Consider the following 144,179-nt stretch of genomic DNA (forward strand, 5'->3'; position numbering starts at 1 on the left):
TCATGCCATTAGGAGAATCACACACTCACACAACTTGTCTACTATTAAGGCATAAGTACCTTATGTATTCCTATGTCTACTGCTAGACAGCATGCCTATATGAAATAAAAATGTCAATGACCATTCTTTCAATTTGCATAACTGCAGCATATTCATTAGATGCCATGCCTATAGGATTACACTAGCTTACATTCTAATGATCTTCATCCAGAAATCATGCCTATATGACTTTAATTGGTTAATTTGCTATTATTATCATACTGCTCACCTAGAAAATATGCCTATAAGGGCTAAGTATAAAAATCAGTTTCAATCGTTAGAAATCCTGCCTATAGGGTATTACCACTCGCTTTAAAGTGTTAATACTGAACTTTCAAACACTGTTTCATTGCTTAGCCATGACACTATTAGAGATCATGCCCATAGGATCAAACACGAGTAATTCTGAATATTTCGATGATTCTCACTCCCCCCTCTACTGCGTAAATCATATAGAAACCATGTCTACAGGGCTTAAATGGCTTTAATTTTTCTCAGTTCTGAAACTGTCTAACGCCTAATGTGAGAACCTATTTTGCGTGCATTTGTTTCTTATATGTGGAGGCAATCTTAAGCCATTTATTGTCTTTATGTGCAGTCCTACTTGTTTTGAATGTCGCTTAGTTTTATCATTTTGAGCAACCTAAGTAAAGTGTAGAACTACCAAAATAGAGGTCCAATGTCTCCTGGATCATAGGTACGGGACGGGCAGTGCACGCATAGGGCACGACCTAGAATTGATTTAGAGCGCTTAAGTAAACAACTTTAATATAGTAATCGGGTAGCAGGAGATGATAGTCTATGCCCGCTGAATAATATGAGCAATTCCCTACCTCAAGGGAGTTGTGAAGTATTATTTATGTTGCACGGGGTGATCCTTTAGGCTAAAAAACATAGTACCCCCCCCCTCTTCTTTATACATTTAGCCGTCTAATATAGACCGTCATAGTTATATCCTTGTAATCCTTATTTCGCATTGTGTAATAATAAATTTCTTTGACCCTTACTCTCTTTGTTTATCTTGCCCAATTTTAATCCACATAATCTTAAGTTCGGCCGGGACCCACAGTTGTAGACCTCGAAGAGTACCTAACACCTTCTTTTTGAGATAATTTGAGCCCTTACATGATCTTTGGTGGCGTCAACTAGTCAAACAGAGTTATCTGCATAATAGGTTCCCCAACGCACCTCAAAAACCATTAGGTGGAGACTCTTCTTCTTTAGCACTCTATCTCCCATCCAAAAGAGTTGTCATAACGTCGAAACCCGATTCCGTGAGAAAAATGGGCCGCGATAGCATGGCGACTCTGCTGGGGATATACTTAGGTTCTTACCATAATGAACTTGGATTATGTGGATTATTTTCTTTGTTATAAAATGCATATCCCTTCCTTGCTCCACCTTTATTTGTTTAAATTTGTTATAACATGCACATCCCTTTCCCGTTCGCCAATATTTGCTATGACTGCTCTTGATTTTGTTTGAAGAATGCTATACCATGCCTTTCCCATCCCTACTCCCTTACTTGCTTTATTACATTCTCGCATATATTCCACGAACTAACTTCTTCCTTTGTCTTTCTTTCTTATGTTTTTCATGTTTTAACTTATTACCGTATTTACTGCTTTTACATATTTATCATGAAAATATCTTGGCAACGTGTTATTATCTCTGCATAAAGCATGCTCCACATCATACTCCACTTGTGCCAATTATCAACATAGCGGTGCTTGATGAGTGTCCACGCTCTTCCAGAATTACCCTTTTTAAATCGAAAAGGCTTATTCGCGGTAGACTAGTTAATCAGCGGTGCAGTCGACGGTCCCGTGCCTTTCCTTCTCAAGTTGACCACTTGAGAGTACAAGTTTAGACCATTCTAGAAACCTTACTCCAACATCAAATGTACGTGCATCGTGTTAAACCTAGTACGTGTTATGACATTGTTAACGTAATAGCACCCTAAAATAAGCCTTGTCCAAAGTTCGACGGGATTTCCACAATCCCAATAGACACTACCATGTTATGTGCATTACTTGGACAAAATGTGCCAATATGTTGATCATTATTGTGTAAATGTTCGAATCTGGAGGGGGAGAGGGCTAACTTTATTTGCTTGCAAAAAATGAAGTACAGAGTCCCCAGGTTCGGCATGGTCCCAAACATCCCACCTCTGCTCCTTGATTGGTGGATAAATCTCGTGCCTTGCGATAATAATCATGTGAGAAGGGTCCTTGGTAATTTGTCGTCCTTGCTAGACATCCGACCAAATAGGGCATTGATCTAGGCCGCCACCATGTGTTTGGGATGAGAAAAGGGCGGTCTGTCGCTTTGGTGACATAGAAATGACTCCTCTCTTAGAAGAAATAGGAGGCTTCGCTAAGCTGTTATGGGATAGTCCGGGGTTGGTTTTCTAAAAATGCTAGGTTTTCTAAAAGTAACTTCATTATTATTGTCGATTTAGTAAATGTTGGGCTCGTTTTTTGCATTAATGAAATGACGGAATATTGGCATCAATGTTCTCCAAGTCTATGTGTCGTTTAGGCCTACCTCGGGCACAATGAGGTCCCCAATTAGGACGCGAATTATTGCATGATTTTACAGAATATGTTTAAATACTGCAATCATTCTTTCAAATATCCCTTACTAACTTGGTTACTTTTTGCTTTTTCTTTCTTTTGATTATTCCCATTCCCCAAGGTTGGTTCGTGCATACTGGCATCATCTGCATATCACACTAGATCCAAAGGTCCTTCACCTCCTCCTCCACCAAGTGATCTTAAAGGCAGAAGTAAAGGGAAATGAAAAATGGATGATTTAGGCGGTATCAGAAAAGACAATGCTGCTATGGCAGAAAACGTTGAAACTTCAGATGGCCGAAGTACTCCGGCACAGAACGAATTGGTCTTATGCTTGGAACAGAAAATCCTAGAGCTACAAGGAGAACTTAAGCAGGTCTGAAACTTGGCAAACCTTTCCCTCACCCTAAATGTCCCTGATATCAACCAACAAAATCCAAATGCCCAAAACCTGGTACCACCCCAAAACACGTAGAACCAAAATCTACCGCTGAATCCTCCCGCACCACATCAATACACCACACCTCCTCAGAACCATAACCCTCCACCAGTACCTACACCTCCACAACAACACTAGAATCTTACTCAATACATGCAAACCACCACTTATCACATTCCCCAGAATGCACCACAACCTACTCCTGATCCTTAAAACTCAACCAATGACCAACCTTATGCCCAGACTCCCGGAGTTCACCAAAGCAATCCCATATATGTGGAAAATTTACCCCACACCCCACAACAAACCCTATATAAATCGGAATTAACCGAGAAGGATTTTCTCATCAAGAACATGGCGGAGGAACTCAAGAAGCTCACTGGCAAAGTTCAGAGTGTCGAAGGTGGTAGTGGCATTGAAGGTTTGAACTACGAGGACTTGTGCATTCAACCAGATGTAGAACTGCCAGAGGGTTACAAACCTCCCAAGTTTGAAATATTCGATGGAACCGGTGATCCAAAAGTACATATAATAACATATTGTGACAAACTTGTAGGAGTGGGAAAAGATGAACGAATCCCTATAAAGATGTTCATGAGAAGCCTCACAGGAGATGCTTTGTCTTAGTACATCAGTCAGAACCCGAAGAAGTGGGTTAATTGGGTAAGCATAGCGTCAGACTTCATGGACCGATTCAGGTTCAACACATAAAATGCACCAGACATTTACTACATTCAAAATCTCAAGAAGAAACCAACGGAAACCTTCCGCGAGTATGCTACACGATGGAGATCTGAAGCTGCGAAAGTAAGGCCAGCACTTGAAGAAGAACAGATGAATAAGTTCTTCGTCAAACCTCAAGACCTGCAATACTACGAAAGGGTGATGGTTATTGAAATCCATAAATTCTGTGACATCATCAAGTTGGGAGAAAGAATAGAAGAAGGGATCAAAAGTGGAATGGTGACAAATTTCGAAGCACTACAGGCCACAAATAAAGCTTTGCAGTCAAGAGGTATCACTAAGAAGAAAGAAGTGGGTGATGTAATGGTGGCCCAGGGTCATAAGTCTCCTCTCAAATACCAAACACCTCCACCCTCATACCAGCCCTCACCCCCCCCCCCAGATACCAACAACCTGCCACCACTTACCACACCTACAACACCCAACCCGCATATTATCACTCACCACCACTCGCCCACAAACATTACCAAAAACCAAGACCAAACTTCGACCGTAGACCACCCAGACAATACACTCCAATTGCTGAACCCATAGACCAACTGTATGAGAGATTGAAGGTTGCTGGTTATGTCACTCCCATTCCCGTCATTGCTATGGAAAACTCTTCCAGTGGATTAACCCAAGCAAGACATGTGCCTATCACTTAGGCATGAAGGGCCATACCATTGATGAGTGCCGCACTCTGAAGGACAAGATTCAGATATTGATCAACACCAGGGTCATACATGTAGAAGAAGCCACACCCAATGTTCGTAACAATCCGCTCCCAGATCACAGAGGTGAGGGAGTGAATGTGATAGAGACCGATGAAGAATGGTATCCGAAGGGGTCAATTGGACTCATTCGGGAGGGGGTGATCCTAAAACATCTCCAGTCACCCTCACGCCCACTGTGGTACAAACCCAAGCACTGCTTGAAGCCGAGGTAACCGCACCAGCACCTCTTGAAGTCGAGATAACCGCACCAGCCCCTTTTGAATTTGAGGCAACCACACCCTTCACCGTGATGGTAGCACCCATGCCATCTTACAAGTCTGATGTTATACCATGGGATTATGTTGCGGAAGCAAGAAGGAAAGGAAAAGCAAAATGGAAGACATAGGTGCAACACAAGCTGCCTGTTGTTGAGACTGTCCCTGACGACCTTTTGGAGAAAAGTACAAGCAAGAGAATACTTTGTGGTTGACCATTTGAACAAAACTCCCGCTCAGATGTCTATCTTGTCATTTCTACAAAACTCTGAGACACACAAGAATTCCCTGATGAAGGTGCTGAGTGAAGCTTATGTACACACCAACATTACTAGTGGGGAAATGGCCAATATGGTCGGCCAGGTAATGGAAAGTCACAAAATCACCTTTCATGAAGATGAGCTTTACCCCTCGGCCTACTAAAGACAATCATAAAGAAACCTACAACCGACAGAGGGAGAAGTACAGACCTTTCCGAGACCAACTCTTATATCCCATCTAGGGAAGCATCAGAGGGCAACTCTGCCTCTGTACAAGAGCAGTCGGTTGTTCAGTCAAGGCTGCCAGGGAGGTATCAACTAAGGGACGAGTCATCCTCATCTCATAGAACTTTCGAGGGATTGGAAAGTGCTAGTCAGGCTTCTGAGCCATCCACTATACCTGTCCCTGAGGAACCAGATTCATCAGTTCAGGACATCCCCGATGATGGCAGGGGGAGATGCTATAGTTACCGGCCTTGAAAAGTCGAAGAAGAAAGCAGTATAGGAGGATCGGTTTATCAGCGGACGCCTTCTCCAGCTTCCGGGAATGGTGGCCAGTGAGGTCGCTCACTCTTGAGCGATAGTTTCAGTTGAAAGATCTGGAGAGGTATAACCTAGCAGTATTGAGACAATTTAGAGAACGCAAAGGGTGGATGTGGTTTACCCAGAGCGGGTTGGATGCTAAGGAGTACCTTGTCCGATAATTCTACGCCAATGTGGCGTATATCAAGAAAGGGACAAAGGTGACAAAAGTGAGAAACTTCAAAGTGTGATTTGATCAGCACACATTGAACACATACTTGGGATTTGATGATGTCGAGCCACAGAGTACTTAGAGAAGTGTGCACTATCATAATAGGGGTTTCTATTCACAGGAACACTCTGAGCTTTGAGGCAAAAGGGTGGCAAACCTTTGTCTGCAACAGACTAGACCCGTGCCAGAATAAGACCTATCTTCCGATCCCTCGGGAAGTTCTAGTTGCTTCTATCATTGCCGGGTACCCTATCAATGTGGGTGCCGTGATGTCGGCCAACATCTCTGTAATCGCTCGGCAAGCTGACATGTCCTACCTATATCCCAACACTATTACAGAGTATCTCACGGATGCGAGGGTAGAGCCGAGGGAATTTGATACAAAGGTGCGGCCGAAGAAGACTTTCTCATGGTACTCACTGATGGACGCACACAACCCTAAGATAAAGGGTCAGTTGTCTACCACTACAGGCCTGTCTGATGAGCCATCGGTGGTAGTTGCAGAGGCAGTTGATTTTCCATCCACTTCAGCCGAGCCTTCATCTAGTGCCGCAGCTATGCCTCCACCACCATCTTTAGTTCCCACTGTAGTTCTCGCCACAGGTTCCACCTCGGCTTTGAATTTCTGCACTGCGAGTCTCCCAGACATTGGCGAGCCTCAACAACTAGATGCAAATAGCCACTACAAAGTTGTCTGACTTATCCAATACTGTTGCAGCACAGTCTTCTATTTAGGCACCTCAGGTTCCCCCGACTGTGGAAGAAACATTGAAGAAGCTCCTGGAGAACCAGAACATCATCATGGCTACCTTGGTACAACACGGGTCAGTGATCGAAGAGCTGGGCAAAGAAGTAAAGAAGATGAGAAAGTCCCACGCCAGTAAGAAGTCAGTGGACAAGCTCCAAAGGCAGGTGACCAAGCTTGTTACAGCAAGAGATATTCTGTTTGACATGTTGATTAACCCACACCCTTCAGGCCCATATCCTGCAGCACCATCAGCACCGGTGGCACCAGCTGGACAGTCTAAGGAGCCAGATTCTGCTGCCGACATTGCCGAGGTAGTGCGTCAGATGTTCACCAACCCAGTCACTCCCAGAGTTGAGGATGATGAGATCCAGTTGGAAGAGACTGAGGGTGGTGACATTGCTGGGGACACAGAGATGTCCAAGGAGCCATAGGGAGTTTTCTTCACTATTTCCCTTCCTTTACTCTAATTTTGTTAAGCATTGGGGACAATGCTTATTTTTATTCGGGGGGGGGGGGGGGTCGAGTTTATTTGATCTTATTTGATGATTCTGAGACATTTGGCTTGTAATAACTTGAAAATATTTTCTTTTTCCCCATTAGGTGTATATCTTCTCTTTCTTTCTCATTATGTATATTCTTTATGCTTTTGATAGCTTTTGCTTTGTAGTTTCTTTATGTTTGTTTTCTTATTAGTTAGTGTTTAATTTAGTAGCTTCTTTTTATGTTTCAGTAGATAATAAGCCTTTGGTTTTCTTAATGCCACGACTCTTTCCAAAGGTAGTTACTGTGTGAACCGGGTGACTTGTCCCAACGATGGATGGCGTGACAACCTTCTTAAGGGAATGAGTCAGTTTTGTGTTTAGGTAATAATAGTAGTAGTAATGAATAAAAAGACCTAATTGAGTCATGCTCGAGGAGTCAATCGTGCTTCATTTGGTACCAACACACTTAACTGCTTATGGTTAGAAACAAGGTTTTAAAAAGAAATAGTTCTAGTTAGTGACTCTGAGACTCTTGTATTGACTTTAGAAACCATCAAACGGTTTAATTGAACCGCAGTGATTTTCAATCCTGAATGTGGTCGTTGTGGGCCCTCGACTCTATCCTCTTTAACAATCCAGTTGCGTGAGAGGTGAGTTGCTTTGTTGTTAGTCCAAGTACACATGCGAAAGGTCTAGAACTTACCCCGAATGTGTTTCAAGGCGAAATCCTAAGTTTTGATTGGCTTGAGAAGTGATTGTAGGCTTTCCTTGGCCCGTTTGAGTTTTCTATTGCCTACCAATGATTTCATCCCTAGTCAACCTCTTTGAGCCTTTAGCCTTTCTCATTTGAAAATCATGTTACAAGCCTTTACCCATTCTATTGTGACCCTCTCTTGGCACCCGAGCATTCCTTAACACTCATGTGAAACAAATGGTTAAAAACGTAAGTTTGGGGGAGAGACGAGGAAATTGAAAAGGGGTATCAAGGCACAAAAAGAGAAAAAGAAATGATGAGAAGAAAAGGCAAAGAAAAGAAAAGAACAAAAAGAAAAATGCAACAAAATGAATAAGTAGAAGAGTTGAAGGGATTCAAAGAAAGGCAATGATCCCAAACATGGAGAAATATGAATGTAATGATCAAGAAAGAGTGATGTTAAGTCTCTCTAGGCCCCCAAAGAAAATAAAGTGCCTCAAGGAATTGGCAAAGTGTGAGCCGAGAAATGAATAATAGAGTGCTTAAGGAAGGTGTAACCACTTACCCACATTGTATCAAACTCTAATCCAAAAGCCTTCATTACATCCCAAAAGAAGTCCTACTTGATTTTGAGCCGAGTGAGCTTACATTAGTGGAGATATACATGAGGGGCAAGCCTATGGTACTTGAAGCCGTACTTGTAACATTCTCTTGAGAGAGATGAGTGAACCTTTCCTAGATCTTTGGATTGAGTGTTAAATTTCTTAAGTGAGCCAGGCAACCGGAGAGTAGAGGAGGAAGAGTTTAGAATCCACAATCACCAACATGATAGAGAAAGAGTCCTTGATAAGTGAAGTTAACTTTTGATGCTCAAATGTCAATTTAGAACTATATGTGCATAAATGTTTAACTTGTCACCTTGTTGACAAAACATAAGTAGTGTGGGTAATTGTTGGTCCCAACTGAGGTGTGAATGGCTCACCTTCGACTCGCTGAAATGACCCTTAACTTTTGGAGGTGGGAACTAAATTGTTTTCTTGAGGACAAGCAAAGACTTAAGTTTGGGGGAGCTGATAAGTGGCGATTTTGACTATTTATTAGCGCCTTTTAAATTTTGTTTTAGTCTAAAAGCATTGAATTATGTTCCCGGAACTAGTGAAATTGTACAAATTTGCAAGAATGCTAGAAGCTGGGTTCCCGAGATGAAATCTAACTTAAAGAGGAGTAGTCCAAGCCCAAGGCAACAAAGGGCACAGAGGCAGACAATGTGTGGTCCGCAGAAGAAATTGTGAGCCGCAGAATTCCACCTGCAGCCGCAAGCAAAGAAAGAAAACTCAACAAACATTTGTACAAATTGCGGACCGCACATGAATTGTGCGGCCGCAAGAGCTGGGCTAGGATTCAAGATCAGAGAGTATGCAAATTTCCAAGTCCCGAGTCTCTGTGAATTGGGACCGCACAAGAATTGTGCGGCCGCAGACCAAATTGTGCGGACCGCAAAAGATTGGCTTGCGACCGCAGACCTAATTGTACACACTGCAGAAGCCTGCCTCGCGGCCGCAGTTCAGAAATGTGCGGCCACAAAACTCCACTTCCTGCCAAGATGAAGAAATCTGTAGACCGCACATGGAATTGTGAGGCCGCAGAACCTCCTGAAGGGCATTTTTGTCCGAGATTTTTAGACTTGTATAAATAGAAGATGTCACGACCCCAAATTCTCTCTGTAGGATGTCGTGATGGCACCTAGTCTCTAAGACTAGGTAAGCCTATCAATGCGGAATAACAATAAAAATCTGAAATAAATAAATCTGCAAATTCACATAAGTACAACTCCCAAAATCCGGTAGAAATAAGTCACAAGTTTCTAAGAATTTATTTTAAGTGTCTCTATACATTAGAGTCTAAAGGAAATAAGGAAGACAACATAATAAGATAGAAGGGGACTCCGGAGTCTGCGGACGCTGGCAGATATACCTCGAAGTCACCTCGTATGGATAATTCACCGATGCCTGGTCTGATAAGATGTACCTGGATCTGCACAAAAAGATGTGCAGAAGCGTAGTATGAGTATACCACAGCGGTACCCAGTAAGTGCCAAGCCTAACTTCGGTAGAGTAGTGACGAGGTCAGGTCAGGCCCTACTGGAATAATAAAAGACAAGGAGAAAAGTTTAACAATATAATAACAATAATGACAATGGGGATAAATCAACTAAGTGGTATGTCACAATTTAACTACATAGAATAAGGGCAATTAACACCTCGCGGAAGGAATAATTAAATTTACAACTTTAAGGAAAACACCAAAAATAACCAAAGGCAATGCAGCCATAAAGAAATATCAACAAGTGCACTCCCGAGGTACCGCCTCGTAGTCCCAAATCATAAATAAATTCATAATATCTCATTTCCTTATATCACTGCGAGAGCCTTCGCATTAAATTTTAAAGAAAATATTTTTTTTCGAAATAGCATCCCGCGTTTTAGCCACCCTTATCGCACCGCAAGACTTCTAGTAGTTCCCCTACTAGCCACGCGTATCAAGCCACCCTTATCTTACCGCATATGTTTCAACACCCAGACCTTATACCACCGCATGCGTATCAATATCACAATTTGCACCTCAAGTGCCCAAATATTTCAACTTACCAAAATAAATCAACATTTTTCCACAATAAAGAGCTCACGGCTCATGCCAAAATAAATCAACAACAATAATATTTTTCACAATAAAGAGCTAACAGCTCAATCACAATGGGTACAAAAAATCTCACAAAATATTCAGCAAAAATAATATTTCACAAATTTAACACCTTGTCTAAAAATCAAAATTTTAAATGTAAAATACTTCACTTTTAATAATATTTAAATTTAATAAATACATCCTTCACATATTGCACAGAACAAAAGAAACAGAGTTTCAACTAAACAGGTAACACACTTAGCAGGAACAAGTCCGGCAAATTTAAAATATAAAAATATATTAATGATGATGAATATAACAGAATAAAATAATTTAATTAATATGCAACACTGCTCTACACAATTTAAAGACATAATCTTCCACATTTAGCCCGTGTACACACTCGTCACCTCGTGTACACGACTTTCAACACATCAACATTTTCATATCAATACCAATCCTAGGAGAAATTTCCCCCACACAAGGTTAGACAAGTCACTTACCTCAAACCACGCTCAATCAGTCAAGTAGCATGCCTTTTCCTCGATTTTTCGACTTAGATCGGCTCGAATGTAATCATAATTAATTCGATTCAATCAATACAAATTATAGGAATAAATATCATATGAAAATATAAATTTTCTAACAAAATCTGAAATTTAACCCAAAAATGCCCGTGGGGCCCACGTCTCGGAATCCGACGAAACTCACAAAATCCGATAACCCATTTAATTACGAGTCCAACCATACTAGTTTCACTCAAATCCGACTCCGAATCGACACCGAAATCTCGAAAATTTGTTTTATGCGATTTCAAAAAATTTCCCCAAATTTTCATCTCAAAACACTAATTAAATGATGAAAACAATGATATATTCGTGTATATTAACCAAATCCGAGTTAGAATCACTTACCCCAATGTTTTTCCTTGAAAATCTCTCAAAAATCATCTCTCAAAGCTCCAATTTGTCAAAAATGGAAAATGGGATGAAGCCCCCATTTTATAACTTAAAGTTTCTGTCCAGGCCCTGCCCTCGATTTCCTGACCTCGATTTCCTACCCTCGATTTCCTGACCCCGATTTCCTGACCTCAATTTTATGACCTCGATTTTCTCACTTCGATTTTCTGACCTCGATTTCCTACCCTCAATTTCCTAACCTCGATTTCCTACCCTCAATTTCCTGACCTCGATTTTGACCTCGATTTTTGACAGATGAAGGAAACCAAATCAGCCAAAACCCAGCAAATTCAACTTCAGTCAAAGCCTTAGTCAAACATACCAACAAGTGACTTAGTCAAAGCCTCAAATCACATCAAACAATCGCTTAAACCATGAATCATACCCCAATTCAAGCTTAATGAAACTTACGAATTTTCAACTTCTATATTCAACTCCGAAACCGATCAAATCAATTCCGATTGACTTTAAATTTTTCACACAAGTCATAAATGACATAACGGAGCTATAAAAATTTTAAGAACTGGATTCCGACCCCGATATCAAAAAAGTCAACTCCCCGATCAAACTTTCCAAAAATTCAACTTTTGCCATTTCAAGCCTAATTCCACTACGGACTTCCAAATAATTTTTCTGACACGCTCCTAAATCCAGAATCACCATACGGAGCTATTGGAATAATCAAAATTCTATTCCGGGGTCGTTTTCACATAAGTCAACATCCGGTCAACCGTTTCAACTTAAGCTTTCAACCTTGAGACTAAGTGTCTCAATTCATTCCGAAATCTCTCCGTACCCGAACCGATTACCCCGGCAAGTCACATAACAATTATAAAGCACAGAATGAGAAGTAAATAGGGGAACGAGGCTACAACTTTTAAAACGACTGGTCGGGTTGTTACAGAAGATTTTCACAAAATTAGGTTAAGTTTGAACATCAACAATTATTGTAGCCGTTTTTCTTTGCCATTTTGGAAGTTTACTTAGATTTGGTGTATTTTACAATAGATTTAATTATTTTAAGCTATCATTATGAGTTTAATTAGTCCTTCTTCTTCATTTTCTTCAAATCAAAGTATGAGTAGCTAGTGGGTATTTAATTTAGTGATTGTTTATGATTGGGGTGTTTATTATTTTGCTTAGTTCATGCTTTAATTTGAGGAATTAATGGTTGCAAACATTAGTTCATACCTATTTGACTTAGTCTTTTCTTGAGAAAGAGAGACCTAGTCTAGGATAACTTGGCTAACAATGAATTGGGTCAATTGAGAGATTGATTTACCCAATTAAAGGGTTCAACCTAGAGATAGTAATAACCCAACTTGAGTTTTTATCAACTATTTTGTGTGATACCCATTTGGTCTTGAGAAAGCCAAATTGGGCAAAACCACTCTCTGACCGAAAGGTATTAAGTGGGTAATTTAGAGTTGATAGCTATAATACACCCCAGTCAACAGAACAAGCATTAAAGTCTTTTTCCCACTAGGCAAACACTTAGGTAATGATCACAGCCCTAGGCTTTTTATCAATTTGGAAAAACCCCAAAAACAGTTATCTCTAGTTTTCTTTCGATATTTTGCAATCAATAGAGTAAACATTAGAAATAGAAAACCAATCTTTTTGTGGAAGTACAATATCGATAATTCAATCACGCACATTGAAATATGTACCCCCAAACTCACATCTTAGCTCCATGTGGATTCGACCCTGACTCACATCTTAGCTCCATGTGGATTCGACCCTGACTCTTAGTTGGGTTTCTATAATTGCAAACGACTATTTCATACTTCTTTTGAGGTGTGCAATTTGACGCGATCAGTGCGGTACACAATTTCTTCATCAGGCAGGAGCTGGAGTTCTGCAGCCGCACAATTTTGAACTGCGGCCACGAAGAAACTTTTCTGTGGTCCGCAGATTTAGAACTGCAGCCGTAAGATAATCTTCTGCGGTCCGCAATATTAAGATTGCGGTCATAAGGCAATCTTCTGCGGCCGCACAAATCTTATGTGGTCCGCAATTCACTAAGGCTCTGGACTTGGTCTTTCTTTGCATACTCTCTGATCTTGACTCTTAGCCAAGCTTTTGCGACCGCACAATTCATGTGCGGTCCGCAACTTTCACAAATGCCTGCTAATTGTTCCTTCTTTGTTTGCGGCCGTAGATGGAATTCTGCGGTCCACGATTTCTTCTGCGTCCGCAGAATTCCTTCTGTGAACCGCACATTGTGTGCTTCTGTGCCCTTTATTGCCTTGTGCATAGACTGCTCCTTTTTGAGTCGGATTTCATCTCCAGGGCCCAACTTCCAGCATTTATGTAATTATGCACAATTGCATTAGTTTCGGGCACACAATTCAATGCTTTTAGACTAAAACAAAAGTTAAAAGGTGCTAATAAGTAGTCAAAATCCCCACTTATCAGGGCTTGGCATAGTATTGACCACGTCTTCGGGAGAAACCCTAAGTGAGGCCATAAGAACGGTTCCTCTGACTAACAATGAAGCGGAGTATGAAACTTTGATCGCATGGCTCTCTATTAGGGTTCCTGCTTCCATTAGTTTGAGGACTAGCATGTCCTCATAGGAGCCCTTCATGCTCGGGTCTCCTTTTGGTCGTCATCAAAGAAGTTGACGTTCGGGGCTTCCTATTTCCATGGCCCGGGGATTGGATTCCGAGGTCATAGAAATTAAATGTGACTCCCAGCTGGTGGTAAATCAGGTCTACGGGATCTTCGAAGCCAAAGAGGAACGCATGTAGCAGTATGTAGTGAAGGTTCAGGCTCTGCTTTCTCGGTTCCGGGAGTGGTCAATTACGCATATCCCGAGGGAATAAAATGCAGAAGTAGATCCTCATGTTGTACATAACATATATTTCTTCAACAACGAGGAAAATCGGTTGGCGCTTGAGTTCTTTAAATTGATCAACCTCGGCAAAAATATTTTCCCGCACAGATCTAACGGACCAAAGTCTGATATCGAGATCACGGACAGTAGAGCTGAAAAGTCTATTATGCTCAATGGTCTTCTTATACTTCTCTTCCAATTGGGCATACTTCACCCCGGCAACAACAAGCTCTTCAGTTTTGGAGTTCAAGGCCGCCTCCAAACTCTTCAATCTTTCAGCGGAGGCAGCCTCGCGATCGGATGCAGTAAGAACGACACTATGAACTTCAGCCCATTTGGCCCTAGCCTCTTCAAATTGAACCCTCAACGGGGCTATCTCTTGGCTAAGGATCTCTACTTCTTGCTCGCTTTGCTGCAACCGAGCCTCCAACACAACAACCTCACTAACTTTAGCTTCCAGTTTTGAGAGGCGGGCAGTAGTTTGGTCCCGCTCGGCCAAATATTGATCCAGCTCTGAGGTAAGTTCCTCCTTATCTCGAATCAACCTTTTGAGACCCTCAGAAGCAAGAAAATTGGCCTGCAAAACAAAAAAGGCAAACTCAAAATACTACTATATCAAAGATAGAAGAGATCACAAAGGAAGCGAAGAATATACCGTTGCGGCGTTGTGCATACCATTATTCAATAAACACTCTCCCGAGAGAGCTTGTATCTTTTCCCTATCTTTTTCTGAAGTCTTTTAGCAAGTTCCACCGACCGGGATAGCAGATTGCATCCAGTAGAGACTGAGAGAGTAACGCTCCTCCTCTTTTGCGGATCTTCTAAGGGGGCGGCATAATTTTGCCCCAAGTTCCCATAAATTGGGGACTGGGGAGAGGAACATCCTCTTCTCGGACAGAGGCGACCAGTGGAGATGATGTAGCAGTTGCTGGTAGTAAAGGAAAAGTTGGTGAAGAAGGAGATGAAACTGATGGCGTCGAAGGATGAGAAGTGGCTGTTGAAATCGCAGTGTTGGTTGTTGGTTGCTCGTTATCCGAAGACGGCAGGTACCCGGTACTCAGCCTCGCGGTACCGGGCGCAGCGACTGGGATCCGAAAGCGGGAGTTGGCATTTTCCACCAACTCAAACTCCCCTAGAGCGTCAAGGCATTATCCTCGGTTGGTGTAACTAACTCAACAGATTAAGCAGTTTGTTGAGCTGAGGAAGGCCATCGTCTTTTATGTAGAGAAGCCCCTTCCTCGTTGGTTTCCCCATAATCGTCAATCATCACGGTGTCTATGGTCGGCCCAGGCGAGGGGCTCATTAGCACAACTTTCGGAGATGACTCGGGAGAGGCATTCTTCGCCCTCTTATTCTTTCCCCCGACCGTGGAGGAACGTCTTCTCTTTGGTTGTTTGTTCTCCGGTCGGGGACTCCGAGAAGAAGCACTCGCACCAGAAGCAAGCCCAGAGACACCTGTCTGTGTAAAGGCCTACTGCAGCAGCCTCGCCGCATCATCAAGATTAGCCAAAACATCCTCCTCGGGGATAACAACTGAGCCCTGGGTAGACCTAAATTCAATAGAAGAGAAGGATCAAACAACCTCCTTATATGAAAAGATAAAAACAAGATGAGTTCGACTAACCGTGATTTTTAGTCTTCCACCCGTATTTAAGGGACAGTTCTTTCCACGTGAGGGTTTCGAGCGTAGTAACGTCCAAGATTTTCTGGACCCATTGGTCCAAGACTTCAACCCTACGTGCAACCCACCAAGTCGCTGAAATAAGTAAAAGAAGAAGGGTCAATAACGATGAGGAATGATCTTTAACGGAAGAAAAGAATTAATGGTAGACTTACGAGTAAGGTTCCATAATTATGGAAAGGCTGGAGCCGTGGCCGGGATGATGTCACTGGTGGTGAATAAAACAAACCGTTCCATCCACCCACGATCGTTGTCATCATCCATGTTGGATAGCAGAGCATGGTGGCCATGTTTGATGAAATTTATCATTTCCCCGCGGAAGATCTTGGGGGAATAGAGGTTCATCACTCGAGCTAGGGATAGCTTTTCTCTAGTCTCCTGGCACAGGCGCCGAAGACAAGCGATTGTCCTCCACATGGAAGGACTTACTTGTGCCAAGCACACCTGGTAGCAGAGGCAGAACTCCACGATGACGGAGCCAAGCTCTCCACTCAAAGAAAATGCTCCCAAAGTGAAGCGATACTTGTAAAAATACGTAAAATCCTTCTTGGGTAATGTTATCCGCTTCGCCAGGTCGGGAGCGATAATGTCCAAATCTTGACAGTGGCAGTCTTCCTTCATAGCAGGGATACTGGAAGGACGGATGGAAGAAGGGTATACGCTAACAGCCCACGTACGTGGGTGAGCAAAAGGATATTTCTCTTCAAAATTTTTGGTAGTAATTAGATTTTTTGGGATGATGGTACTCACCGTAGGGGGAGCAGCATCATCATCTTTACCTCTGTTCTTTGAAGAACTAGGGTTTCTGGAAGAAGAGGCCATTTTTTATCATAAGGAAGGTTTTCTCTCAAAAACGAAAGTTAAAGAAAGGTTAAAGACGAAGTATGAGTTGAGTAAAGTAAGTTTGAAAACAATTAGAGTATTGTGAAGTGTAAATGAAGGAAGTTGATGTGTATAAGTAAAGGTATAGGCGGCTAAACTCGTGGCTATAATTACCTTGATAACCGCCAAAAATGATGCTAAATCGTGTGATGACGCGTGTTCAGGGCATTAAATGCGGAGAAACGTGCGTCTAATCAACCGTCAGAAACTTTTCAGAGGGGGTCAGTGATTCCCCGCCAAAGAGGGTGTTTCTACCAACTACCCGGTGACACAAAGTTATGCCACCGAAAAGCAGGGGGACTATCTGTATAGGGTAAAATATGTTTATATTAAATGATCGCATGAAGAAGTGATACGTGGAACCGAAGACATAAGAAAGTTGAATCCGAAGGCAACAATCCCGTTTGTTACCAGAGAGAATGATACTCATAAAGATGAAGTAAATGTCTACCACCCGGTAGCATTTAATGAGGAATATTCTGCTGCATTAAGTACACAGAAAAAATAAAACAAAATACATATTTTATATCTGCATTACAATTCTTGCATTATTAAGGATCTGTTTGGAAAGTCACTCAGTAATTAGAATTGGTAATTACTAGGGTAGTAATTACACAGCCTAGTAATTACGATGACCTGTTTGTTTGTCATAACGTAATTACAGTGTAATTACAAGCGTGATGTTTGGTTGCGCAAGTATAATTACACAATTAGATTAAATTTTAAATTAAGTAATTATCGAAACTTAAATAATATTAGATTTGGTATTTAAGATGCATATTTTTTCTTAAATATACACTAATTAGTAATTCTATTTTTATAAATAATATTGTAAAAATAATTGATATATATTTTCTAAATTAATAATATTTAGTTTGATTAATTATAAAAGCTAAAAACATACGTTTTGTAAAAACATCATGGAATGCATGTTTGATAAAATAAATTAATATTTACAAATATAATATCATAACATTATGCGAATGTTTGACAACTAATCTATCAATTCTAACTAAAAAATGAATAGCACGCAATATAAGTCAATACTACTAAAATAAGTAAATTGGAACCATAAATATAACACAATTTTAAAATCCAAAAAAAAAAAACTTTAACATATGTCAAATTCCAACATAATAAAAATAAGTTTCAATACAACTTAAGATTAGGAAACATAATAAGTTTGTAACCTCATTCAACAACGAAATTCTACTTTAATGACATCACTCATTATATGTCAAGTTTGTTAATGACTCATTATTTTTAATATTAGGAGGTGTAGTTTGAAAATATAGAATAATAACGCAGTTACGCTAAATGAAGAAAATAAAATAAATAAGTAATAAAATATACGAGCAATTACATGAAATCACAAGAAGTAATGGTAGAGAAATAAAAAAAAAATAATGTACAAAGAAAATATATTTTAAAATTTACAAAGAAATTAAAAAGTAAAAAAATAAAAATAAATAAATAATGGAAATAAAAAGTTATAAAAAAGAAAAAGAAAAAGAAAAAAAAAAGTCACCTTGTAATTACACAGTGTAATTACCATCAATTCTCACCTCCCCTCGAGAATTGAAGAGTGTAATTACACCTCTCTAATTACATTCAATATCACGTTAACCAAGTAATTACTTGGCTAGACAAACATGCAAAATTGTGTAATTACATTCAATTAAATCCAAATTCAATTATTAGGTGGCTTTCCAAACATACTCTAATTTTTGCATTAGAATCCCTCTGTTACAATCATTGCATAACATGTCTCCGAATAAAACGACATGTCAAGTGTTTTAAATAGGGATTTTCCCTTCCTATACAATATTTGAAACTTCTTTATTAAAATTATCCTAATTTTGTATATTACCCGCCCTAAACAAGGATTACTTACAAATTATATGCATTCCACCTTAAAAGGCTCTCAATCTATTATTAGTGCATTAAATTAGGGGATTCTTTGCTTGAAAAAATGCATAACTGAAGGGAACAATGGTGTTAACCGCGTTTGAGTATTTGATGGTGGCAATAACAACTCCCGTCATCGGAAAAGTGTAGGCCCAAAGTATACAATCCTAGATCGTGCTGAGTTATTGGAATAGCTTGAGTGATTGGCAAGATTGGCTTGAACATCAAGCGGGTTATGAGCCTCGGAACGATAAACTTTGGCTACAAAATACCTCAACCAGTCATAAATTAAATTTGGTATTGAACTCTTTGAAGGTGATTGGTTTTTCCATTGAATGGCTATGTTGAAGCATTGTACTACTGTCCAAAGTTGGATGAAAATCCTCCTCGACGATGAGCAGTAAAGAGTTTTTAGTATTCGGGTGTTTGACTCTCCACCAATGATAGTCATTAAAAAGCTTTGAAGCTTTGAATTCGAATTTGGATTTTCAAAAATCACTATTTGTTTGAACTGGGTGTTGTTGCAAACAATTGGGAATATTGTTTGGAGTTTATATCTCAATTTTGAGAGTGTTTGGTGAAAATTAGACTTGATTTTGGCTGAATTTCAAATTGAGAAGAACACATGACATACAATATACTTACGAAATTGTAGTAAAATTATATGTAAATTGTATTCTATTGTAGTTCTATATTTTTTTTTATTTGAATGTTACATGAAAGTTAAAAAATAGTTGTATAATGTATGAATCGTTGTATAAAATTTGTATTTAAGTTATCAATACAATCTTTTTACATAAAGCTATTGATATGTGTCAAAATTTGTCCAAAGATTTTACTAGATTAATAACTATCGTGCGGGGCTAGTAAAGTATTCTGCTTCACTTGATTGGTTAACTTACCCAATACACTAATCTATCACAAATTAACGAAACCTATTTAAATCAGCACTAAAATGGATACATCGTACTTACAATTAATATTATACAATTTGATAGTACAACAACATACAAATTTAAAAATAAATTCCGTACAAATTTAATACAAATTGATATATCTACAACAACATACATACTAAAAATACATTTCATACAACTAATTATATAATATACACTTGCTTACAACTTATCTACAACTTTCATACATTATTTTTATCCAGTTAAAATATATCATACAACTTAAATACAATTTTCATACAAAATTTATACAATGTCTTTTTGTATATTCTGTATCTGATTTGTATATATTTTGTATGTGGTGTGTGTGTTTTCCTCTCTAAAATTTCAATCAAAACTCTCTTTATACAATTTTGATACATATCAATAACTTTATGTAAAAAGATTATATTGATAACTTAAATACAAATTTTATACAACGATTCATACATTATACAACTATTTTTCAACTTTCATACAACATTCAAATAAATAAATAAATAAATATATATATATATATATATATATATATATATATATATATATAGAACTTTACATACAATTATACTAGAACTTTACTACAATTTCGTAAGTATATTATATGTCATGTGTTCTTCTTCTTCAAGTTTCAATTTGAAATTCAGCCAAAATCAAGTCTAATCTTCACCAAACACCCTCAAAATTGAGATATAAACTCCAAACAGTATTCTCATTTGTTTGCAACAACACCCAATCCAAACAAATAATGATTTTTGAAAACCCAAATTCGAATTCAAAGCTTCAAAGCTTTTTAAAGGCTGTCAATGGTGGAGAGTCAAACACTTTCAAAATTTATTGATTGACAATTTCAATTTGAACACCAATTGTGCACCATAAAAGAAAATTGCTAAGTTAAAATTCTATAGTAAAACGATTGAAATCCATTGATAAATTCCATTAAAAATATATACAACATGAAAGGATAAAAAATAGAAGACATCAGAGGAAGAAAAATTGGGGAGAGAGAGAGAGACGGAGAGAGAGAAAACGCATGAGGGAGAGAAAAAGGATGGGAAATAATTAATTTCTCATTCAATTCCTAATATAAAGGAATACTCATTTAATTCATAAAGTGTATATAATTGGTAAATTGTATATATCTATGTAATTAAATTGAAACTTGAATAAGGAGGGTAATAAAGTTTCAAATAATGTATAGGAAGGTAAAAATCCCTCTTAAATAAGCCGTTGTCAAATAAATAGTGAATACAGTAGCTATTAACTTAAGGGCCCATTTGGCCATTAAAAAATCACTTTTTTATTTTTTTATTTTACTTTTTCCGGAATCACCGTTAGGCAAAAAAAATCAAATTTCACTTAAAGTTGGATTTTTCGAATTTTTCGGAATTTGAGTTTCAAGAAAATATTGTTCAAAATTTTCACTTCAAATCACTCGCAAAAATTTAAAAACATCTCCAAATTGTATTCATGCCCAAACACAACTTTAATTTTCAAATACCATATTCACTTCTTCTTCTTTTTTTAACTTTTTTCCGAAATTTCACAATTCTTCCGCCCAAACGCCCACTTAGTCTACTCGGTTCCCCTTATGAACATTTTTCTTGGAACTCTTAACTACTAGACAACCAAGCCTGCAAAATGCACCAGAACTTGTCTCATAGGCTAGACTTCGGCAATAGATTGGAAATTTTATGAGTTTGCTTCAGAACTACCTAAAGAGGTTTACCCAAAAATTAAAGGGAAGAAAAATAAAAAAGGAAACAACATTGCCTTATAAGAATGCTCCAGGATAGGTTCTGAGATACACGGATATATTTCTTCTTCTTTTATGAAAGAAGATACGTGGAATTTGATAGAACATAATGCATTCACACAAATATTAAATCCAAGGATGGATATCCCTACCTAAGTCAAACAATGTCAAATGTGAAAGTAGCAACATGCCTACTACACAATATCTCTATAGAGATTAGGCAGAGGACAATCACTACATGCTCATTTCTGAAACACAGATAAGGTAAATATGGACATACTCACCTTTTTAGAACATTGGCTCCAGTCGATTGGAGTTGTATTATCTACTTTGGACCAATGACAATGGCAATCACCATCAGTTCGGCTGCAGTAAGCCTTACTTTTGCCTCATTGATTAATTTAAAGGCATGCATAATGTTACTGCCCGAGTAGCAATTGAAATCCACTTCGCACGAGACTAAGTTGCTACTCTTATGATGCATTGCCACAAATTAAAGCAATTCAACAAGGACTAGGAGGGACAATAACCACTTTCAACGCCTATGATCCACTGACCTGGCTTTCTACTTGGTACACTCCATTTGGAACGAGCATAGATTCTTCGAGAAATTTCTGTAGTACAGATACATAAATGTCTGGGAAAGTCCGGTAATGGTCTACATGGGGAGATGAGCCAAAGTTGAAAGAGTGAACCTTTCTCCCACTTTTTCTCTGCTCTTCAATAAAAGACTCAACCGACTGAATCGGAATGACCTTGTCAGCAGAACTGTAAAGATAAAGCTGCGGGCAAGAAGGCTGGTTCTTGACAAGGGCAGAAATTATCTTCCTCAGCCGCCTTTGCATTGGAGACAACCAATAATTAAAAGCAGCTAAATTTTATTTTTGTACTTTCTAATCAAAAGCTAAATACCGCGAGCAAAGAATAACAAAAACATGTTGAAGTACTTACGCATTAACATCAGGCAAATTAAGAAGAAATGAGAAAAGCTTCTCAAATGCTGCTAAAAGCAAGGTTTCCATCAACATGGGTTCTTTCCCTTGAATGTTTCCTGAGGTTAACCCACTTTGCACTTCAATTCCTTCACCAGCTTCCACTGAAGGATATACAGAAGAGCTACGCTTCTGCAGCAGGGCTGTAGTAAATCCTGCTGCCCAGACCTGCCGGCGTTTAAGATTGAATTTCCATACGACATTCCATTTTACTCAATTTTGTAGAAACAGAATCAACAGTATACAACAAAACAGAAAATAATGTGGCACATCTTCTTATTAAGGAGGAACGAAAAAGCGCACCAAGAGACCAAAAATCTTCCAAAATGGCAAACGGAATCCCCCCCCCCCCAAAAAAAAAAAAAAAAAAGTATATGTCAAGCAATATATGCATAGAATTTCCTGAAGTTGTGACAAAACTTCCAGCAAAAGGCTCGATCTGTCAAAGAAAGACAATGTCAAGCCCTCAACGGCAAAGAGGGACATCGAATCTCAAAGAACATTTAAGAGCTCTGCGCTCTGCTACTCCTCAAAGAGGTTATGATGCGAAATCTCATTTAGAAACTGAAATTTACAGAATAACTATCTAAAGCCGTTCAACAGTTTGAAACACATTCCAATTCACCCCCTTTCCTTTCACCTCTCTGTTTGTTGAATTCTTGAAATTGGTAGTAGGTATAGCTTAATAAATTCATGATTAAAGGAAAATTGTCAGTAGCTACCAATTGGCATGAAAAATTCCCTTCCTTCTTCAATGACAACAGGAATAAATTTGACGATGGATGCTTATGTTGCAAATTTCCACCAGTGTACAACAGCAGCATGACATATCAAAGAAATATATGAAAAAACAAACATAGAAAATTAAAATACATTTGTGGACTCATAGTATAAAACTCTAATAGATAAGACTAACTACCGGGTATGCGGTTGACAAAAGTTAAATGCCCCTACTGCTAATGATATCATAAATTTGCATGCATAATTCTCATTGTTATAGCAGTAAGGAGTGATTGAGACAAGTCACTTAAAAAAACTCAATCTGTGGGTTTCTATTGAGAATCCCTAAAAAGATGACCACAGGATGCAGCACATCCTTTCATATTCAGGATATTCATTTCTATAGCTAGTTAAAATGTGAGTGAAGAGCATGATCCCGGAATTAAAAGCAGCTAGTACTCAAGCATCATTTGACTCAGTGTCATAACAACAATTGCCATACTAAATTACTAATGAACTGAAAAAAAAAACCATAAACAGAGACAGCACAGGGAGACACAAACACGGAGAGAGAAAGCAGAATTCAGACATTCTGTACAAAGTAATCAATGACACTAAAATGCAAAGGATGATCATTTTGGAATAAATACTTCCCATTGAGAAAAGTCATTTCATTGGCAGGAGAGAGTAAAAACGTTTCAGGTATCTTTGTGACCATATAGTGCAAAGGAGACAATCGTGAAGTGGGAAAAGAAAACTTTCATTTCCTTTCAGCAAATATAGTTCCATTTATCTTCGTCCAACAATATGGTGAAAGCGTAACTTCACAAATGTAACTTATTTAAGATCAAACAAATTCATACCATCAGAAGCAGCTGAATAATATTTTATAAAGTATTTAAGTGATGGTGGGGTGAGGGAAAACCAAATAACCTTGGGGCTTATATCAGGGTCGCCACCTGAATCAACAATACATCCCTTGATCTTTTCCAACAAATCCTCTCTGCTTTTCAAATTCTCCAGAATAGCACCATAACTGCACATAAAACAAATAAGAAAAAAATGAAACAGCTTAAATAACACAATCAAGTTTTTAAGTCCGATAAATCAACCTACGCAAGCCAGCCAGTATTACTGAAGGTGTGAAAAACCAAACATCTTTCACGGCCATCCTTGTCTGACTCCGACATCCACAAAGCAAGCTCATTTGCCAGCACAGCAATCCGCTCCTCTAATTTCTTCCCTAAATCGAACGAAAGCACATCTCTCACAGAAGCAACAAATGTTACAGCGTGAATACCCCTAGCGTTATACAACTCAATGTACCTCCTTAAATGCTTGGGCTTTGACCCGAGCCAACCCAATAACACAACCGTCACAATTGGGCCTTCTTTCGGCGGCACCCCAATTTCAATACCCTTTTCGCTGCCTGCAGCAAAATGCCAATTGAATAATCCGTCTTGCGGACCCGATACTATACGGGCAAAACGATTGCTGGATAGGAAGGGATTGAAGAATTGTGATGTACTGAAGGGAGGATTTGAAAACCTAAATGGAGGTGAAAGTGGGAAGGACGGATTGGAGGAGAAATAGCGATGGGATAAGAAAATGTGGGGGGCGTTTTTGCGAGATAAGGAAAGTGAAGGGGTGGGAAATGAAGAGGGTGATAAAGGAAGGGGCTTGTGATTGAGTTTGAGGAAGAGAGAAGTGGGGAGATGGTGGCGATTTAAACAAGTGAGTAGTCTCACAGAGGCTTCCATGAATGGGAATTTTGCGAGTCGTAGTAGGTTACAGGGGCTGTTATTTCATTTGTAGCCGTGGACTGTTGTAGAGAAAGGAATTGGGCAACGTCTTTTTTCTGCCTGACCCGATTTTAGCTTTAGTGCCTGTGCTTTGGCGTTTACAACAACTAAAGTTACTATTCCTTGCGTGATGGTTTTCAAATACAGAGTATGTCAGTTTCTTTTTTGGAATATATAAAAAAATATTAAAAAGTGTTACACACACTTATCTACAGCTTTCACACTTGAATATTCTACTAATGTGATATGGTAGAAAATTTTCAATTTTACATTATCAGTTTGATTAGAACAATAGGTGAAGTCTAAAATGCTCGACTCTGTTGTGACAATGACTTTTGAAGCGAGCAGAAAAGTCTTTTTTGGAAAAGAGAAACGCTGAAATTAACAAAGTCATAGTTCAGGATTTAACGACTTACGAATTCAGTGACTTTGGCATTGAACGTTCCCAAAATAGTCCAAAATATACGACCTGTTGGGTAGAATAAGTTCACTGAATAACCTACTATCGAAACTCCAATTTCAATCGTTCATCATAAAAAATGAGTTCATTTTCCTTGTGATGTATATTATGTAGTGGGAAGAGAACCAGTAGTAGGAACTTCGTGAAGCATAGAACTCTGCCTGATGGAGAATGTTACAGTCTATCATGGCTTATTAAGTAATGGGTACACAAGAACTTCTTTGAACCAAACTGACTTCATTGTTTGTCAGAGGGCTGTACACTTCAATAACAACATACCTAGTTGCATATGTTAGCAATGAGGCTAAATTTCTGGCACTGTTTCAAGAGAAGGTTCTGACAACCCCAAGGTTGATAACCAATCTAATAAAGCTTTATTCACTAGTTCTGGAACTTCGTCGTGGGGGTAATGCCCTGCCTGCAAGTTTACAAGGAATGTGTTTGGGTAGAACTCCTTAATTCGATTTGCCTTTGCATGATCGACCCAAGGGTCTAGGTCACCCCACAACAACAACAATGGGCAAGAGAGTTGGCTCAGTGCACTGTCAAGTGTATACTTTCTAGGGTTCGACATAAGTTGTCTTAATAGTCTGCAGAATGCAAAGTAGAGAACATCAGCTGAGTTTCTTAACCTAAACTTTTGATAGACAAAAAGCAGTAGGAGCTTTTGCATGAAATGAAAGCCAAAAGAAACTAACATTACAAACAACCTAAATCTGGTGATGGTCACATACTTATCAGGCTACATAGGATATATACAATGATGGAACTTAGAAGTAAGTTTGATGTATCAAACCATTAGGCAAAATGATCCCCAAACTATGAAGCGAAAGGCGTGATAAGGCAGATGTAGTAAGACTATTTTGTACACTTCTGAATGTTAGTAGCTCAACATTGTCTTTGAACTTCGACCAATCTGCAACTCTTTCAGCATTCACTCATAAAGCCCGACGAATCTCAGTTTAAAGTTCAAAACAAAAATTCATCATACAGGCCTGAATCATGAGAGCCAAGGACTTCGATAAGAATGATGATGATATTTATGCTAAGAGTTTAGACTAATATTCCAAATTGATTCGTGGGAAATTTCTAGTAATTACTTCTGCTTCTTCCAAGGGAAATAAAGTATTGTTCTTTTAGCTGCCAAACGTAGGGAAAAACCTATAGGGTGTAGCTGCATTCATACCGGTAATAAACTTCCTCTGCATTTGGATCAGCAGCAGGAATAGCAATTGAATTGACGAGGTAATCATCCACATTTGAATGGTTTCTATAGACCTTCAAGAGACAAACATCAAGAAAGTTAGTTCTTCTGTCTGCTAATAGTTCCTGAAGATTGTCAGTAGCAGTGGCTAAATAACAAATGAAATGCAAATGCAAAAACAACGCATCCATTTCTGATGCATCATCCTGCGAAAGTTCAGTCACCCATTATTAGAAGGCAAGAAACTATTTCTTGCTCCATCTCAATATGATTGTCGCTTTTAATTTTTAGAGAGTCAGCTTACCTATTCCAAGAGTGAGATTCAGCGTTTGTTAAATGTCATCTTTATGAAATGAATTTAGAGTTCGAAAGCCTAGATCACATGAACCACAACAAACAACTTTAGAATTTCAAATCTTTTAGAAAGGTGAGGGAATTACGTGAAGTGAAATTTTTTGACTTTAGAAAAATGAAAAGAGAGAGATGAATTGGGTCAGAGGGAGTAATTTAGAAGAATTAAAAGATTCAGTTGTCCAAAACTGATAAATCTTTGTTTCTGCAAGAACTCGTGTTAGTTGGACCAATATATCAATCAACTACCAAATGTAAGACTTCTTTTGTTTGCTTATCTATTTGGACTCAGTTTACCATATCAAAAAAAGAGCTAGCAGCTATTACTACTTACAGATTCTCTGAGTTAAGACACATATGTGTAAAAGCTAAAAGATAAGAACGCTTGTGCATATTTTGATTATGCAAGCAAAGCAAGAACTAAAATTCATTTTAAAAAGTTGGTAGAAGAAAATTTAGCTAGGAAGCAACATACACCACTCTTAAGCTGAGCTTCAATTTGAGCTGGTTGCATGGTTAGCCAGAATGCCAATCCGACAACAACACGTTGAAAAATTTCCTCTACTGGCCTTACTATGAACTTGTGTAAGGCTGTCTCTTCAGTTTTGTCAGTTGTAGTAACGTCATCCCCAAATTGTCCTGCACTATTTAATAAGGAAACTCCCTTGACTTGCTCAGCTGGCAGTGCTGCTGCTGCTAACAAAGTAGTAAATCCTCCAAGACTGTTAAATAATACAACAGACATCATAATTGAACTTAATCCAATAATATATGCTACTGAAACAGTACTACGAATTAAAACTGCTAAAGTGCATCTTGGAGATTCATGCAATGGCAAGTTGCTAATTAAATGAACTCACCCGTTCCCCACTAAAACTGTGGGTTGTTTAACTATCTCCTTTAAGAAGTCGACAACCTGGTCTCTCCAAATCAAGGCATCATAGTCTATTCGTGCCTTCTCGCTCCAGCCAAATCCGAGCAAATCCAGAGCATACACCTTGTATTTTTTAGCCAGCTCTGGTATGTTATACCTGAAAAAGGAAAGAAAATAGTTTCTGGAGATTAGAAGAAATAGTACAACGCCAAAAAGATTTGCATATGCAAGCTACACCAACTGGTATATTATCTGTCTTTGTAGCATTAATAAATATAATGGACAATGTATGAGCATCACATAAAAAATGGAATTCCTTAATAAAGATCAATTGATCATGGGTTCGAGCCGTGAAATGAGCCACTGATGCTGTTTGGGATGCTTTGTGCACCGGGCTGCCCTTTTTTTTACCTTAATAAAGATCAATACTAGCAAAATCCCATTTTAGGACAAAATCCCATTTTAGGAGTGACAACCAAGAGTTCTTTTGCAATTTTGTTAGAGAACAAAAGTATATCAATTAAAAAAGAACATTATAATCCCACTGAATCTTGTGAACACCATGTCAACTTTATCCCACTAAATCCTGTGAACTCAATGCCATACAAACACAGAGACAGAATTACCTCCAATGAAAAGCGGATGTACCAAATCCGTGAATCAGAACAACTGGAAACCCTTCCCCTTCCTCTACATAATGAATTTTGTGGCCTCGCCATGTCCAATAGTTGTACCCCTCAGGTTTAAATGGTAATTGCTGCAAGCCTATATTATCATTTCTTTGTCAAGTATTTTCCAAAAGTTAGCAACCCTTCCGAAAAGAAGGTAATAAAGCAGCAATATCCTAATGGTAATAGACATACACACACTGATGACTGAACAGATACTAAGAATTCAAAAGGTACGAATGCGTGATGAACTGACCTTGAGAGGATTCAGCAACTACAGAAGGGGGCATAACTGAAGCACCAGTAACAACAATTCTATTAATAGCGAAATTCCTTCTATTTAATTCCCATCTGCCCCCTTCTACCAAAAGAAAAGGGAAAAGAGAGAGATCAAAACCCAACATCAATGAGTTGCACATAGTAATCAAGAACTGGTTAAGGTTGAACAAAAAGCTTACTGAAATGATTACTTCTTCCAGGTACAGCTAACCTGTTACCTGTCGGATTCAACCATTTGGTCCCAGCCGTAGCACAAGAAGTTGACATCGATTTTACTTACAAACTAGAAAGTCCCCAAAAGCCTTGCGCCCGAGGATTCAAGAATCTTTATGGACCTTTGGAACAGTTGAACGTGGAACTTATAAGTTGATGACAGTTTAAATGATTCTCATTGTCTTTTTCCGTGGCTATATTTCTTCAGCTGGTGGCAAGTTTAGTCGTCACAGTTGTTTCCCCGGTTTTTCAATATGCCTTGTTGGGTCAGATTACATATATTTTCACGACTTGGCAATAGAGAAGTTAAGTAATTAATCTGAAATACAATGTTATATTTCTAGTAAATTTTATGGGTGGTCATTCAACTTTGTGTTCATTACACAAAAGTTATTTTTTTTTGTTTATGTTACGTAAAAATTATTTAACTTTGTGTTTGTTACCTAAAAATTATTTTTCTTTTTTTGTTACATAAAAATCATTTTACTTTGCTCTATTTATCACAAAAGTCACATTGGCCACATTATACAATACTTTTACCTTAAAAGACTATTATGCCCTTGACTTTATAAATCCTCTTATTTATATAATACCTTCTATATAATATACTATGTAATATAATTTTACCTAGGTATTTTACTTATAATTAAAATAACTTTAAATTATTTTATTTATTATTTTTATAATATATTCATACATTTAATTTTTTCATGGCAATCACTTTGTTTAATCATATTTAAACATGAACATATTTTAAATATCAAAATAATAAAAAATATTTATTTGAAATAATAACAAACAGATTTGTTTAACAAATGATAGTTTTTTTTATAGTCAATAAAAAATTTAAAAAAATCAAAGATATTTGCATTTAATATTAAAATTTTTAAAGCTTTATCTGTTAATATTATTTATTTTAAAGTATTAATCTGATGTGTCATTGTGTTAAATGTGGGTATTTTATTTATTGGATTAATGATTATGGCTTGACTGGTAAATCAGTAAGCTTTGATTTTATAGTTTTCATTAAAAATATTTTATTAAGTTATTACCTGACAAATTTAATATCTTGAAAATTAACGCTAAGAAAAAATTAAATGTACAAATATATTATAAAAATAATAAATAAATAATATCAAGTTATTTTAATTATTAATAAAATACCTGGGTAAAAGTATATTATATAGCATATAATATAGAAGGTATTACATAAATGGGATGATTTAAAGGGCATAATAGACTTTTCAGGTGAATGATTTGTAAAATCTGGTCAAAGTGATTATTGTGATAACTAGAGCATAGTAAAATAATTTTTGTGTAACAAAAGAAAGAAAAATGACTTTTGGGTAATGAACATAAAGTTGAATGACTTTTACGTAATAAAAGAAAGAAAAATGACTTTTGGATAATAAACACAAAGTTACTCTTATATTTTACATAAAGAGTCTTACATCCCTTACATTAATTAAATATTTTACTAGCTTTGAAAGTACTTGTTATAGCAATATTTTAATAGAAAGGTAGTATAAATTGAACAAGCAAACATAAAACAATCTTCACATGAGGGCTATTTAACATTACTACAATGTGTAAATCACTGAATCACCTCATCTAATAACTCAATCTATTAAAAATGAGAAATTAATTAATTCAATGTAATCAATTGTTTTCGCGCGCTCTTTTTCTCAGAAACAATGCGAGACTAGGACAGGCACTGCCGAAATGCTTCGATGAGGAATCCTTTTGTTCCATGCAGAAGACAAAACAAATTGTCGTCCTCTCGCGACAATGCACTTAGAAATTTCAGAACATCCCATGTATAATATAATACTACACAGATGCTGCGCACAATGTCAAAAGCTTGCTCTTCTTTCATTGTATGCTACATTAGCTGGATTTACTTAGTTCAGCACCAGCTCGTCGTGTTCACCAATGTTTCTGCTTTGGGTTCATCGTTCTTTCATCTTTTACTAAGTATTCCTTGCAGTTTCTTCAACTCTTGGGTCTCTGTCCTAGTTCTCTTCATCCCTTTAGGAGCCACTCAATATAGTAATCATCTCATATAAAAGCTTAAACAGTTATGCAGGACATATATTTATTTACGTCGAAGACTTGAACTCATGACATCTGTTGCCATTTTAAAAACTATGCGACCAACTTTATCCAAAAATTTAAGCCTGAAAACATTTTAATTTTTTATAGTTACATATCCCACACCGTGGTTTTGTTTTCATTGTGCTTTTCAAAAAAAAAACTACTAGTAATTGGTACAATTCTTGTTACCATTCTCTGTATCTTTGCTGTCTTTACAGAATATGTTGGATGCTAATTCCCACCTATGCTTATTTTTTCCTTTTAGACCAGCAAATTGTTTGAATTTCCAGTGTTCGAACCATACCTAAGAGAGAAAATTAAACCCCTGCTAAATGGAGGGAGCTTCAACATATAACAGAGCTCTACAACTAAAAATCTCGTCGACTATGAGGCAAAGAAGAAGTGGTTACGAGCCATCAGATACGGAGACAGATTGGACGTTGGACAGTCCACACCAGGAAGCAAATGCAAACAATGAAAAAGAAATACATGTTGAAGAACCTGAATGCGAAGATCCAAATGTAGCATTGCAGAAAGCAAAGGACAATAAGTTTTTGAATGTAAGCCGGAGGACTAATGTTCCAAGTCCTGCTCGAAGGAGAACTACTAAGTCTCCTTATAAGCCTCGTAGAGATACCGATGATGATGATGATGTTCATTCTCCTGCAAAAGCTTTACCAAGAAGTGTTAGCACATTTTCGCGCAGGCCTGATTTATATTCTCGTAGAAATGTTAGTCCTTTTCAAAAATCTGAGTACCGTAGACATACATCTCCATATAAATATGCGGGAGAGGACCATCATCTAGATAAGGATGAATTTGCTGATTCAAATAGAAAGCAAAACAATGTTCACAGTAGACTCGGTGAGAAATCAAATTATAATCGCAGGTATGCTTCTGCTCCTAGACCTGACAGACAACATAGGTTTGATGCTTCCAAGGAGCGAAGGAAAGCAGATAAGACGCCGTCCCAATTGCCAATTAGGAGCTTGTCGCGGAAAGAGAGGGAAACTCCGAGTAAACATGGACCTACAGGAGGTGAACTTAATGAAATGATTGCCAAAGCAAAGATTTCTGGAAGCAGTACAGACGCTAATCATATGTTTGAAAGCACAGAAACCATTGCACCTGGTGATATTTTCTTTTCTCAGGATTGTGCAGCCTTGACTATGCAGCAGATTACTGAAAACAAATCCAATAAAAAGACTCAGGTACTGACTGATAGGAATGTTGTACTATCTGTGAAAACACCTGCCAATTTTAATAATCAGAGTAGCAGAAGGAATTTATCTAGTAATACTATGACTCGACCAACTATGAGCGCGAGCTCTTCAGTAAGCAGGCAGAGCAGTAATATGAGTGAGGCTAGTGGAAGGACAACTGCAAGTATGAAAAGATTCACCGCGAACAGGCAAAAGAAGCAATCAGAAGCATGGTTTTCTTGTCTCAATAAGGGATCATGTAGAACCTCAAGAAGAGAATCTCCAGAAAGAGGGCAGCCGATTGATGAAGCTTTAGTTATTGCCAAGGCATCTGTAGTTGAAAGCCTGAAACCCTTCTGGGCTGATAGGTATCAACTTGCTTCACTAGAAGGATTCACTTGCCACAAGCAAGAAGCTTTACTACTTAAAGACCTGGTAAAGACGAGGAAATTTTGTGGTAGTTAACTTTTTCTGTTTAGATTACACAAGTTTCTTTGCTTTTCTAATGCTTTTTCTTTTAGGTTTCTTCAAATGAAACCTTTCCACAGATCTTATTCAAGGGACCTTCTGGCTCTGGGAAGAGAACGCTCGCGATTGCTCTTCTTCGTGAAATATATGGAGATGCAATCTGCAATGTAAGTAGAAATGTAGAATGACACTTATTAGAAGATATAGAGCTATGCTACATTTTTTATGGTTCATCAGTAGAAATCTTCAAGTTTTTTATGTTTCTGTTTCGCAGATATCCCATGATCTGAGATACTTCCAAATTAAGGTACCTTAGGCTTTGATTTCTTTTCTGCTATTTATTTATTTATTTTTCTGATCTTCCACACTTTTATAAAATTAAAAATAATTGTGCGGCTTAAAGGTCGTGTTTTTCAATCTCGATTCATCTGTTAAGAGCTTGATGTTTGTAATTAAACACCACATTGTGAATTAGCACCCTTTATTGGGTAAATTGAAATGCCATTTTTATCGCATAACCAGTACCAAGTATCAGTTTTCTTTTTCTCTTCTTATCCCCTATTTGCTAATAGGAAACAAGGCCAGTGCAAGTTGTTGTACCAGTAAGCTCAAGTCCTCACCATATAGAGCTCAACGTTCAATTAGAACCTAATGCTAGATATGCAATAATGGCTTTCGTTAAGCAAATAAGCACCGAGTATGCACTGACCCCTGAAATCAGCAGAATGAATATGAAGGCTGATTACAAAGGTTCGATGCAAAAACTGTTTTAAAAACATTGTATCACTTCAGTCTTGATAGCTAATTAAGAAATAAATTGCTTCTCACAGTAATAGTTCTTTATAATGTGGACAAAGCTGCGGAGAACATACAGCACTTGATAAAATGGATAATGGACTGCTATTCAGATGCTTGCAAACTCATTCTCTGCTGTGAAGATGATGTATCCATACTTGACTCAGTGAAAAGCCGCTGCAAAGTTGTTGAACTTGCAGCTCCTGTAACTCATGAAGTAAGTCTCACAATAGTACTTTCTAATACAATTTACATTAACATTGACTACAAATGTAGCATGTCATTTGGAAAATGTGTGTCATTTTGGGCCATCATATCTTCAACCAGACACGAAAATTCCTTCTAACTTTATCTTTTGCATTGCCTTAGATCATGGAAGTTCTTATTCAGATAGCAAGAAAGGAAGATTTTGAACTACCAATGGGCTTTGCGGCTAAGATAGCCGCCAAATCAAAGCAAAACCTGAGGAGAGCAATTATGGCTCTTGAAGCCTGCAAAGCACACAAGTAGGAGTATTACTACTTACAAATATTGTCCTCTATTTTATAGATTACTGATCCACATACTTTGTACAGCTATCCCTTTGCCGAAGACCAACCAATTTCAATAGGATGGGAGGAGATCATAATAGAACTTGCAGCAGAGATTCTAGCTCATCCCACCCCAACAAGGTATTGAAATTCTAAATCCAAATCTATTCTTCTAACGATATATCAAAGTTAACAGTGAAGGTTTATGATTTAATTAGGTTATTCTCTGTTCGGGGGAAGTTTCAAAAACTTTTGGTGGAGTTTGTGCATCCAAAACTTATTCTCCTGGTAAAGTATATGTACTTTTAAGAGAATGGTTGAAAGGTAGTAATATTTAAGGAAGATCATGACATGGTTATGTTCAATGCATGCAGAAACTAGTTGAAGAATTCCTTAAGAGGGTAGATGCTGGTATAAGAAGGGAAATTTATTATTGGCATGCTTATTATGTAAGCTCTCTCCTTCTATATTAAAATATGTTTTTGAGAAAAGTTCGTTGAGTAACACAAGGCGATTTGCAGGAGAAGAGACTCCCTCTTGGAACAGTTGCTTTGTTAAAATTAGAAGGTACCTTGTTATGCTATGGCCTATGTATATATATGACATTTTAAGACTCATCAGTTCTATTCACCTGAATTGTTGATAGATTTATGTGTATAACTGCAGAATTTGTGGCAAAATTTATGAGCATATACAGGAAAACTTTGGGCAGCCGTCAACAGTTTCAATAAAATTCGTGACTACATGGCGGCTAGTTTGATTGAGGGAAGGCTCAAATTTTGGTGCAACAGCCAACAACTCTTCCCCTTTTATCAAATACTCTGCATCCGTAATAGGATAAAAGTCATTCTTGGGAACTCTGGCAGATTGTAAAGATAATATTGTGTGAATGTGGTGATGCATACAAACAGAAAGCTCGTATGCATCTGGCTGTAAGCTTTTTGGGAGTTCTTTAACTGGTCCGTTATATATCTAGAGACAAATTACTAGTATTATGTTATGCAGTTAAATTTTTCTGTAACAGTCTCGTTTGTTCCGATATTTTTTTGTTGTTATAGTGAGGTGTTGTTGTAAAGGACATATATTATAACATACATAAAAATCGATTCCGAAAAAAATTGGCTTTTATAGTGAATGGTTGATATATAGAGATGCAGGTCTAACTATATTATTTAGAATTCATTATACTGTATGTCCAAATCAGTATTTTACAAGGCGTTTTCGGGGCGAGGCGCATCAAAAATGACCCGAGGCAATGGTGTGGAGCGAAAGTTTCAAGAGGCATACGCCCAGCAATTGGGGGCGCCCGGGCGTTTGAGGCGCGTTTTTGTAGTGAGGCAGAATGCACCGCCCCGCCATCGCACCTATTAATTTTCAGCAAAACCAGCGATAGCGAGCCTTGTCCGAGCTCAACTCTCGGACTGCCATCAGGAGGTCATGGCTGACATCATATCCCACAAAGTCTGCCTTTCCAGGTTTTCATGCAGGAATCCAGGCAACTTCCCATTAAGGAATCCAGGCAGGAATCCAGGCAGCTTTTCATACAGGAATCCAGGCACCTTTCCAGGCTGGAATGCACCAAGCTGTTTTAGACAGCCAACCAACCCTTTGTATAGCCATTTTAGTTCTATAAATAGGCTTTGTTTTCATTCTTTGTAAGGCATCAGATATTGAATAAACACAACAGAAAATTGGCACTTGCCTCCCAAATTCGAGTCTCTTTATTTCAAAGCTTTCTTGCTCGTTTCGTGTGATTGCCATCGCTTTAGCACGATTGTGCTAATTATTGTCTAAGGGCTGAAGCTAAGTAGCAGTCAGGCTTACTTTGCTGCCCTCGCCGAACCTTCAGAAAAACGGTTCCGTGACAAGTGGTATCAGAGCCTAGGTTCTTGCATGGCTAAGAACTCACACCGTAACGTTGAAGAAACCCACATTGAAGAGAACCCAGAACCACAAAGAGGCATGGGTCGAAAGCGCGACAAAAGTAGGGCCAGGGATGCATCTCCACCTGAAAGTGAGTTGCTGCCCTATACTGCACCCGAAACTTCTCAAGCTATATCTCTAGACGAGAGAGTTTGTATGATAGAGAAGGGTCTAGAAGGCCACACATCGTCGTATTTCCGCTGCAGAAATCAATATTTGTTCACTTGAGTCAGTTGCCCTTGATGGACTTCAAGAAGTCAGAGGGAACGTTCAGGAGCAAGATGACGGGCTAAACAACCTTGAACTCAAGCTCACTGAGGCTTTGTCTTCCTTACAGGCAGAAGTTGAAGCTTTAAGACAACGCCTAGAGGAGACAGAAGGAACCACTGGGCGAGGTCCCATCACTGTCCGAGAAACACGTATCGAGGCTCCCAAACCCAAAGAATTTCGAGGTGAAAGAAGCGCTCAAGACGTGGAAAACTTCTTGTGGCAGCTGGATGCTTATTTCGAGCATGTAAGCATTACCAGCGATGCTGCCAAAATCCGAACGGCAGCCATGTATTTATCTGAAACCGCCATACTTTGGTGGCGCCGAAAGAAGGCAGATATGGAGAAAGGGACGTGCTTCATTGATACCTGGAAGCAGTTCAAAGAGGAGCTAAAACGGCAGTTTTATCCTCAAAATGTTGTGCACGAAGCTCGCCGACAGTTGAGAGAGCTTAGGCAAACATCCTCCATCCGTGAGTACGTAAAGGAGTTTACAAAGCTCACCCTTCAGATCCCCAACTTAACAAGTGAGGATCTATTGTTCCATTTCTTGGATGGCTTGCAGAATTGGGCCAAACAAGAATTACAAAGGCAACAGATCGACGACGTCGATGAGGCTATTGTAGTAGCCGAGTCATTAGCAGATTTCCGGACCGGAGCGTCTAAGGGAAACAACAATCGGAGCCAAGCTGCTGCTGCTCCAAAGGCGGACACCAATCGAGGCAAAGGCAGATTCATTCCCAATCGGAGCAATGATAATCGAGGTAACCGCAATCACTCTTTTAATTATCGCAAGGACTACGATGATAAGAGGAAAGGAGCACCAAAGGCTGCTCAGCGAGATGTTTGTTATCTTTGCGGTAACCATTCTCATTCTGCTCGAGATTGTCCTACTCTAAACAAGTTAGGAGCAATCGTCGCAGCACACCAGCAGCAAGGACAAACTGCTGCGCCTATTGGTAGGCAACCGGAGGAGCGAAGAGCACCAGCTGATGGTGTAGGACTAGAGAAGAACAAGGCCGTAGGCTTGTTCAATCATATGGCCTTGATAAACCATATGACCATTGCCGCTATTGCTGCCCAACCGCCTCGTATGAGGCCACGTGAATCTTTATTCGTCGATGCCAAGTTGAATGGCAAAGACGTACGCATCATGGTGGATACAGGTGCGACTCATAACTTCGTGATGAAAGAACGAGCTAGGGAGCTTGGACTTGCTTTCATATCCAGCGACACGATGATGAAGACTGTCAATGCCCTTCCCACTACCGTTCATGGCTTTGCTCCTAACGTACAGATTGCTTTAGGAGACTGGCAGGGATTGACAGACTTCACTGTTGCTCCCATGGATGTCTTTGACATCATTCTAGGATTGGACTTTTGGTACGAGGTCAACGCACTTATTGCACCACGTATCAACCAGCTTCACATAAGCGACCCTGGAGGTTCATGTATTGTGCCCCTTGTTCGGGTACCACAAACCGGAGTGCATCTGTCAGCGATGCAACTTGTGAAAGGCTTCAAGAAAGGAGAACCAACATTTCTTGCAACCTTGACGGGAATCGTTGAGCATTCCCTTGAGGCAGTAGCATTGCCTCCCCGTATTGAGCAAGTCCTTGAAGATAATAAGGACGTGATGCCGGAGGAACTTCCCAAACATTTGCCACCACGGAGGGAAGTTGATCATCAGATCGAGCTGGTTCCAGGGGCAAAGCCACCTGCCATGTCGCCTTATCGCATGGCGCCCCCAGAACTGGAGGAATTGAGGAAGCAACTCAAGGAGTTGCTAGAAGCTGGCCACATACGACCATCCAAAGCACCCTACGGAGCTCCTGTCTTATTTCAGAAGAAGAAGGAGGGTACCATGCGGTTATGTATTGATTACAGGGCCCTTAACAAGGTCACGGTAAAGAATAAGTACCCTATCCCTCTTATTGCTGATTTATTTGATCGTTTGGGGCAGGCAAAGGTGTTCACCAAGATGGATCTGAGGAAAGGTTATTACCAAGTGCGGATTGCGGATGGAGACGAGCCCAAGACAACCTGTGTTACACGATATGGGGCTTTTGAATGGTTGGTAATGCCATTCGGTTTAACAAATGCTCCAGCAACCTTCTGCACTTTGATGAACAAACTATTCCATCCCTTCTTGGATCAGTTCGTTGTCATCTATCTAGATGATATCGTGGTTTACAGCAACGACATGGAGGACCATGCAGAACATCTCCGCAAGGTATTCCAGGTACTAAGGGAAAATGATCTGTGCGTCAAGCGGGAGAAATGCAGCTTTGCACAGCCCGTAGTACAATTCCTTGGGCATACAATCAGCCACGGGGAAATTCGGATGGATAGGGACAAGGTGGAAGCTATCCACGACTGGGAAGCTCCAACAAAGGTGCCGGAACTTCGGTCCTTTCTTGGCTTAGCCAACTATTATCGGAGATTCATCTTTGGTTACTCGGCTATTGCAATCTCCCCTCACTGACTTGCTGAAGAAGGACAGAGAGTGGGAATGGAGCGACATATGCCAGAAGGCATTCGAGAAACTCAAGGCAGCAATCACCAAGGAACCCGTATTGGCCCTGCCTGATTTCTCGAAGGTATTTGAAGTCCAGACTGATGCGTCTGACTTTGCTATAGGAGGCGTGCTGATGCAAGATGGCCATCCTATAGCTTTTGAGAGTCGAAAACTGAATGACGCTGAAAGGCGTTACACTGTCCAAGAGAAGGAAATGACTGTTGTAGTTCACTGCTTAAGGACTTGGCGTCATTATTTGCTGGGAGCACATTTTGTTGTCAAGACTGACAACGTTGCAACAAGCTACTTCCAGACGCAGAAGAAGCTATCTGCCAAGCAAGCTCGTTGGCAAGATTTCTTGGCAGAATTCGACTACACCCTGGAATACAAGCCAGGAAAAGCTAACGTAGTAGCCGATGCTTTAAGTCGCAAGACAATATTGGCAAACATGGTTAGCTCAGCAAGCAGTGGCATCATCCAGACCATCAAAGAAGGTATGCAACTTGATCCCGTAGCTAAACAACTTTTTGCTTTGGCCAGTCAGGGCAAAACTCAGCGCTTTTGGGAGGAAGATGGTCTCTTGTATACCTCTGGCAAGAGGATTTACGTGCCCAAATGGGCAAATCTCCGGCGTACTCTTCTGAAGGAAGGCCATGACTCTGCCTGGGCAGGTCATCCAGGGCAAAAACGCACAATGGCCCTGATCGAGTCTTCTTATTATTGGCCTCGGATGCGGGACGACATCGAGGTATATGTACGCACTTGTCTAGTTTGCCAGCAAGACAAGGTGGAATCCAAGCTTCCAGGGGGATTACTTGAGCCGCTGCCAGTTGCGGCGAAGCCATGGGACAGCATAACCATGGACTTCATCACGTGTTTGCCAAATTCGGAGGGATTCGGCACCATTATGGTGGTTGTCGACAGGTTCACCAAGTATGCAACATTCTCGGCCACCACTGCCGGTTGCAAAGCTAAGGAGGCAGCACGTATATTTTTGAGGGACATCGTGAAATATTGGGGTGTGCCTAAGCACATTGTAAGCGATCGAGACCCTCGTTTCACAGGCGCATTCTGGAGAGAATTGTTCAGCTTGTTGGGAACTCAATTGCACTTCTCAACAAGTTTCCATCCACAGACAGATGGGCAAACGGAAAGGATTAATGCCTTGCTTGAATGCTATCTGAGGCATTATGTCAGCACCAATCAGAAAGACTGGGCTAAGCTACTGGACATAGCTCAATTCTCTTACAACTTACAACGCAGCGAAGCGACTGGGAAGAGTCCCTTCGAGCTTGCAACTGGGCAACAGCCCAACACTCCTCAGTCATTGCCCGCCAACGTCGGATTGAAGAATCCGGGGGCTTTTCACATGGCCAAATTTTGGGAGGAACAAGCCGATCTAGCCAGGTCATATCTTGACAAGGCTGCGCGTAAAATGAAGAAATTTGCAGATCGGAAACGTCGTCCAGTCAATTACCAGATTGGAGACAGGGTCATGGTGAAACTAAATCCACGGTAGTTCAAATCACTGCGAGGCGTACATCATAGTTTGATTCGCCGATATGAGGGTCCGTTCGAAATTGTTGCCAAAGTGGGGATAATATCATATCGACTGGACATGCCGCGTCATCTGAAAATCTATCTAGTCTTCCATGTTAGCCAACTTAAACCATATTTCGAAGACATGGAAGACAAGGATCGGGCGCAGACCAGTCGAAGCCAGATCTTTGCTACTCCGCCAGCAACAGACAAGCAGTTGGAGGCCATCATAGACCATCAGTTGGTCCGTGGAAAAGGATGGGGCAATTCAAGCGCGCAGTTCCTTGTTCATTGGAAAGGAACTTCGTTAGAGGAGGCATCATGGGAGAAGTTTGAAGACTTGTGGCAGTTCAAGGAACAAGTCCACGATTATCTTCAGTTGTGTGGCGCCGGGGTCGTCGCCATTTCAGGTGGGGGAGCGTGCACCGCCCCGCCATCGCACCTATTAATTTTCAGCAAAACCAGCGATAGCGAGCCTTGTCCGAGCTCAACTCTCGGACTGCCATCAGGAGGTCATGGCTGACATCATATCCCACAAAGTCTGCCTTTCCAGGTTTTCATGCAGGAATCCAGGCAACTTCCCATTAAGGAATCCAGGCAGGAATCCAGGCAGCTTTTCATACAGGAATCCAGGCACCTTTCCAGGATGGAATGCACCAAGCTGTTTTAGACAGCCAACCAACCCTTTGTATAGCCATTTTAGTTCTATAAATAGGCTTTATTTTCATTCTTTGTAAGGCATCAGATATTGAATAAACACAATAGAAAATTGGCACTTGCCTCCCAAATTCGAGTCTCTTTATTTCAAAGCTTTCTTGCTCGTTTCGTGTGATTGCCATCGCTTTAGCACGATTGTGCTAATTATTGTCTAAGGGCTGAAGCTAAGTAGCAGTCAGGCTTACTTTGCTGCCCTCGCCGAACCTTCAGAAAAACGGTTCCGTGACAAGAAGCTCCATAGACTTTTTCAAATTAAAATAAAATTTGTTGAATAAGTCTTTCATATAATACCCAAATTATCAAAAGTTAGCTTGTAATTACTCATTTTACAAAGGATCTGGAATTACAAGTTAGCTCGTTTCCTTATTTTTTTTCTTTCATCTTGCCCTTTTTTATTATTAAATAATCATATTTTATCATTTACCCTATCTTTTTATATAATAATATTACCTCGTACCTTACTTTTTCTTTATAATATTGCAAGTCTATTCTTCATATTGTTGGTGCATGACATTATGAAACGAGGGCAAACAATACAATCTATTCAACTATTGTATACATCAAAACGATACAATACAATACATAACAACCATCCAAATAAGCTATAAGGGTGTGAGCTTTTTTCACGGGTCAGTTATAAGGTAATTACATGTATTTTTTCTATGATAATTATTATTCTTTAGTAACCTGATAAAAATAATAATTAACTTGTTATTAGAAGTTAAGAATCACTAATAGTATCCATTCAAATATTAGGCATGTCAAGAAAAGAACGCCAATTGTCATAAATCTTTTTTTATTTAAGTATATGAGTTCTTTACATAAATATTTCTCGCTTGTGTATGTAGATTATATAATAATTATATACAATTATACACATATTATACATGAATTATGCATATATTATACATCTACTGACTATTTTTAATTTAATTATTTGGGTAGGGGACTATTTAAGTTAATTCTTCGTAGGTGTATATCTATGGTGATGAGAAGATTTTGTTTCTTTCCATTTTTTGAGTAACAAGAAGGAAGGGCTTAAAGTAATGAATATATTTATTGCTATTACCTTGATAAAAAGATTTAGATTGAGGTGGATTACATTGGATCTTCAAAATCTGCAAGTAAAAAAGGAAGATATAAATAAAAATAAAGCAGAATAGCCTAACAAACACTTCTACTTATTTACATTTGTTATCATGGTCCTTATACTCAATAAAGTTTCATCCGAACACTTATAATAGTTCAAAGTTATTATTTTAAACTACGACGCTGTGTGTCTCTCAATCACATGATGCTAGAGTTCACGTCATATAAAATATGCCACATCGCCTTTTCTTTTTAATTTTACATGAAAAAAGAAATAATACTTCTATCTTTTTTCTTTTTCTAACTTTTTCTTTATTTTTCTTTCTTCTCTACCATCACCTTCTCCGTCACTGTTATCTTGGCCACCAGAGAACACCATGAACACTCTCCCTAAATACCTTATCTGTACCATTTTTCTTCTTCTCCAAAACACATTAGGGTAGCAATAGTAGCAACCTAATTCTGTTACTCATTTCTTATTTTCGACAATGTTCATTCCTTCACTCATCACTCCCCGTCCATCTTCATAATTTCACTAAAAATAAAAAATAAAAATTTCTATCAATTAAATTGCACGATTTTGTATCGAAAATAAATATTTACAAAGCAAAAAACAATGGCAAACAAAGAAATAACTGGATCATGCAAAAAGAAATCAGATCTATCAAAGATATTTTGAAAAGAAAAAGAAATGGGAAAGGGGATGGGGAAAGAACGAGAAGGGAACAAAAAAATGGAGCAAGGCCTGAGGGAGAAGGCGAAGGGAAGAAAAAGAAAAAAAGTTAAATGGGGAAAGGGCTTGGGGAAGACGGGAAGGGGGAGGGGATAAAGAGAAAAATAAACAGGGGAGGGAGTGCGATAAAATCGAGAAAGAAACTTATGTTTTTTAAATTTTTTTATTTTTATTCTGAATTTTTATAATCACGCTCCTTGTACGTGTGAAATATACGAATTTTGTACAACTCAACAATTAAGTTATCATATACACATGATCAATAGTTAGAGGAGTTCAAAATATTGATTTTGAACAAATATAAATGTTTCGATGAAACTTTCTTGACTATGGGGCTAACAAGTACACGTATTTTGCCTAAAAATAAGGAAAGAGTAAGAGGGAAAAAGATAATGTTATTTCCTTCCCAAGCGAAAAGTAGAACATTTGCCTTAACTTCACTTTTCCATTTCTCAATCCAAGAGATTTTTGGTATATCTTTTTCATAGTGAGCACAGGAGTGTGACAACCGTTACATCAGTTGGAGAGTGTAGAAATTACGTGGCGATCTCTAATTGGCCGTCTTGGTTTTCCAATTTCCTATGGAACTGTTTCTTTGCTTTTACTACCACTAAAAGATCCTTTTCCCGAGAAGCCCAAAAAAACTTTAAAAAAAGGGGGTCGACGCCATGAGAGCTTATCAACCGTTGGATTTAAGCAAATTGACAATCTAACGACTCGTGTTGACTCAATGACTGACGGGTGGAAACTTTTGCCACAAAGCGAAAATGACACACAAAAGTTCTATATAAAGCCACTAACAAAAGAAGAAAATAAGAGCAGCTGAGCAGAGTAGTTCTATCGCCACCTCATAACATCAAACGAAAAGCTTGTGCTTCTTATTCACCCATTTTCTTTCTGTAAGTTATTCATCGTTTAGTTCTTTTCCCTTTTCCATTTGATTGTTTTAATTCATAAGTATAAATAGGTTGTTTTTGGATGCTCTTAAGTTTGTTTTCAACAGGCTTGCTTCATGGTTACGATTAGATTTCAGTTGATTCAGATATGTTTTTGAGTTTTTTTTTTTAAGATTTTTGTTTTTGGGTCGATTTTTGCAAGTAGATTTTGCTTCGGCTTGTCCCATTTGATTGCTTTAATCAACAATTGCATATAGCTTTTGGGAAATTTCACTTTCTTAAGCCCTTTTGTTTCCGGGATGGCTGATCTTACACCTTTTTGAATCTATACTCCCTTTTGTTTCCGGGATGGCTGATCTTACACCTTTTTGAATCTATACTCCATCTATTAATTGCTTTTTTTTTTGGCGGTGGGGTGGGAGTGGGTGGGTGGGGGTGTATACCTGTACATGCAAGAAAAGTGTCAAATTGACTACATTACTGATTGATTCCATAAATTCAAGTCGGTTGTGATTTGGGTTGTGATTTTGTTGTTATCATAAGGTAATCTGACAGGAAAAAAAGACATGCTTATCTGCTAGTGAAGCAGTTAATTTGTTCATGTGAAAGGTATTGCTAGTAACCATGGTCTGGAAATTTATATCCTGATGGTCTGATCATTATTATTTTTTGCATTGTTACATTGAATTTGTTCATGCTTAATGTTGCCTTTCCTTTTTCTCTTGTTAAGCTTACTATGGCTGAAAATAATGGACAAGGGATTGGAAGATATTCAGGAACCTCTCGTGTTGCACTCAATGAAAGAATTCTCTCCTCTATGTCTCATAGATCTGTTGCTGCTCATCCATGGCATGACTTAGAGATTGGTAAGGATAGCTATTTTTTTCTTACATATAACAAGAAAAATGAAAAAGAAAAGAAGTAGAAAGCTATTAATGTGTATTTCTTTTTAATCAGCATCGGTATATCATGTGTATCAATTTCAATGTCTGGATATTATTTCATGGTCTTGTTATGCATGGCACAGTGTGGGGTTTGGTGTCTTTTTGTACTTATGCTTGATGTTCTGTAAATGCAGGGCCAGGTGCACCCGCAATCTTCAACTGTGTAAGTGTTTAGGACAGATTATAGTAATTCTTTTTTGAATATTCTTGATAAAGTACTTAAGTTACTCCAGCAACCAGAATCTTCTTATACTGGCTGTACTTGTTTAGTTATGCTTATGTAGTGCATATGACTTTTCATTCTTTCCAAAAGATCCTTGATTAAGTGCTAACATTTATTGAATGTAGCAAAGTGTTTTGATATTTGCATACTGATTTATCTTTGAATTAGCGGCCATTCTCAACTGGAAAAATATAACAAAGGTTGGCACTGGAAAAGAATTCAAATGATATTTGCATGTCAATATTATATCTTCCTCGTAGCTGTTATTATCTGTCTGCGGGATATTCCCAAGTACTAAACAGATGGTGTTAAGTTTCATTCAAACTAAAAGCTTAGACTTATGTGGCAGGTGGTTGAAATACCCAAAGGCAGCAAAGTGAAGTATGAGCTTGACAAAGCAAGTGGCCTTATAAAGGTGCTATCTTGACCAGTGATCTTTAGTTCTATTCAGGCAGGAAAAAATCTGTCTCTATTTGTATTTCAAGCTGATTTCTATTTTCCTTTTTATCAAGTCCTTCCATGGGCTAGAAAAATGTCTTTTGCGATGTGAAACTTGTATTAAGATCATTTCTAAGTCATTTCCTATTTCCTTCTTTTGTTATTGGAGAATTTGCAATGCTCTACCTTCATTACAGGTTCAGTGGGCAGAATGGTCAAGTATCAGATGTACATCTATGCATGATACCATCAATGACTTTGTATTGCAGAAATAAACTGTAATCATTGTTTGATTGCCATGAAGTATTATAGATAATAATACTTGTTATACTAAAACTTAATGCACCAATGCATTTGTTTCCATAAGATTTTGTTGTTTGCTATGTCTGCTCAGATAAGATGTGATTCGGAAATGATATCTTTAGGACTTAATAAATGCAGAATCTATTCTCATTCTAAAATGAATATCTTGATTTTTTATTTGGATAGAAGGGTGTGGTATCTTCTTTGGTCATTTTCTCTGCTTTTTGTATGATGTGTTAAATCAATTTACTCCTAGTGTTTTTTACATAAACTATGCTGCAAAGTTTTTCACAATCTGTTTCTTAAGAACTTTGCAATGGAAACTAGGATACTTGTTCCGTCTAGTCGGTTTTTAGTTGTTCACATTATGGATTTCTTATGCACTTTTCAATGGAAACTAGGATACTTTTTCCATCTAGTCGGTTTTTAATTGCATTATCCATTTAAGAATCTTCACTGTGATGATAATCATTTGACTCAATAGCTGAATTTGTGTCTAAAAGGTTGACCGAATACTGTACTCATCAGTTGTTTATCCACACAACTATGGTTTCATCCCAAGAACCCTTTGTGAAGACAGTGATCCGATGGATGTCTTGGTACTGATGCAGGTTTGCCTCCATTTACACTCATACATGCACGTACACACACATCTTCCTCAAGGCCCAATCTTGCATTACTTATCTCATTACTCCTGGGTACTCTTACATCCATTCTGTATGCTGTTTAGGAACCTGTGCTACCTAGTACCTTTCTTCGTGCTCGTGCAATTGGATTGATGCCTATGATTGATCAGGTAAGGTTTTTGAATAAATGTGAACTTTTTGCCACATGTACTTAGAAGATGGTGAAAAATGCTTGAAAAAAAGCATTTGCTTTTTATTTTTCTAATAGAAGTATGTTTTAATTTATTTCCTTTTAAGTTTTATTGTGTACCTATTTTTAACCTCGAGAGCCCACATTATATGTTTTTCTGATTTTCCTTCAAACTAAAAATTTATTGAAGTGGAAAATAAGGGATGCTGTTAGTCGAGCTGCTGCCGAGCTATGTTGCTCGGACTCTCCGAAAATGTCGCCGGATGGGTGTCAGATCCTCCAAAAGTAGTGCAGTTTTGGAGGATCGGACACGGGTGCGGCAGCATTTTAACATAGCCGTCAAGAGCTCAATAATAATTGAGCCGTATACATCATTGATATGTTTGCCCATTGTCAACTTTAATGAGGGTGATAACTTCTCTTCTGCACATTTGATAGAAAAACTACGAGACGGAACAGTTAAACAGGAGTTAGAAAATTTAATAGATTCAGACCCCAAATAACTGTGGTGTGTGACATAGTGGCACCACTGTTATATTTTCCTTTTTATTTGAGTGCATTACAACATTTGAAAAGTAATGCTAGTCATTTAGCATAATATGTAATAACTAATTGATGTTAGAACTCTGTTACAGGGTGAGAAAGATGACAAGATAATAGCAGTATGTGCTGATGATCCCGAGTTTCGCCACTACTCAGACATCAAGGAGCTTCCTCCTCATCGGCTTGCTGAAATTCGGCGCTTTTTTGAAGACTGTATCCTCTGATATTGCATTTAGTTGTTTAATTAGTTAAACAAAGAAGGAAATTCTCCATAGTCATGGATGGAGTTTCTGGTTTCATATGCTTCCCTAATGGGTGTCCATTTTGTAAACCTCAAGAATGTATTTGAGTATTACAATGTCTGCATATCATTAGGGTTGACAAACATTTGCTAGGTTCTACTGTTTCTTTCTATACATCCTTGACTCTGTGTCAACAGATAAAAAGAATGAGAACAAGTCAGTTGCAGTGGAAGACTTTCTTCCTGCTGAAGCAGCTGTTGATGCCATTAAGTATTCCATGTCAGTGCTTTTGAGTTCTCTCATGTTATGGATTGCTTATTCTTTGTGTTACCAGAAAGCCTCACTAAAATATTTTATCTTTCTGGCTGTGATCACAGGGACCTGTATGCTTCTTACATTGTGGAAAGTTTGAGGAAGTGACCTTGTTGTTAAGAACATGCTGCAGTCATTACCGGAAATTTAAGTAAAGAAGCTGTTGACTTGTTGAAGCTGGCTCTCCCAATTTCATATGCTTACTTTAGTTTAACATGGTTTTATTGGATATTTTAAATATATGTAGAACTTCTTTAATTTGCATGAATTCAGAAAAGCTGTAGAAAAGAAGCATCGGGGAAAACTGGAAAATATGCACTGCTATCCTGTAGAAAGAATGCTTGCCCAAAATATGAAAAAGTTTATTACCAATATATTTTGGACATGTTAGCTATCTTGTTTTGATTTCGTTTTGTTTTTCTCCCCCTTATTCGTTCGTTAGAATCTCTAGTCCAAACTTTTCCAACTCCATGATATTCGCAGGCCCGATTCTAATGTCAATTCAATTTTAATCACTGAAAATATAAGAGTATATTGTTTAATGATTTACAATTCAACTTGTATTTATCTTGAAATATGAAATTTTAGTTCTTGCCTCAGAAACATAAAATAAAAAGGAAAGAAAATTTCTTCTCAATTTTATGTATATATATCAATTCTTAAGCCATACAAAGTGATATCTTAGCTTCTTAGAAACACTAGAAATTTTTCTAAACAAATGAGTACTCTAGAATCATCATTAAACAAATGATTAGTGGCAATTGAAAAGTGTACAAACACATATATCAATGATAAAAGACTACTATAAAATTAGTCCTCTAGAATCATTATTATCTTTTCTAAACTCTGTATTATCATTTCGAAACAATAGTGAATGAACAAAAAATGTGAAAATATAATTTCATTTTGAAAAATATGTAAGAATATTATAATTGGAAAACAAAGGTATTCAATACTAATACTATGTTATAGGCAAACGAAAAAACAACATGGGCAATGATATGAAAATTTTCAACAACTCTTTATATTCATTAAATATTTTAGCATTGGAAATAAAATTATTTTTCATAAAAACTCGTTAGGAAGAGAAATGCAAGAGTATGTTTGGAAAGCCACATAGGAATTGGATTTGGGTATAATTGAGTGTAATCGCATAGTTTGGCATGTTTGTCTGGCCAAGTAATTACTTGGTAAGCATGGAATTGAGTGTAATTGAAGAGGTGTAATTACACTCTCTAATTCTCGAGGGGAGGGGGGTGAGAATTGGTGGTAATTACACTCTGTAATTACAAGGTTACTTTTAAATTTTTTTCCTTTTTTTAATTTTAATTTATTTTCTTTATAAATTTTTATTTCCATTATTTTAATTTCTTTTTTTTATTTTTTTATTTTTACTTTTAAATTTTAAAATATATTTTCTTTGTACATTATTTATCTTTTATTTTTCTATCTTTACTTCTTGTGATTCCATGTAATTGCTCATATATTTTATTTCTTATTTATTTTAATTTTTTTAATTTAGTGTAACTACGTTATTATTCTAGTTTTTGAAACTACACCTCCTAATATTAAAAATAATGAGTCATTAACAAACTTGGCATATAATGAGTGATATCATTAAAGTAGAATTTCGTTGTTGAATGAGCTTATAAACTTATTATGGTTCCTAATTTAAAGTTGTACTGGAACTTATTTTTATTATGTTAGAATTTGATATATGATAAAGTTTTTTTTTTTTGGGTTAAACTCTTTTTTTTTTTTAAATTGTGTTATATTTATGGTTCCAATTTACTTATTTTTAGTAGTATTGGATTGTTATTTCACATTGCATGTTGTTCATTTTTTTAGTTAGAATTGATAGATTAGTTTGTCAAACATTTGCATAATGTTATGACATTTTATTTATAAATATTAATTTATTTTATCAAACATGAATTCCATGATGTTCTTACAAAATATATGTTTTTAATTTTTATAATTAATTAAATTAAATATTATTAATTTGGAAAATATATATCAATTATTTTTGCAATATAAGTTATAAATATATGATTACTAATTAGTGTATATTCAAAAAACATATGCATCTTAAATATCAAATCTAATATCATTTATACTTATAAAAAATTATTTATAGCATATATTTAATATATTAACTTTTGGGTTTTGATAATTATTTTATTTAAATTTAATCTAAATGTGTAATTACACTTGTAAATACACTGTAATTACTTATGACAAACAAACAAGTCGTCGTAATTACTAGGCTATGCAATTACTAGGCAGTATAATTATTACCCTAGTAATTACACTAATTCCAATTACCGGGTGGCTTTCCAAACAGACCCTAAGACCCTAAAAGAACATGTGAAACTTTAGTTACCTTTAAATTCTAATTTTAGTGTTGGTATTGGAAGCAATTATGCAAATAGTTCGTAATCTATACTATATTAAAAGCATGAACACCATTAGCGAAATGTCGTTCGCCTTTTTTATCTTTTAGAAATAGATTTCACACTTGACAAAATAGTCATTTTCTCTAATATTAGAAATATGAATAGTCATTTAATAGTTTCCTAATATTTAGGAATTCGAAATCAATTAAATTTTATGTATTAAATATTTTCTCATTTGAACTGTGTAATATAACAAATTAGTAAAAGAAAAATAATAACAATGAAAAATCACAATATTTTGTGACGTGTTTCAAAAAAGTCGTTTACTACATTTACATTTTGGGAGTTCTTTCATACATTCAACAATCAATTCTTTAAAACAATAGGCAATTTAGGTAAAAGTTTTGAGTACTTTCAATTCCTTTTAGGTTTAGGAATTTTTTTATTTGATATAAGTTATAAAAACTTTGAGTGCTTTGACCATTTTTAGGTTTAGGAATCTTTTTATAAAAAAAAATTAACCGATCAATTCCTTAATTATGTTAGGTACAAAATTAAGTACAAAAGCTTGTACGAAAGCTTAAAAGCTTGTACAAAAAATATTACTAATTCTTTATAGTTATGGTAGGTACAAAATTTATTAATTAGTTATAAATATGTTAGGTAAACTTTTCGAGTACTTCCACCTTGGTTTAGGTTTAGGAATTTTTTATTTTTTATGGTAAAAATCTCAGCACTTTTTCCTCAAGTTTAAGAGTATGCGTTTATGTATGGAACCTAATATTTCAGACTTAGAGTTTATTAAAATTTTACTTCATTAATTATAGGCCAAATATATTGGCAGCCCCTTTAACTTGTTTTCACTTTTCACTTTAACACTTATTCTTAAGGTCATTTTATTTAAACACTCCAACCAACCCTTTAGTGTGTCATCCGGATACTAAAATGTTAGACAGCCAAACATGATAGATGCATGTAATTTACACGTCAGAATGACCAATAAATCAGAGACACGTGGATGACACATTAAAAAAACTTTTAGGAAAAGGGAAAAAGATTAAAAAAATAATAATAAAAATAAGAACCCTCCGTTATCTTCTTCCTGCCCCCCTCCCAACCCACCCACCCCAACTTCTTCTATCAATACAACCATTCAGTACAAACCTTGGCCTCTTCTTCACCATTCTTTCATCTTTTCTTTTAATGATTAAACAAATTCTTTCACAAGCCTTGTCGGACACAGCGAAAAACTGTAGCAAAAAATCACCTGGGCATTCCAACTTCACACCAGTTCTGAACATATTCCATCCAATCCAAACGTGAAAAATTCTTCCCTAGGTTGTAATCTATATCCCCACTAAAATTTGGATCATTCCAACTTCAAAAATGGCAACTTCGATGAAGCTCCAAGCTCCGACGAGCTCTATTTGGCCGGAGATGGTGTTCAAGCCAATCAAATACAGCAAAACCAATGCCGAACAATTTCTGCACCTCAAGGGAGTGTTTCTACCCCGTCTTCTTCAACTTTGATCCACTCAGCTTCGGCGATTTTGAAAACGGAGAATTTGGCAAGTTGGGTATACAAGTTGTTCGATAAAATATCAATTTCAATTTCACTCTAATTCAGCAAGCTTCATATGTTGTACATGCTTCTTCTCATCAAATACAATCCCCCCGTATAATTTTTGGCAAAAAACAAATAATACCGATTCGAGCAATTCTTGTTCATATATGAATGCTAAACGTTTTCGGCCAGAAAGCTACTCTTAGTCATAACTGTTTTTGAGTAAGTTTTTAAGCGGAAGCTTGGATATTAAAAACGAGATAATCAATATTAAATCCTATGTATTAAAGCAGAAGCTTCGATCTTAAAACGGAAGCTTGGCATAACTTAGAATTACTCCTTTGTGTACATAGTATTTTCTGAAAAATTAAAAGAGAAATTTATTTTTTGGACTATTTTCACGCGCCTGAAAAAAGTGAGAAACATTCACCTTGCCATGTCAGCTTTGTGTGTCTGGGTAACACACAAAAGGCTGGTTGGAGTGTTAAAATGGAACGACCTTAAGAATAAGTGTTAAAGTGGAAAGTGAAAATAAGTTAAAGGGGTTGCCGATGTATTTGGCCTTAATTATATTATGTAACATGACTATAATTTCTTACATATTTTTTTCATAATTATTTTCTTTTTGGTTAGTTAAGAGACATAACAACATATTAGAGGCATCCAATATGGTTTCGAAGCCCTTGTTTTTAGTATTTGTTAATATAAATCTTCGTAAGTATCCAATATGTTGTCTAGCCCTTCCTTGTTTTTAGGATTTGTTTTTAAAAAAAATCCTTCAAATTTGAGATTTTTGTCTTTCTTCATTAAACTTTTGAGTTTTTTGTTTGTATAAATTTAATATTTAAGCTTAACTTTCTTTTCAACAAATTCAAGCTTAAATTTTACAACTTATAAAAACAAATCCCGTGGGAAGAAAATTAAATTTTGGCCAAGAATCGAAATTGTTCAAGCATTACTATTCATGGAGATAACTAGAGTTTTTCTTCTTTATCAACTTAAGAATTCTCTCTCACTCTATTCTTGATAAATTACACATTCATAAATTTATACTAAATAAAATTATAATATGAAATATTGTATACTTTTGCCTAATAAAGGAGTTTGAAATCAATTAAAAATTAATGATTTATTGGATAAACTTTGTTCCTTCACTATTGCATTAGGACTATAAACTATAATTTATTTTTATATCATATTTGTAGGCTCAAAACCAATAGATATGGCAAGTTAGTCTACAGTGGAGCTTTGTCTTTTAAGTACATTTTTGCAAGAAATTTTGAATCATTCTTTTTCTCTTTATTATGATCTTACTACTTGCGATTAATTGCGGTGCATTAATTTTAGTGTAGGGCCTAATGAAATTGAACTACATTTTGTGCACCTAGCTAAAATCTGTTTCTACTATTCAAACTATGTTTGAAATTAACTATTGATTTATATTTTCTTTGAATATTTTCTTCTCGAATTTTTGCTATTAATCTTGCATTATATGTCTATACGTAGTTTGACAATATATAGCTCATTCAAATTATATATTCTTCATTTATATATTTTTCTGTACATTTACTCTTTTGAGTTTTTTTTTCCTTTTACAACTTTAACTTATTAATTACATTTAAATACGCTAATTAGCTTAAAAAACTTTTTTCATAGTTTCTTTGATTAAATATTTTACTTGGTAAGTCATTATTATTGTAAATTAATATGCATCTAATTGATTAAATGATAAAGAATCCTCATTTTTCTGAGGAAGCACAATCAAAGCTAAATCCTAAACAAGAGCAAAAGTTCAAGACTATATTATAAAGAGTCGACTATGGTATAACGGGATTATTCTTTGTAGATGCCTCCGACGAAATCAAAATAATATTTCTATGTTATGCATTACTTACAAATATCATATCAAGAGGCATGCCAGTGTTAGCAATAATAACAAGTGGTGTACCAACAACAATTTTATTGTGAGGCCACCCACTATAGATTTGATATGCCTCTTCAAACAACCTAAATAACCATCACAAATATATAAAAGTAGAGCAATGGTGTTAAATTTATAAGGAAAGCAAAATTGATAATATGAGATGAAGCACTTATAAGTGTCAAACGATCGAAATAATTGCCCGGAGTTCTAAAGATATATTGGATACTAATGTATCGTTTGGTAAAAATATTAATAGTTTGGGAGGTAATTTCTGTCAAGCACTACCAATAGTTCCAAAATCGACAAGAGACTGTAAAAGTTAGCTTGCCAAAGTTATACTTCTGGCATCAAACGAAAAAGATTCAGCTGACAAGAAATATAAAGTAAGAACAAATTCAGTATTCAGTGTCTTCTTGCTTCGTGTCAGAAACGAAGAAGAACATCCAATAAAAGATGATTTGGTTCTTCCTGAACACTTGATTATCAATCCCAATGGTAATAGTAGTGCAATTAATAAGAGAAATATTTCTATCATTAGATTAAAAACGTAATTTGTGCAAATTGCACAATAGAATTAAAAAGATATTTTAGTTAGAAGAAATGAATATGTTGACCAACTAAATAAAAAGTTGATTGTAAAATTTTATAGTAAAAATAAAATATTTTTCAATTTTTCACTCAGTAGAAAATGTTATACAAGTATCTGAGAAAGCACAATCAAAGCTAAATCCTAAACAAGAACAAATTTTTAAGACTATATTATAAAGAGTCGATTATGGTATAACGAGATTATTCTTTGTAGATGCCTCCGACGAAATCGAAATAATATTTATATGTTATGCATTATTTGTAAATATCATATAAAGAGGCATGACATTATTAGCAATAATAGCAACATCGTTCATGAAAGAGAAATTGGGTTAGATTCAATAATATACTAACATATTATTATCTCATAAAATAAAATATCTATAATTAAAATAATTTATAACTAACTTAACTGATCTTTTTATCTTTGCAAGCTCTAAAAATATTCAATTACTACGTCTATATACTCACGTTTATTGTTGTCACTTAAATAGCTGTTATTTTAACGTTATTTTCTATTTTGCATAATTAATTTTTTCTTATATACAAGTCTTAGTTTACTTGCAATATATACACGTGCCCTAAAAGGTAATAAATGAAAGAAAAAGAAAAAAGAAACAGGGACGAGTCAACTCAATACTACTCGGGGCTTAGGTTCAGCTCACTTCAATTCTCACCCTTTGTGTCCACAATACTCCTCATTTCTCAAGTCAGCTAAAACTCAACATCTTATTTCTTCTACATAAATAAATATATATTTCAATTTTCAGGCCTGTTGTAACCAGTAAATTGGAGAAAGCCGGTTCTGGAATCGGAAGCAAATAGGGGATGGGTTCGGCGGGGAAAGCAATCTACACCGTCGGTTTCTGGATCCGAGAGACAGGCCAAGCCCTTGATCGATTGGGCTGCCGCCTCCAAGGCAACTATTACTTCCATGAACACCGTAAGTATCACCTTCATCTCCATTTTCTCCTCCATTTATTCAATAGAATGCTATACCTAATAAACTAGGGCTTAGGTATTTGATTATTTCACACATCTGTTCAAGTCGGAGAACGCACGCTTTCAATTTTATAAAATTGTTTGGTTGTGCCAGTTCCTATTAGCTGCATTTGCTGTGGTATGTTGTCTGAACATTGATTTTATTACCTCCGCCTCGGGTATTGCAGTGGTGACATTGCTATGTTTGATGAAAAATACTGAACTTTGGTATTGTTCTTTTCAGCTGCATAAAGCTGTTAGTATTTGATTAGCTCTTATTTAAGGTGATAATTTCCTCCTGATAACTGTCGACTCTGTCTATAACTTTTTAATGAATTTGGAACAACAAATTATGTTGTTATGTTGATACTTCATGTACAACTGCTTCGTAGAACGCTAAAGTATAAGCGATATGCATTTGATTGGTGTTAATATTTTCCTCCATTCCGAATAGACATTCAATGCTCTCTAACTTTGAAACTGTAGTTTCCGAATTATTTTACTGGTTATCATTCCCAAGAAGATGGTTTAGTGGTTGAGGCATAGGAATAAAGGATAACAACCTGGAGCTTAGGTTGGAATTCCCTCTATAACACTCAGTAGTCAGTATGAGCCTATTGTGCAGCCTTGGTAGACAGGATTGCCTGACACTTGTGCTTGTGGGCTGTAGTAGGCTGTCTGATGAATTAGTTGGGCTGTATGCGAAGCTACAATTTTTGTTCAAGAAAAAAGGTTCATTACAAGTATTTGCTGATCCAAGCTTATCGAGAATGATCATATAGAGTAGCTATTCTGAAGGCTACTCATTACAAGTACAACAACAACAACAACGACCCAGTAAAATTCCACTAGTGGAGTCTGGGGAGGGTAGTGTGTACGCATACCTTACACCTACCCCGAGGGAGTAGAAAGGCTATTTCCGAAAGACCCACGGCTCAAGAAGACGAAAAGAGAAAAGAGACAATATATCAGTATCATCAACAGAAACCAAGGGAATAATAACATCATCATAAAAATCAGAAAATAGATGAAAAGCAATAGCAATAACCAGTTAATAGACCCGCCACCATGAAAAACGAAAGAGTAGTGAGAACACATCATTAACCACTAGCAGTCTAAGACAAAAATCCTATCAAAGTAGCCTCAGGTATAACTCTTTAATCAGTAACATGAAACAATAAGCCTGTAAGCCTTTTAAAACTGACGCATAATAAGCCTGTAAGTCTTTTAAAACTGACGCATAATAAACCTGTAAGCCTTTTAAAACTGACGCATAATCCTAAAGAAAATGCAACCATTCACCCACCAAGCTATTAAATCCAAAAAGTGCCCAAACTAGTTAATATTGGTGCCAAACTGACAGTTCTAAAAGTGCTCAATGTCCATAATTGCACTAACACAAGGGCGTTTAGTTCTGAGATTATATTTGGCCTTTGCTCTCATACAAGGTGGAGAAATAGAGAATAAAACCACGACTGAAAGGCTATATTTTTTAAAGAGAAAATGAGAATTGGGACATATACTCAATGCTGTTTGTGTCATCCTTATTACAAGAAAATAGTTCTCTAGGCCTGGAGGACAAATTATTAATTCTATAAAGTTACCAAAATAACCAGCTAATGCACACAATTAGTAAGAATAGTCCCAGAAAATTTTATGCCAGTGAAACAATCATAATAGTCACACAATTATAGGCTTGACGTTAAGAAGGTAGGAAAGTATAAGGATTGTGAATGAAATATGAGAACTAATTGAAGCCTTTAACTCGGCAGTTCTGAGAAGTACAAGTACTTATCATATATCTTACTATATGTCTAACAATTATCTGAAGAGCTAGATTTAAACTTTGGACCTAACCTAGTTCTACAGAATTCCACTTACAATGTTGTGATTAGCATAACTACCTCAAGCCAATTGTGATAAACTATTAAGTGTCTAAAAATATCTTCGTCAAATATGGAAGAAGCTGATCGCTTAGAATCTCAGACAAACATTGCCATTGTTGACTGTGATGATCTTATTTATGCTCATATTTGCTCACAATCAGCCAATCTCACTATCTGATTTTTGCATTCTATTTTGTATATTTTGGCTATACTTCTAGAATTATTTCCTCTTCCAACTTTCTTTCCTCTGTTCTGTTATGATATGTTTTTCCCCTTTAGTCAATCTCTACCTCCTTTTGTTTTCCAGTGTCAAGGCATAGAACTTTAATGAACCTGTTTGACAAAGTACCAGTTGTTGAAAAGGATGCATTTGTGGCCCCAAGTGCCTCTATAGTTGGTGATGTTCACATTGGTCGTAGTGCTTCTATTTGGTATGGATGTGTTCTGCGAGGTATGTTCTGCTTCTACATACCATGTTAGTTTCAGTGCTTAAAATATCTCTTGTAGACTTAGTGGTGCAAATATGCTGCCCTTATACTGATCGTTTTTGAAGCATCCTTTTTTCTACATTGTAAAATTTTCCTGGAGGTATTTGAGGAGGGGTGAGCAAGTCATTTTTTCTTGTCTCGTGAAGGCTTTGCCTTTTCTTGAATTATGTGAACGCGTAAACTTTTAGAAGACAACTACATCATGGAGTCCTCTAGATGGTTGAACCAGCAGAATGTCCTATACCAAATCTTTATTTAGAAAATGTTGTTTGTTGAAGGTTAATTAGCTTAGCAAAGAGAGATTGCTTATTTCCTGAAAAAAATCTTTAACGCTATCCGATAACCTTCTAAGACAAAAATCAATTTCAAGAAATAAGTATCGTATCATATTGAGACAAAAAATTCGTCTCAAGAAATCATCATTTATGTACCAAGAAGTAATTAAGTTCTGAAAAGCTCCAGTACAGTCTCAATTTTAAAATTGGGATGCTGATTTTCATATCAATAGATAACTATTTTATATTCAAAATTTTCTTTTTCTTGTCTTGGATACTTGATTGTTGATTTATCTTTTTTAGATTCTTGGATTGAGCATTTCCATTGATCATACTCTTTTCAAGGCTAATTCTCGTAGATCCATATGTTGTTATTGTTTTTCTGGAAAAATAATCTGCAAAATTTACACCCTCCCCCCTACAAATCTACTAAGCTTGATGACTATACGTTGGGCACATTTTGGTTTTTACGCACTCATTGCGGTCTCTCTATAAAATGCTTTGGAATTGTGTGTCTTGTTTAATGCATGTTGCCAACAATGAATGAGTGAGTATGCTCACAGGTCTTACATTATTGAATAAGATTTTGTTCCTTTTCAGTTTTTAACTTTTCTTTTTGGTTATTATGAACCTACATCTACCTCCTCATATATTATCACTTCGTCTTTTCAGAGCACCTTAAGGAGAAGAATACATGCTCTGCCTTGGGCTCTAATTCTGTTAAAAAGTTTGGGCTTCAATCAATTATAATTACATGGTGTTTTTTACTTTTTTTTTTTTTTTTTTTTTTTTGTGTGTGTGTGTGTGCGCGCGCCCTGGACAACTGTGGTCTTTGGTATGCTTGTTCTTGCTCAACATGAGATTCCATGCAGGTGATGTGAACAGTGTTATCATTGGAGCCGGAACCAATGTCCAGGATAATTCTCTAATTCATGTAGCTAAATCAAATGTGAGTGGAAGGGTTTTGCCCACGACTATTGGGAAAAATGTTACCATAGGTGAGAATTATCTGGCAATTTAGGGCATAATATACATTCTACCATGAATTTTTTTGTAAGCTTGATGTTTGACTTTTGACATCACACTGTAAAGGTCATAGTGCTGTATTACATGGATGTACTGTTGAAGATGAGGCATTTATCGGCATGGGTGCAACTGTACTTGATGGGGCGGTTGTAGAGAAAAATTCTATGGTTGCTGCTGGTGCCCTTGTCAGGCAGAAAACAAGGATTCCATGTGGAGAGGTATGTGGCTGCCTTTATGCGACTCATTTTGCCATTATCTTGGGTAGTTTGCATGCGTATAGGTTTCTGCATGGGTATTTACTAATAGGTGAAGAAGTAAAATTCTGTACATACTGATGCAATAGAATAGGCGAATATGAGTTAAGATGCTGGACTGGTACAAGGGAATTCCTAGGGCAAAATCCTTTCCATGTTTTGTCTTGCTTTCTCTGCTGCTATGAAATATATAATTCTCTTTTGTTGCAAGTTTAACTTGCTAACACGTGTAATTATGACACTAAAAAACACAGGTCTGGGGAGGAAATCCAGCAAGGTTCTTGAGGAAGCTCACAGAAGAAGAAATAATGTTTATCTCCCAGTCAGCCATGAACTATTCCAATTTAGCGCAGGCCCATGCAGCTGAAAATGCAAAGAAGTTGGATGAGATTGAATTTGAGAAGGTGCTGCGGAAGAAATTCATTCGTAAGGAAGAAGAGTATGACTCTATGTTGGGTGGTGTTCGTGATACACCTCCAGAGCTTGTCCTGCCTGATAATGCCCTACCGGACAAGGCACCAAAGGCCTCCTAAGTGTGGGTTCCGACTGGAGTTCCCCCTGGGTTTTCTGATGTTACTGGGCAACTCCTTTTGTTTTGGGCGGATTAAGGTGCAAATGCCTGCGTTTAGTTTCCAATAATTGGGGCCAGGCTGAAATATCAAAGATCAATACTGGTATGCAGCTCTAGCATTTTTTTACTTACCATGTCTGGCTAACCAGAGCCTATTGACTGTTCATGAGAAGCCAAAACTACAGGCGAGCTTAAATTTTTGACTGTTTAAGCAATATGAGAAACTCCACCGGTTATCCTCCTCGGCCTCAATTTCTTAATCGCATTTCCTTTCTAAGAAGCTTTAAAAGACACATGGCGTCACACACCGGGTCACTGCCAATGGAGTTGGCAGCCAATTAAAAAAATCATAATCCGATTTCTGTTATGCCTATATCCACAATAAGTGAAAACTGGAAGAGATTTTAACACTGTTAGTCCCTTTGTTAAGAGTTTTTATATAAATAACATTACGTTTGCTTTATTTTAAAAAGGCCAAATACATAGACAGCCCATTAAACTTGGCCCAATTTTTCATTTTGGCACTCTAACTCAATCTTGTTCCATTTTGGCTCTCCAACCCCATTTCTTATGTTTTACTTTAACACAAAAGCTGACTAGATTCAGAATGTGAGTTACCTCACCCTGTAGGCGCGTGAGAGGAGATTTTTTTGGGCAAATTTCCTTCTCCAACGGTAATAACATAAAGGCCAAATACATATACAGCCCATTGAACTTGACTTCATTTTTTATTTTGGCACTCTATCTCAACCTTGTTCCATTTTGATCCTCCAACTCTATTTCTTATGTTTTATTTTAACACGAAAGCTGACTAGTCACATAGTGTGAATTGGATCACATGGTAGGCGCGTGAGGCAGATTGTTTATGGCAAAATTCCTTCTCCAACAGTAATAAAATAACCGTTGGCCCCATTTTTAATCCCCCAACTTCCTTCCCCCATATTTCATCTTCATTATTTCCTTCCCCATTTACTGTTTATATGAAAACCGATCGATTTTAGTCGGTTTCTTAAAAAATAAATTTTGTGAGACACTAAAAGAGTTTCCTGCATTTTTGCGCCAAAAAAAAAAAACGACCGAAGTTGGTCGGTTTCGTAAAAAAAATTTAAAAAATAAAATATTTTGAAATAAATTTTATATTTTGTGAAACGCGTGTGCATGCATATCCTGAAATACCCACAAATTTCATAAATTTTCGAATCGCTAAACTTTCGAAACCGCGAATTTTCGAACCCGTAAACTTTCAAACACATAAAGCTCCGAACTCATAATTTTGGAACTTGTAAAATTTTGAACCTGTAAATCGAAAGATGAAAAAATTAAAATTGAATATATATATATATATATATATATATATATATAAATTCCCCGGGGGAGGGGGTGCAGAAAAACGAAAAAAACAAAAAATTGAAATTACAAAAAAAAAAAAAAAAATTTTTACGTCGGATAAAAGTTTTTGTGTTAAAATGAAACATAAGAAATAGAGTTGGATGGCCAAAATAGAACAAAGTTGAGATAGAGTGCCAAAATAAAAAATGGAGCCAAGTTCAATGGGTTGTCTATGTATTTGGCCAAGCAAGTATGTATACGCGCTGCATTTTTACGTCGGATAAAAGTTTTTGTGTTAAAATGAAACATAAGAAATAGACTTGGAGGGCCAAAATGGAATAAGGTTGAGATAGAGCGACAAGTTCAATGGGTTTTCTATGTATTTGGCAATAAAACATTCGTTTACCGTTAAAGCATTTTTTAAGATTCTTTACATGGCATTTAATTTCTTAAACGTAAACACTAAGCACAATCCAAGGGATTATTGAACCACATTAATTTATTACAATATTCTCTCTCATCATTAGTCTAAACTTGCCATTTTCTTTGAATTTTGATTCCGAGCAGGTAAGAAAAAGTCCCTTTTTCATGATTCTCTCATATACAATCTAAATCAATCCACATTCCATAATCTTTTTTTTTTACTTCCATAAATAAATACTCACCCAAATATCTTAAAGATACTGAAAAGAAGCAATCGTGGGAACTTCTTGTATTTTTTCCAATGTTTAATTTTATTTTTTTCTCCAAGATATACCTTTAATATAATATATTTATTCCATCAATGTCATATATATATATATATATATATATATATATATATATATATATATATATATATATATATATATATATAGTTGGTATATTTAATTTATATATTGTATTATTTATGCTAGTGCAAAGCTAGTCCTTTATGTTTTTTTCCTTCTAACTTTTGATGATTATCTAAAAGGAAGAAATAATGTTTGTGAAGAGAGAACAAAAGAATAAGTTAATGAAATGGATATAGTTCCTTCTCAAAAAAATGAAATGGATATAGTTAGCATTAATTAACTTTCATATATTTAGGAGTTTTTTGGAATGGATGCATCATGTTGATATAGGGATTGAAAATAAAAAGGTTGTTATGGCGAGATTTTAGGCTTAAAATGAGGGTTCCAGCAGGGGTTTGCTAAGATGGTAATTTTTTCATAACTACAATTGGAATATTCATTTTAATACTTAAAATCCGCAATTTTTTTTTTACATTGCCTAGTTACGAAATCTTCTCATAAGATGCACTTTCCAATTAAAAGGTTAAAACAACATGAAATTTTAGTTTTTGAAGATCGTATGTATATATCCTTTTGAAATAAGTTTGTGTAAAGGGGACACCCCTCAAAGCTTTATACATTTGTGCACACAGCGTGAAAATTTGTTTTTTAAGTTTGCTTACAACAAAACATTAAAATTCGTACATGAGAGTAGAGTAGTTAAATTTCTCTATCTATTTGGGTTTCTCCTATTACAACATTCTCTTGTTAGTTAGATTGCCTAGTAAATTTTTGTACGTGGGAGGCATTATTCTTGCATTAAATTCTTTATGTAGATAGTTTGAATTGCATATAATTTTGTAAAGTGGTAAGATAAAATAATATATACTCTTCTTAATGTCTTCACTTTTTGGTTAGCAAGATATAACTGTTGGGTTTTTTAGGCATAAATATAGCTTAAAAGAGGGTGAATGGGAAATGGAGGGAAATTGAAAATATTTGAGTTTCCCTCCTTGACAAAGGGATATTGTCCCATATTGGAAGAGTAAGAAATTTTGATGGATATGTATACAATTGCACTTCTTCTAGCTCTTAAAGAGTTAAGAAGAAGGCAAGCCTCGCGCCGTTGTTGTCGCTTGGCTCGGCTTCGGCTACGGGTTCGGGTTCGGTCAAATGATTGATTGATTAATTTTTTGAACCAAATTTATTTGTTAATAGTAAATATTAACAGAATTGTTATCAAATATCCATTTTTTTGTAAACGGAATATTAATATTAAATCACCTCTTCAGAAGAACAGTTTGTACCTCTTCAAATCTGAAGAGTTGAAGAACAGTTTGCACCTCTTCAGGGATTCGGTCAAATGATCGATTGATTGATTAATTTTTTGGACCAAATTTATTTGTTAATAGTAAATATTAACAGAATTGTTATTAAATATCCGGTTTTTTTGTAAACGGAATATTAATATTAAATCACCTCTTCAGAAGAACAGTTTGTACCTCTTCAAATCTGAAGAGTTGAAGAACAGTTTGCACCTCTTCAGATTTGAAGAAACAGTTGGCACTTCTTCGAATTTGAAGAGTTGCACCTCTTCAGATTGAGCTCAACATTGGCTATAAATACCAGTCCATTCTCTCAGATTTTCCATATGAATTTCTGACTTCTCCTCCTTTCTTCTGCATTGTTTTAACTACAAACAAAGCATCAGTAAGTGTGATTTGCTATCAATTTTGTGTTCGCTGAAACATTGGTGTTTGAAGTATCGCTACACCAGTGTGTAATTCGTTCTATCCTGGGAGGAAACAATCCACAACCTTGGGTACTAGGAGGAGATTAAATTCCTTAAGGAAACACTGTAAATTCAGTGGGGTCAGATTAAATTCTGTTTCATTTACATTTATGTTATTTTATCTTCTCCATAATTATTTTACAAATACAGTTAAACAACAATAACTTATAAGCAGGGTTTTACGTCAAATTCCTAACCACACCTAAGGCAGAATTCTGGTCAAAAGAACATGGACATGGTAAGTATCCGAATTCGAAGAGGCATACTTGTCATTTCAAAAATCGTAAGGGGCATAATTTCTCTGTGATTGCAAAATGCATTCTCTCTCAATTTCATTTTTTTTTAAAGCATTGTTATTGATTGGACATTGGTAGTCTTGACTTTTTTGATTGCCATATATTGTTACTGTATTTTAGTCTACGAAGGATCCACTACCATGATGCCATCAGTGAAAGTTTTGAAAAGTTAGAAATAGCAATTTGATTTGACATGAGAAAATATTAGAAATAAATATCTAAGTGATAAAAATCATGAGAAGAGGGACTAGAGAGTGGACACAGTCAGCAGCGGAGGTAGAGTATAGTTATTAGTTTTCAGGAACTCAGTAACTTTTGTGGAGACCTTGTATTTTTATTAAAAAATCCATTAAATATCTATAAATATATAACTGTGAACCCAGTTATTATTGTATATTAATTTGAGATTACAATTGGAACTCATAAACTTCAAATCCTGGATCCGGCTCTGGACAGAGGTGATTTGTATGTTGAGGACAAAGGGCTGCACGCTTGTGTTTATTTGCAGTTCCTGTCCATGCAATCATGCTTTCTTCCAGCAACTTAATTAAATGTATATCTAGACGCTTAATCTACAAGATTAAACTAATAAGTGCACACTGTATCTATACATGATTAAGTTTACATACAATGATTGGAATGAGTGTTTGGCTTTAGCAAGATGTGACTTTGAATAAAGTTAGCCAACATATCGGACCCAGAACCACTCACCCTTTAGCCTTTAGGAGCCTTTTCTTCTTCATTGCCTCTTGCAAATTGCTATAATTCACATTTGCCCTCCTTTTCCTATATTTTTTCCAACATAAGAAAATGCAAAAGCTTTCATCATTTGCCCTCTTGGCAATTGATAATTGGTCGGTTGATGCAAAGAGTAACCAAGAAGAAGAGCCTATTTCTTCTTTTTCTAGACATATTAAAGTAGTAGAATAATGACATGTTTGGATCTAAATCTTGTCTTTCCTATGCTACAATTCTTTGAATCTTTGAACAAAACATAAAGGGTAATGCTGAAAAAGAGAAAAAAAAATCTCTCTTTGTATTTAGCTAATTTAGTAACGGCACTAAAAGAATACCAAATATCAAGGCTTGCCTTCATTTTCTAACATTTTAACTTATTTTTACATAGATTTCTTTCTCCTAGTTGCTTAATGACGTGGTAGGTAAATCGGTTCTTGCTTTTGGCATCTCTGAGTTCTTCCAATTTTTGTAACACCTGTGTTTTGGTTTATATATCCAACATAGTTCTTGACCTTTATGAATAGTTTTCATTGCAATATGTTATTGTTATCTGTTGAACTCAATTTACTTCGCTTCCCTATATGGACACACACATAGTAAAGACACATATCAACTGAAAAATAACCTTATTTACTCATAGTAGTTGCTATAAAGAAACAATGGAATTCCTTATGTATATACATTGCACACTATTTATTTATATACATTGCACACTATTTATTTCATGTGTTCTATATCTACGATCAATCTAAATCTTATCCGATTTGTGAGCTTTTGCTATTAAGATATGTCACACCACATATATAAGTAATATATTAAATATTGCGGATAACAATGCCCTGGCAAAGAGCACAAAATACTCATTTGCAATTATTATGACAATTGGGTTGCTGATTCCGACGTTGTTTGATAAGAAAATCTGTGGTTTTAGTTGAATAACAGAGTTGGCAATAAGAGTTGATGGTCCCATATATGACCAATTCTATCAAGTTTAATTATAGAGCATATTAGTTGGTGTTATTAGTACAATAGGTTTTTGTTGGAGCATATTTAGTAATTATTAGGGACAAAGCGTAACCAAATTAGAACCATCATTTTAATTTCCTCAATTGTTTTGGTGTAATGGTCATATTTCTACATCAGAACAGTTGTGAGGAGGCTATCAGAATCCCATCCCAAAAATAATTAAAACGAAGAAACCGTTTAGGTTCACACCTCATGTATCTAATTAGTGTGACCCACATTAGCCATCTACCAAAACAGGTAATACTCTCTTAATTATCTGGATTTCTGTAGTCTTGTTATTTGGAAAAATACTCTGATCTGTATCCTCAATAGTGGGGAGACAACAATTCAAATGCTTTCATCTTCAATTTCTTCCTTCTTTCCAATAACTCTTTTGTCTATTTTAGCTTCTCTTAATGTCACAATTTTGGAGGAAATATGTTGTCCAATTAGGTCTATCTTATTTGTTTGTTGACTAGGTGAAAAAAAAGGAAAAAAAGAATACTTCATACTTGTCATGAACAACTTAGACTTGCTGTATTTCTTCTTTTTTGTGCTTCTCTTCAAGGAAAAAAGAAAGAGATACATCAATCCTACGTTTTCAATCATAACAAGTACAAAGTATTTTTTTTTTTCTGTTAAGAGGTGTCAAAAGTTAATGAATATCGGATCTGGTCCTATCCGACCCAACCCCGGAACTTAGAACGGCCGGCCTGTTTGGACGGTAGAACGGGGAGAGGGGGAGTCGTGCCCATTCTCTATCCGGGCCAGATAGTTCTTTCTTGCTTTCCTTCTATCTTTCTTTCTATTTCAAAGCTTGTGCTTTGGTTCAGATCCCTTTCACCCTTAACTAGCTAACTCGATGGGACGTCAACAGCGGGAATGCCAAATGCAAGACCTGGACCTGGTTCACGCAGTCAAAAGCTAGCCTGAGACCTAAAAAAGTAAGGTCGAAATCCATCCCTCTTTTTCCTGTATTTGACTAGTAGGGTAAATATATAAAGAAGTTAAGTAAATTCAACACATAATATATACATATAAATAATAAATAATGTCTAAACAGTGTAATTTTTCATTGGAGCTAGCTTATATATATATATATATATATTGTATACGGTCGAAATAGATTTCGGCCTTCCTACGTTCGATCGAGTTCGAGTGTTAAGAAGTCGGAATGAGATTTTGGGAGTGAGGTTTGAGGTCGGTACTAACGAACCTCGAGCCCGAAGGTCGCTCGAGGAGGCGGCTCGATAATCCTATCGAGCCCGTGACCAAATCGATCCGCTAGGCACTGCTTCGAGGTCGGAAATGCGCGACGCCCATCTTGAAGGTCGAACTCGATCCAAGACCGAAGGGCCCGACCCGGTAACGAGTTCGAGCTAGTATCATGCTCACAGACAAGAGCCGTTGCAACCACACTAAGAGAGAGAATCTTGGCGGGAATCAAGGAAGAGACAAGTTATCATGGGTCTTCCACTACATGTTTTACTTTATTGTATTTTGGTAATGACCCTTTTCTATAAAAGAGGGAATCCTTGTAAGCTTGGGGGGGGAGAGAGAAAAAGATCACTTCTTATATTGATAATTATCCCCTTTTGCTTGTTTTACTTATTCATTCTTTTTGCTTATTATTTTCGTTCTTACAGTCAACAACACATATATTTTCATTTCTCTACGCGATTTATATCAAATTGTATCGCATATCCTTAGAACCATCCACAAATCTAATGTTATTCGATTTTTTCGGTAAACAGTTTGGCGCCCACCGTGGGGCTAAGGGTAACAATGATCGTTTGATATAAACCTAAAGTACACGCCAGTTTGCAATTTCAAATCAGCAATGGCTTCACCTATCGACCACGAAGCTAGCCTTCAATATGAAACCAATAACTTGGCACCCGGGGCCGGAAGGCCACTCGATGAAAGCGCTGAGGCTCGAATCGAAGCACCTGAAATTCGAGCCGAAGTATCATTGGATGTCAATTCACAAATGGCTCTCAAGGCGAATCAGCGTTCCGAACCGAAAAGAAGCATTCAGGGCGGTACTCGATCCGTAGCTCGAGACACCCATAACGTGGAGGAGATCGGAGTCAGCTTACGGATGATCTTCGAGATGCTACAAGCCCAGCAAATAGCGATAGCTCAGTTGCAGAGCCAAACTCAGGTACAAAGCAGGCCGGAGCCCAATCCGCTTCGAGAAGTCACCCACAGAACGGAACCAGCCATAGAGAAGTCAAATGAGCAAGAATCGGGGACTACTCCCGAAATTACTAAATTGCTCGAGGAACTCACAAAACGAGTCGAAGCCAACGATAAAAAAGTAGAAACATATAATTCCAGGGTCGACCATATCCCCGGGGCTCCACCAATCATAAAAGGGCTAGATTCGAAAAAATTCATTCAAAAGCCTTTTCCCTCGAGTGCAGCCCCAAAACCAATCCCCAAAAAATTCCGTATGCCCGAAATATCCAAATATAACGGAACGACCGGCCCCAATGAGCACATCACTTCTTACACGTGTGCCATCAAGGGCAATGATTTGGAAGATGATGGGATCGAATCTGTATTATTAAAAAAATTCGGTAAAGCCCTATCAAAAGGGGCAATGATATGGTATCATAATTTACCATCTAACTCAATTGATTCTTTTACTATGCTTGCAGATTGCTTCGTAAAAGCTCATGCCGGAGCCATAAAGGTCGAAACCAGAGTTCGAGCAATCACTCACTCGACCATTAAGCCTACGGGATACTTTGACTATTATGCCTACGGGCTATATTGCATCGAGTTCGAATCATTCACTCGATTGCCAAGCCTACGGGCTACCTTTATTTCGAGTTCGAGCAATCACTCACTCAACCATTAAGCCTACGGGCTACTTTGACTATTACGCCTACGGGCTACATTGCATCGAGTTCGAGCAATCACTCGCTCTAAGCCTACGGGCTACTTTGACTATTACGCCTACAGGCTACATTACATCGAGTTCGAATCATTCACTTGATTGCCAAGCCTACGGGCTACCTTTATTTCGAGTTCGAGCAATCACTCACTCAACCATTAAGCCTACATGCTACTTTGACTATTACGCCTACGGGCTACATTGCATCGAGTTCGAATCATTCACTCGATTGCCAAGCCTACGGGCTACCTTTATTTCGAGTTCGAGCAATCACTCACTCGACCATTAAGCCTACGGGCTACTTTGACTATTACGCCTTCGGGCTACATTGCATCGAGTTCGAATCATTCGCTCGACTACCAAGCCTACGAGCTACCTTTATTTCGAGTTCGAGCAATCACTCGCTCGACCATTAAGCCTACGGGCTACTTTGACTATTACGCCTGCGGGCTACATTGCATCAAGTTCGAATCATTCACTCGACTGCTAAGCCTACGGGCTACCTTTATTTTGAATTCGAGCCATCACTCGCTCGATTATTACGCCTACGGGCTACTTTGACTATTACGCCTATGGGCTACATTGCATCGAGTTCGAATCATTCACTCGACTGCTAAGCCTACGGGCTACCTTTATTTCGAGTTCGAGCCATCACTCGCTCGACTATTACGCCTACGGGCTACTTTGACTATTATGCCTACGGGCTACATTGCATCGAGTTCGAATCATTCGCTTGACTGCCAAGCCTACGGGCTACCTTTATTTCGAGTTCGAGCAATCACTCGCTCGACCATTAAGCCTACGGGCTACTTTGACTATTACGCCTGCGGGCTACATTGCATCAAGTTCGAATCATTCACTTCACTGCTAAGCCTATGGGCTACCTTTATTTCGAGTTCGAGCCATCACTCGCTTGACTATTATGCCTACGGGCTGCATTAGTTCAAGCAAAACTACTCATTTTTTCGAATTAAAACAAACACTTGACTATTTAAGCTGAAGGACGCTCGAACCCGATAAAACAAAGGGGACTACCCACGAGGCCCGAAGGCAACAAAGATTTAAATTCAAACTGTTTATTTAGTTTGAAAGGCCATTTCTCTTCAAAAAAAGAAGAAAGATTTGTATTTACAAAATTTTTGTACAGAAGCGGCGAGAACACCATCTGAAGTTATCCGATTCAAAGCATGTTGGGCCTCGTTGAAAAGACAGAAAGCCGCTCCACATTCATCACTGATTGATCTTCTCTGGTCACCAAGGATCGAAGGTAACTGGTAATTCCCACCAGGGAAGAGAAAATTCGGGTATCCTCAATGAAGTCGGGGATTGTTAATCACACTCTGGTCCCTTGGCCATGCCTCATCAACCAGACTTGGTTTCCTGTCTCCTTAGAAACTTAAGGATACAATGGTACGGGCCTATAGAACAGATACAGCGGCGAAAACGCCATCTGAAGTTATCCGATTCAAAGCATGTTGGGCCTCGTTGAAAAGACAGGAAGCCGCTCCGCATTCATCACTGATTGATCTTCTCCGATCACTAAGGACCGAAGGTAACTGACAATTCCCATCGGGGAAGAGAAAATTCGGGTATCCTCAATGAAGTCGGGGACTGTTAATCACGCTCTGGTCCCTTGGCCATGCCTCATCAACCAGACTTGGTTTCCTGTCTCCTTAGAAACTCAAGGATACAATGGTACGAGCCTATAGAACAGATACAGCGACGAAAACGCCATATGAAGTTATCCGATTCAAAGCATCTTGGGCCTCGTTGAAAAGATAGGAAGCCGCTCCGCATTCATCACTGATTGTTCTTCTCCGGTCACCAAGGACCGAAGGTAACTGGCAATTCCCACCGGGGAAGAGAAAATTCGGGTATTCTCAATGAAGTCGGGGATTGTTAATCACGCTCTGGTCTCTTGGCCATGCCTCATCAACCAGACTTGGTTTCCTGTCTCCTTAGAAACTCAAGGATACAGTGGTATGAACCTATAGAACAGATACAACGGCGAAAACGCCATCTGAAGTTATCCGATTCAAAGCATGTTGGGCCTCGTTGAAAAGACAGGAAGCCGCTCCGCATTCATCACTGATTGATCTTCTCCGGTCACCAAGGACTGAAGGTAACTGGCAATTCCTACCGGGGAAAAGAAAATTCGGGTATCCTCAATGAAGTCGGGGACTATAAAGACGCATAAGATGATCGAGCATTACATACGTCATGGGTGGGATCGATAAAAACATCAGTGTATATCTGAACGAGCTGCTTGGAAATCAAATCGTTTCTCGCCACATCCTTTTCCGAGAAACGAGGGGACTATCTGTATACGGTCGAAATAGATTTCGGCCTTCCTACGTTCGATCGAGTTCGAGTGTTAAGAAGTCGGAATGAGTTTTTGGGAGTGAGCTTTGAGGTCGGTACTAACGAACCTCGAGCCCGAAGGTCGCTCGAGGAGGCGGCTCGATAATCCTATCGAGCCCGTGACCGAATCGATCTGCTAGGCACTGTTTCGAGGTCGGAAATGCGCGACGCCCATCTCGAAGGTCGAACTCGATCCAAGACCGAAGGGCCCGACCCGATAACGAGTTCGAGCTAGTATCGAGCTCACAGACAAGAGCCATTGCAACCACACCAAGAGAGAGAATCTTGGCGGGAATCAAAGAAAGAGATAAGTCATCATGGGTCTTCCACTACATGTTTTACTTTATTGTATTTTGGTAATGACCCTCTTCTATAAAAGGGAAAATCCTTGTAAGCTAGAAGGGGGGAGGGGGAGAGAAAAAGATCACTTCTTATATTGATAGTTATCCCCTTGTGCTTGTTTTACTTATTCATTCTTTTTGCTTATTATTTTCATTCTTACAGTCAATAATACACATATTTCCATTTCTCTACGCGATTTATATCAAATCGTATCGCATATCCTTAGAACTATCCACAAATCTAACGTTATCCGATTTTTCCGGTAAACATATATATATATATATATATATATATATATATATATATATTCTAGAGTAGTAGAAATTCAAAAAAGAAATTGACAAGAAAAACGAGGGTGTATTCTTGTCTGTATTGTGTGACATTATTTGACAAAAGAGGCCAAGGCGTGGCCTACAGAGGAGAGAGGGAATCGCAAGGCAAAAGGTTTTTGTATTCTTTGTTAACAAACTACTAATGAAGACAACTTGACGGATTTATTTTAGAGTAGATGTAGTGAGTTCGCGATCGAGCTTCATGTACTTAAACAAGTCCAAATTAACTATGGGTTATGTTCTTCAAATCCCTTAATATACATTATTTAAAAATAGGCTTCAAGTCTATTTTTTTTTAGTTCTGACATACATTTATATTAAAGAAATTAAGGCGCGCAGAGCAGTTATATGATTAGTTGTTTGAAAAATTGAAATACATGGAGTGGGGCCAAGTCTACGTGCAATCCACAATGCTTAATAAGTCTGACCCTGACAGTTGCTTAATTTAAAGAAGTCTTCTTAAACAACTCCTTAATACTTACTTTATCTTTTCACTTACAAATATGTGTAATATACTCCATTTTATCTTCTTAAAAGATACGTAATAACCTTAACAATAAGAGTATTTTTCTAATTTATCCTAACGTTACTCATTCAATAAAGGTAGATTTGGGAAAAAATAGTTATAAATGTGTAAACCTTGAGTTGACTGTTGAGGTTGAAGAGCATCAATATGTATAACATAACGTCCCCAGAAAGCTGCCGGAGTTTTGGCGAATGGCCTACTCTTTTCTTTTGTCACCACGCCTACTGCTATCTTTGTCTTTCTTCTTTTTCCCCTTTTCCTACTAACGATAATCGCCGATCACTCCCAAATATTTTAACCAAAAAGGTTTCCTCGATATTCAAAATTCTTAAAATGTCCTTAACATAAGTTTCAAAAAAGCAAAAGCAGCATCTTCTTCTTCTTATAATCCCCATACTACCCCTTCATTACTTCACACTGAACTGAACTAGTACTATTTTCATTCAGAGTTCTCCACATTTCTCATGGAAAATCTCTCACATTCATTTGCTAAAAAGAGTTACCACCATGGGAGTGGGTTCATTACAACGGCAAGCAAGTCATTGTACGACGACGTTTTTGGTGGTCCGCCGAAGTTCGGGGTACCAACACTAGCTCCTCGTTACGAGGATTATACTGAGATTTTCGGAGGTTTTCACTCTTCCCGTGCTTCCTCTATTCCCATTTTGGATCTTCCGGTTGTTGAAAACGACGATGATCAGGTGTCATTCGATGTACAGACTTCTCATTTTGACTATTCTGAGATTTTCGGAGGGTTTAATGTTGTTGATTTTGCCCTCTCTTATGAGGATTTGGTTCGTCAGTCTACCTCTGGTTATGATTCTTCTCAAGAGGCCTGGTATGTTCATTTTTTTGTGCATTTGAAAAAAAAAAAAGCTCTATCATGCACTTTTTGGTTTCAATTTCCGTTTAGTTTTCCAATTCTGTTGAAAAAAATGTGAGCTTGTTTATATTTCAACAAATGAACATATCTAAACTGTTGCGCCTAGGCCGGCCGGCGGCCCTTCAGATGATAAAAATGTCAGTAAAAAAAGGAGTCTAGAATATTCTAATACTAGATTTTCATTCTTGCAACAAGTACATGAATTCAAATGCTTATCTAGGCAAAGAGCTAATTTCTTTATTTGAAAGTCGTAATTATCTTGTTTTTTGGGGTAAAAGTTATAGGTGTCTTTTACGTCTCTGTCTGAACTTAAACAAATCAACAGAATGTATTAATCAAATTTCATTAATGAAATCTCCTTTCACTTAGGTAGTCAGGGTGGTAAGTTTTTCTTTAATTTGCCTGTTAAAATTAGTAGGATCAGTTTTATACTTTTAACAGTGCTCTCAATAAGAACTGGTGAAAAAAAGACCATTTTTTTCCTGTTCAATGGGGTTTATAATTATATTTTTTCATTTATTTCTTATTTCTTTTCCTGATAAAAGGAGTCCAGCTCAAAGTGAGAACCTGTCAGATGAGTCAGATCCTTCTGCTTTTTCCGAAAAGAGTCAGAGCTCTTCTAGTGCTGATGTTCCTCATTCATCCGATGGCACCAAGCAGTTCAACATTTCATATCACAAGACTTTCCAGAGGAGCGATGGCGTAGTATCAAATGGCATGATGCATGTAGCACATTTACATGCTATTCCTGGATATACTTACATGGTCACTGGAAGTCAGGCTTCTCGAAGTCCAGAAGACAACGAGCCACAACCTAGACAGGAAACTCTTGATCTCAAGCACAGCATGGACTTGTCGGTTTTAGAAGAGAATCGATTCAAAAAAAGCACATCACGAAATATGAGCAGCAGTTATATCATACATGGAAGTGATTCAAAACTTCCGGAGACATGTAGTGAAGCTAGTTGTGCTCCAGATAAGCCATTCTTAACTGTGTCGGATATCAGTTTAAGAACTAGGCCTTCAGGGTTGCCACCACCATCAAGACCACCACCTGGCCTGGCTGCCAAGAAAGGAAACTCCGATAGACTGAATTCAAGACCCAAAGCTTCAAAAAGTTGTGCTTTTGAGCAAAAGCAAGGTGATAATTCACAATCTTACTTTGATGTGGACGTATATGCAAGTTCATCAGCAGCGATGTCTACTGCAGCTATAAAAGATGCAATGGAGAAGGCTCAAGCAAAGCTTAGAAGTGCAAAAGAGCTAATGGAGAGAAAGAAGCAAGATCTAAAATGTTACTCAAAACTCCATTTGGAGAATGGTATTTTGGAAGAAAGACCAAGCAAGACATTTGACAAAGATGACATGGCACAAAACATACGTGTTGAAGAAATGGACGAAGTCTGTAAGAATACCGAGGTTATTTCGGTTAATACTGAAGAAGAAAAACATTTCAAGTTTACCGGAAAACGTGAAGAAAGTGAGCAGGGTAATCCTAATATGTCATCTCAACCACCATATAAAGCTGAAGGTAGAGTTGCATGGAGGGAAGGTGCAGAATTTTTTGAAGTAGTTGAAACTTACCCATCTTCTGGGTCTTCTGAGAAAGTCAAGAATGAATTTGGTTTGCTGAGAAATATTGAATCACATGAATACAGACAATTTGAAGCAACCATTGGCAGACTTGACCATCCAGAAACTTGCAACAGTGTTGCAGCAAAGGAGGCTCTGGATAGCAAAGAGGAAAGTGAAGAAAAGGTAGCTAAAGGGTCTTACCAATGGGGTATTAAGCATCAAAGATCAAAAGAAAATTTGGGTGGTCAATTGCAGCATCAGGGGACGGTAAAAGCAGCAGAAAGCTTATCTGACGTTAGTACGAGTCAGAAACATGTTAAAGTGGACCAGCAAGAGGGAACGAGTGAGACACTAATCAGCACTTCTCATGAAAGCATAGAGTACAACAGACGAGGTGGCCAGAATGTGAGTGGTGACAGGAGAAGATTAGACGATCAAAAGAGATTTATAAACATTGATGCTAGGCATATTGATATAAAGCTGATGGCAGAGTCTGAGATTAAAGAATCTGAGGGAGGGCTTAGTGATGATGTGGATGAAACAGGAAATGGACAGAGAGTAAATGATATAGTCCAGCAGGAAAGGAAGAAGCAACCTGATGCAGTTTCTGAAAGAGAAGAAGGCGCTCTTCATCAGGAGGAGAATGCAACGAGACCAAAGGAGGATTTTAGATCAGAAAAGAATGATGAGAATTCGGAGTTGGCTTGTAAACAAGAGAAGAATGAGAGAGACAAAGAGATCGATTTCAAGTGGGACCCAAAGGATCAGGATGCAAAAGGTTCTTTTGAGTGGGTGCAAGAGGAGAGCCAATTTGGAGTGGCTCTCAAGAAGAAGGAGCATGAAGGGGAACAAAATGAGCCTCATGAAGGAGAAGAAACTGAGGGAAGAGGGGATGGCGCATGTGAAGGAGAAGATGGTGATGTGGAAATGACTGAGGTATTGGAGCAGCAAAAGAGTAGGACGAAATCCCCTTTGGCTTCCAAAGTAGAATCTGAGAACATATCTGAAGAGTCCAGTGAGTTTGATGGAACTGAACAAGCAACTGCATGTGATGATAAGTGGGAAGAATTGCGTGAACAGACCGAAGATAGCGCACCTATTGAAATGGTTGGATCTGTTTTGAAGAACAACAACAAGGTGGAGGTTCACACGGATGCTACGGCATTTCATTGGGCCCGCCAACAAAATGATGAGACTTTACTTGTGAACAAAATGTCTAAGAAGCTGGAGGAGAACGTTGGAAAGCTGGAAGCAACTCAATCAGCTCTTTCCCGTGAAGTAGATGAGAAGTTGGAAACTGAGTTGCAAAATTGTGAAAGAGAATCAGAAATTGGGGTGACCAAACTGCTGCCTAAAGATGACTGCGACTCTGTTTGCAAGAGACTAGATGTCTTGGGACATGTAAAAGACCAAACCAGAAGAGCAGATGCAATAGGGTCTACTTCTTCGAATGTGCAGTTGACCAATTCAAGTGAAGCTGGTAGTAGTTGCATAGGTAAGGCGTCTGATAGAATGAAGAAGACAGCACCTGAAATGGCAAATTATTCTGATCAAACAAATGTTACACCTCCTGAATGTCTGACAGCGAACATCAATGGATTTCAGTCTCGCACTAACCAGGATATTACAGAGGAAAAGTTTACAGCTAATCACCCTGACCATAGGAATGGAACATATTCTGAGGGGGCAAGAGTGAACACCAAGGTTGTTCAGTCTGGCACTAACCAGGAAGTTAAGGAAGAAAAGTTTACAGCTCATCAGGTTGCCAGGGAATGGGCCACAAACGCAAAGAAAATTGGAGATGCTTTGGCTGCTGTGCTAGAGGATGTTGAAGTATTGTCAAGTACAGACCAGAGAACAGCAACTGGAGGTCCCCACAAGAAAGAGAGAAATTCAAATAAAATCGTTACTCCTGAAGCACAAAAAATGGACGAAAGACTGACAAAAGAAAGACAACTGGAGGAAGAATATCTGAGAAAGTTAGAAGAAGAGAGGGAGAGAGAAAGAGAAAGAGAGAAGGATCGTATGTCTGTGAATCGTGAAGCTCTGGAAAGGTCATATCTTGAAGCCCGTGAGAGAGTAGAAAGAGCTTCCATGGAGAGAGCTACAACTGAAATACGACAAAGAACTATGGCAGAGGCCCGAGAAAGATTAGAGAAGGCATCTGCAGAGGCTAGGGAAAGATCTATAGCAGAGCAGGCATCTGTAGAGGCTAGGCTCAGGGCGGAGCGTGCTGCAGTAGAAAGAGCAACTGCAGAGGCTCGACAACGAGCTTTCGAGAAAGCAATGGCTGAGAAAGCTACCCAGGAGTCACGTGAACGAGTGGAAAGATCATCTTCAGAAAAATTTTCTGCTTATTCCAGGACCAACGAAATGAGACAGAGCTCTTCTTCTGTGAGTATCTCTTTTCCTTCTTAAACACTGAAATGCATGCCAGCTGCCTACTTATTGGGGTTTGTTGACAGGAACAACATGCACATCATAGCACAGAAACCTCAAAATTGAGATATTCATATTCTTCAGCTCATGCTGGTATGTACATGAAGCACCAATACTGTTTCTTTTCCTTCCTTTGGTTTATAGTCTAGTTCTCCTCAGGTTTTCTTAAGAAGATTAGATTTTGCTAGTGAAGCGTCTAGTAAGATTGAATGCTTTGTAGGCATTGAAGGTGAATCACCTCAACGATGTAAAGCTCGGTTGGAGAGGTACCGCAGAACATCCGAACGTGCAGTATGTGCTTCTTAATCATCTTGTCCCTGTTATAAGTTCTTTTTTATGATTTTTTCTTCTTCTGTATAATCTTTTCTCTTGTTCTTGTTTCAGGCTAAGGCCCTAGCAGAGAAAAATATGCGTGATCTTCTAGCTCAAAGAGAGCAAGCAGAGAGAAATGTATGTATCCATCTCTCTGAGCAATACAGTATATCATGAATCATCTAGATTTCATGTTGTCTCACTTGAGGATTCCTGTGCAGAGATTGGCTGAAACTCTGGATGCTGAAGTGAAAAGGTGGTCAAGCGGGAAAGAAGGCAATCTACGTGCATTGCTTTCAACTTTGCAATACGTATGCTAGCTCTTCTAATGTTTTATATGGATAAATACTTTTCTTTAGCTAATCAAAATATTAAGTGCTTGTGGATTTTCTTTATATTGCCAAGTTCATGTTTAACTCTGTATCAAATGAACATTCATCAGGATAGGCGAAATAGTTCTTGATTTATGGTTTACAGGTTTACATTGCTTAGTCATTTGACTACTTAAGTGAAAGGTATTTCATTCTCATTTACTCGTAGTTATTTTCAAATGGAAAAAGGTTATGTGTCAGGAAGTGCTTCTTTATTCTACTAGTATCCTTTGCCAAATTATGTTAACTTGTCTAAAGTTAAACATTGCCCCAGATGAGCCTTTTCTGTCTTGCATTTTCTTTGTTTCTTCATTAATTACCTCTTTTAAATAATTGGTGTGGGTGTCTACAACTATCAAAACAAACATTCCTAACATTTACTGACAGGACAGTGGTGCAGTTTTGAGACAGAAATGTGAAAGAATGTCACATCCATTTTTCAAACTCTTATATGCTTCTTGATAATTTTTTACTGAATAAGAAATTTAACAGATTAATTTTGGAAAGGGGAGGATTTAACTAGTGAAATCGTCACGTACGAGATGTAGTACTAATCATAGCAGTGAGAAAGCTCTAGTTGCCATCGAAATATGACTGCATGACATGTCAATAGGAAGATTAATTTAGAGTTTATAGTAGTACCAAATAGCTTCTTTTTCACACATTATCATCATATGATTTTGGGCCAAACCTCCATAATGCAGAAACTCAATGTATCCATCCTCGTTTGCAGATTCTTGGGCCTAATAGCGGTTGGCAGCCAATTCCATTAACAGAAGTTATAACTTCGGTAGCGGTGAAGAAAGCTTATAGGAAAGCTACTCTTTGTGTTCATCCTGACAAATTACAACAGCGAGGTGCTAGTATTCAGCAGAAGTATGTATGCGAGAAGGTCTTTGATCTTTTAAAGGTGTGTTTTCTCATTTTTCTTTCTTTACTCATCTAAATTTATCTTACCTGTCAATGTTCTGTATACTAATGCAAGATTCTAGTGCTGCTTAGTGGTCACTTGTTTGTCTCTTAGTTTGAATTGGTCGGAGAACGAGAATATTTACTGTATGGACCTAATCAATGTTATTGTTAGGACCTTCGTTACCGTTGATAAAAGAATGTCTGGGATGTGGCTGATTTCTGCACCACAGTTTTCACTTAACTTGAAATATATCTTATACGTGATGGGACTGGAATATGGTGTATGGTACTTCTAATTGATGTAAACCTATCACTTTCACTCAAGTTCTTGCAAGACTACATATAAAAATGGGGGAAGGGGACAAATCTGACAACATCGGAATTCCCAAGGTAACAGATGATTTTAAAGTTAGCTGATTGTCGAAGGACATGCACTTCCAACATCATGCTCTTTCACACCATGGTCATTACTTGTGGAAACATGATGCAAAAATATCAAGCACTGACTGCTCTGTTATTATAGCTGTCAGTGTGTCAAACCTTTAACGCACTTTATTTTGTTCTTTTGTCTTATCTTGTGCCTCATTCAAAAGTACATTGTTAGCATCTGCTGTTACCCTAGAGCTGTATTAATCGTCATATAAATCAATCAAAAGCTAATCCTAAACTAGTTGGTTGGCTTAATGAATCCTCTGACCTCTATATGTATTCTGCTTTATTTAAGCCCGTTTTAGTAAAAATGCCAAACAAAAACTGATTTGCAGTATCTAGTAGTTACAGAATAAACAGAGTGACATATAATACTCCCTCGTCCCATCTTATGTAACGGTGTTTGACTGGGCACTGAGTTTAAGAAAGAAAGAAAGACTTTTGAAACTTGTGGTTTAAAACAAGCCATAGACGTTTGTGCAGCTACAAATTATCTCATTAAGTATAATTTGAGAAGTTTAAAGTTGCATTGTTTCTAAATATAGAAATGTGTCATTATTTTTGGACGGTCTAAAAAGGAAAGTGTGTCTCATAAAATAGTAAAAAGAGTTGAGTATTTTACCTATACAGCAGCAGAACTTATTGAAAAAAAAAGAACTTCATTGGGTAATTTGTAATGTGATGAACCACGTGGCTTATTTGTTTCGTTTGTTCCCCCTTTTCACTCCTTTTCTTTAAGTCAAATTCTTACTATTGTCTGTTTTCTGTAAATTTGTTACTCTAATCAGGAAGGCCTTATTAGGGGGTGAGGTAAAGACAGACTATCATCTTTGACCTCATAGAATTGGTTTCTACTTCTCCCTTAATTTTTTATTTTTTTATTCCAGCCAGCTTTCGCACCTCCCTCTTCCCACGCTTCTCTCTTTTAGTATCTGCTTTGAGTTCTCATAGTTGTCATCATTCTTCTGTGTCTACAGGAAGCATGGAACAGGTTCAACTCTGAGGAGAGGTAGTTGAAGACTTGGTTGCTCGGCTGAACATATAATTTGCACAGTAGTGAGTAGATTCTCTTTCTTATTATTTTTTTAGTTTCTGCATGTAAGCGCAAGCTCTAGAAATCTGCCCTGAAAGAAAATGGGCTAACGTGGCTATTCATTGAAATGGAACTTTCTGTTACAAGGCTGTGTTATTGTGCTACTATCATCTTTATACTATTATTATTATTACTGTTATTATTATTTTACTATTATTATTATTATTATTATTATTATTATTGTTATTGTTATTGTTATTGTTATTTTTATTATTATTATTATTATTATTATTATTGTTATTGTTATTTTTATTATTATTATTATTATTATTATTGTTATTGTTATTATTATTATTATTATTATTATTATTATTATTATTATTATTATTGTTATTGTTATCTCTAGTTTCCCTCCAATGATTATGAAAGATGGTAATCTCTTTTCTGCCAAATGATATGCAAGCGCCTTGAGAACAGTTTTTCCAGAAAATTAACACGATCTTGCTTTTGTAAAGCTTATAAATTGGAATATACGTCCTTGTATTTGGGTCCAGATTTCCTGCAGTGATTATAGATTCTCTTTCTCTGCAAAATATACCTAGGATCTTTGATATCCTACTGTGCAGCTGCCTTTAATTAGCAAGATGAGAAATTCCATATATTCATTGAACATTTTGCTCATCTAGTATTATAAAACCTGGAGCAAGATTACACTAGAGAACCAAGAAGCAAACATATTGCTAGGCATGCTCGCCTCTTTATTTTGTAAGATTGCCATTCTAGATTTCACCATTGGTTGACTTTCCCGTACCATTTGCAACTGGTGAATTTTCTTTGCCACTTGCATAGTTTTCAGTAGAAAGGGGAATGGCTTCTTTGTCACGTACATTATCTGCAGTGCTTCGGGTAGAAAAGGGAAGCAACTGCTTCTGTCGACAAGTCTCAATGGCCCCTTTATACATATCCTCCAAAGTGTACTTGAATTGAAACCCCATATCCGTCAGCTTCTTTGACGAAAAATACACCACGGACAAGTCCTTATCGATGCCTTTAAACCTGTTATTTACCCAAGATTGAGTTACCAAGCCATCATTCAGTGAAGGGGCCAAGTATACTTAGGCATACAGAGGAATGGAGAGCTTACTCAGTAGGGACGTAGTACTCCGGCCATTTCTCTTGGACCATCTTTGCCACATCATAGATGATAGCATGATGGGACGCGCAGATGAATCTCCCCTCTGCCTTTGGGTGCTCATATAGGAAAATATGAGCCTCACAAAGATCATCCAAATGCACATATTTACCTTGTTTAATGATGCTGTAGTGAGCTTCATTCCCTGCATTCTCAATCTGATTAAACCCATGATTGTGAAAAACTGTTTCTTAAAATAATTAGTATGGTGTTTACTTGGAAGAGGAAGTAATCATCTTCCGTACATTGTAATAAGATATAAAGACTACACCATACCAGTAATTAGTGAAAGGGCAGTGATTAAGCTAGGTGGGAACGTAGGCGCGAGGAATGGACCAACAACCAGTGGCGGTATGATGCTAATGAAATCGATGTTCTTCTTTTTAGCTGCTTCCATTGCGGCCTTCTCTGCCAGTATCTTGGAAACAAAATACATCTGCAATGAAATTAATTCACAAGGCAGTAACGATAAAAATACCGTTTCTGTAAATAGAAAGGGTATTTCTAAAAGAATATAGAATAACCAAACGAACCCATCCTGTCATCTTCTTAGCATATATAAAGTCCAAGTCACTCCAGCTGGTCTCGTCATATAAGAGCTTTTGGTGCTCTTGGACATCGACAGTTCCAGCAGATGAAGTGAAAACCAGCCTCTTCACTGTGTTTGCTTTAGCACATGATTCTATGATGCTTAACATTCCCCTGACTGTTGGTTTAATTACTTCATTCTGTCACGTATATAAATGTATAGTGTTACATTAGAATTGATCTGCCAGAAATGTGAGAATGCAATTAAGTATATATGAGTTACTCTGTTACTGTTCTAGCTTGATAGTACCTCAGGATCCTCGGACTCGAAATCCATAGGCGTTGCCACATGGAATACTCCTTGACAGCCTTGAATGGCTTCATCAAAGCTTCCTTCCACTGACAAGTCTGCTTTCCACAACGTTAAGTTCGTGTCAGCTTTTGGCAATTCCAATAGATGCTTTACCTTCTTCTTGTTCTCTACAAAAATTCATGCATCTGTACATTAGGGTCATGCCATACAAAGAGAGACACTTTTAGCACTATTATATATACACTTCTCTGGCACTCATAATGCAGTTTGTAGGGATTGATTAATGGCTGGAAAGAAAAAGAGACAAAAAAAGTACCAGGATCACGAACAGTAGCGTGAACATTATAACCACGTTCAAGGAGTCTCATGACAAGCCAAGAGCCAATAAATCCAGCTGCTCCAGTGACGCAAACTGTCGGCGCTGCCGGAGGAGAAGGGGCATGAACAGCTGCATGACCTTCACTTGCCATTTTCAGAAATGAAAGGTAGAAGTGTGGGAAAAATCTTATGTGACTGGGCTTACTAGTAGTTAAATTAAACTACAATCAGATGAGCTTTATTTATGCTTGTCGTTGTCTTTATACTACTTGAACGTAGGTGTGGTAATGTTAGTTGGTAAGCACGTGCTCAACGCACCGTTTAGTTACTTCATTGAATTAACCAAATATGACTGACTGGTTGGTGAGAGGAAGACAATGGGTTGTCTCTGGTTATTTGATAGCCACTTTCTTATCTGCAATGGAATATCACAATGGAATATTCTCTTTAATATCCTGCCCTAATAAAGTAGCCATTACAGCTCTTTTTACAGCGCTCGACACCGGCCATCTTCTATATTTCGACCACGGGCTTCGCCATCTCCTGGTCGACCTCGGCCAACTCTTTTCTCGATACTGCTTAGTCCCAAGTACTGAGACAGATTTCGACTAATACAGTTAGTCCCTCCGCTTATTATGGCCGGCCTCCGGCGACCTTAATGAGCAGATCATGTTTACTGTGGTTGGCAAAATTTGGACGAGCGAGTCGAGCAGTGATGTTTCCAACGAGATGGCATCATGACCTTTCGTGAACCGCAACTTTGGGGGTTTTGTCGCTTCTGCACCAGAATGACGTCACGATGTCATGCGTCATTATAGCGCATATTCCCGATGCTCTGCGTCGTTTCCCGTGCGATTGTTAGTTGGGGACTGCCGCTTCGATTCCAGTGCCAGGTAATTATGGCATAGTCTCTTGGTTTTGGTGCCTGAATTCTTATAAAGAGAGGTGCAACGATATTCATTTGATCCTTACGCATTTCTCTCATAAAAAACCTTGTGCCTTCTTCTTCTTCTTCCCTTGCTGCATATCTTCTTTGCTGGTCTTAGCGATTCTTATTACCTCTCATACTTCCTTGCGTCAATATCTTCTTTCAAAAAAAAAAAAGGCTAATGTATCCTCTGGTTCTGGTGCGAGAACTGACCCTGTCCCCTTGGCGGTGCTTATGCCCCCTCGTGCTGATGGCATCTCTGTTGCTGTTGAAGATGAGAATTTTCCCACGGTGAAAGAAATAATTCCTCGTAGTGAGAAAGTTAGGTTCGACCTTTCGAAGGTGCCTGAAGGCGAGCCCGAGGTCTCGGAGTCAGCGATGAAAGAGGTCGATCTAGCTGAACTTAGGGCAAATTCAACATTCCTGCCCACATCGATCTGGTCCCAGCAGGGCGCGATATGGTACAAATCCACCCCCCGGGTATTGCGCGTTCTATGCATACCCTTTCCATGTTGGCTATACTCTTCCCCTTTTTCCGTTGGCGGAGGAATTTTGCCGCTACTATGGCGTTTGCCCGACCTAACTCTCTCCATACATCTATAAGCTTATTAGGATGCTCACAAAGTTTGCGGAACTGGGCGGGGTCGAGGTCACACTCCGCCATCGGATGAATCTCTTCACCCCTAGCTTCTACAGGGGGACGATGTTGCACCTTCGCCACCGCAGAAGTAAAAGCCTGGTGGTGAAGATGAATGACAAGGCAAATCGTTAGTTCTAGCTCAACTACTTTTTTGTCAAAACCGAAGACGTGGTGACCAACGCGAACGGCTTCCCTGAGACTTGGAATTACAGTCGTAAGCATCCATGTTTTTTGCTAAAAGCACTTGATTTGTCTTAGTCATGACGAGTGCAAAATACACACTTAAATTATGCTCGCTAGTCAAAGATAGTATAATATGATATCGTCTCCACAGGGATTAGATTTAAATAGTATTTTCGTATTTTGTAGCTAGATTGCTATCTAGGAGGATCAACAATTGAGATTTATGTGGTTAATATTAAAATTAATTAAGAATCTAGAGCTAATTGACTAATGACAATTGAAGCAAGGCCTAAGCAAAGGAAGATATCAATGGGAGAAAATTGGGTTTTGATAGGATATGTGCAAGATAATTGTCTGGGATTTAACTCTAGATAATTCACTTTTAATGTCCAAGTGAGTCTCTCGAATTTACTTAATTATCAATACAATTGTTTAGTAGAAACTCCTCTCTCGATTAAGTCTCAACCTCTCAATATGAACCAATTTAAGCACTGTGAAGATATGCAAGAATTCGTAGTGGATCGGTCTTTAGGAAAACCTCTTTCGATTATTCTCCTAACTAGGTTTAATCAATGATTCAACTAGCCTCTTTCGATTACTTAGAAGAATCTATGAACTCAACCAATAATATAATGCAAAGATATCACAAGTTATGCCTCTTTCGATTACAAGAACAAGTGAATATATACGCAACAATTAAATCTTCCAAAACCATTCAAATACATAAAAATAGAGTTATAGTCCACAAACAATCATCAATACACCAAATCCATCAAAACCTAAAAGGATCTACTCCATAGACATGGAGAAATTCTTCAAAAATGAAACTAAAGTATAGGAAAACATAAATTCAATCCAAACCCGGATCTTGAGTGAGGAAGGAATGATGAAATCCTTGTGCTTGTGTTCTTCCAACTCCTCCTTAGCCTCCTTAGGTCGAAAATCTGTCAAAAGTCCCGAAAATGATATTTTCTCGTGTATTTAAGCCATCCCCCAAAAATCCTCGGATGAAATTACCCTTTTTAGCGAAATTGGGAAATCACTCTAACATTTTTGGGCAACCGCGCCGTATGCCGCGCCGCCCCTTTCGGTGTGCATGTGGGAAATTCCAGAACGTGCCAAAATATGATTTCTGGCCACTTTTTGCACTAGCGCCTCGCGCCCCACAGGGCATACCGCTGGGCGGTAGTGCAAACTGTGGTCAGAAATGAGTTTTTAAATTTTTGACTTCTAGACTTGGTTTTCGACCCCCGAACGTGATCCCGGCTTAATTGCTTGGGCTTCTACTCAGACTTAAAAGCTCAAAATAGCTCAAATTAGCTCCACAACATCTACATAACTCGAAATCACTTCTACAAGGCATAAAACACACAATAAGTGCAAAAATACTACCAATTAAAGCTCACCACAAGTAAACTGCAGTGAATTAGAGTGTAATAAGCGACTAAAACACAAGATTATAGTCTACCATCAACACTCCACACTTAAACCATTGCTCGTCCTCGAGCAATTAAACTACACTTCGCATAGACACGACCATGTTAAGCAACTGTCCTAACTCATCACACCAAGAATAATCGAAACAGATTAAGCACAATACCGTAACATCCCCGTCTCAAGATTTGACTCAAAAGCACCACTCATTTTTCACAACCCGCTCACTTACTCTAACACAGAGGTCAACGACATTACCTTTCTTTCGTGAATCAAGTGCCCTCACACAACAATAGAGAGTAGTTCCAAAAATAATAAGGTTTAAGAATAATTAAGAACTCAAGATATAGAAAGAATTCACTCACTCTCAGAAGTAATACTCATGTGCTACAAAAGACGTACCATAAGCTTGCCCGTAATATATTACTCTACTAATTGAGCTCATTCAGTCAATGATCAAGGACTTTATTTGGTTGTAATGTAGGCTGCAGGACGGGTATGATACATTTGGATATATTGACTATACCTCCCTAAGTACTTTAATACATACAATTGACCGTTCAAAATCCCACACTTTTGTCAAACCATAACTCCACCCTTACATCAATATATGTTAACCCCCTACTTCTTTAAGTACACATACATCAAAAGTTACCAATATCAATGAATATTTGCACAACAATGCAACTATATTTCTTTCAATTCACGCGGCTCTTATTTTTTTTTAGAACAGTGCACCTTTCTCCTTATTTCATTAGTTTCACTCAAAAGCCAACCAATACCCCACACTTTAACTTTTACAAAGTTAATAACAATTTCAAGTGCTCGCGAGAGGTAAAATGGGTAAGGCTTGTAATGTGGTTGCCAAAGAAACAGGATTATAGGCTCAAAGGGGTTAACTAAGATACATAACAATTAGGTGGGTACAACATATAACTAGCTCAACAAAGAAACGCCCATATCACTTCCAAAACTGAGTAAAACTACTATTTCGCTTTGCAAACACACCATGCAAGTTTTAGACATCAAATGCAATGCACAGAATACACGAAACCTCACACACACATGGCACATAACTCACTTAGGATCAGACTCATCGAGACATTCTAGTCAAAGCAGTTAAGCAAAGTTAAGATCATACAATTTAAGGTACATATACAAGAGTCAAAAACTGAGCCTAAGCGTCACAACTAAAGCACTTACTATTCTCAAGGCATAATACAATCAAGAGATATTGCTTTCATTTAAAATCACAACACAAGATCTCCTACTACTAAAAAAAAATAACTACATCCAGTTCAAACAAAACCCTTGAAAAAGAACCGCGATACAAAAAAAAACAAGGGGGAATTATTATACTACCTAAAGAAAATAATATTTTTTTTCTTCCACTTTAAAAATTTCAAACAAAAGAAACGAAAACACACACAAGAAACGAAAACAAATAGTTATTTACATATTTACATTCCCACCCCCACACTTTAAATTGTGGCTTGTCCCCATGACACATAAATAAAAAGCAAGAGGTAAAGAAAACTCCCCTGGACTTTTTTCGTTTTCGAGAACTTGTGAACTCTACCTCTAATTCTGAATTCATTTTTCGTTTTCGCTCCTCGGAATTCTTTATGGAGCTCATCAGGCCAAATTCCTTTAAGGATATTTGTAAGACCCACTCTTTTCTTTCTTTCTTGGCCTCATTTTGAGCGGTGGATTGTTCTTGTAGGATTATCCTCAACTTGTTTCTGCATTCATTCACAAGATCAATCCCTGCATATTCCTGTAAATCCCCAAAAATAAAATCCACATGATCAAGGTTAGAATAAGAAATTGAAGAAGAAATGTCATGTGAGTATTCCTCTGGTAAGTCCAAGATCATTTGTTCCTCATTTTCTTCTACTAAAAATTGCAATTGTGAATAGGTGGATGGGGGTTTGAACTCTTCTTGTATTGCTTCATAATCAACCAAAGCCTCATTTTCGATCGTTTCAGTTAAAACAGAGTCCTCTTGCAGAGTGGGAAACTCTCTCTGTAGATGTTCATCATCTCGGGTAGGCTCATTTTCACACGGTATCTCTTCCATATATTCACCATCACAATGCAACGAGCTAAGTCTATTTACTAATTGATTCACTTGCATTGTTAGGTTATTAGTGGCTTTATCATCTTGTATAAATTTCTCTTCCACCTTATTTATGAACTATACATAAACTTTTCTAAACTACTATTCTCCTTTTGAGGTGGTTGTCTCACTTCGCTTTCATCCCAGTCAAAATAAGGGTATTCATTCCAACCAGAGTCAGAAGTGGACCCATATGAATCCTCATACCTGTACGGACTAGAGACAAAGTGAGAATGTTCAGTAGATGAACCATTGGATGAATACCTATCTGCTTGACAATCAACCCATAGATGATTTTCACCGCATTTAAAACACGTAGCACACCACTAATAATATTCAGCTGCTAACTCTTCAACCATTTTCTTAGGCTAGTTATACTCCATCTTCACATCATTTAGAATTCAATAACAAGAATATGCTCTTCAAGATTACTTCAAGAAAAGAAATCTTGAAGAGAAGTTAACATAACAAAACTAAAAATAAATAAAAATTAAAATCTAATTCCTGAATTAGCACTATAAACTATTTCAAACATTATTGATTGTCAATCCCCGGCAACGACGCCAAAATTTGACGAGCGCAAAACACACACTTAAATTGTGCTCGCTAGTCAAAGATAGTATAGTATGATATCGTCTCCACATGGATTGGATTTAAACAATATTTTCGTATTTTGTAGCTAGAGCACTATCCAGGAGGATCAACAATTGAGATTTATGTGGTTAATACTAAAATTAATTAAGAATCTAGAGCTAATTGACTAATGACAATCGAAACAAGGCCTAAGCAAAGGAAGATATCAATGGGAGAAAATGGGGTTTTGATAGGATAGGTGCAAGATAATTGTCTGGGATTTAACTCTAGATAATTCACTTCTAATATTCAAGTGAGTCTCTCGAATTTACTTAATTATCAGTACAATTATTTAGTAGAAACTCCTCTCTCCCTTAAGTCTCAACCTCTCAATATGAACCAATTTAAGCACTGTGAATATATGCAAGAATTTGTAGTGGATCGTTCTTTAGGAAAACCTCTTTCGATTATTCTCCTAACTAGGTTTAATCAATGATTCAACTAGCCTCTTTCGATTACTTAGAAGAGTCTATGAACTCAACCAATAATATAATGTAAATACATCACAAGTTATGCCTCTTTCGATTACAAGAACAAGTTAATATAGATGCAACAATTAAATCTTTCAAAACGATTCAAATACATAAAAATAGAGTTATAATCCACAAACAATCATCAATACACCAAATCCATCAAAATCCAAAAGGATTTATTCCATAGGCATGGAGAGGTTCTTCACAAATGAAACTAACGTATTGGAAAACATAAATTCAATCTAAACCCGGATCTTGAGTGAGGAAGGAATGATGAAATCCTTGTGCTTCTGTTCTTCCAACTCCTCCTTAGCCTCCTTGGCTTCCTTAGGTCGAAAATCTGTCAAAGGTCCCGAAAATAGTGTTTTCCCGTATATTTAAGCCACCCACAATAATTCTCAGATAAAATTACCCTTTTTAGCGGAATTGGAAAGTTCTTCTAACATTTTTGGGCAACCGCACCACATGCCGCGCAGCCCTATTCGGCGCGCATGTGGAAAATTTCAGAACGTGCCAAAATATGATTTCTGGCTACTTTTTGCACTAGTGCCCCGCGCCCCGCGGGGCATACCGCGGGGCGGTAGTGCAAATTGTGGTCAGAAATGAGTTTTCAAATTTTTGACTTCCAGACTTGGTTTTCCACCCTCGAACGTGATCCCGGCTTAATTTCTTGGGCTTATATTCAGACTTCAAAGCTCCAAATAGTTCAAATTAGCTCCACAATATCTATATAAATCGGAATCACTCCTACATAGCATAAAACATACAATAAGTGCAAAAACACTACCAATTAAAGCTCAACCCAAGTAAAGTGCAGTGAATTAGAGTGTAATAATCGACTAAAATACGGGATTATAGTCTACCATCAAGTCACTCGTTCTGACATTTTGTCCCTTCTTCGTACTACCAAGACTACGCCCCTTCCTATGGTCGGGACATTTCGAACTGGGTTGGCTGGGTTCTGCCTCACATTGTGGGGATTCGTGAATGGCGGGGCTTTCTCAAGAAGTTTGGGCCTACTTCTTCCTTGGACGGTGAGTTCATCTGTATAAATTTTTGTTATCTTGACCTCATGATCGCTTGCTCGTTGCAGTTCACTCTTGGTGGTGATAACCTTCAATCTTTCTTTTTCAGTTCGAGGATATTCGAGGAGACCGAGGGCTCCTCCTCCTGCATTTCGTAAGAGGAAGGCTGCCTCTTCTTCGGCGTCTATTCACATTGTGACCACGGCCAGGCCTGCCCGATCGTCTACTTCTGTTCCTTCTTCTAGCGCGGCCAGGTCTGCTCGGTCGTCGGTCCCACCTGTTGCTGCCTCAGCATCGGTTTCTTCTCCGCCTGCGGACATATCAACAACAGAGCTTCCGGCTTCCCCTTTGCATCATCTAGTGGATGAGGAGGAAGAGTCGTCACCAAGCGGGGGGAATTTGGTTCCCCGTGGGAGACGATCGGTGGACGTCAGTGACATGGTCGCCCGAGTCGTGGATTCAGTAAGGGGCGATTTCGTCATCCGTGAGACGGCGACAATAGTGCTTGAAGATGACATCGAGTCACCGTTTGAGATTCCGCCATCGACTGAGGTTGTAGAGGCATGTCCCTTCGCGATGTCATGATGGAAACCGAAGGGCCGTCTGCGAGAGTCTTTGATAATTTACGGCAAGATGAGCCATTGGCCTCGTGGCCGGTTGATTGTCCTTCTTCGCTAGCCGACAAGAAAGGAAAAAATGTTGCCGATGATGGCTATGAGACGGGCTCTAATATTGACGCCGATGAGGTAAGGATGATTGGGGGGGGGGGGGGATTTACTCAGCTCGAAGTGACGCTGGAGGGGTCTACGCGGACCATTGCGATCCCCATGGATCGAGATTTATTGGTAAATACAAAGAACATGGTCCTTTCCCTTGGTCCCCTCCGTTCTGACGTGGAAGGTAAACCCCTTAAAAAGCTAGATGACGCTACCTTATCAAGGAGCATAGCCAATCTCGCTCTCAGGGTAAGCCTCTCGACTTCTTTCATTTTTGTTTGTCAAGTTCAACGTTTAGGCTTCGTTCTTACTCTCCGTTTTCTTTTTCGTTCTCTTTCAGACTGTGATTTTGGAAATTGAAAGTGCTAGAAGAGAGGAGAGGCGTAAGGCTATTTTTCTGAAGATGGAGCGAAAATACAGCGAGTACCATGGCAAGAACTGCGAGATTTGTAGGTGGTTTGGTGAGAGCGGCAATTTCCAGGCTCTCCGAGACGAACCGAAGGAAAAGGATGACGAACTAGTGAGGGTCATCGAAAAATGCAGCGTTCTTGAGGGGGAGCTAAGAGATAAAGAAGATGAGCTTGAGGTTAGTAAGGGTCGAAGCCCTATACGGTTATCTCCAAGCCCAGGTGATCTTGTTGCACGCCAAGCTTGAGGAGTATGAATTCAAAGTGGATGCTTTAAGTGGCAAGATCGCCGAGAAGGCAGTGGATCTCGAGAAGGCAGAGTTAGCTCGGTCGGGGGCTATGAGGAAGGCGGAGGATTTGGAGATCGTAATCCATGTTCTTTATTCCGAGCGAGAGAGTGACTTAGAGACGGCCAGACTCAAAGAAGAGCGGCCTGATGAATGGATTGGAGCATTAGAGAAAGAGGCTTCTATCCTTTGTGATCGAGTCGCCGCTCTTGAGGCCGAGAAGGCACAATTATTGGCTCGACCATCCTCTTCCTGCACTTCTAATTTCCCTGATGTTCCTCGATACGAGGAGTGGATTCATGCCGAGGCCCTGCTGGATATATTTAGAGATATGATGAGGGCGGGAACCATTTCAGAAGCCGTCCTCGAGGATGCTCGTGTTAAGGTACGTGGAGCTCGGGTCGCTTGTGGCTACGATCCTACTACACCGGAGGCTGGCGACAATGAGGGATATGCGGGCGTGGATCGGATTGAAGAGGACGCCTGGTATGAGAATGAGAATCCTTAGGGTGGTGATAGTGAAGGTGCAGATGGGGATGGCCTAGGTGATCAGGCCGATGGCGCTGCTGGGCTTCGCGGCGATTAGTAGTTTTTCTTTTCCTTCCTTTTGTTTTGCCGCAAACTTGTGCATTTTTTGTGGGCGTCTTTTCGAGCCTTTGTAAAAATACTCTAAGTATGAAATACCGGTTTTGTTATTTGTACATGATTCTTTTTCTTCGGTTCGAGCTTGTATGCTTTTTGATCTTGTTGCTTGGTTGCCTTGGTTTTCTTAGTCGTAATCACTTAGCTCGAGTAGGGTTGAATATATCCTTAGTTTAATTACGGTCGCGGGTCAAAAGGTATTAGTTCGATCGAGGTCGAAACAAAACCTAAGTTTGATTATGGCCGAGGGCCAGTAGATGTCAGTTTGAATGAGGTCGAACATATTGTATGTTTAGTTATGGCCGAAGGCCGATTAGGTATTGATTCGAACTAGGTCGAATATAACCTATACTCAGTTATGGTCAAAGGCCGGTTAGGTGTTGATTCAAACGAGGTCGAATGTAATCTATACTCAGTTATGGCCGGGGGTCGGTTAGGTATTCCCCTAGGTGCGGCATTTGTCGGCGTTGTGATCTTTAAGGCAACGTTGCCTTGGTTGTACATTTGGAGAAATAGAAATAAACTTCATGCATTTGTGCTTTGTTCATACACTTGGATAAATTTATATATTTTTTCGGGCGTTGGCTGGCATTTCAGTCCTAGTCCCTCCCAGTTAAGGCTGTCCAACGGGACGGGCCGTCCCGTTCCGGTCCCGTTCCGCGTCCCGTCCCGTCCCATCCCACTTAATTCTAAACGGGATGGGCCCATGTTAAACGGGAAACGGGATGGGACGGGATGTCCATTTCATCCCGTTTGTCCCGTCCCGTTTCGTCCCATCCCGTCCCGTCCCGTCTGTCCCGTCTCATTCCGTCCAGTCCTGTCCCGTCCCGTCCCGCCTGTCCCGTGTCCTATTTTTTTGTGTGCATTATATACAAGAAACTTGTAATCCTGCTTTTCAAAGTTTTCCTAAGACCACGGTTAGAAATGATGTTTTTAAACTTCAAACCGAATATTTTCAGTATATTCGTTGTGTATTGTTTCACGTAGATTGTAAAGTGTCTATTACATCTGATATAGGTCATAATCCTAATGGTTGTGATTATTTAACTGTTACATGTCATTGGTTTGATCATCACTGGAACATGCAAAAACGTATTATTGGTTATAAATTTGTTGATTCAAAACACAGTGGAGCATATATTGCAACTACTGTTCTACAAATTGTTGATTTTTATGGACTCATTGATAAAGTTTTAATTATCACCTTAGATAATGCTTCTGCTAAGTGCTAACACAACTGCAGCAACTAGCTTAATGAAATGATTGCAAAATCAATCCAACTTATGCACCGACCATTAATGAAATAATTGCAAAATTTAAAAAGTATTTTTTTCCTATTCCCCAAGTTTATTTAATTTCTACTATACTTAACCCATCTTTAAAATTAAGAGGTGTAAATGGACTTTTTCGTAAAATTTATGAGAATTTAGAAATTCAAGAAAATGAACAACCATCTCTCGAAGATTGCCAAGCTAACACATATTTTTATGTTAGATCAATGTTTGATAAATATAAATCTATGGAAATAACAAGTGATGAAACTAGGGAAGAAGAAGAATACAACGAGATACTTAGCACCGGGAGCTATGACGGCATGGAACTCATGAAACATCAATCAACATTGCCAATTCCAGAACAATGTCCGAGAGAAATTATAGATAAGTTACAACGAAGTTATATAGGAGCTTACAAATATTAGTATGATAATTTGTAATTGGCTACTAAGAGGCCTAGTTTAAATAGAACCTTTCCTAGAAGGTGGCTGCGTAGATTAGGTACTCTTCAAAAGAATTATATTTGTATGTGAGATTTGAAAGTTCTATTAATAAAATAAAAGGCTTTAAGCGTTGAATTATTTTTATGAATTGTCTTACACTCTTACTTAGTTACTTAATGGCTTGAAATTATATTAATTAAATTATAACTCTATTATAAATTTATAATTACTAGAATATTTCATTACAATTTTTTGTTTTAATATTTTATCATTCTTTACTTAGTTTCCTAATTTCTGTTTAATTTTTAAGTTTATTAAATAACTCAAAAAACTAGCTGTTGTAAACTTTAAAAACTTAGTCATTGTCAAAAGAATAGCGGTTTCCAAACTCAATGCTTAAATAAATTTTTTTTAAAAATGGCACTTAAGGCCCGCGAACCCGTCCCGTCTCGTCCCGTTTGTTAGCGGGACGCGATGGGCCTACCGTCCCGTCCCGTTTGTTAGCGGAACGGGATGGGCCTACCGTTTCGTCCCGTTCCGTCCCGGCTAAATGTCGTCCCGTCCCATCCCGTCCCGTTGGACAGCCATAGTCCCAGTCCTAGTCTATCCAGTACCTTCATTGGTCGATCTGGAGAAGTATTCAGAGGTCGAGCAATGAAGTAGCTGACCTGTGCGCACTTCAACCTAAAGTATCCCTTTCGTCGCCTCATTAAAAACCTCCTTGAGAAAATCTAATTGGGACAAAACTCAAGTGAGGGAAAAATAGTACGATTTTGAAGACGCTTTATCTCTTAAAATATGAAGTACTTGAGATGTGAAATGTTCTAATTGTTTGGTAGTAGCTTTCCTTCCATTGTTTTTAGTTGGAATGACCATTTGTTCGCTTTTGCCGTGATTTTGTACGGGCCGTCCCAATTTGTTCCTAGTTTACGTTCTCGTGGGTTTTTGCTCTCTTGTGTTTTAGCTTTAAGCACGTAGTCCCCGACTTTAAGTGGCATGATCTTTACCTTTTTGTTATAATAGCGTTCTGCTTGCTGCTTTTGGGCGATCATCCTTACATAGGCCATATCTCTTCGTTCTTCGACCTCATCGAGCTCATGCCTTCTGCTTTCATCGTTACTGGGTCCTCTTTCGTGGGAGTATATTAGGTTGGGCTCCATGACTTCGATCGATATTACTGCATCAGTCCCATAGAACAATGAGTAGGGTGTATCTCCTATGCTCGTCTTCGGCGTTGTTCGGTAGGCTTAGAGTACTTCTCGTAATATTTTCGGCCACAATCCTTTGGCGTCTTCGAGTTTCTTCTTCATGATGTTCAATATCGACTTGTTGGAGGATTCCGCTTTTCCGTTGCCCGCGGGGTGGTATGGCGTTGAGAGTATTCTTTTGATGTGCCATTTTTTAAAAAACTCAGTGACCCTTTTTCCCGCAAATTGGGGTGTGTTGTCGCAGCTGATCTCTTTGGGGAGACCGAAACGACATATGATGTTTTTCCATATGAAAGCGATCACTTCCTGTTCGCGTATTTGGGCAAATGCTCCTACTTCTATCCATTTAGAGATATTGTCAGTTAAAACTAAAAGAAATCGTACGTTACCTCGTCCTGACGGGAGGGGGCCCACGATGTCCGATCTCCATTTGATGAACAGCCAAGGGGAAGTCACTGAGTGTAGGTGTTTGCATGTTTGGTGAATCATTGGGGCATACTTCTGGCATTGCTCGCATTTTTTCACGAAATCCGCGACCTCCTTTTTCATATGGGCCAGTAATACCGTGCCTGTATGAGGCATCTGACAAAAGCCCGATTGCTGGAATGAGCTCCACAGTGACCTTCGTGTACTTTCGGCTAAAACTATTATATTTATGCAATAACGAGTTAAACCTAGTTAATGATAATATCTCCAGATGCGAATCTTGAAAACGTGTGTGAGGTGGGATAGATCCAGTAAAAGGTTGACAATAACAAACATTAAATAATCATAAAGTATAAGCAGTAATGGAAGAGTGGCTAATAATAATTAACAATAAATGGCATTTGAGTAAATTGGAGGAGTGCTTTACCCAATAAATAATGAGCTAGGTGATTATTCCTCCTGACAATGATGAGTGACAGACGAATCTTAGAACATTCGAAATCTTCTCGGATCTGATGAAAAAGTGTAGGATAACATGAACAAGAATCTTGATAAAAAGATATTTTTTGTATCTTTTCAAAAGGGAGAGAGAGAGTATCTTTTTGCAAAGTCCTCTTATCATAATGAATATCACATGCCCCTATTAATTATCTTTTTCTTATTTATATGGGACATACCCCAATAAACCCTAGTAGTACAAATACAAAGAATATCTAATGGAATATTTTCTTTAATATCCTGTCCTAATAAAGTAGCCATTACAGCTCTTTTTACAGTGCTCGACACCGGCCATATTCTATATTTCGACCACGGGTTTCGCCATCTCCTGGTCGACCTCGGCCAACTCTTTTCTCGATACTGCTTAATCCCAAGTACTGAGACATATTTCGACCCATATAGAACCTAATGACAATCTTTACTCTCGCATTACCCGTTGATTTGACTTGACTTGACCTTTTTTCATTTTGCACGCACCATATATTTTATTTTCTTATTCGTATTTTTTTTCTATTTTGCTCTCATGGAATTCAACAGAAAAGTGTATTTATTATTTTGCAACATAATAAAGAATTAAAAATATAAATTTATTAAAAATAATAGAATACAGTACAAATTACAAATGAAAGCATACATCAAGGTACGAAATGCAAAGAACTCTTGGTTGGAAAGGTACTGCCGGGGCAAACCAAAAGTGTAAAATAAGGAGTGGATGATAATTAATCCGTCAACATCTTCAAATTTTGGTTTGCTAATACTTTAATATAGCTGCTGTAAGCTAAAGAACGTTTTTATTACTCTTCTTGCTTTCTCAAAACCGGACAGCACTCATTCAAACAAGTTGGTTTTTTTTAATCAAGTACTAACATATCCAAATTGATTTGTATTCAATAAAAAGAAAGATATAAAGCGAAAAGTTAAAAATTGTAGTCATTATGGACCGGTCCATGCATTAATAGCCGTTGAATGTAGATGAATGTGGCGGCTTCAACATCTACTATTTATATTTCATAGCATGCCTTAGTGGAATATTCAAGCTCCATAGTCACACTTCCATTATTATTGTTGTTGACCAGATGTGCTCCATTATATTATTAGGATTTTGATTTTTGCATGAGAAGTCAAAGTCGAAATTTTTTTCAACTTTCCACAGTTGTAAGTTTAAAATACCTCAACTAATAATACGAATTAATAACTCTCTTAGCCAGCCAAACCTATATAACTACGTAACATATCCTTTGTTTTCTTCACCTTTCAATCTCTAATTTAATCTCTTTGCTTGCTTCATTTTAAAATCTAGCTAGTTCAAGAAATTTGGGAGCTGTTTTATTTTTTGTAACTTGTACTAATTAAGTAAAGCCATGTTTAGAGCAATGAGTACATGACGAGGCTATAGAGGATATGAAGAATTGATTAAGGAAGAGGAGGTTTCTGCTCCAATATTAGGGAAACCAAAGTTGAGCAGAAACAGAACGGTTCCAGCTACTGCTAAATTCTTTAGCTCTTCATCCAAGAAGGTGACGTCCGAGGATAATTTCCGAGCGACTAGTCAACTAAAGAAAGCGAAAAAAGCGAGCAAGATTCACCCAATATTCAGTCTTTTTGAAACCAAGAAGAAAAACAAGGCAACTGCAAAGCCTGAATTCTCAAGGTACATTCAATATGTTAGAGAAGGAGGTTTTGGAGATGTATTGCAGACGACTTCCTTCAAATCCTAAATTCTCGATTTACAATTTTATTTTAGTTAGTACTATGTGGTTTTGTATATATACGTCATAGATTATATAGGAATGTTGGTTTGTTTGCTCTATTTCTTCTTACTTCTCTTTTTGAGAGATTATGGGATATATAGGTGTTGGTTGTTACTATATATAAGTACAAATATATTGCTGTATTGCGTGATTTTTGGACAAGGTTCAACTTGTTGGCACAATAATCCTGCAAATCCGTGATTCTTATTCAAGGTGCGAGTCCTCGTTTTAGCTGACGACCAGTTGTCTCTCTTTCCCCCAGGAAATTAACAGTCGGAATTAGAACAAGGGATGATAAATTAAAAATCTGCATTTAAATGTTGTAGCAACAAGATAAGAACAAAAAGATGACAGTTTGGTCTTGATGGATTTGAAGGTTTTGAGATATCGGCAATTCGGCATTACAAGTCTAATCTTTACAAAATAAATATGCATGCACATTTGCATGATCGCGACCATTTAATATTGCTTGATCTCCTTGTTGCCCAAATGTATGCATGTAGAGTTTAAGCATGCAGTGACAATGTAAAAAATATTTACACAGTATGATCAGTTAGAAAGTAACTATAGGCAACTCTATTTTATAGCATTAGTTATAACATAGAATAAAAAGTAAGTAACATGTTAAATTAAGCTAATCGTGTGCAAATCAATACATCGTCAATATAAGTTAGATCCATGTATTAAAGTATAGGAGTACTCCTTTGTCTATTTACCTTTGACACTTTTTCCTTTTTGTTTTATTGTAAAAAGGGAGAATTACACATAAGTATAACTAACGCACATATATTGCAATTAGGTGGCCTATATTCAACTTTGCAAAATTGCATCCCAAAAATAATAAGCTAAGATTCAACATTCAATTCCAAATAGGTTCTCGAAATCACTGTTTATTTTTTAAAAAAAATATTCAAGATTCTAATTCAATCTTTGAATCAGTAATTGTGACTCAAATATTAGTTTAACAAGCCAAATCCATTTGGGTGGGTGAAAATTAGATTTTTAAGGTAACCCACAATTGTTGAACAAACTTAAATAAGTGGGTTCAAAATTTCGAATCCGATTTTGTGAGAAATTTAGAGTGGGTATTGTTTAGACTTGTTAGAAATAGTATAAGAAGGTTGTATATAACATTTGAAGTCAATTAATGGAGATTTGGACTAGTTTTGAACAAGAATTGCAACTGAAAATCGTGAAAGAAATTCATCTACAGACGCTTCTATAAAGGTGTATAAAAGTGTATAATAGTGTGTAAGAGGTGTTTATACACCCATATACATTATTATACAACATTATACACTATTATACAAAAACTAACTTCGTCTTCTTTCTTGAACCTCTTCTGAAATTTAGCTGTACATCACTTCATATTTAATTAAGTTTTGAACTCCTCTTGATGTTTTCAATCAATTGGAGCAAAACTCAATCCAAACAGCTAACAAGCTCTAAAGACCCAGATCTAAAATTTAGCTCAAAGATTAAAGAAGAGAAATTAAAAAACTAAATAGTGAAGAGTCTCAAAAGCCACGAGGCTGCAGAGCAAAAATATTCTTAGTTTTTGTAGTAAGTTTTTCTTGTTGTAGCATCAAATAAAATGGAGAATTTGACCAACTAAATTTAACTCCATACCTTTTAGAAGCAGTGGTTGTAAGAAAACGGATTTTAAAATAATGGTTGTCAAATGATGCTTTTGGCAGTGCTTTCAAAATATGTACAATATAGGCTAGGTCGGGTAAAACTAAAAAATGTGGGCCATTTTTTTGTAATAATATGAAGTCAGGTGTATTTTCTAGTAATTCTTTCTAATATGCCTTTTTATATTTGGAAACTCTTCACCGTTAAGCTTTCCTTTTTATCCTTTGTTTACCCGAAAAACGTATAGAGTTGAATTTATACGTAGTTCTAAGGGTATGTGGTATAACTTGATACAAATCGTAAGAGTAAAATAGAAATATCGAATATTGATTGCAAAGAAAAATAAGCAAAGTTGAAAAGAAGATGATTTATGGATTAAACAAGATGAATCAATCAATGTAGCTAAAAAAGGATAACTCTTCAATATAGGAGTGTATGATCTCTCAGTTACCATGTATGTAGAAACTTGGTGCCTACAAAAATAATAACCAACCCCTTTATAATGGAGGGATCCTACTTTAGATACAATTAAAAATACATAGTGGGAGACCCATGATAAATCAGCTTTTCCATAATTCTTGCCATGATTCTCTCCCCTAGTGCGGTTGTAACGGCTCTTGTCTATGAGCTCGATATTTGACTCGAGCTCGATACCGACTCGAGCTCTCGATCTTGACTCAAGCTCGATTCTGATTCGGAGCCTTGTATTGATTCGGAGACAGTGTTGGTCGGTCTCTACCTCGTAAGCTTGATAACTTCATCATAGTTAGATTTGGATTCGAGCTCGATAATGATATCGAGCTCGACATTGATCAGTCCTTAGGGCTCGAAGTTTGATGACCTAATTTCAGATCTCAACCTGATCTTCGATCCAATGCATTACCATTTCGATCAGTTCGTACGAAGGACTAACCTGTTTTGACCGTATATAGATAATCCCCTCGTTTCTTGGTAAGGATGTAGCGAGAAACGACATAATTTTTCAACGGTACGATTAGATATATACTGACGTTTACATCGAGTCCGATCATGATGTACGTGATGGTTGACCCGTCGGTTCAGTTTACCTAGGCATTTAATGTGTTTCAGACGATGGTCGGCTATTATCAAAATTGAACCGCCATTGCTCTATCTATAAATAACCCTTTTTTCACTTTTAATCACTTTTACATCTTCAAGCTCTAAAGTTTCTAACTTTTTTCTCACACCTTCTGAATTCATTCGCAAATCTGTGATTCTTCTCTGTAAAATCTTTCTTCAAAAACTCAAAATCTTTGTTACTTCCTTCTATTCTCGATCTTTAAATCCAAAAATGGCGAAAACATCAAAAACCATTCCTCAGAAAGAAAAAAGCTTCTTCTTCACAGCCTGCCGCCGACAAAACACCGGTAGAGCCACTGCCTGAGGAATGCGTTCCTGGGGCGTGTGTTCTTACCTCTGATTTTAAGGTCGACAAAGGCTCGTCGGTTCCCGGCCGATGTGAGCCAGTATCGAGGTATATGTGTTCGATAACCGAGAGGCACCTCAAACAGCTAAAGAAAGATTGCAATTGGGAGAACGAAGAAATAGTAATCCCGTGTTTTGAAGAAGATATCACCACTTACGTGAAAGGGTTTTTAAGTGTGTATACTTACCCTTTCACATTAGGTCCCCCCGACCCTGTTATTATAGATTTCTGCCATCAATACCAGATAACCCTAGGCCAGATCCATCCTTCTTTTTGGCGGATCGTTATTTTGATCCGTTACTTCGTGAACAAAATCGAGGGGATGCCTTTCACCCTCGACCATCTCATTCGATTGTACTGCCCTCGCCTCTTTCGAGGCGGGTTAATAAAACTTCAGCGTCGGGCTACCAAGGTTCTTTTCTCGAGCATAGTCGAAGACAAGGATCGAGGCTGGATAGGAAGGTTGGTTCGAGTAAAGACTTCGGACCTAATTCCGACTGAAAAGATGCCTTTTCCCGAGGAGTAGAACATGTAGCGTAAGTGTAATTCTGTTGTTATCTCCTACTATTTTCCCCTTCATTTCTTTTCTCACCGATATCCCTCTTTTTGTGATCCAACAGTTCTTTGGATGCCCGGTGCAGTCCCCGACCTCAAGAACTGGGTACAGGATCTATATTCGACCTCCACATACGCCGAGCGCTCGTGGCATAATTTATCAAATGGCCGGTGGGAGGCCAAAAATCACGGTAATCCTCTTTCTCGTATCTTTGGTAGTTTGAACGGGATGCTTTCCATATATTTAAATCAATTTTCCTGTATGTAGGTGTGGGCAAAGATGCAGTTTTGAGGTCTTCATCCGTCGAGGAAGAGGCTTCGGCCTCTGATCCAAAGTCAGTGAAGGATAATAAGAGAAAAAGGGCCTCCGCTTCCGAAGATCCAAAACCAAAGACGAGGATGGCTCATAAGCCGAGGAAGAATACCATTCCTTTGACCGTAGAATTAGTTCTGCATCTAAGGGATGAAGACGAAGAAGAAGAAGAAGAAGAAAACGACGGGTCCGTGCTGGTGGCCCAAATGAAGAAAACCATCGATGGCCCAAAGGCAGCTGAATCGATGGTGATTTATAAAGCTCCGCTTCAGACTGAGCAGATATTGGAGGAAGGTTCGGGAAGAGTCCCCGAATCATTATAGATTAAGTATACTTCCCACCGAAGTCAACAAACTGTGGGTATATCGGAAGGGGCCGATCATGAAGCTGTCCGAACTGAGGAGAACGTCCCAAGCGGAAGGGGCCGATCATGAAGCTGTCCGAACTGAGGAGAACGTCCCAAGCGAGTCACTTAGGGCAATAGTAATTGGAGACTCGCTCACTCTCCCTACCTTTTCCGAAGGGGCAATTCGGGAATCCCAAGCTTTGGGGGCCCTCGAGATGAGCCGGTCTCATGAAGGGGAGGACCCCTTCTGTGATTTGTTTACTGGAATCGAGGACGCTGCTGGCCCTAGTGATGTGTCGGGCCTTTTCTGCGAAGTGCAGCAAGCTCTGAATCGGGTAAGCTTTAACTCTCTTCGTTGATATTAATTTTATATTTGCTATTCTTTTCTAACTTCTTTTCTTCTTTCTTCGCAGGTCATGGAGGTTCATCGAGAAGCATGTTCTCGGTCTTGAGCTGAGCTGCATCCGTTCGAGGCCGACCTACGACGGGTTACGGAGGAGAGGAACGCCCTCAGACTCCTTTCCGGGCAAAGAGAAGAAGAAATCAAAGGCCTTCGAGCTGAGTTGGCCAAGGCTCATCAAGACCAGACCGACCTGACCGAGCAGGTAATGATAATATTAAGAACTCATGGGTTTGATTCAGGATTGGAGGCTAATATTTCGATCTCACAGCTGCAGCAGAAACTCGAGACGGTCGGGCAGCTTCGTGAGGAAGTTGATATAATAAGGGCAGAGACCATGGGAACAGGGGGCCTCGGATACTGTTGAATTATTCTAAGTTAGTCGGATACTGTTGAATCATTCTAAGTTAGTCGGATACTGTTGAATTATTCTAAGTTAGCACGATCAAAGGTTGACTCATTAAAAACCTTGCCGAAAAACCCATTTGGGATAAAACCGGTCTAAGGGAAAAAGAGTGCAATGCGTGCTTTCAGACCTAGGGCTTCGTGTTGAATGATCCATCCTTGTTCCTGATCGAACTCCTACAAGGGTTAGTTTTGAAATATTAACGAACATGGGAGAGTCGTACCATAGCATAGTATCATTTTAGGTATGACACATTCCAATTGCTTGGTAGTTATTTGTCGTTTATAATACCAAGCTTGTAGGATCCTTTACCGATGTTTTCGAGAACCTCATACGGTCCTTCCCAGTTTGGACCCAGTTTTCTTTCATTTCGATTTCGGGTGCTGAGGGTGACTTTCCTTAGCACTAAGTCTCCAATTTTAAAATGACGAAGATTGGTTCTTCGATTATAGTATCTTTCGATCCGCTGCTTTTGGGCGGCCAATTAGACGAGAGCAACTTCTCGTTTTTCATCCAATAATTCGAGGCTAGTATTCATAGCCTCGTGATTTGAATCTTCTGTTGTATATCGAAACCTGGCACTGGGTTCCCCGGCTTCGACTAGGATCAAGGCTTCAGAACCATATACTAAGGAAAACGGGGTTGCCCCCGTACTAGATTTTTTGATGTTGTTCGATATGCCTAAAGAACTTCGGGTAGAATTTCTCTCCATTTTCCCTTAGCGTCGTTCAACTTTTTCTTTAGGTTTTGAATGATAGTCTTGTTTGTCGATTCGGCCTGTTCGTTCCCACTAGGGTGATACGGTATTGATAATATCCTTTTTATTTTGTGGTCTTCGAGGAATTTCGTCACTTTGCTGCTGATAAATTGTTTACCATTATCACATACTATTTCGGCGGGCATCCCAAATCGACATACGATATGATCCGAGATTAAGTCTATAACCTCTTTCTCCCTTATTTTTTCGAACGCCTGTGCTTCAACCCATTTAGAGAAATAGTCAGTCATAAATAAAATGAACTTAGCTTTACCTAGGGCCGATGGCAGAGGTCCGACGATATCTATTCCCCATTTCATGAATGGCCATGGGGATAAGACTGAGTGAAGTTGCTCTCCGGGCTGATGGATTATCGGTGAAAACCTTTGACATTTGTCATATTTTCGAACAAACTCCTTTGCATCTTTGTCCATATCGATCCAATAATATGCTGCTCTGATTATTTTTCGGACTAATGAGTCGGCACCAGAATGATTTCCACAAGTACCCTCGTGAATCTCACATAGGATGTAGTCAGTGTCTCCTGGACCTAAGCATACTGCCAATAGTCCATCGAATGTCCTCGGTATAATATTCCATCTGCAGTCAATGTGAATCGGGCAACTTTGGTTCATTGGGCCCTCGAATTTTTAGGGCCCGATATGAGCTTTCTGTTCTCCAAATATTCAATATACTTATTCCTCCAATCCCAGATAAAGCTTGTAGAATTTATCTCTGTATGACCTTTCTCGATCATGGATATCGAGAGTTGAACGACAGTCCCCGAGCTTATCTCATCTTCCCCGACCGATGATCCCAAATTTGCAAGTGCATCGGCCTTACTGTTTTGTTCTCGGGGTACATGCTATAAAGTCCACTCTTTGAAACGACGCAAAGTTACTTGTAGTTTGTCCAAATACCTTTGCATTCTATCCTCTCGAAATTCGAAGGTTTTGTTTACTTGATTTACCAACAGTAAAGAGTCACACTTGGCTTCAATGACTTCTGCTCCCAAGCTTTTAACTAGCTCGAGACCTGCAATCATGGCCTCATACTCGGCCTCGTTATTAGTCAACCTAGTAGTTTTGATAGATTGCCTAATAGTGCTACCCGTAGGTGGATTTAAGATGATGCCTAGCTCAGATCCCTTCACGTTCGAAGCCCCGTCTGTGAAAAGGGTCCATACCCCCGATGATGTACCGTATTTCAACAAGAGTTCCTTTTCGACTTCGGGTACGAGGGTTGGCGTGAAATCGGCCCCGAAGTCCGCTAAAATTTGAGACTTGATGGACGTCCGGGGTTGATATTCGATATCATACCCATTGAGTTTGATGGCCCATTTGGCTAATCGACTTGATAGTTCGGGCTTGTGCAAAATATTACGAAGTAGGTAAGTGGTTAGTTCACATATGGGGTGGCACTGAAAGTATGGTCTTAACTTTCTAGAGGCGCTTATCAGTGCAAGTTTCAATTTCTCTAAGTATGGATATCTAGTTTCTACTTCCCCTAAGGTTCGACTCACATAATAAATGGAAAATTGCGTACCTTGCTCTTCTCGAACTAGGACACCACTTACCGTGATTTCCGATACTGCCAAGTACAAGAAAGTTTCTCGTCTGCTTTTTTAGTATGAAGCAGTGATGGGCTTGATAGATATTGCTTCAATTCCTCTAATGCCTGTTGGCATTCCGAGGTCTAGGTAAAATCGTTCTTCTTTTTGAGTAGAGAGAAAAATCTGTGAGTTCGATCTGATGACCTTGAAATGAATCGACCTAAGGCAGAAATCCGTCACGTTAGCCTCTGCACGACCTTTACATTGTCCACGATGGCGATGTCTTCGATAGCCTTGATTTTATCGGGGTTGATATCGATCCCCCGATTCGATACCATGAAGCCGAGGAACTTGCCCGAACCGACCCCGAAAGCACATTTCTCGGGGTTGAGCTTCATGTTGTATTTCCTTAAAATCTCGAATGTTTCTTGCAAATGAGCCAAATGGTCCTCTGCGCGCAGGGACTTAACTAGCATGTCATCAATATAAACTTCCATTGATTTACCTATTTGTTCCTCGAACATTTTATTTACTAGGCGTTGGTAAGTAGCTCCTGCATTTTTTAGCCCGAAGGGCATCACATTATAATAATATGTTCCATACTTGGTGACAAATGAAGTCTTTTCCTGGTCTTTCGGGTTCATTTGGATTTGATTATACCCGGAATAGGCATCGAGAAAAGTAAGGACCTCGTGGTCGGCCGTGGCATCGATCATGCGATCGATGTTGGGCAGCATAAAAGAATTTTTGGGGCACGCTTTGTTTAAATCCTTATAATCTACACACATTCTAAGTTTGTTCCCTTTTTTAGGGACTATAACTACATTGGCTAACCATTCAGGATATTTCACCTCCCGAAAGGACCCTAATTTTAAGAAGTTTAGTTACCTCGTCCTTTATGAATGTGTGCTTTACCTTAGACTGGGTCTTCTCTTTTGCTTCACCGATTTGAACCTAGGGTCCAGGCTTAGCCGATGCATCGTTATATCCGGTGTGATCCCTGTTATATCTAAATGGGACCAAGCAAAACAATCTATGTTATCGATAAAAAATTGAATAAGACATTTCCTGAGTTCGGGGGTTAATCCCATTCCTAGGTATAATTTTCGTTCGGGCAAATGCTCGATTAGTATGACTTGATCCAATTCTTCAATCGTTGATTGGGTGGTGTCGGAAGCATCGGGAACTACGAAGGATCGAGGGATCCTTTGATCATCATCTTCATCGATCTTCTGATTTTCTAGTTGGGTTGAGGCTGACGTCTGTGATTGCTATTTGGCATTTCATTCCCCTTTTGAGTCCGACCCCTTTGTTGACAAAAGTGAGGATATCGGAATTGCTTCTTCGACGGCAAACATTTCTCTCGCGACCGGTTGTTCTCTGTACACTATTTTGACTCCCTTCGATGTTGGGAATTTAAGAACCTGGTGTAGGGTCGAAGGTACAGTTCTCATGTTATGGATCCATGGCCTTCCAAAAAGGTCGTTGTACCTCATGTCGCCTTCGATTATGTGGAACTTCATTTCCTAGATGGTCCCGACCATATTTATTGGCAGAATTATCTCGCCTTTGGTGGTTTCACATGCCATATTGAATCCGTTTAGAACCAGGGTTGCAGGTTCGAACTGATCCTGTAGACCGAGCTGTTCTACAACCTTCGATCTAATAATGTTGGCCGAGCTACCTAGATCAATTAACACACGCTTAACTTTAGTTTTATCCATAAGTATGGATATTGCCAGTGCATCGTTATGAGGTTGCATGACTCCTTCTGCATCTTCATCATTAAAGGAAAATGTTCCTATGGGTGCGTAATCCTGAGTTCGAGGTCGATTTTCTCTCGTAACCGATATCTTAGTGCGTTTAAGCATCGGCCCTTGAGGGGTATCGATGCCACCGATGATCATGTGGATGATGTGCTGTGGTTCTTCCTGTTTGTTTTGTTTGCTGAAATCCCTATTTTTGAAATGGTTTTTGGCCATGTCGCTTAAACATTCTCGAAGGTGCCCTTTATTGAATAACTGGGCTACCTCATCTCTTAGTTGCCTGCAATCTCCCGTTCTGTGGCCATGGGTGCCATGATATTCGCACATTTGATTGGGATTCCTCTGGGCAGGATCGATTTTCAAGGGTCGAGGCCATTTAGTGTCTTTGATGCATCCGATATCTAACATGATGGCGGATGCATCAATGCTGAAGTTATACTTCGATAATCGTGGCACTTCCTTAGGTCCGATAGGCCTGTCGAACCTATTTCTGTTCATCATCCCCCGAGACCCTTGACCTCAATCACTTTTTTTGTTGCCTTGTCCGGGGTTACGTCTCGATTCATTGATTCTGTGGTTTCCACTATACGGTCGGTATCGGTCCCTGATCGGACCTTGTTCTCGATTGATATCCCTTCTAGCAGCGTGTTCAGACCCCAACTGATCGTCTTCGACTCTAATTTTTGATTGGTACCAATTATGCACGTCGGCCCAGGTAATAGCTGGGCACTCAGTCAGGTTATGCTTCAACTGCCGTGAAGCTGTCGAACTTCATTCGTTCAAACCTTGAGTGAAATCCTGAATAGCCCAATCGTCTGTGAGTGGTGGCAGATCCATTCGTTCCATTTGAAAACGAGATACGAATTACCTTAGCATCTCGTTATCCTTTTGTCTTACCTTGAACAGGTCCGACTCCCTGGTCTCGACCTTTATGGCCCCGACGTGTGCTTTTACGAAGGAATCTGCAAGCATAGCAAAAGAATCAATAGAATTAGATGGTAAATTGTGATACTATATCATTACTCCCTTTGCCAGGGTTTCATCAAATTTCTTCAATAATATGGATTCGATTTCATCGTTCTCTAGGTCGTTCCCTTTGATGGCACATGTGTAAGAGGTGAAATGTTCGTTGGGGTTGGTAGTTCCGTTATATTTTGGAATCTCGGGCATTCGAAATTTCTTTGGGATCGGTTTAGGAGCCACGCTTGGGGGGAAAGGCTTTTGTACAAATTTTTTGGAATCTAATCCTTTCAATATCGGTGGTTCCCCCGGGATCTGATCAACCCTGGAGTTATATATTTTCACCTTTTGTCATTTGCCTCGATCCTCCTTTCACCTGATTTTATTCGTTTGGTCAGTTCTTCGAACATCTTAGCAATTTCGGGATTAGTCCCCAACTCTTGCTCATTTGACCTTACTATAGCTGGTTCCGTTCTGTGGGCGATTTATCGGGGTGGACTGGGCTCCGGCCTACTCGGTATCTGGGTTTGACTCTGTAACTGAGCTATTGCTGCCTGTTGAGATTGCAAAATTTCGAAAATCATGCACAAGCTGACACCGTTTTCTTCGACGTTATGGGTATCTCGAGCTGCAGATCGAGTGCTACCATGAATGCTATTTTCAGGTTCAGAATGTAGGTTTGCCTCAATGGCCACATGCAAATTAACGTCTAATGGCACTTCGACTCGAGCCTCAACGGCGTCGACAAGCGGCCTTTCGGTCCTGGGCGTCAAGTTGTTGTTCTCATCTTGAAGACCAGCTTCGTTGTCGATAGGTAAGGCCATTTAATTGATAGTTAGTCGTTGCTAATCTGAAATCAAAGACACTTCCGGAAACAAGCGTAAAATGACGTGTTTTGCGGATTTGTATCAAATAACCACTGTTATCCTTAGCCCCACGGTGGGCGCCAAACTGTTTACCCGAAAAATGGATAGAGTTAAATTTGTACGTAGTTCTAAGGGTATATGGTATAACTTGACACAAATCATAAGAGTAAAATAGAAATATCGAATATTGATTGCAAAGAAAAGTAAGCAAAGTTGGAAAGAAGATGATTTATGGATTAAGCAAGATGAATCAATCAATGTAGCTAAAAAAGGATAATTCTTCAATATAGGAGTGTATGATCTCTTAGTTATCATGTATGTAGAAACTTAGTGCCTACAAAAATAATAACCAACCCCTTTATATTGGAGGGATCCTACTTTAGATACAATCAAAAATATATAGTGGGAGACCCATGATAAATCAGTTTTTCCATAATTCTTGCGAGGATTCTCTCCCCTAGTGCGGTTGCAACGACTCTTGTCTATGAGCTCGATATTTGACTCGAGCTCGATACCGACTCGAGTTCTCGATCTTGACTCGAGTTCAATTCTGATTTGGAGTCTTATATTGATTCGGGGACAGTGTTGGTCGGTCTCTGCCTCGTAAGCTCGATAACTTCATCATAGTTCGATTTGGATTCGAGCTCGATAATGATATCGAGTTCGACATTGATCGGTCCCTAGGGCTCGAAACTTGATGACCTGACTTCGGACCTCAACCCGATCTTCGATCCAATGCATTACCATTTCGACCAATTCGTACGAAGGACCAACCAATTTTGACCGTATACATCCTTAATCACATGTACTTATAATCATAAAAATATCATGATATATTCAAGATAGTTATAATGTTACTTTTGGTATGTGCCAAAAGCTTCTTTTCTTTTTGACATTAGATTGAAAATTTTACACACTTATTAGTATACTGAAACATTATAATATGCATCAGATCTTACGTTTTTTGGGTAAAAGAATTCAATAAAAAAACAAAAAAAACAGTATATACTCGAACGGCTGTTTCACCAACAGAATGGGTAGTCCTTGGGAAATAATGGCGAAAGATAATTATCTGACGTAAGCTAACGAACTTTCAATCAATAATTTTTGTATTCTCTAAAGGGGAGAGTACTCGTTCAAACATGCATTTTGGTGTTCACAAATCAAATAGTTTATCCAAACTGATTTCTTTTCAACAAAAGAAAGATATAAAAAATAAAAATAAAAATATGGTCTTTAACATCTAATATTCATAGTTGGAATTTACAAGCTCTATGGTCACACTTGCATAATTATTATTGTTGTTTTTTGACCATATATGGTCAGAGTTTTATTATATTACTAGTAATTACTTGGATTAATTTAGCACGAGAAGTCAAACCAAGGAAAGTTCCAGCTTTCTTCAGCAATATATTTTCAACGCCTTACAACCACGTGGAGCACGCAATTTTTGAAAAACTGAGGCTACGTACAGCTGCTTTAAAATACCTCAACTAATAGCTGGCCCAGCCTAACTATATAACATTTCCTTGTTTTATGCTTCTCTTCATCTCTCAATCTACTGTACTCTCTTCCTTTTAAAGCCTATAGTTCAAGAAATTTGGTAGCTGTATTATTTTACGTGACTAGTAAAAATTAAAGCCATGTTTAGAGCAATGAGTACACGAAGAGACTACAGAGGATATGAAGAATTGATTAAGGAAGAGGAGGCTTCTGCTCCAATATTAGGGAAACCAAAGTTGAACAGAAACAGAACGGTTCCAGCTGCTGCTAAATTCTTTAGCTCTTCGTCTAAGAAGGTGACGTCCGAGGAGAATTTCCGAGCGACTAGTCAGTTAAAGGAAGCGAAGAAAGCGAGCAAGATTCATCCAATATTCAGTCTATTCGAAACAAAGAAGAAGAAGAAGAAGCCTACTGCAAGGCCTGAATTCTCAAGGTATATTCAGTATGTTAGAGAGGGAGGTTTTGGAGATGTGTTGCAGACTACTTCCAAATCCAACATGGAGGCAGTAAAGTGATTTGGACTCTGTGGCAGAAAAGACCATTCATTACATTTTATAAATAGTTCATATGTGTGGTTTTACAGTTCCAAACAATTTGGACTTGATGAGCATCATATTCTTGTCATAATTAAGTGTGTGTATATATTATATATTCGAAATAAAAAGGAGAAATGAAAAAATAAATAAATTATGAACTTGACACGTGACAACCACCTCTTCCGAAAAAAATTGAGGTTTGCTGAGGAGGGATATTAATACCACTTTGAAGTTGTTCATGGGGTTAATTTGGACCCCTGCGAAATTTAAGATCGTAGTGAAAAAATTAAAATTTGGACTAGTTGTTTGGAGGTCCTTATGTACTATTCTTTTTTTTCTTTTATACTTTTAATCCAGATTCTTGGATACTTCTGAAGGTAGCATGTGTTTATTTATCAAAATATTCTTATGAAAATCGACCCGCATTTTGCATATAAAACATCTTGGGCATAAAGATAAAACAACGCATGCATGTGGTTGCATGTTTTGATCAGTATGAGGCGTTATCGATCACTGATTGGATAGATATTGGCCTTGTAAACCAAAATGTAAAATTAGGAAAGGATGATAGTACATCCACTTATTATTCTACTGTGAACAGCTTGAAATTGATGTCAAAACTTTCCTACTCCTGTTAATCAAACAGGAAACAGTCATTTCCCCTCCTACTTTGTAGTCATAGTCATAATTTTCTCCTTATACGTTAAACTATAGTCGTTTTCCCATTGCCGCCCACCTGTTCCAAGTAATGTCCATTTTGTCCTTTAAATTGTCAATCACCCCTTTTTGTATTATTATTATAATGCTCCCTCCATTTTATTTTATATGAAGTTATTTGAGTGTACATAAAATAATTTTTAAAAATGGAGTTCTGACATTTATGGTTTAAGCATATCGTGTTATGTGGCTACACAATATACTTTAAGGTGAATGTAATAATATACATTAAAACTCTAATAAAATAAAATAAAAATGATAAAAATATAATTGCTCGTATCAATAAGTTTGTTAATGGTCAAAGCTCAAAATTTTATCTAAAAAGATTGCAAATAAATGAAGGGGACTTAAATACATCAATACATTACTAAAGATATCATTAGATGTAATAAGAAATCATAAAATTCACTTAATCATCTATTTTATACATTGAATTAATTATGAATCATAACTTGGAATAAGATATTAAATCATTTGAATTATGTATTGCTTGGATAGAACTTATAGAAGGAAGAAAAAATGAACTCGATCGCTCGAAAATGTTTATAATCTAAAATTAAAAAATATTTAAAACAACGTTGAAAGGAAATATAAGTTCACCCTTAATCTAATTGAAGTAATAGAACGAACAATCTTTCAGTTTTCTGCTTTCTCTAGAAGGAGCATAGTCATTCAAACATGTCGGTTATTTGGCTAATCAATTACTACTAATTTATCGATCTTTCAGTTTCATGCTTTCTCCAAATAGAGCTTACTCATTCAAACATGTCTGATTTCGACTAATCAATTAATATTACTTTATCATAATCAATTTTCTTTTAAACAAAAAGAAACAAACAAAAATAAAAATAAATTGTCCAAGCATTCCAGATGCATGGTGTGGCCTAACATCTTCCTTAGCATGCGCTGTGCAAGCTACCCCCTATGGTCAAATTCCATTTTTCTTTTATTTCTCATACATATGGTCCCACTTTCATTAAATTAGTCGGTTTTGGCACCAGAAAAGTCAACAAGGAAAACTTCAGTTTGTTAAGTGTTAACTTCGCCAATTAGCAACAAAATTTCAACTCTCACACCCCAATAGCGTACGCAATTTTTGAAAAATTAAGGCCACATACCACATTTGTGTCACAATACCTCAACTAATTGGAATTAAATAACTCCCCTAGCTAGCTTGCCAACCAAACTATTTAATCCATCATTTCAATTACCCCCGGCCAGTTCAAGGGAGCTTATTTTTCAATAATTTATTTCTGTAAGTTTATAATTTAGCCATGTTTAGAGCAATGAGTACACGAAGGGGCTATAAAGGATATGAGGAATTGATAAAGGAGGAGGAACCGTCTGCTCCACTAGTAGAGCCAAAGTTGATCAGAAACAGAAGTGTTCCGGTTGCTAAAATCTTTAGTCCGTCGAGGAAGGTGACATCGGAGCAGAATTTATCGGCGACTCCTCAGGTGAATAAGGAAGCGAAAAAGGCGAGCAAGATTCATCCAATATTCAGTCTTTTTGAAACAAAGAAGAAGATGAAGGCAACTGCAAGACCTGAATTTTCGAGGTACATACAGTATGTTAGAGAAGGAGGTTTTGGAGATGTGTTGCAGACGATTCCTCCAACTCCAACGCGGCTGTAAATTGATTTAAGAAATTCGGCAATGAGGATACGCAGCTTGATTTTGACTTTCTGGTATGAAAAGATCATAGGAGTAGCATTTAATAATTCATACCATAATAATGGTCTTAAAGTTCCTTACAATTTGGAGGTGAAATGACCATGATGATATTCTTGTCAACTGCATCTGATCACGAAAAGTAAAATTGTTGTTATAAATTAAAATCCTTGTCTTGTTTTTTCTCTTTATCTTCCTTTTTCGGAGATTCGGGCAAACTGTATTGTAAATGCAAGCTGATGTTGCAAATGTCAGCAAGACAAGATCTTTTATCAAAGAGAATAAAAAAATAAAAAATAAAGAGTAAAAACTCGAGAAGTCAAGTAGATTCAACATTTTATTTTATGTATGCAGTATATATATAAAAAGAATATTTAATTTATTTTATATGCGCAATATAACTTTCGATGAATCCCCTATGGGTTCAACTTGTTGACAATCTTACCTGGAAATTAATGTTGATAATGCACCAAGCCGCAGGTTGCTGGTTTTGCCTGCCGACCTGTTAGGTTTTTTTTAAAGTTCCTATACATACAATTACAAACCATATAAACAAGATGAGGAGAGATTCTTCTAAGAAGGAAAAAGAAAAGAGCTAAAAAAAGTCAACTTGGAGCAGCGCGGTAGCCGGTATGTGGCGATGGACATTAATTAAAACAATATTCCAGAAGTATACATATACGTTTAATACACACCATATTTCTTTATGAGCAAATGGAAGAACAATACAATATTAACACCACATACCCAGTCAGGCTTTTTTTTTTGTGTGTGAAATATACCTAGAGGAACTTATTAAAGTAGTGTTTTAATCTCAAGAATACAACTAGATCATTGAATGGAGCGAAGCAGAGTAATTAGTGAATTAGAAAAGGAAGAAAAAAGCTTTATATTTTTCTTCACTTTGAACTCCGATTTCCTTTCCCAATTCTAAACAGAGCACAAAGAAACAAGCAAAAGAAAGTCAACGGAGAGCAGCGGTGTGCGATCAATGAGCACTCCAGAAGGATGGAACATGTTTATTATACTCCATACTCATTTACTCCGTATTTATGACGGGAAGAATAGTGGAGATCTACATTATTCTCATTGTTAAGAAATTCTTTAAATATTTATAAATACTAGTCTTTCTAATGTTTATCTCGTGTCATTATTATAAAATTTGTTTGCAATATATTGAATTTTTATCATATGCATACTTTAAGAATTCTTTTTTTAGTTATAAGGGCATTTGGACACACATTATTTGCAATTAAATATTTATTTAATAATTTTTCCGTGATAGGAAGGTATGGAGGTCGAGAATTAGGGTAGTAGAGTAGGTAGTCTAAAGCGATCATAACAGTAGTATTGACGCATTTATGACTAACCGTTGTTTTCTTTCATTTTGAATCACCTTACTGTCTTGTTATTTTTATTCTGTTTTAGTATGACTTTTTGGTACTGTCTCTTCTTGTCTATATTTTCATTATTGTGGTACTTATACTTTCCTGAACCGAGGGTCTATTTGAAACAGTCTCTCTATCCTCACAAAATAGGAGTAAGGTCTGCGTACACACTACCCTCCCCAGAACACACGATGTGGGATAATACCAGGTATGTTGTTGTTATTGTTGTTTTTTAATTTAAATTTTAAATTAAAAAAATTGAACCTAAAATTTTTGTTTGAGTATCTCAAAGGACGTAATGTTTCCCTCATAAAAGTTCTAGCGTCTTCTCTAAGTAAAATTTATGTCAAACAATTTCAACTTCAAATTTAACTCAAAATACTAATTTTTCAAACATCAAACCAAATATGGTCCAAACATAATCATTTAAAATGAGTAAGGAATCTCTATCTGTCGTTAGCAATCGTAAAATGAAATTTTTGGTTTGGTTAACATTATATATTTTTTAAACATTAAAATATACTTTCAAAACTTTAATACATGTATTTTCAAACTATTCAGAGTAATATTGTTTATGAAAGAAAAGGGCTAAATAGAAAAAATAAGGAATTGACTCAATGATAACACACAATATAAGTTTGCTCGAGGAACACCCATCTTTCTCTTCCTTTCCTGTGAAGGACAAAGTTCCGTTGTAAAAAAGAATCATTTCAAATATATATTTTCCTCCCGTTTCTGTTCACACTTTATCCAAAAAACTCAACACATCATGCACAAATTCTTTGTCTTCTTCACATACCTATAATTATTATTTATTTATATAAAAATAAGTGTTAGAATTATAATCTTATTTATATATATGAAGGATTGAATTGGATAATGAGTCCTTTTTTATTTACCGAATAAAAATTTAGGTAATCAAGTAAAATAAAATTAAGAGAAAATCCTCATAAATGTCTATAGAGTACTGCAGATAATAGTAAAGTCATAATTTATATGGAATATCTTTTAAAAATATATTTGTTTCTTTCACTCGCAAGAACATAAAATAGAACTTCATTGCAAACATAGTAGATCGTTAAGGAGATTAATGTATGCAAAGAGTAAATGGTATGAATATCTAAAATTTTATGATAAAAATGATCATTGGTAGTCTCTGAATATCAAAACAAAATTAACGATTTATTTTATTTACCAAACTAAAACTGTTTTATCATCCTACTTAACAAATAATGCAGAATGCCTTTAAAACTTTTTAGTTATACTTATTCCCACCAACCAATCTTTGTATGCACAGGAATATATGCACAAATAAAACAAATCATAAGTACATATTGAAAAACTAAAACATTTGCTTTGGTACTAATATTTGTTAACGGATGAATTCAGAAACATATATAGAGGACAAAATTAAGAATATAAAATGCATATTGATAATTAATCCAAGAAAAAAGACTATCAAAATGTTGGACAATCAACATTTTTTTTATTACATATCTTATTTAATTAATATATGAAAGAGGTCCAACAATAAACCGCCAACTAGAAGAGGTACTACTATTCTCCACGGACTATTAACATGATAGTAACCAATATACTCATTAAAAGGAAATGTTCCTGTAAACTCAAAATTAAAGACACAAATTTGCAAGGCATAAATAATCAGTGGAAATACAAATACTGATTTATTAATTACAATATTCAAAATAAACATTAAAATATAACTGAGTGACGTAAAGCAAGAATAACAATATCGCCCAAAATATGAACACGAAAACTAAGAAAAGGCATTTCATGTTCATTGAAGTCCGCATGTACTCCAGATAAATCCTTCTTTCCTTTCCCCGAAAGAGATACTTCTTGTCTAAATTCATTGTTCATTCCATTGTTTGTTGTTCTTTGAATCCCATTCGATTTAACTCTGTTCCAAAACTAAGGTAAAGAAGGGATGGAAAGACTGATTTATAAGGCATTTGTTTAATATAAGCTAATATTCAAGAGGCACCCAGCCTCAGCAGGGGCATCAAGTCAACTCCGATTGCCCATGGTGGCTAATGCTTTGAAATAAAAAACTCTCAAAAAGAGGAAATCAAATTGAAAGTGCCTGCATTGGCAAAATGAAGTTGAAAAGGTTAAATCCCGCGCGACCAACCGTCATGTAAAAGTTTGATAAGTCAAAGACTCTCCGGGTCCAAAAATGCAAGTGGTACTCAAGAAACATTTAGTGACAGGTTGAAATCATCATCAAAAGAAGATGGGCACAAAGCCAAGCTACCAAAGACATCAAGGCCACAAACCAACCAGCACTTTTAAAACTCATATTGTTTCTTTGTTTGCAGCAGGAATAAAGTAGTGCAGAATGGCGATTCCTAAAGGACGAATGTCACCAAAGGTAAAGTTTTCTTAAAATCTCAATTTTCCTTTATTTTTAGCATGCATCACTACTGTTCATACCTCTCATTTTCGTAGCTTAACCTAGGTAGAACCTTTTCACCTAATGGGGTCCAGCTCATATTTTCGGGTAGAAGTACCTTTGCCATGCTAATTTACGTAACTTAATCCAGGTAGAACCTTTTCGCTTAGCGGGATTCAGTTCATATTTTCGGGTAGAAATACTCTTCTCCCAGACTTGTTTTTCGTAGCTTAATTGAGGTAGAACCTTTTTGCCTAGGGGGATCCAGCTCATAGTTCCGGGTAGAAGTACTCTTCGCCCATGCTGTTTTTCGTAGCTTAACCCAGGTAGAACCTTTTCACCTATGCTCATAGTTCCGGGTAGAATGACTCTTCGCTCAGGTTGTTTTACGTAGCTTAATCCAGGTAGAATCTTTTCGCCTTGGGGGATCCAGCTCATAGTTCCGGGTAGAAGTACTCTTCGCTTAGGTTGTTTTACGTAGCTTAACCCAGGTAGAACCTTTTAGCCTAGGGGGATCCAACTCATAGTTCCGGGTAGAAGCACTTTTCGCCCAGGCTGCTTTTCGTAGCTTAACCTAGGTAAAACCTTTTCGCCTCGGGGGATCCAGCTCATAGTTCTGGGTAGAAGTACTCTTCGCCCATGCTGTTTTTCATAGCTTAACCCAGGTAGAACCTTTTCGCCTGGGGGGATCTAGCTCATAGTTCCGGGTAGAAGTACTATTCGCTCACGTTGTTTTACGTAGCTTAACCCATGTAGAACCTTTTCGCCTAGGAGGATCCAGCTCATAGTTCTGGGTAGAAATACTCTTCGCCCAGGCTTTTTTTTTGTAGCTTAACCCAGGTAGAATATTTTCGCCTAAGGGGATCCAACTCATAGTTCCGGGTAGAAGTACTCTTCGTCCATGCTTGTTTTTCGTAGCTTAACTCAGGTAGAACCTTTTCGTCTAGGGTATCCAACTCATAGTTCCGAGTAGAAGTACTATTCGCTCAGGTTGTTTTACGTAGCTTAATTTAGGTATAACTGTTTCTCCTAGGGGGATCCAGATCATAGTTCAGGATAGAAGTACTCTTCGCTCATATTGTTTTTCGTAGCTTAACCCAAGTAGAACCTTTTCTCCTAGGGGGATCCAGCTTATATTTCCGGGTAGAAGTACTTTTAGTCCAGGCTTGCTTTTCGTAGCTTAACCCAGGCAGAACCGTTTCGCCTAAGGGGATTCAGCTCACAGTTTAGGTAGAAGTACTCTTCGCCCAGGCTTGATTTTCGTAGCTTAACTCAGGTAGAACTTTTTCGCCTACGGGATTTAGCTCAAATTTTCGGGTAGAAGTAGTCTTTGCCTAGGTTTGTTTTACGTAGTTTAACCGAGGTAGAACCTTTTCGACTAGGGGATTCAGCATTTTATCAGTAATACAGGGTACCAACCCCTGGTTACATTTTCTTTTCAATAATACAAGGCACCAACCCCTGGTTACATTTCTTTTTCAGTAATATAGGGCACCAATCTCTTGTTACATTTCTTTTTCAGTAATACAAGGCACCAACCCCTGGTTACATTTCCTTTTCAGTAATACATGGCACCAACCCCTGGTTACATTTCTTTTTCAGTAATACATGGCACCAACCTCTCGTTACATTTCCTTTTCAGTATACAGGGCGCCAACACCTGGTAACATTTCCTTTTCAGTAATATAAGGCGCTAACTCCTGGTTATATTTCCTTTTCGGTAATACAGGGCGCCAACCCCTAGTTACATTTTCTTTTATGTAATACAGGGCGCCAACCCCTGGTTACATTTTCTTTTCAATAATACAGGGCGCCAACCCCTGGTTACATTTCCTTTTTAGTAATACAGGGCACCAACCCCTGGTTATAATTTCCTTTTCAGTAATACAGGGCGTCAACCCTTGGATACATTTTCTTTTCAATAATACAGGGCGCCAACCCCTGGTTACATTTTTTTTTCAGTAATACAGGGCGCCAACCCCTGGTTACATTTCTTTTCAGTAATATAGGGCGTCAACCCCTGGTTACATTTCTTTTCAGTAATACAGGGCGCCAACCTACTTACATTTCTTTTCAGTAATACAGGGTGGCAACCCCTGGTTACATTTCTTTTCAGTAATATATGGTACCAACCCCTGGTTATATTTTTTTTTGGTAATGCAGAGTACCAACCCCTGATTACATTCTTTTTCTGTAATACATGGTACCAACCCCTGGTTATATTTCCTTACCAGTATCAGGGTACACCATTTCATATTTATGTTTTTCGACATAGGGTCACCACTCCCTAGTCTCCTTACTAGTATAAGGTACATCAATCACTAGCTATATTTTCCAACATAGGGTCTACACTCCCTAGTTGATATGAGTTTAAATGCATGATACACCACTCCCTAATCTACTTACCAGTATTTGGTACACCAATCCCTATATGTGTTTTCCAACATAGGGTACACCATTCCCTAGTTGATTTGATCTTAAACGCAGGGAACACCACCCCCTGATATCATTGCTAATATAGGGTATAACATTCCATGGCCACATTTTCCAACATAAGATACACTAATCTTTAGTTGAGACATCTTTTTGACAATAAAGGAGCTCCATAAAAAATTATCATGATTTTTTCAGGTACACCATTCCCGATCTTTTATTGCTTTCAATAAAGAAGTAGTTTAGAATTTTGTTACAATAACTCACGAAATTTTCCTAGTGAAAACTGGGGCAGAAAATTTTTATTCGTTTATTTGTTTTGGTGTCTGAGTAGGTTATACCTCGAGGCACGTGGTTCGAGATGACCAAAGAGAAGAATTCTCAATCCAAAATAAAAAAAAGAAAAGAAAATGAAGTGAATCCAAATGGAGAAGCAGATAGAAATGATATAGACTGCTCAAGACATGACTGAAGTCATGAGCATTGCACTTCCCGTTGATTAGAAGAAGCCGTAGAAAAATGCACTAGCACCCACAACTAGCAAAGTATGCATGGAGAACCAATCAAGACTCAAGATCAAGATTTAAAAGATTTATAAATAGGAATCTTGTTACTCATAACTGATAGGCTCGTTTAGTTTCTTTTGATTTTGATGAAATAACAGGATTACAGACCGGAGCCTTGACGAAACCTCACTCGACTCTCCAACTCATCATTCCATAATTCATCTTAAGCTACACACAACCTGATTTCATTATAACCTGGGATATGTAGGTTGTCCATAACCAAGACTCGGTTGCACTATTTTCTCTTATATCTTCCCTTTTTAATAATGGTATGAATAAAAATTAGGCATATCGCTCATCTTTTCTTTACCTGAAAACTCTTCATATTTTCAAGCAAAGAGGATATACTATGAGCACCTATTTTTTGACCGTATTTAAATTTTTCCCCACTCATTTCCCCAATACCTAACTTTCCACTTCGCCGCTCACCCTTCCACTTCCCCACTCACATCCTCACTAACATTTCTCCTCTCATCTTTCTTATTATATGTACACACAGAGACACATACACACACACGAAAATTGCTGGGGGAAACAGAAAAAGGGAAATAGAGAGAGAAGAACAGGGGAAGCACAAAAGATAGAGGAAGATAGATCTGGGAGGAGACCTAAAAATCAGAAATAAAAAAAACGGAGCAGCATCTGCACTGCTCTTCTTCTTCAACCCATCTTACCTTCTTCAACCTCCATTAAATACCCTCAAATGCCCATAAATCACTTGTAGAACACCAGTCCAAAACTGTCAGAAAACTATATTTCCAGCCATGGAAGTGAGCTGAAAAACTTCTCAAAAACTAGCTAAAAACTCAACCGAAAACCTGCTGCAAAATCAGCCCAAAAACATGGCAAAATAGAATAAAAAACGCAGCAAAACCCATCCCCATTTCCACCCAAAAACAGCCCCAAAATCGATACTCCAATCCCAGTAAAAACAGCCATGTAAAGTACCCTTTTCATCCTCAAATCCCACCTAAAAATAGCCCCATAAATGCAGCAGAAAACGGACCAAAACAGAGGCTGCCGGCGAATTTGAGCGCATCGCTTGAGGTCGCCTTTCGAGTCACTTGAGGTTCGAAGTCTTCCGGGCATTTGAGGTCTGTTCGTGATCTCGTTGACTGTTCGTTTGTTTTTTGCCGGTGAGTCCTCTGTTCGCTTGGTCGAGTTGTTCTTGTTGAATTTCCACCTTTGTATTCAAGAAGTTTTTCATATATAAAAGGTCTCTTTACATCTTATCCTTTGTCAATTGCTATCTTATTTGGTGCTAGAATGGTGTATTTAGCCAGATTCCTTATTTGTGATATTCTGTTCTTCATTGAAATTGCTCATAATTGACTGGCTTGGAGTTAACTCACTACCTGACATAATTAGGATGAAATGCTAGTTTGTCTACATTCTTATTTTAATTTTTGATGTTGGCTTTATTTGAAATAGAAGATACATAAGCTAATTTGAATAAATGGTCCAATTGCTTAATTCCATCGGCCCAATACAAATGAACCCATCAGTTGGCCCGTCTTTAAATAAGTACTAATTCCCAATATCTTCCCCACAACTCTTTATCCATAAATTTGTGAAATTCGCAATAATCTACAAAGTTGGAAAAACAATTCAAAAACATTCCTAACTTACTTTAGGCGCGATTAATTAAATAGATTGTTGTTATTATGGGTACGGTTCCCATGTCATAGCTGTGACACTTAATCCCAAATTCAAGTGTATGTTCGCGTGCCTTGACCACAACTTCAAATAATTAAAATAAATATGTTGTGAATCACGGGTACGTTTCATGTGGCGTGATTTGCGATGTGTACAAAAATAACAAGTGCACGACATCGCGACCTATTTAAATAAACTGCATAATTATTTAAAAATTATTAAAAGCGGTATAAAAACGGCAATGCACAATAGGTTTAAAACAGGTAATAAATCAGATAATTAGGTCAAGTATTAATTGTTGAGTGACCGTGATAAAATTACGGAACTCGGGAGTACCTCACACCTTCTCCCGGGTTAACAGAATTCCTTACCCGGTCTTCTGTGTTTACGGACCATAAATAGAGTCAATTTTCCTCGATTTGGGATTTTAAAATAAACCGGTGACTTGGGACATCATAATAATTATTTCAAGTGACGACTCTGATTAAACAAATAATCTTATTTCGAATAATGTCACTTTAATTGAAAAAACTTCTCTCATCCCTCGGGAAAAAGGAGGTGTGACAACATGAATAAGTTTTTTCTGTAACTAAGTTATTTAAATAATATAAAAGGATATTTTAATAATTTAACCTTTTAGTTTAAGGCTTTCCACTTTTAATATAGAAATAAAAATTATTTAAATTATGTAAAAGTATATTTGATAATTTAACTTTTTAGTTTAGGGCGTCCCACTTTTAAGATAATTTAAATTTAGAACCCAAGTATTAACATTTGAATCCGTCATTCTAAAATTCATAACTCATAAGGTTAGAATTCTTGCTCTATTCTCGCTCTTCCTTTGCCTATACCAAGTTCGGCTGTGTATTTATGACCACGAACCATACTACAACATAATGCATGTATAGCTACGAAGTATATCGTAGTTTAATATAAATATTTCCGTGACTAAACACTTTAGCTACATTATTTTTTTCCGTAGCAAAACATAGCGCAACTAAAAATTACCTATAAACTTTAATATTTCATGGCTAAGGTATAGTTCATACTACTACAAGAATTTTTATTGTGTGACTATATTGATAAGACTTTTGCCACAAAAAAAAGTTATATTTGTAGCTAATGAGTTTATTCTTGAAAAATTTTCAGAAACCACTATGTTTTAGTGATTATTAGCTTGCTATAGCTACCATTTACTAAATTACTTCCTATAGCTATGTTTTCAGTTATTATAGACTGTATTCGATGTATTTTTGCTACTGTATTCACGTATTTTTGCTACTGTATTCATGAATACAGTAGCAAAATTCGGCGAAAAATAGAGGAGTCCAGCTAAGCATAGAATGTATTCGACTGTATTCGCGAGCTGTATTCGTGAGTACAGTAACAAAATTTGCGAAAAAAAGGTCTTCAGCTGTTTAAAAACGGTAAGTGAATCAATTAACGCGATAGACTCATAATATAACTCAACAAACTCAATTATAACACACAATTTGTATTTCCAGTTATAGAAAAGATTCTCAACCGAAAAACACCCCAAAAACATAGCAATCTTCAGAGATCCATCCTTTCTTTTTTTAGTGGTATCTTTACTAAAATATTTTTTAATGGTATCTTTGCAAATAAATTTATATATTGAAATTATATAATTACATTGAATACAGTTAAATACATAAAAATATATTGAATACATGAAATATAGCAGGTCATCTATAGTGAAAATAAATATGAATACATACTGCAGATACATTTGAATACATATATACATCTGAATACATAAATTATATTAATTAAAAAAATATATGAATACATTCTACAATACATTGAATACATACTGGTGAATATATACTGCCGGATAAAATAGTGAAACAAAGTAAAGCTTTGAAATTATATAATTACATTAAATACAGTTAAATACAGTAAATATATTGAAAAAGTAGAAAAAACTAAAGACAATGAATACAATAAAATACATGGAATACAACGAGATACATTGAAATACAATGAAAAAAAAGGTAACAGACTCTTCAAGTTCCTCAGCCCCAAACTCCGTCCCCAATCCATTGATATCTAGGCTGCCTCCATGTGGGGCATCGCTGCCGGTTAAATGAAGACAGTTGTTGAAGAAGCACCAATTTAAAGGATCAAACGGAAATTAGAGACAAAACTTCTTCGGATCTCACAAGGCAAACATGAACAATCAATGCAAAATCTAAGAAAAATCTAGAATGTGTAACACAACTGTGTGAAAGAAATCGCCGGTCGGAGGAGGGGGTTAGGGGTGACACAACAAGGAAGGGGGGAAGTGGTCGCCGGCCGGATCTGTCGTTGGCGGAATACAGTCCCAGCTAGGGTTTCTAAAAGCAGGGGAGGAAAAAATCGGGGGAAAAAGAGAAGAAAGAGGAAAGAGAAAGGAGGAGAGAGGGAAGAGAGAGGGAGAGAGAAAAATAATACACAAAGTATTTAATGGCTTAAAGGTAGGAAGTGATCATAAATAGATATTTTGCTATAAAAATTAAAAGGTAGCTATATAAAATAATTTTTTAAAAGGGTATTTATTTATAATAAATAAGATATCAACCTTTGATATAGGAGGTAAAATTTCCTTTATTCTTTTGCTGCAACAAACTAACTTTGTAGCTATCTTTTGTACTTTAGCCACAAAGAAATATATTGTGGCAAAAGATGTAATTTATTTTGCCACAAATTTAGCATGTAGCTGTGGTCATACATTAACCACATATGTATTTATGTTTAGCTTCAAATTCAAAATTTTGTAGCTACAAGTCACCGATATCCATGATTAAATTTCTTTTTTATATTTTATTTTCTTTCTAGATTTTCTATTACATTTTAAATTTGTGACAATAAATTAATTTATTAGTGACAATAAATGCTTCAGTCGCATATTTTATTTTATAAAACTAGAAACATAATAAGTTCTGGATATCACTTACTTCATACAAACAGACATGAATAATTCTAAAAGTTAATTCTAGAATATACAATTACATATTTAAAGTTCATGCATCCTCAATATACATTCAACTCTTCTACAAGACATAATAAAGTTTGTAAAATAAAAACTAGCTATTGAGAGGCTAAACAACAAGATGAACTCAAATTAAAATTCCTGTCAAACTCAAATTATACAAACTATGTACATTGGATTGGATATTTTATCTTTAATCTATAAAATTCTAGGGGAGTCCACATAAAAAAAAGTTTCTAAGTATTTGATTTAGGGATTGAAAATGTTGCCACTCCGATTTCAAGGAAGACATAGCTTCGGTCCTTGTATTCAAGAATTTAAATGTACCCTGTAAATTCAAAAGAAACAATAATTAGCACAAAAAGCATGAGCAATCCCAAGAGAAACTATAATACAAAGATGCAAGTTTAATTTGTAAAAATGTTAATAAAATTTCAAGAAGAAAAAAATTATGTCTTGATAATTTCTTTACAAGATTTTTTAACAAATAACAAAATAGAAATACTCAAAGCAACAACATAAGCACACAAACTTGTACACCTTTTAGAAAACTTCTTAAAGATCTTCACCCCAACATTACAGCCTTGTAATTTTCAAATTCCCACGCAACACTTATAAAATATAAGACACAATATTTATCAAATTATTAGGATAACCCGTAAAATTTAAGTCAGAAATCTAAGTCAAATAGATATAAGGAGATTTGGAAACTTTAAAATATAGAGATATGAATATAACTGGGAAGAGAGACACCGATTTAACAATGACTGAAGAAGAAAATGGAGAAGCCTGAGGAGGGGGTGGCGGCTGAGAGGGAGAGGATTAGGGGTGGGCATAAAATCCGAAAAATCGAATTTCGAACCAAACCGAATTAATTTGGTATTTCGGTTTCAATTTTTTCGGTATTTCGGTAATTCGATTCGGTATACGGTATTGGATTTTTGATATTTCGGTATACCGAAATAGTTTAGTCCAAGCCCAACTTTGTTTTTAATTTTTAGCCCAATAACCTTAAGCCCACACCATAAATTCCAAAGAGGAATCGACATGGGTGAGTACTTTTTAAAAATTATTTAAGAAAATAATAATATTCTTTATTTATTACATAAATAAAAGATTTATTTTACACTAATGGCATGTTATAAAGATTAAGCAAATAATTAATGACCAGACAAGATGCATAAATCATGGGACATTCTCTACCATCTTAAAGAACTTTTGACATACTTCCTTGATCCGGCAATATCCAACATTGAAATGCATCCTATGGTGTTTCATGCGTTTCATTATTCTGTAGGATTTTGATGGTTTATGTTAGATATATTATACGTATATATTTATCACTATATGGAATATACCTGTTTATATATGTATATTATGTCATTTATATATGTTGTATATAATAGTACTATATTATACAAAGTGAAATTCATACAACTATATAACATAGTCCAAACATATAGTAATATTTATACGATAAATATACCACAAACTGAATTATAACATATAATACACTCCAGAATTTTTATATCAATATTTTGGCGGAATTCTGAATATATAATATTTATACCGATATTTTTCTGTAAATATTTATTTCTAAGTATGTATGTATCTTATACCATTTATATAATTAAATTTGCAACATACTATCATTATTCCATAAATATAAAATGAAATTATTTCATTATTATACCTTTTATAATATTAAATGTTGCTAATTATATTTGTAATATACCAAAAACTACGTTTGGTGGAAGTCATTCATGCGAGAAATTAGGAATAGATTGTGGAGAATTGGTTGATCCATGGCAGAAGAAATAAACAAGATATTTCAGTTGTTTGCTTTCCTATTAGTTAATGGAGTGAGGGAGATAGTGAAAATTTGGTTTAAACCGAACCGTACCGAACCAAAATAAGAAATATCGAACTGTATCGAAATATTTTAGTACGATATTTGGTATATACAATTGATAAATCGAATACCGAAATATTGAACCGAAATTCTTAAATACCGAATCGTAATACCGAATGCCCACCCCTAAAGAGGATGTGAGGTTGAACTTAGGTTTTAGTTTGGCTTTGTCGTTGATTTACTTTTTCTTATATAGTAGTACTATTTTTGCTTTCTTTTACTTGTTACTTAAATCAAAAATACTATTTTTTGGTGTTGTAATACAAATGTATAAATGCAAATAAATTAAACAACAAATATATAAAAGAAAAGTAACTATGCTCACAAAAAATAAATATATAACTTACATTAAGTAAATTAAGAATTTGCATATAATAAAAATATTTTTGCACAATATTTTGTCATATGTGATATTATTTTTAGATTTTTCATATCCTTATGTTTCAATTATAATAGCTTCTCAAATTAGTGTTTAATTATATTTATGATAATTATTAAGGTATCAAAATAGTATCAGACCACTACATCAATAAATTTTAAACTTATTTAAACTGAATTGTACTTTATTTAATCTGAATTATGATATACTAGTTAGTTTTATAATTGTACACTCTTATATCAACCATATTGAATTCTCAACCTTTTTGAAATAAAATTAATAACATCAAAATTATTTAAGTGTTATAAAAATATAAAATACTAGTCACAATAGAGAGACGATTCCCTTCCGAATCACATTAAATTCTCAATTCTTATATTTAATATATAATTTGGTTTATGATAATTAATAAATTATTAATATAGTAAAACACCATTATAACATATTTTATTATATACATTAAATATATATAATTTGCTATGCAATATAAGTGGCACAAGATTATAGTCGTTTAAAATCAACTATACAATAGTTATTCACACGTTAATTAGATATGATTTCATTATTTTTAATTATATTTGAAACCTACAAGTATTATTTTGTTTGTTTTTAATTACGATATACTAGTTAGTTTTGTTATACAATCTTATATCGACCATATTAAATTCTTAACAACTCGAAATAGAATTAATAATATTAAAAATTATGTAAGTAATATTAAATAATAGTCACAAAAGAGATCTCCCCTTCTGAATCATATTAAATTCTCAATTTTTAGACTTATTCTATAATTTGATTTACAATAATTAATAAGTTGTTGACATAGTAATGTACCATATAATTATTATTGTATAGATTAATATATCTAATTTGCTATAGAATGTAAGCTGTATTGTCACACCTCTTTTTTTCCGAGGGATAGGGGATATGGAGTTTTTCCAATTAAAGTGACATTATTCGAGATGAGATTATTTATTTAAATCAGAGTCGCCACTTGGAATAATTTATGGTGTCCCAAGTCACCAGTTTATTTTAAATCCCAAATCGAGAAAATTTGACTTTGTTTTAAAGTCCGCGAAAATCATAAGACCGGGTAAGGAATTCTGTTAATCCGGGAGAAGGTGTTAGGCATTCCCAGGTTCCGTGGTTTTTGCACGGTCACTCAACTATCAATAATTGGCCTAATTATATGATTTATTACATGTTTTAGACCTATTGTGCATTTTACTCTTTACCGCTTTTAATTATTTACTTAACCGCTCTTTAGTATTTATGGAGTTATTTTTTGAATAAGCTACGATGTCGTACACTTGTCGTTTTGGTACATATTGCAAATCGCGCCACGTGAAACGTACCCGCGATTTGCAACATGTTTATTTTATTATTTTGAAATTATGGTCAAGTCGCGTGAAACACGCACTTGAGTTGGGATTTACGTATCGTGACCATGCCACGGGAACCGTACCCATAGTCACGATGATTTATTAATCGCGCCTAAAACAACTAGCACGTGTTCATAATTTATTTTTCCTTACGAGTTTGAGATCTTTGTAAGGTAAAGAGCTATGAAAATCAATTATGGAAAATGGGTCAGCTTTTGCTCTTACTAAATTGGGCTGATAAACTATTTTGGCCCAGATAAATTAAAATTGATCGTATTACAATTGGCCCTTTAAAACTAACTAAAAAGTAGGCTCAGCTACTAGTTCACCAAGTTACTCCATTAGTCCATTGTCCATTAGTAATTTTCAGTAGTACATACTTCATTAAACAAACCCAACTCCCTTTAAATCTAATTAACACTCATGACCCAAGTATACAAAATGTGCTGACCAAGACATCTTTGCTTTAACATGTACAAATTATTCTATCTCAAATTTAAACAGAGAATACGTGTCTTCCTACTACTATACATGACTTTAGATTTATATAAATTAAAAATAAATATACCTTTACCCCCACAATGCTCAACAATCAAACCAACTAATAATGAAAATTAAAACACCAACTAATCATGGAAAACAACTAAACACAGAATATTATGATAAAAGTTTATGCCAAATAAAGTTAACAAAGAACTATAATTCAAAGAGATATGACTGGAAAAGAAACGTTACTGAAATGGAAAAGAAACGGACCTTTGAGGTGAAAAACCTTCTTTACTATATTGATAAAAAAACAAAAAGAATCTCCAAATTTGAATTGCAGAAGGAAAGTGTCAGCTACAACTCGAAGGAGAACAGGACGTCGAACGGAGTTCGAACAGTCTCGACGGAACCGAATTCGGATGAACGAGAACCTCGTTGAAAATGAACCTCGAACATGACCTTTTAAACCTCACGCAAATGGGAGAGCGAGGTTGGGACTTGGTTGGATTTTTATGGGTTTCAAGGTTATTTTTGGGTGGTGAAGCTGCTGGTTTTTTCGAAAGAAAGACGAATAAAGAATGGCACGAATAGAAATTCCTTTAGCGTATAAGAGGCAAAAACATTTCTCTCAATTCCCTCATCCCTCTTTTTTTTCCTTTCTATCCTCTTCTTCTTTTCTCCTCACATTTCTCTTCTATTTATAGAAAAAATTTCGAAATTTTTAGATTTATTTTTTAATTAAAAATAATTCTCACTTCCCATTTTTCTTTTTTTTTTAAAAAAAAAAATAATTCCCCACTTTACTTTACTTTTATTTTTTAATTTCTCACTTTTTACTTTTATTATATTTAAATTCCCACTTTTTTTTTTACTTACTTTTACTTTTTTTTTAAAAACAAAATTCAGATACCCTTACTTTTAATTTTTAATTCCAATTTTTTTTTACTTTTTATTTTTTAAATTTCCACATTCTTTTACTTTTATTTTTTTAATTTTCCACTTTCTTTTACTTTTTTAAAAAATAATAATTTCCACCTACTTTTACTTTTACTTTTTTTATTCCATACTTTTAATTTTTCTATTATTTTATTCCCATCCGAAAGTTTAAAAAATAAATTTAATTTTTTCGGTTTTTTTTATATTTTTTATTTTAAAATAAAGATAAAAAATAAAAATAATACTAATAGTAATAATTGACCTTTTAAATTATTTTTTTAATTTTTACCCTATATAAAAAAAAGTAGCAAATCTAAAAAATATATATATTAAATTTCTAAAAATATTTACATAGTAGAAGGTGATTAAAAGTTAAAATATAGTCAAAAGTTAGGTGCTCACAGCTGCCCCTCTTTGCTTGGAAACATGAAGAGTTTTCGGGCAAAGACTAGGTGAGCCATGTGGCTAATTTTTGACCAAACCATTATTCAAAAGGAAAAGAAATTAAAGATAGTGTGCAACCGAGTCCTGATTTCTGACAGCCTACATATCCCGGGTTATAGGGGAATTAGGTCGCGTGTAGTTCAAGGAAAATGGTGGAATGATGAGTTGAGGAGTCGGGTGAGGTTCCGCCGAGGCTCCGGTCTGATGTCCTGCTATTATAGCAAAATAAAAAAGAAACTAAACAAGCCTATCAGTTATGAGTTACAAGATTCCTATCTATGAGTCTTCTGAAACTTGATCTTGAGTCTTGACTGGTTCTTCATGCAGACTCTGATCTAAACCTTGATGCTCGCTAGCTGTAGGTTCTAGTTCATTATTTTATAGCTTCTTCTAATCAAAACGGGACTCCAATGCTCGTGGCTTCAGTCATGTCTTGAGCATTCCACATCTTTTCATCTGCTTTTGTATTTTGGATTCACTTATTTTTTCTTTTCTTTTATTCTGAATTAAGACTTCTTCTTTTGGTCATCTCGAACCGTGTGCCTCGAAGTAAAACATACTTAGACACCAAAACAAACAAACAAACAAAATTTTTCTGCCCCAGTTTGCACTAGAAAAATTTCGTGAGCTATTATAACAAAATTCTAAACTACTTCTTTATTGAAAGCAATAAAAGGTCGAGAGTGGTGTACCCCAAAAAAGTCATGTTTTATTTTTTGGATGGTGTTTCTTTATCGTCAAAAGGATGTCTGAACTAAGGATTGGTGTACCTTATATTAGGAAAATGTGGCCAGGGAATGGGATACCCTATATTGGCAAAGATATAAGAGAGTGGTGTACCCTGCATTTAAGATCAAATCAACTAAGGAGTGGATACCCTATTTTGGAAAGGAGACTAGGGAGTAGAGATCTTGTGTCTAAAACAAAATCAACTAGGGAGTGGAATCAACTAAGGAGTGGATACCCTATTTTGGAAAGGAGACTAGGGAGTAGAGATCTTGTGTCTAAAACAAAATCAACTAGGGAGTGGAGACCCTATGTCTAAAACAAAATCAACTAGGGAGTGGAGACCCTATGTTGGAAAAATAACTAGGGAGTGAAGACCCTATGTCTAAAATATCATCAACTAGGGAGTGGAGACCCTATGTTGGAAAAGAGACTAGGGAGTGAAGACCCTATGTCTAAAATATCATCAACTAGGGAGTGGAGACCCTATGTCTAAAATATCATCAACTAGGGAGTGGAGACCCTATGTCTAAAATATCATCAACTAGGGAGTGGAGACCCTATGTTGGAAAAGAGACTAGGGAGTGGAAACCCTATGTCTAAAATATCATCAACTAGGGAGTGGAACCCCTATGTTGGAAAAGAGACTAGGGAGTGCAGACCCTATGTCTAAAATTACATCAACTAGGGAGTGAAGACCCTCTGTTGGAATGGTAGACTAGGGAGTGGAGACTCTATGTTGGAAAAGCGGACTAGGGAGTGGAGATCCTATGTCTAAAAACATCATCAACTAGGGAGTAGAGACCCTATGATGGAAAAATGACTAAGGAGTGGAGACCCTATGTCTAAAATAAAATCAACTGGGGAGTGGAGACCCTATTTTGGAAAAGCAAACTAGGGAGTAGAGACCCTATGTATAAAATAAAATCAACTAGGGAGTGGAGACCCTATATCTAAAATATCATCAACTAGGGAGTAGAGACCCTATGTTGGAAAAGCATACTAGGGAGTGGAGACTCTATGTCTAAAATAAAATCAAATATGGAGTGAAGACCTTATGTTGGAAAAAAGGCTAGGGAGTGGAGACCCTATGTCTAAAATAACTTCAACTAGGGAGTGGAGACCCTATGTTGGCAAAACGACTAGGAAGTAGAGACCCTATGTCTAAAATATCGTCAACTAGGGAGTGAAGACCCTATGTTGGAAAAGCGACTAGGGAGTGGAGACCATATGTCTAAAATAAAAACAACTAGTGAGTGGAGACCCTATGTCTAAAATATCATCAACTAGGACCCTATGTTGGAAAAAAGACTAGGGAGTGGAGACCCTATGTCTAAAATTTCATCAACTAGGGAGTGGAGACCCTATGTTGAAAAAGAGACTAGGGAGTGGAGGCCCTATGTCTAAAATATCATCAACTAGGGAGTGGAGACCATATGTTGGAAAAGCAAACTAGAGAGTGGAGACCCTATGTCTAAAAACATCACCTAGGGAGTAGAGACCGTATGTTGGGAAAGCGGACTAGAGAGTGGAGACCCTATAGCTAAAAATATTATCAACTAGGGAGTGGAGACCCTATGTCTAAAATAAAATTAACTAGGGAGTGAAGACCCTATATTGGAAAAGCAGACTAGGGATTGGAGACCCTATGTTGGAAAAATGACTAGGGAGTGGATATCCTATGTCTAAAATAAAATAACATAGGGAGTGGAGACCCTATGTTGGAAAAAAGACTACGGAGTGGAGACCCTATATATAAAATATCATCAACTAGGGAGTGGAGACCCTATATATAAAATATCATCAACTAGGGAGTGGAGACCCTATGTTGGAAAAGCGACTAGGGAGTGAAGACCCTATGTCTAAAATAAAATCAACTAGGGAGTGGAGACCCTATATTAGAAAAGCGAATAGGGAGTGGAGACCCTATATCTAAAATAAAATCAACTAGGTAGTGGAGACCCTATGTCTAAAATAACACCAACTAGGGAGTGGAGACCCTATGTTGGAAAAGAGACTAGGGAGTGGAGACCCTATGTCTAAAATAATATAAACTAGGAAGTGGAGACCCTATGTTGGAAAAGAGACTAGGAAGTGGAGACTCAATGTCTAAAATAACATCAACTAGGGAGTGGAGACCCTATGTTGGAAAAGAAACTAGGGAGTGGAGACTCTATTTCTAAAATAACATCAACTAGGGAGTAGAGACCCTATGTTGGAAAAGAGGATAGGGATTGAAGACCTTATGTCTAAAATAACATCAACTAGGGAGTGGTGACCTTATGTTAGAAAATGCAGCTAGGGATTGGAGACCTATACTACCATGATTTCGAACTTTCTTTTTCTCTTTTTATTTTTTATTTTTTATTTTTATTAAGAGAATGAGTAAAGGAGAAGACTTCCCCCTTTTTATTGAGTGGTTGTTGCTGTAGAGCTATTTCAGTCTCCGCGCGATTTCTTTTTGGTTGCACCAGTTTCTTGTTTTCAAACAAAGAACAATTGTTAGTTTGAAACGGTGGTTGGTTTTACGACCTTGAGTGTTTCAACCACTTGATCTTGGTCGTCTTCTTTAATGATGACTTCAACTGGTTGTTTCCTAGAGACCAATTTCATTTCTGGCCCCGGAGAACCTTTGGCTTTTCCAAAACTTTACCATAACGGTTGGTCGTGTGGGACTCAACCTTTTTCGACTTTATTTTGCCTTTATAGGCCTTTCACTTCTGAATTGTCTTTCTTCCAACTTTAATTTCAGAGCATTTGGGGTACCTTGGCTTTTCAAACCTTGGTGGGACGGTTAGCCACGTGGGACTCAACCTTTTCAGTTTCATTTTCGCCCTTGTAGGCATTTCAATTTGATTTCCTTCTTTCGAGAGTTTTCAATTTCAAAACATCAGCCATCATGGCCAGTCAAAGTCGACTTGGGTGCCTCTGCCGAGGCTTGGTGCCTTTCTGCATATGAGCTTGTATCAAATGAGAGCCCTGTAAATCAGTCTTGCCATCCTTTCTTTGTCTTAGTTTCGGAACAGAGTAAGACCGAAAGGGATTCTAAGAAAATTAAATAATGGAATGGACAATGAATTTGGACAAGAGGTATCCCTTCCGGGGAAAGGACAAAAAGACTTATCTGGAGTACATGCAGACCTCAAGGAACATGACATGCCTTTTGGATTGGATGCTTGATCTGTATAAACTGTCTGACTCTCAGAAATTCATCACAACTTTTGCCTCGAAATCGAGAAACCTTGCCCAGGACTGTGTCAATGTCAGTGACTGTGAGGATCCTCTTTTCGATCAGTGGCGCCCTTTGCTGGTTTTCACTATCTGACCTCTCTCATTTCTCTTATCACCATCGCCTTATAGTGTTATTTATGAGTTTTCACTAGTAAGACTCTCTCATTTTTAATTTCTCTGCTTACCATCGCCTTATGGTGCCCGTTGGGAGTTTTCACCGATAAGACTCTCTCATTATATTTCTCTTATTTTGTTGTATCAGATCCAAGTAATTATACCCTCCCATTTCGAACCTCTTTACCGATTGATCAGAAGGACTTGAATAGGGTTTTTGGGGTAAAAAGCATTTGGATCAAATTACAACATTGGAACCTTTCAGGCAAACCCATCACTGAATCATTGTAACCTCTGCCCCAGTTTCAACTTTTGGGGGACTTTGAATTTTTGTTTTGGTGTGACTGAACCCCCACAGAAAGGCTGCCTACGTATCCTTTCGGAATCAAGTCGAACGTAGTTCAAGAAACTTTATTTCTGATTTTCTTTTCTTTTGCTTTTTCTTTTCATTTTAAAAAAAAATATGACTTTCAGGTTCCAAAGAAGGTAATCAAATAAAAAGGGAACCGTCTCAAAGGGTTTGCAAGGGTTGGTAGTGTTTGGGTAGCGAGAATAAAAGCCTTCGTGATTCCAATCGGAGAGTATTAAAGTTGCGAAAAGGGTCAAACATAATACCTCTTGACCGCATCTGCATTGACAGCTATTTCGGGATCATTTCCTTCAATGTCTCCCAAGTACAATGCTCCTCTTGGCAACACTCTTCTTATAATATATGGACCTTTCTAATTAGGAGCTTGGCTTCTTCATGATACGGGATAATACGTCTCAGAACGAGTTGCCCCACTTCAAATTTTCTAGGCCTCTCTTTCTTGTGGTAGATACGGGCCATTCTTTGTTGGTACAATCGCTCGTGGAAAACTGCAGTCAATCATTTTTCATTAATCAGTGTCAATTATTCCAATCGGTTTGGACCCTATCTTTATGCTCAATCTCGGCTTCAACAATGATATGAAGAGAGAGAATTTCAACTTCTTCCGATTTCATTCGGACTTGGCCTAGGCCTACTGTTCCAATTCTTTGTTTATTTTCTCACAAGCCTTATCTTCAACATATTCTGCTTCTTGATTCATTATTTCGAGGTCTGACATCGTTTTAGGATCTGGGCATGAAGTCCGCAAGCATGTCATGTTATTGAAATATGCATTAATATAACTGAAAAGAGAATAAAAAAGTGACAAGATTAAGAAAAGAGACATTCTTGGACAATGATATATTAATTTCATTTTTTTGATTTTTTTTACATTTAAAGATGGAAGGGTTTACATCAGAAAGTAAGACAACAAAGTAAAACATCCGGCTCACACCTTGAGATAATTCGGACACAGAAAAGATAGCAAAACTGGCTACCGAGACTCCCTTCTGATGGGGAACTTTCAAGCTTGGCGACCGTTTTTTGGCTTTTCTTCTGTCTTGGCAATTGCTGCAATGACCTTTAGGGCCAGATCAAATTCCTCATCTTCACATATCATTCCGACTACTAGTCCATTGGTGTGAGTAGGCAGAGGAATGTTCATCATATTAGGGGCCTTTTTATCCTAAGCACTATTGCCTTGACCTCGATGAGGTCTTCCACTGCTCTCTTAAGAGTCCAAGGGTCTTCTGTATCATGTCCCACTGCTCGAGAGTGGTATTCACATATAGCATTAGCCCGGTGCGAGGGGGACTCAGGGTTTGGCTGGTTCGGGGCTACTGGCTGCAGTAGACCTAGCCTCACTAGCTTTTGGAACAAGCTCAAGTATGATTCACCAACATGGGTGAACTAATTCCTTCTAGGGAGGATCTCTTTTTTCTTTTCGGTTTATTTTTTCACTTAATTTGTTTATGGCTATGATCGAATCCTATGGGGATTGCCTACATATCATGACGCCGCATGAATCATATCTTGCGTAGTTCATGGAAGATCAGGAATAAAGTAAACAAACTAACCCTTTTTCCTTTTTTGTTTTTGTTTACATAAATACAAAACATACCACTAAAACATCTAACAAGGAACATATTTTTAAATTTTGATTTTTTTTAAAGGAAAACTTCTTTAAGAATCAAGAAAATATTTTTGGATTTTGATTTTTTTTAATATATATATTTTTTATTTTTTTGATAACTTTCGAAAGAAAGATTTTTTTTTTTTTAGATTTTGATTTTTTTTTTTTAGAATCTTTTAAAAGAAAGACTTCTAAAGAAGAAAGAAAAATACTTTTTTTTTTTGAATTTCGATTTTTATTTTATTTTTTCCGAAGAAACACTTCTAAAGAAGGAAAAAAAAAATTGGATTTTGATTTGATTTTCTTTTTCGAATAAAAGACTTCTAAAAAGAAAAAAATTTTTTTTGGTTTTTATTTGGGATTTTCTAAGGAAAAACTTCTAAAGAAGGAATTAAATGAAAATATTTTTGGATTTTTGAAAATTGGGGTCGGAACCGATGAGGTTTGCCTACGTATCTCACATCTGGTGAGAATCAGACCCGCGTAGTTCGGTTAATTTTGACGCACGGGAAAATAGGACTTATTTTGAAATGACTTTTCTCTTCTTCTTTTTTACAAAATTTCGACAGAGTTTCAGGATATTTTGAATACTGAGATTTTCAAAACCGGGTATTTTTCTCTCTTACCTCAGTCTTGGTTTTTCTTGATTTTCTTTCCATATTCTAGAAGCCGATCAACATGCAAGCCGAAACAAATAAATGCACAAGTAGCACGTAAAATGCATCAGGATGGTCTTTTAAATCGGGTACACCTGTCCTAGACGGACCCAACCCCTGTGTTGAGTCCCCAAAGTCAAATACACGTGATGCAAAAAAACGTACCTACTAGGGATCCAGCATGAGGCTATGTCATTCTATATTTAAAACCTGGGTGTATTGTTCTAGAACTAGCTTACCCGAGCGGATAACTCGAGCCGGGGGGAGGGGGCAACATACCGGTAACCAAAAGGCCATCCCGTTTTGTAACGAATCCGATCCTCATTTTAAATTAGGGTATGACACTAACAGAAAAGAAGTCACGCCAGCGTGAACTTCCCAGAAGATTTAGAAAACTCAGAGAGAAGAAGGGTTTCACAATATTTTTATATACAATTCAAACAATATCAAAGCGGTAAAAAGCGACATTTAGCACATTAGGCTCAAACACGTAAAAATTCAAGTATAACAGTTATTCTAAGCTCGAACTCTGAACCCTGAACTAGAGATTCTGGGTTCGGTTCCCCAGCAGAGTCGCCAGAGCTGTCACACCTCCTTTTTCCCGAGGGATAGGGGATATGGAGTTTTTCCAATTAAAGTGACATTATTTGAGATGGGATTATTTATTTTAATCAGAGTCGCCACTTGGAATAATTTATGGTGTCCAAGTCAACGGTTTATTTTAAATCCCAAATCGAAAAAATTTGACTATGTTTTAAATTCCGCGAAAACTAGAAGACCGGGTAAGAAATTTTGTTAACCCGGGAGAAGGTGCTAGGCATTCCCAGGTTTCGTAGTTTTAGCACAGTCGCTCAACTATCAATAATTGGCCTAATTATCTGATATATTACATGTTTTAGACCTATTGTGCATTTTACTCTTTACCACTTTTAATTATTTACTTAACCGTTTTTTTGTATTTATGGAATTATTTTTTGAACAAGCTACGATGTCGTACACTTGTCGTTTTAGTACATATTGCGAATCGTGCCACGTAAAACATACCTGCGATTTGCAACATGTTTATTTTATTATTTTGAAGTTATGGTCAAGTCGCGTGAAACATGCACTTGAGTTGGGATTTACGTATCGTGACCATGCCACGGATCTTTGGGGTGAAAACCCTTCTTCACTATATTAATTTAAAAAAAGGAATCTCCAAGTTTGAATTACAGAAAGAAAGTGCCGGCTACAACTCGAAGGAGAACAGGACGTCGAACGGAGTTCGAACAGCCTCGACGGAACTGAATTCGGATGAACGAGAACCTCGCTAAAAATGGACCTCGAACAGGACCTCTTAAATCTCAAGCAAATGGGAGAGCGAGGTTGGGACTTGTCTGGATTTTTATGGGTTTCAAGGTGATTTTTGGGTGGTGAAGCTGATGGTTTTTTCGAAAGAAAGACGAAAAAAGAATGACACGAATAGAAATTCCCTTAGCGTAGAAGAAGCAAAAATATTTCTCTCAATTCCCTCCTCCCTCGTTTTTTTCCTTTCTCTCCTCCTCTTCTTTTCTCCTCACATTTCTCTTCTATTTATAGAAAAAAATTCGGATTTTTCAGATTATTTTTTTATTTTTTTATTTTTTAATTAAAAATAATTCTCACTTTCCATTTTTCTTATTTTTTTAAAAAATAATTCCCCACTTTCCTTTACTTTTATTTTTTAATTTCTCACTTTTTTACTTTTATTATATTTAAATATCTACTTTTTTACTTTTTATTTTTTATTTCCCACTTATTTTACTTTTCTTTTTTTTAATTTTCACTTACTTTTACTTTTTAAAAAAAAAAATTCAGATACCCTTACTTTTATTTTTTAATTCTAACTTTATTTTACTTTTTATTTTTTAAATTTTCACATTATTTTACTTTTATTGTTTTAATTTTCCACTTTATTTTATTTTTGTTTTTTAACAAATAATTTTCACCTACTTTTACTTTTACTTTTTTTATTCCATACTTTTAATTTTTCTATTATTTTATTTCCATCCGAAAATATAAAAAAATATTTAATTTTTTCGTTTTTTAATTTATTTTATTTTAAAATAAAGATAAAAAATAAAAATAATATTAATAGTAATAATTGACCTTTTAAATTATTTTTTAAATTTTTACCCTATATAAAATAAATGTATATATATCTAAATATATATATATATATATATATATATATATATATATATATATATATATATATATATATATATATTAAAGGAATAAAGTTATTTACATAGTAGAAGGTGATAAAAGTTAAAAATTAGGTGCTCACAGGTATAAGGTTATAGTTGTTTAAATTTTATTATAAAATGGTTAATTACTCATTAATTTGATATAATTGTATTATTTTTTTGTTATAAATAGAACTTATAACTAATAACAACAACAAAAATCCAGTGTAATTCAATAAATGGAGTATGGGGAGGATGATATGTCCACAGACCTTACCGCTACCTTGTGAAGTGTCACGACCCAAAATTTCACTGTAGGCGTCGTGATGGCACTTATTCTCTAAGACTAAGTAAGCCGATTATAATTACAATTCAAGCCAAAAATCTTTTAATTCAATACAGGTGTCAAAACCAACAACGAAAATATTCACAAACGACCTCCCAAGACTGGTCTGAGTCACGAACTCTAACTGAATACATGAAATGATCTCAAGGATCGAACACTCAATACTGTTTGATTAATAATTAACAGTACCATAAAATGAAAAAACTCCAAGGGACTGCGATGACCAAGCAGCTCTACCTTGAATCCTTGCGATCACACTCTAACTTTTCCCGAGTCCGATATCTCCAATACCTGGCTCTGCACAAAAATGTGTAGAAGTGTAATATGAGTATACCACAGTCGGTACTCAGTAAGTATCAAGGCTAACCTCAGTAGAGCAGTGACGAGGTATAGTCAATACACTCACTAGTCTAATAACATGTGCAATATAGTATACAAAAATAATAGAAAACAAATAACAATGATGACAACACTAATCAACAAGTGATATACACATCAGGGCAACAAAAACATCATTAATATTTTTCAACAAATCACGAATACAAGTACAAGCAATTAATCAAGTCCTTCAAATATAAATCTTTCGCCTATATGCTTTTCAAATAATAATCTTCAAGATATAATACTTTCCAATAAATCTTTTTCAAATATAATTCCTTCAAATAAATATCTTTCAAATATAATTCTTTCAAATAAATCTCTTTCAGATATAATTCTTTCAAATAAATCTCTTACAAATATAATTCTTTCAAATAAATCTCTTTCAAATATAATTCTTTCAAATAAATCTCTTTCAAATATAATTCTTTCAAATAAATATCACCATGTGACACCTCATTTAACCTTCCTGGTGTGAGAAATATATTCAATATATCACATCAAATGACACGGTAACACCTTCGCGTACTTATCTCATTCTCACCCCATGTATATATATATAGATCAAATCAATTGGCACGGTAACACCACAATACCAACTAGGTGGTAGAAAAGTCAATAATAATAAAAAAAATAAAGTGGGAGGCACACAGTAAGCAACACCGACTACAAGTCACATAGAAAACCTAGCTGCACAATAACATCTCAAGATAAAGGCCTGAATAAATACACAATGATAAGATTTTACAATATAATGTATGTCTCTTATCCTCACCTGCACGAAAACACCTTTCGTGCCATGAATATATAATAATATAAAAATAATGGCACGGCATCACCCTTCGTGCTTTTACTTGCATCCTTACCTGATAATATAAATAAAATGGTACGGCATTACCCTTCGTACTTTTACACTCTTAATGGTACGGCATCACCCTTCGTGCTTTACACTCTCAATGGCACGGCATCACCCTTCGTGCTTTACACTCTCAATGGCACGGCATCGCCCTTCGTGATTTACACTCTCCCTCACATGATAATATAAATCAAATGGCACGGCATCACCCTTTGTGCTTTACACTCTTCCTTACCAAGCACATGTATATCATTAACAAGCAAGATAGGAAGCATAAATAACATCAAGGAGAGTGTTTAAGCGATAACACAATACAATAATTCATATAACAATTTGCTCAATGACCACAACCAATTCCAAAGATATAGCATAATCAATAAATTTCTCAACAAATAGCCCAAGGATCCGCATAACGTATATAAAATATCAAAACATCAACATAGATGGAAAAGTAATTCAACATAGAACTGTCACGACCCGGAATTCCCACCGTCGGGACCGTGATGGCGCCTAACATTTCACTTGCTAGGCAAACCAACGTTAGATAATCATTAAACCAAATCTTTATTTTCATTCAGTAAATAACAATAATTAGCTAAGATTAAATATAATAAGTGCGGAATAATATAAAAACTACCTTAATTACTACCACACGGATCTTGAGTCACAATTCACGAGCATTCTAGAATTCACTACAAGTAATAGTTTGAGAGAAATACAACTATTTGAATGAAAGAAACAGTAAAACAGAAAAGATAGACGGGGACTTCAAGGTCTGTGAACGCCGACAGATCTACCTTGAGTCTCCGGATAGCGAGTCCAACAACTAAAATGCAATGAATAAATAACAACAGTGAGATAGAATAATAAGTACAAACCTTACTTCAACATTTGGTTCCACAATATAAATCTCAACTTTGAAATAAATACTCAATTATCACCAGAAAATCAGTAAACATGATAAGAACGATCAATTTAACAACACAAGTATAAACACGTAGCAATTAGCCATAGGAAAGAGACAATATAAAAAAAAGGGAGAAACAGGGAAAACATGTAAATTGACGGCGCATAAGTACTCGTCACCTCACATATATGCCGCTCACATGAATTTCACATAACAAATAGTCTAAGGTTCTTAATTCCCTCAAGTCAAAGTTAGACACAACACTTACCTCGCTCCAAAGGCCACTCAATACTCAATCACAATTTTTTCTTTAGAATTCACCTCCAAACTACTCGTATCTATTCAAAAATGACTCAAAAATATTAAATATTGCTAAAGGAATTAATTACATTGCATAAATTCAGATTTCCCAAATTTTAATCTAAAAAGTCAAAAATCGACCCCGGACCCGCTTGGTCAAAACCCGAGGTTCGGACCAAAATTTATTTACCCATTCACCCCCGAGCCCGGATATATAATTGGTTTTGGAATTCGACCTCAAATTGAGAAAATTAGTTAATGGCCAATTCCCATTTTTGGATTCTGTTAAGTGTTGGGCGACAGTGTTCATCGCGATCGCGTGAACACTGTCGCGTTCGCGAAGAGAAGCCTCCTAAGGACTTATGCGATCACGGGAGGCTTTACGCGTTCGCGAGACAAGGCTCGCGTTCGCAAAGAGTTTCCCAGGTCCCCTGCCTAGCCTAGCTAAAGCTATGCGTTCGCGTTCGACGGGTCGCGTTCGCGTAGAGCAAATCCCCCTAATGCTCCACGTTCGCGACCATGGTCTCGCGTTCGCATAGAGTAAAATCCTCCCCAGCCCAGTTTCCCCTTCGCGATCGCGAGAGTGACTACACGATCGCGAAGCACAACATAGCAGACACCAGATACAAAAAAATACCAGATTTTTTAAGTCCAAAACATCCCGTAGCCTATCCGAAACTCACCGAAGCCCTCGGGGCTCCAAACCAAACACGCACACAAGAATAAAAATATCATACGAACTTGCTCGCGCGATCAAATTGCCAAAATAACACCTAGAACTACGAATTTAGCACCAAATCAAATAAAATTCTCAAGAACACTTTAAAATTACTAGTTTTATAACCGGACGTCCGAATCACATCAAACCAACTCCGTTTCTCACCAAATTTCACAGATAAGTCATAACTATTATGTTGGACCTATACCGGGTTTCGAAACCAAAATACAGACCCGGTATAAAAAATGCCAAAGATTAACGAATTCTTAAAAATCATTAAATTTCAGACTTTTAATTTTCATCAAAAATTCATAACTCGAGCAAGGGACCTCTGAATTCGATTTCGGGCATACGCCCAGGTCCCATAATTCGATACGGACCCACCGGCACCGTCAAAATATGGATCCGGGACCGTTTACCAAAAATGTTGATCGAAGTCAACTAAAATCAACTTTTAAGGTAAATATTTTTATTTTCATCAATTATCAACATAAACGTTTTTCAGAAACTCGCCTGGATTGCGCACGTAAATCGAGGAGGGTAAAAATAATATTTTTAATTCTTAAAAGCGCAGAATCGAGTTCTAAAACATAAGATGACCTTTTGGGTCATCACATTCTCCACCTCTAAAATAACTGTTTGTCCTCGAACGGACATAGAAAAGTACCTGAGCTGGTGAAAAGGTGGGGATATCTACTCCGCATATCGGACTCGGACTCCCAAGTAGCCGCCTTAACAGGCTGACCTCTCCACTGCACTCGAACTGAAGGGTAACTCTTTGATCTCAACTGGCAAACTTGCCGGGCTAGAATAGCCACAGGCTCCTCCTCGTAAGTCAAATCCTTGTCCAACTGGACAGAGCTAAAATCTAACACATGGGACGGATCACCGTGATACTTTCGAAGCATGGACACATGGAATACCGGATGAACAACTGCTAAACTAGGTGGCAACGCAAGCTTGTAAGCCACCTTTCCTACCCTCTCTAGAATCTCAAAAGATCCGATATACCTAGGGCTCAACTTGCCATTCTTTCCAAACCTTATTACACCCTTCATGGGTGATACCCGAAGCAACACTCTCTCTCCGATCATGAGTACAACATCACGAACTCTGCGGTTGGCATAACTCTTGTGCCTGGACTGAGCTGTGCAAAGTCGATCCTGAATAGTCTTGACCTTATCCAAGGCATCCTGTACTAAGTCTATGCCCAACAACCGAGCCTCCCCCGACTCGAACCACCCAACTGGCGATCGGCACTGCCTACTATATAATGCCTCATAGGGAGCTATCTGAATGCTCGACTGGTAGCTGTTATTATAGGCGAACGCTACAAGTGACAAGAATTGATCCCACGATCCTCCGAAGTCTATAACACATGCGCGGAGCATATCCTCCAAGATCTGAATAGTGAGCTCGGATTGCCCGTCCGTCTGAGGATGAAATGATGTGCTTAACTCAACCCGCGTATCCAACTCACATTGTACTGCCCTCCAGAAGTGCGAAGTGAACTGCATACCTCAATCAAAAATGATAGACACGGGCACACCGTGAAGACGGACGATCTCACGAATGTAAATCTCTGCCAATCGCTCCGAAGAATAGGTAACTGCCATAAGAATGAAGTGCGCTGACTTAGTCAGCCTGTCCATAATGACCCAAACTGCATTGAACTTCCTCTGAGTCCGTGGGAGTCCAACAACAAAATCCATAGTGATACGCTCCCACTTCCACTCGGAAATCTCTATCTTCTGAAGCAAACCACCAGGTCTCTGATGCTCGTACTTGACTTGCTGACAATTTAGACATCGAGCTACATATGCAACTATATCCTTCTTCTTCCTCCTCCACCAATAATGCTGCCGCAAGTTCTGATACATCTTAGCGGCGCTTGGATGAATAGAATACCGGGAACTGTGGGCCTCCTCTAGAATCAACTCATGAAGTCCACCCACATTAGGCACACAAACACGACTCTGCATCCTCAAAACTCCACCATCTCTGACCATAACCTGCTTGGCACTACCGTGCCGCACCGTGTCCCTAAGGACAAGCAAATGAGGCTCGTCATACTGCCGATCCCTGATGCGCTCAAACAAAGAAGACCGAGCAACTGTACAAG

The 144,179-nt window shown here is 37.3% G+C and overlaps 8 protein-coding genes and 1 long non-coding RNA gene across 17 annotated transcripts; 6 read left to right on the forward strand and 3 right to left on the reverse strand.

Annotated features, from left to right (window-relative positions):
* Positions 1-21,341: 21,341 nt before the first annotated feature.
* Positions 21,342-29,168, reverse strand: LOC104119096 (uncharacterized). Of its 6 annotated transcripts, none has more exons than XM_009630531.3 (9): positions 28,914-29,157; positions 28,673-28,774; positions 28,375-28,513; positions 27,735-27,905; positions 27,350-27,596; positions 26,506-26,597; positions 23,991-24,093; positions 22,297-22,505; positions 21,342-22,182 (listed from the first exon to the last, which is right to left on the reverse strand). In XM_009630531.3, exons 1-9 carry the CDS (start codon positions 28,960-28,962, stop codon positions 21,888-21,890), a joined length of 1,407 nt encoding a protein of 468 aa, XP_009628826.1. In that variant the 5' UTR covers positions 28,963-29,157; the 3' UTR covers positions 21,342-21,887. The 6 variants fall into 6 exon arrangements, with proteins under 6 accessions (XP_009628826.1, XP_009628817.1, XP_009628812.1 ...); XM_009630522.3 differs by having other exon boundaries at positions 28,673-28,777; XM_009630517.3 differs by having other exon boundaries at positions 28,875-29,157.
* A 2,166-nt stretch (positions 29,169-31,334) lies between these two features.
* Positions 31,335-34,800, forward strand: LOC104119129 (uncharacterized). The gene is made up of 11 exons (XM_070193192.1): positions 31,335-32,639; positions 32,726-32,839; positions 32,947-32,979; positions 33,245-33,422; positions 33,503-33,684; positions 33,837-33,973; positions 34,043-34,138; positions 34,216-34,285; positions 34,372-34,446; positions 34,519-34,564; positions 34,664-34,800. Exons 1-11 carry the CDS (start codon positions 31,335-31,337, stop codon positions 34,726-34,728), a joined length of 2,301 nt encoding a protein of 766 aa, XP_070049293.1. The 3' UTR covers positions 34,729-34,800.
* An 8,750-nt stretch (positions 34,801-43,550) lies between these two features.
* On the forward strand, positions 43,551-47,874 carry LOC104119074 (soluble inorganic pyrophosphatase-like). 2 transcript variants are annotated; one of them, XM_009630493.4, is made up of 10 exons: positions 43,598-43,682; positions 44,223-44,288; positions 44,410-44,545; positions 44,758-44,786; positions 45,196-45,261; positions 46,091-46,198; positions 46,318-46,383; positions 47,039-47,159; positions 47,386-47,467; positions 47,566-47,874. In XM_009630493.4, exons 3-10 carry the CDS (start codon positions 44,416-44,418, stop codon positions 47,606-47,608), a joined length of 645 nt encoding a protein of 214 aa, XP_009628788.1. In that variant the 5' UTR covers positions 43,598-43,682; positions 44,223-44,288; positions 44,410-44,415; the 3' UTR covers positions 47,609-47,874. The 2 variants fall into 2 exon arrangements, with proteins under 2 accessions (XP_009628780.1, XP_009628788.1); XM_009630485.4 differs by lacking the exon at positions 44,223-44,288 and having other exon boundaries at positions 43,551-43,682.
* On the reverse strand, positions 43,831-44,156 carry LOC138906438 (uncharacterized). The gene is made up of 2 exons (XR_011413827.1): positions 44,044-44,156; positions 43,831-43,994 (listed from the first exon to the last, which is right to left on the reverse strand). It is a non-coding gene; the product is annotated as an uncharacterized lncRNA (long non-coding RNA).
* A 6,720-nt stretch (positions 47,875-54,594) lies between the features above and the next one.
* On the forward strand, positions 54,595-59,698 carry LOC104087871 (gamma carbonic anhydrase 1, mitochondrial-like). The gene is made up of 5 exons (XM_009592442.4): positions 54,595-54,915; positions 57,147-57,290; positions 58,475-58,600; positions 58,695-58,846; positions 59,137-59,698. The coding sequence occupies exons 1-5, from the start codon at positions 54,801-54,803 to the stop codon at positions 59,413-59,415; spliced, it is 816 nt and encodes a 271-aa protein (XP_009590737.1). The 5' UTR covers positions 54,595-54,800; the 3' UTR covers positions 59,416-59,698.
* Positions 59,699-71,782: 12,084 nt separating this feature from the next.
* On the forward strand, positions 71,783-93,289 carry LOC104112290 (auxilin-like protein 1). 3 transcript variants are annotated; one of them, XM_070195230.1, is made up of 9 exons: positions 71,783-72,666; positions 73,257-76,680; positions 76,752-76,818; positions 76,946-77,016; positions 77,110-77,175; positions 77,259-77,348; positions 78,142-78,318; positions 79,727-79,805; positions 93,115-93,289. In XM_070195230.1, the coding sequence occupies exons 1-8, from the start codon at positions 72,293-72,295 to the stop codon at positions 79,760-79,762; spliced, it is 4,305 nt and encodes a 1,434-aa protein (XP_070051331.1). In that variant the 5' UTR covers positions 71,783-72,292; the 3' UTR covers positions 79,763-79,805; positions 93,115-93,289. The 3 variants fall into 3 exon arrangements, with proteins under 3 accessions (XP_070051331.1, XP_009620464.1, XP_009620462.1); XM_009622169.4 differs by lacking the exon at positions 93,115-93,289 and adding an exon at positions 82,089-82,318; XM_009622167.4 differs by lacking the exon at positions 93,115-93,289 and having other exon boundaries at positions 79,727-79,989.
* Positions 80,562-82,285, reverse strand: LOC104112288 (dihydroflavonol-4-reductase). The gene is given in 6 exon segments (NM_001302522.1): positions 80,562-80,838; positions 80,927-81,119; positions 81,251-81,410; positions 81,508-81,702; positions 81,813-81,982; positions 82,132-82,285. Coding segments are annotated over 6 exon segments (1,149 nt in total).
* Positions 93,290-109,878: 16,589 nt separating the features above from the next.
* LOC104120884 (uncharacterized) lies at positions 109,879-110,241 on the forward strand. The gene has a single exon (XM_009632754.3). It carries the CDS (start codon positions 109,879-109,881, stop codon positions 110,239-110,241), a length of 363 nt encoding a protein of 120 aa, XP_009631049.3.
* A 2,024-nt stretch (positions 110,242-112,265) lies between these two features.
* LOC104120883 (uncharacterized) lies at positions 112,266-112,613 on the forward strand. Its single transcript, XM_009632752.3, has one exon. The coding sequence runs from the start codon at positions 112,266-112,268 to the stop codon at positions 112,611-112,613; it is 348 nt and encodes a 115-aa protein (XP_009631047.2).
* Positions 112,614-144,179: the final 31,566 nt, after the last annotated feature.

This window comes from Nicotiana tomentosiformis, chromosome 2 (assembly GCF_000390325.3).
Source record: "Nicotiana tomentosiformis chromosome 2, ASM39032v3, whole genome shotgun sequence".
Classification (NCBI taxonomy): Eukaryota; Viridiplantae; Streptophyta; class Magnoliopsida; order Solanales; family Solanaceae; genus Nicotiana; species Nicotiana tomentosiformis.

Excerpts from the sequence above, each read along its gene's own strand:
- LOC104119096 (XM_009630508.3), bottom strand. The coding sequence starts at position 28,962 with ATGTCAACTTCTTGTGCTACGGCTGGGACCAAATGGTTGAATCCGACA. Across the intron at positions 28,778-28,874 it reads TGGAAGAAGTAATCATTTCA|AAGGGGGCAGATGGGAATTA; the intron begins GTAAGCTTTTTG and ends TTCTTTTGGTAG. Across the intron at positions 28,514-28,672 it reads AGTTGCTGAATCCTCTCAAG|GCTTGCAGCAATTACCATTT; the intron begins GTCAGTTCATCA and ends ATGATAATATAG.
- LOC104119129 (XM_070193192.1), top strand. The coding sequence starts at position 31,335 with ATGGAGGGAGCTTCAACATATAACAGAGCTCTACAACTAAAAATCTCG. Across the intron at positions 32,640-32,725 it reads CTTTACTACTTAAAGACCTG|GTTTCTTCAAATGAAACCTT; the intron begins GTAAAGACGAGG and ends TTTTTCTTTTAG. Across the intron at positions 33,423-33,502 it reads TATGAAGGCTGATTACAAAG|TAATAGTTCTTTATAATGTG; the intron begins GTTCGATGCAAA and ends TGCTTCTCACAG.
- LOC104119074 (XM_009630485.4), top strand. The coding sequence starts at position 44,416 with ATGGCTGAAAATAATGGACAAGGGATTGGAAGATATTCAGGAACCTCT. Across the intron at positions 44,787-45,195 it reads CACCCGCAATCTTCAACTGT|GTGGTTGAAATACCCAAAGG; the intron begins GTAAGTGTTTAG and ends CTTATGTGGCAG. Across the intron at positions 47,160-47,385 it reads TCGGCGCTTTTTTGAAGACT|ATAAAAAGAATGAGAACAAG; the intron begins GTATCCTCTGAT and ends CTGTGTCAACAG.
- LOC104087871 (XM_009592442.4), top strand. The coding sequence starts at position 54,801 with ATGGGTTCGGCGGGGAAAGCAATCTACACCGTCGGTTTCTGGATCCGA. Across the intron at positions 54,916-57,146 it reads CTATTACTTCCATGAACACC|TGTCAAGGCATAGAACTTTA; the intron begins GTAAGTATCACC and ends TTTGTTTTCCAG. Across the intron at positions 58,601-58,694 it reads TGGGAAAAATGTTACCATAG|GTCATAGTGCTGTATTACAT; the intron begins GTGAGAATTATC and ends CACACTGTAAAG.
- LOC104112290 (XM_070195230.1), top strand. The coding sequence starts at position 72,293 with ATGGAAAATCTCTCACATTCATTTGCTAAAAAGAGTTACCACCATGGG. Across the intron at positions 72,667-73,256 it reads GATTCTTCTCAAGAGGCCTG|GAGTCCAGCTCAAAGTGAGA; the intron begins GTATGTTCATTT and ends TCCTGATAAAAG. Across the intron at positions 77,349-78,141 it reads TGCTTTCAACTTTGCAATAC|ATTCTTGGGCCTAATAGCGG; the intron begins GTATGCTAGCTC and ends CCTCGTTTGCAG.
- LOC104120884 (XM_009632754.3), top strand. The coding sequence starts at position 109,879 with ATGAGTACACGAAGAGACTACAGAGGATATGAAGAATTGATTAAGGAA.
- LOC104120883 (XM_009632752.3), top strand. The coding sequence starts at position 112,266 with ATGAGTACACGAAGGGGCTATAAAGGATATGAGGAATTGATAAAGGAG.